The sequence below is a fragment of the Mercurialis annua genome, linkage group LG3 (genome assembly GCF_937616625.2).
Source record: "Mercurialis annua linkage group LG3, ddMerAnnu1.2, whole genome shotgun sequence".
NCBI lineage: Eukaryota > Viridiplantae > Streptophyta > Magnoliopsida > Malpighiales > Euphorbiaceae > Mercurialis > Mercurialis annua.
Genome location: NC_065572.1, coordinates 59075399 through 59219577, shown reverse-complemented (window position 1 = coordinate 59219577; position 144179 = coordinate 59075399). Strand labels below are relative to the sequence as shown.

General features: G+C 32.1%; 11 protein-coding genes and 2 long non-coding RNA genes across 15 annotated transcripts; 7 read left to right on the top strand and 6 right to left on the bottom strand.

The window, feature by feature from the left end:
- Positions 1-3559: 3559 nt before the first annotated feature.
- LOC126674899 (uncharacterized) lies at positions 3560-5642 on the bottom strand. 2 transcript variants are annotated; one of them, XM_050369439.2, is made up of 2 exons: positions 5497-5642; positions 3560-4594 (listed from the first exon to the last, which is right to left on the bottom strand). In XM_050369439.2, the coding sequence occupies exon 2, from the start codon at positions 4567-4569 to the stop codon at positions 3760-3762; it is 810 nt and encodes a 269-aa protein (XP_050225396.1). In that variant the 5' UTR covers positions 4570-4594; positions 5497-5642; the 3' UTR covers positions 3560-3759. The 2 variants fall into 2 exon arrangements, with proteins under 2 accessions (XP_050225396.1, XP_050225395.1); XM_050369438.2 differs by having other exon boundaries at positions 3560-4628; positions 5497-5640.
- Positions 5643-10303: 4661 nt separating this feature from the next.
- On the bottom strand, positions 10304-11625 carry LOC126674951 (F-box/kelch-repeat protein At3g23880-like). Its single transcript, XM_050369503.2, has one exon. It carries the CDS (start codon positions 11622-11624, stop codon positions 10344-10346), a length of 1281 nt encoding a protein of 426 aa, XP_050225460.1. The 5' UTR covers position 11625; the 3' UTR covers positions 10304-10343.
- A 10284-nt stretch (positions 11626-21909) lies between these two features.
- LOC126675275 (dehydrodolichyl diphosphate synthase 6-like) lies at positions 21910-24653 on the bottom strand. Its single transcript, XM_050369886.2, has 2 exons — positions 24422-24653; positions 21910-23110 (listed from the first exon to the last, which is right to left on the bottom strand). The coding sequence occupies exon 2, from the start codon at positions 23098-23100 to the stop codon at positions 22186-22188; it is 915 nt and encodes a 304-aa protein (XP_050225843.1). The 5' UTR covers positions 23101-23110; positions 24422-24653; the 3' UTR covers positions 21910-22185.
- A 17580-nt stretch (positions 24654-42233) lies between these two features.
- On the top strand, positions 42234-50270 carry LOC126675493 (vacuolar-sorting protein BRO1). Its single transcript, XM_050370137.2, has 8 exons — positions 42234-43038; positions 44581-45531; positions 45869-45958; positions 46773-46841; positions 47330-47470; positions 48260-48308; positions 49008-49111; positions 49477-50270. The coding sequence occupies exons 1-8, from the start codon at positions 42358-42360 to the stop codon at positions 50017-50019; spliced, it is 2628 nt and encodes an 875-aa protein (XP_050226094.1). The 5' UTR covers positions 42234-42357; the 3' UTR covers positions 50020-50270.
- Positions 50271-50358: 88 nt separating this feature from the next.
- LOC126675494 (uncharacterized) lies at positions 50359-56196 on the bottom strand. Of its 2 annotated transcripts, none has more exons than XM_050370138.2 (13): positions 55923-56195; positions 55417-55526; positions 55232-55342; positions 55044-55101; positions 54450-54539; positions 53597-53691; positions 53416-53469; positions 52852-52989; positions 52498-52555; positions 52264-52378; positions 51768-51837; positions 50965-51036; positions 50359-50672 (listed from the first exon to the last, which is right to left on the bottom strand). In XM_050370138.2, exons 1-13 carry the CDS (start codon positions 56098-56100, stop codon positions 50556-50558), a joined length of 1266 nt encoding a protein of 421 aa, XP_050226095.1. In that variant the 5' UTR covers positions 56101-56195; the 3' UTR covers positions 50359-50555. The 2 variants fall into 2 exon arrangements, with proteins under 2 accessions (XP_050226095.1, XP_050226096.1); XM_050370139.2 differs by having other exon boundaries at positions 50532-50672; positions 51768-51790; positions 55923-56196.
- A 9982-nt stretch (positions 56197-66178) lies between these two features.
- Positions 66179-69835, top strand: LOC126674550 (GDSL esterase/lipase 6). Its single transcript, XM_050369016.2, has 4 exons — positions 66179-66428; positions 67065-67210; positions 67518-67986; positions 69444-69835. Exons 1-4 carry the CDS (start codon positions 66197-66199, stop codon positions 69668-69670), a joined length of 1074 nt encoding a protein of 357 aa, XP_050224973.1. The 5' UTR covers positions 66179-66196; the 3' UTR covers positions 69671-69835.
- Positions 69836-75257: 5422 nt separating this feature from the next.
- LOC126674157 (uncharacterized) lies at positions 75258-76058 on the top strand. Its single transcript, XR_007639462.2, has 3 exons — positions 75258-75648; positions 75769-75833; positions 75932-76058. It is a non-coding gene; the product is annotated as an uncharacterized LOC126674157 (long non-coding RNA).
- A 15014-nt stretch (positions 76059-91072) lies between these two features.
- LOC126671259 (uncharacterized) lies at positions 91073-92674 on the top strand. Its single transcript, XR_007638955.2, has 2 exons — positions 91073-91333; positions 92413-92674. It is a non-coding gene; the product is annotated as an uncharacterized LOC126671259 (long non-coding RNA).
- A 7259-nt stretch (positions 92675-99933) lies between these two features.
- Positions 99934-100561, bottom strand: LOC126671308 (uncharacterized). The gene is made up of 2 exons (XM_050365072.1): positions 100448-100561; positions 99934-100247 (listed from the first exon to the last, which is right to left on the bottom strand). Exons 1-2 carry the CDS (start codon positions 100539-100541, stop codon positions 99958-99960), a joined length of 384 nt encoding a protein of 127 aa, XP_050221029.1. The 5' UTR covers positions 100542-100561; the 3' UTR covers positions 99934-99957.
- A 5074-nt stretch (positions 100562-105635) lies between these two features.
- Positions 105636-109571, top strand: LOC126672753 (uncharacterized). The gene has a single exon (XM_050366706.1). The coding sequence runs from the start codon at positions 105636-105638 to the stop codon at positions 109569-109571; it is 3936 nt and encodes a 1311-aa protein (XP_050222663.1).
- A 1200-nt stretch (positions 109572-110771) lies between these two features.
- On the bottom strand, positions 110772-114539 carry LOC126675083 (uncharacterized). Its single transcript, XM_050369660.2, has 11 exons — positions 114441-114539; positions 114314-114363; positions 114156-114226; positions 114004-114053; positions 112760-112833; positions 112613-112675; positions 112119-112206; positions 111644-111709; positions 111490-111569; positions 111317-111388; positions 110772-111216 (listed from the first exon to the last, which is right to left on the bottom strand). The coding sequence occupies exons 2-11, from the start codon at positions 114343-114345 to the stop codon at positions 111135-111137; spliced, it is 678 nt and encodes a 225-aa protein (XP_050225617.1). The 5' UTR covers positions 114346-114363; positions 114441-114539; the 3' UTR covers positions 110772-111134.
- Positions 114540-116095: 1556 nt separating this feature from the next.
- On the top strand, positions 116096-117225 carry LOC126672751 (L10-interacting MYB domain-containing protein-like). Its single transcript, XM_050366705.1, has 2 exons — positions 116096-116419; positions 116512-117225. Exons 1-2 carry the CDS (start codon positions 116096-116098, stop codon positions 117223-117225), a joined length of 1038 nt encoding a protein of 345 aa, XP_050222662.1.
- A 228-nt stretch (positions 117226-117453) lies between these two features.
- On the top strand, positions 117454-118868 carry LOC126672750 (uncharacterized). Its single transcript, XM_050366704.1, has 3 exons — positions 117454-117966; positions 118091-118247; positions 118399-118868. Exons 1-3 carry the CDS (start codon positions 117454-117456, stop codon positions 118866-118868), a joined length of 1140 nt encoding a protein of 379 aa, XP_050222661.1.
- The last annotated feature ends 25311 nt before the right edge of the window (positions 118869-144179 follow it).

Here is a 144179-nt window from a genome sequence, read left to right as displayed (position 1 = left end):
ATAAATCGTTATTTAATGGAACTTTTTACGACGAAATTGTTAATTGAGATGGGTTGAACATAGAATGTACGTAATATGTTTGAAGATATCCTCCACAAAAAATATTTGTCATTGTTAGAAAATGCTCTTTAGACTGCATATGAAATTTATATAGATTTCATCATGTATTTTTGAGAATTGGTAGTGGTGATGGTGAATTTGTTAGTGGAGGTTATAGATTTAGGTTAATTTTCTCCTTTTTGTTGGAATTATGTTGATAAAATAATTTTAAATATTTAAGATTTTTTATGTTAGTTATTTTATAATGTTGATATTTTAAATTTAAAAAATACATGTATATGTATATGTCATCAAGTGATTGGTTCTTGTATTAATTATAATTTCATACAACTTTTCGAGACTTGATATTTTTTAAATAAAATAATATGATTCATGCTATAATAGATATAGTATCAACGTTGGAACATGAAATAAATTTTCACTAAACGTCTGGCATTTAAAATTCATTTGACCAAATAAAAATAAAAATTTATTAAAAAATTTATGCTTTTAAGTGTTATGAGTTTTTAATTTATCAAAAAGTTATTATTTTATTAAATTATTACATCTAAAAATACTTAATTTAAATCTAAATTATGACTATTCATAATAAGCAATCAATTAAGTATAATTAAATTTATTAATTCTAAATTGGAGTTAATAAAAAAAGTAATTTTGCGCTACTGTGTATGTCATTTATCTCTTAATTAACTTTAATATTTATCTTTTATATAATTTTTATATTAAGTATTTAGTATATTTTTAAAAGTTCGAATAGATATTAAAGAGATAAATTTTACAATTAAATTATATAAAAAATTACATGATAAACACTATGTGGCAAGCAAGTACTTTTAGATTCAAAAATAACTAAACTATAGCATTTGCCTTTGCCATGTGGACTCATAATGGCTTAATACATAGTTTGACCTCTGAACTTGTACCCTTTTACCCATCTAACCCCTAAACTTAACGTCTCACCTATCGAACCTATGAACTTGTTAAATAATCCGATTTGACCCCTGAACTTGATAAATATGCAAATATTGAACCCTTCGTGTCCACCTGTCACTTGAAACGTTCTAGAAGAAATTGTGTACGGAGGGGTTCAATGTTTACGTATTTATCAAGTTCGGGGGCCAAATCGGGTATTTAACAAGTTCAGGGGTTCAATAGGTGAGACGTTAAGTTTGGAGGTTAGATGGGTAAAAGGGTACAAATTCAGGGGTCAAACTATGTATTAAGCCGACTCATAATCAGTGGATCTCAAATCCATAGTTTGTTAAAGATATCATGGCATAACTGTAATAAACCTAATAAGAAAAGAAAAAGTTGGAACCCAAAAACACTGTTCAATGTACAGTGTTTTTGGGTTCTACTTTATACTATACTAGTACGCAACCCTCGCTTTGCTTCGGGTTTGACAAATAATAAATTAATAAACATTTCTTTAAATATATTCAAATAAATAATTAAAATGGTTGATTAACTTGCTCTTATATAAGGGCATATCTCAATGTTTCATGGTTCATTAGTGTCTTGAGAGAATTACATATTCAACAATTTCGGTGGTTATGGATAATGATTATGAAAATTACATGCTGAGAAAAAGTACTCAATGATCCAAATTCAAAATATTATTACATTATAAAATTCATATAATTTAACAATGGTAAATATAATTATAACACATTTAATTTCCATTAAAAACTCATATAAAATAAAATAAAGAGGAAGTCTTGTGCAGAGAATGGAGGCCATGGCATAAGAGGCTTTTGTGATCATCTGCGTTTAGGTATAAGAAAACAAAAAACAAAAAAAATGAAAAAAAATATATTAAAACATCAACTCCGCATAAAGTTTCAATATGAATTTGAGTGATGACATGACTGATTATCCTAAGCAAGGTTCTTATCAATGAAAAATTATTGGTAACATAAATCATTGTCCATGAGCAGCAGTGACTTTCAAATAAAGAGAGCAACAATAACATTTCAAGCCTAATTTAATGAGGCAATCATAGTAACCTACAGATGTCCCTATTTCTTTTTTGATGAAAAAATTGCAAACAGAAGTGGCTACCATTTGATCTTGCAAGAAAAAAAAGCTAAGACAATCAACATGTTTCATGATCAATCTTCAAGCTGTAATTTAAACAAATATAAGTAGCTAGATGGTTTCTCAAAATAAAAACATTTTTTCATATAGCTGAGACTAATAACTTCATCAATAGCATAATCAATTTCACAATTTTTTTGATATACAAACTTTCTAAATATTCATATAAAAAACCTTCTTAAACTTCATCATGTTTTCTTCTGACGTTGAATTCTTGGATCTTTCACATGGCAAGCAGGCAAGGGACGATCTTTATATTGCTGCTAGTACAATTGCTTTTGTTTTATCTTGACCTCAACTTCGATCAAGATTGTTTAGTTATCCCTCTTTGGAATTATGTAGGGCATGTTTTTTCTGAAATGATCGCTTGTGTTCTTCAAAATTTAAGACACATATTTGACATGGAAATGAACACTTCATTTGTGAACCCTTTGTACGATCATACTTTCAAAACATTTTCCGACCAAATCGCTATATTTGAGGTTAGCACACGTAAGGATACCTGTCATATAAGAAACTGAGATAAGTATTTATAACAGAAACTAATCTTAAAACATGCCACAAGAACAAATTAAGAAGAAAGAAAAATGCCAAAAAAACACCAGCAGCAAGAAAAGCAAGCAAGTTGATGATTCTCGAAGCTGAAGCTGAATCTTTGTATCTGTCCATGTTTATGTCTTTTCATATACATCGACCGTGAGGTAGAAGACATTAATAAAGGAGACAGAGAAGAAAGATTGGTGGTGGTTAACAGAAGTTGAAGATCAAAATTAAAGATGAATAAGAAGTGAAGAAAGAAAATGCTTTACTAAAAAGAAAATTATGGCATACAGCTGTGATAAATGTGAGGTCCACTGAACCATGTGGCATTTTAATATGCAGTGTAATATGAGATGGCATGCTAGGGATAAGCGGTTTATTTCTCAACTTGCATACACTTTCTGTATGACACTTGGGGAAGTTTCAATTGAAAGTTTTGTTCTACACATGACACGATACCACTAATTTTGTACTGTAGCGAAGGTTTTAAAATCAAAGGGAAATATGGCAGATTCGTAATTAACAAAAAAAATAAAACATAAGTTGGAACCCAAAAACACTGTTCCTGCTACAGTGTTTTTGGGTCCAACTTTAATGTAATGTAATAGATATATATTGATTAGGCTATAATTATGTCCAATATCTTGCCATCTTCAATAATCACTTAATGTCGTTCAATCATTTTGCCCTTAATGCTTGTACAAAATATAGACGTATATCAACCGAGTGAAAGATGCTTTGTGCAAAAATATTAGCCATTCTTTCAAATAATATGCATTTATTCCTCTTCTAAAAGTTAAAGAGGCCTAAAGCTTATACTTGTATTTATTGGACTGTGTAAGTGAGAAAACAAGCCACTATATTTAAGTTTCAAGACCTTAAAAGCATTTATTTTAAGATAATAGGCAAGGGTCAAAGACCTCAAATTTTGGTACAACTTACATCCAGCATAAAATCGTTAAAGAAACCAATACCTACAAATAATTTGGCTCATGATAACTTTCAGCTTCATTTTTTTAGCAACCATTTTGTCAGTTTTATCCCTTGCATTCTTCAATATCTTTATTGATCAGAACCTTCCTCATTGGAATGATGGTTCCGGTGCTTGTGATGACTGCGGTGACTATGACCCGATCTCTTGTGCTTTGATCTTTGACCTGTTTCTTCATCACCATCACAATCAGATAATATTGAAGCTGCACTATGGAACCGCCTATGACGTTTATGTTGTCTTCCATGGCTTCTCCTGTTGTCATCACTAGAAAAATCTGAATCACTCGACCTTGACCCACAATGACGCTTGTGATGCTTTGAATGATCTCTTCTCCTGATTTCACCATTATACTCATCATTAGAGAAATCTGAAGTACTAGATTGTGAATGATGGCGATATTGGTGATGCCGTGTGTGGCTTATCCTGTTGATCCTTTCATCATCAGTATCACTTGAAATATCAGAAGCAGCGGAATCTGATCTATGCTTTCTGTGGTTTCTCCTCTTCCTCCTCTCTTCTTTTTCAGAATCACTTTCAAAACCGTCGGTGCTTTCATCGTTTGTCCTTGAAGACCGCCTTTTTGGCTTCCGTTTAGAATTGTTTTCCCTCCTTTTATCATTGTCACCTGAATCAGAATGTGTATGCTTTCTGTGTTTCTTGTGGGTTCTATTCCTAGACTTTCTCCCATCATCACTGTCACTATCGTTGTCAGTGTTAGATTTTGACGCAGATTTTTTATGTTTCGCAGCCTTCTGCTCCTGCTCTTTCGCCTTGGCAGATGCTTCCAACTTCTGCTCCCATTTCAGAGGGGCTTGTTTTTTCTCTAAAGCTCTCTTCTTTTTCTCCTCAACCAACTGGATGAACTTCTTGCAGTCCATTTATATATAAAAACAAACTCAATATCTGCATTTTGATATGATGATGACCGGAAGTGCATCTCACAGAAGAGAAAAAACAATGTTAGCTACATTATCAACAAACATAAGCTGCAAATACACATAGAAACTGTACTTTCATAATAAATAAACCAAACTTTAAATTCTGTGTATAAGCAACCTTATGGGACAAATAACAGCCTGCAATCTAGAGTAAAACTAGGAGAAACGCGATAACTCATAAATAACGGAGACAACATTACTATCTCCGCATCCCCATAAAATAAACCACATAAGTTCTGGATCATCTCGACCAAAAAGTCCAAAATCCGTGCACATTTATGGCACCATTTAAACCCAATGACTTCAAGACAATGCAAAAGAAAAGCCAAGGAGGCATCTAGAAGCTTCATAGTGTGATTAAAAACTACAATATAACACGGCCTCCACACCAATTGAAAAATTCAAATAAGGCCATCGAATTGGTCTACATAGATGCTTAAATCGGCCAATAAATTATAAAACAACACAATTAAGTTCCTAAAATATCAGCAATTGTTGTCAGTTACTCCCAAGATTATAGAGTTTACTTTAGTTGTTTCTGTAGATGTATACGTATCGTTTCCAATTTCTTCACTAAAAGAAGACATTTCAGACATTGAATTTGCAGAAAAATCAGGTTACCAAAAGAAAACCTAAAGAAAATCAAGAACAGTAAACTAAAAACTTAGAATTAATTTAAATACAAACGACAAGAAAAAGAATTGAATTATCCAATCTATGAATCATCAACACAAAATCTAGCTAATGACCTGAAAGTTCATTCTAACCTAAGCAACAACACAGCGCAATTGCATTGTAGATCAAAGAAACGAACAAAACAGATAATTGAATGAGTTGAAAGATTGAGAAATAATTATTGGTAAGTACCTTTACAAAGAAGAGACGGCGAACAGATCGGAGACGGAGACGGCGACGGCGATGAATAGCGAAAGCAAGGTGTTTGGTTTTTTGACCGATTAGGGCTTCAACTTTGCCTTTCTAGAATCGTCTGTTATCAGGTTTTATATACACACAAACAACATTCGTAACGTGTGAAACGCGTGTGATATACGTTACCCTTTACCTTCCTTCAGGTCGGTGAACTGTTTATCACGTGAAAATTCAAAAGGCTTAATATATAGTTTGACTCCTAAACTTCTACCCTCTTACCTATCTAACCTCTAAACTTAACGTCTCACCTATCGAACCTCTGAACTTGTTAAATAATCCGATTTGATCTCTGAATTTGGTAAATACGTAAATATTGAACCTTTCCGCGTCTACCTGTCACTTGAAACATTGTAGAAGAAATTGTGTACGGAGGGGTTCAATGTTTACGTATTTATCAAGTTCAGGGGTCAACTCGGGTTATTTAACAAGTTCAGAGGTTCGATAGGTAAGACGTTAAGTTTAGGGGTTAGATGGATAAAAGGACACAAGTTCAGGGATCAAACTATGTATTCAGCCAAATTCAAAATCAAATTATTCTGATATATCACAATTTATACTTGGCTAAACATATTTTAGGATCCTTAAATTACACGGTTTATCAGCTCTCTCAACTTCTATTTGACTTACTCAGATCGTTAAATTTTTATTTTTTAATTTATCAAATCCCTCAACTTTTATTTAGCTTTTTCAGATCTCTAAACTTTTATTTTTGGTTCATTGGGTGCCTAAAATTTCATTTTTTTTGTTTCCTTAAATTCTTAAAAGAATTTCCGTTTAAGGATATAATGAAATAAAAAAAATAAAAGTTTAGAGATTTGAGAAAGTCAAATAGAAGTTAAGGAACCTGATGAACCAAATAATAAAAATTTAGACATTTAAAAGTTCAAATAAAATATTAAGGGACCTGATAAATCAAAATAGTATAGTTTAAGAATCCAAAATGAATTTTGCTTTTATACTTTAATCCGTCTTATTTAAAAATTAAACGATGTGATCTTTTATTTTTATTTTTATAAACAGTTTAGTCCCTTTGTCTATTCTAGTGTTAGTTTACCGAGTCAAAGAATTTAAAGATATATTAATTTTCAAACATAAAAAATAAAATCGTTAATAAAAATAAAAATAAAAAACCATATAATTTGTATTTCTTTTGTAGACGGAAACAAAAGTGAAAGAATAAATTGTTTGATTTTTAAATAAAAAAGACAAAAATGTAAAATTATTACATATATAATCTCATAATAATTTATTCAAAATCATACTATTTTATTTCAATTTTTTTTCTTTTATAAATTTAACAAGTTTTTCAAAACTTTTATCTCGTCTCATAGGTATAGTTTAGTGGCAGCAAATATTGTAAGTCAACATGAAAATCTAATATTAAAATTTAATATAATAAAAATATATTTACTAAGGCCTCGCTTGTTTGGGGGTAAATAGGCTAGCGAAATTGTACTTTCTGAGAAGTAGCAAGTTTTGTTTGCTTGGTTCAATTTATACATTCCACTTGCCAAGAAGTTAGATGTTTGACTTCCCTTTAAGTAGGGAAGTAACTTCCCTAGCAAAACCCAAGGAAGTAGAACTTCCCTAACACTTTTGTTGTATTTTCCTAATTTAACCTTAATTTTTTTTTCTTTTTAAATTTATATAAAAAAATATTTTTATTTAAATTTCAAAGAATATACCTATACTATTTTATAATTATTATTTATAATAAAATTAAATATTTTTTTATTAATATTTTATATTATGTAAAATTCAAATAAAAAAATATAATTTTTAAATTTTAATATTTAAAAACTCTCTCAAATAGTACTTGAATCGTAAAATAAGAGTTAATAAGTAAAAATTAAATTATTTATTGTTCTATTTAAAAAAAATATTTATTTGTTTAACAATATAAAAATTATCACAGAATATTTTTGTCTTTTAATTAAAAATTAATTTCGTATTTTTCGGGAAGTAAAAATCAAAACAAGCAATATTTATCAACTTGTTGAAAAGTTAACTTTCCAGAAACTATATTTTCCGAGAAGTTAACTTCTCAGGAATTGCTACAAAACTAACCAAGCGAGGCCTAAGTTTATTATTATAAAATTCCAAATTTTAAATAATAAAATGATAATTATATAAGAAAATATTTACTTTACACTTTTCTCATCAAATACTAACTTAAAGGTATCAAACAAAACCCCAACCCCAACCACACACACTATAACACACCATAACCAATAAATAAATAGTCAGACGGTTTTTACAGTCTAATCAGTTCAATAATTTTTAAATTATTGTGATTTTTTTTGGTTTGAGGATATTAAAATGTATTTTTGTTTTTCAGATAAAAATAAAAGTGCACCATCTTTAAATTTTGAATACATTTGATTCAGTTTTTAGTTCAAATATGGAAATCTCCAAGATATATGCACATCTCGACGGAACGTACATCGCACGTTGGAATTTTATGGCACGACGATACGTGATATTACATACCCACACCAATATCTCAACGTTTCCTCCACCGGTTTCTCTAGAAATTGATATTTCAAAATATAAAGCATCTCCGCAAAACCATAGACATGCATACGGGACCAAACCACAACCGCTAATCTTAAACCAAAGCAATATTTAGCAAGTGTTACTAATTTTTCCGATGTACCCACATGCTTCTCTCAAACATCTAAGAATTTGGAATGGCATGCCGCCATGACCGAAGCGATTACTCCTTTTTTTTTCAAAATCACACATCGAACCTAACGCCACCTAGTGACAAAAGGCTTCTATATATGACCAAACATTGATTTTCATGGCACAAATAGTGCGATCATTCGTGAACAATTGTTCGCTTATTGCTATCTATAGTTATTTCCAACAATTGGTTTTTTAAACAACTCGATGTTTTCAATGCTTTTCTACATGGCAATCTTAAAACGAGGTATTTACGACTCAACCTTATGACTTCTCTTCTTATACCATCCGAAATATGTTTATAAACTTCAAAATTTGTTATATATTCTCAAACAAACACCTCAACAGTTGTACAAAAAAGCTATCTTTGACACTTGTTCTTTGTGGCTTCTGTTGTAACATTGATGACGATTGTTAAAATTTTGGTACCAATTGCCGTGACCGGTTCATGACCGGATTAGTATCCCCAACGGAATTGAAACCATTTGATAGGTATTTAATTATAGATTTGATCAACAAATAACAATATAGCAAAATAAATAAATAACACAAGAGATTTATGTGGTTCGACATTAAAACGTACATCCACAGGCGAAAGGCTCGAGCCATCTACTAATCATAAAAAAGAGTACAAAATTAGTGGAATCATCAAATAGAAAACATCTCTAGTAAATATACCTTCAGAAGAAAAACTCATAACGTGTTCAATTGTCTATAAGAAGCAAAACAAAAGGATTACGATTAACTTATATTTCGCACATTACACAAACTCCCTTACCCCTTATTCACATCAATGTCTACATTATGTGTTCGGTTCTTTTGGTTCTATTATCAAAGATGAACAAGGTAGGGTATTTACAATGAATATATAATTCATATGACATTAGCAGTATTAATCCTGATTGGATTATAATTCTTTATTAGCCAATGACATCAAATTATCCTCAACTCAAATATTCCACTAAAAAAAATCCTAATACAGATAAAATTTTAAGCATATTCCAATAATCTCCACTTTGAGTTGAATTCTCCAATAAAGTTTGTATGGTCCTCCTCAAAGACCCCTTTTGGAATAAGTTCAGTTTGTACTTAAAATGAAAAAAAGTGGAGCACAATGATAATCACAATTTATTGAAGAATTCAAGTCTTGAGACTGTTAGAATACGCCTAAAATTATATTTGTATTAGGACCATATTAATGGAGTATTTGAGTGAATGATAATTTTATCATTGGCTAATTAGGAACGAACTTATTTTAAAAAAGTCTTTGAGGAGGAATTAAAAGTAAAAATAAAATAAAAAAGTTCATATTACAGAGTCATTATACTAATATTAAAATTCTTACTCTTTATTTTTAAAATGCTCTTCATTTCATAAAAAATACTTTTTTAAATACATAGTACCATTGGAGATATTGTGATAGATCATTATATAAATAGTTATTTTACTTGTTAAAGATATAAATTACCACCTAGCAACATCATATCATGAAAGTAATCATATGTGCATACAAAATAACTTATAATAAGCAAAAAACGAACAAATATGAAAACGAAAGCGAAAACTGATCGGTTTGCTTTACGGCTAAAATAAAAATAAAAATTACTATCAGGCCGAAAGAAAACTAGACTAGGAAACCAAAGATAACCTTCATTGGAACATAGATCAGATCGGCTAAATAATTAAAAAAATTATATAAATACCTTCTTTTGGATGATAGATAAGAAGTAAATTTTCATAGAAATTCAAAGAAATTTTCAAATAGGAGAGATCAAATTGTAAGTTATGATAAATATTAGAAGTACCAAAGTAAATTGCTATATTACTAACTGTTTTTCTTGTTTTTGGTGAGAATGAGAAATGCAATAAGCCATTGGAAAAACAAGCCGTACAAAGACCAATACTTCGGGTTGCTACTTCTTTATTATTTTCGATCATTATTCAATAAATATATATGTAACATATATAGATTGCCATCTTGCAACAAACACATCATAAAATTAATCACATTTGTAAATGAAATTATGTAATTAAATAAGCGAACAAAAACAAAATCTGATTGTTTTGCTTCACAACTAAACAACATTGAGAATTTGCTATCAGATTGAAAGTGAAAGTAGACTAGGAAAATTAAGATAAACTTCACTGGGATACATATCGGGTCGGCCAGGAAAATGAAATTTTCTGCAAGTGTCTTGTTTTGGATGATAGATAAGAAGTAAATCTCCAAAGATGTTCACCAGACGATTGTTAAATAATGTAGCATGCATCACGAGGCCACCATTGTCGGTAAAGAGCGGCCTCAAACTATAAATATAATCCTCTCCCTTGTGAATGCTCGTAGGAACACTCATAAACTTGATCCAGATTTCTCCCTTGAGCATCCAAATATCAAAATAACTTTTACTCGGGTTGAGACTCGATGAAGAAATACAACCTTCTAAAATCCCCAACTTGGCAGCTTCATTGATAATGTTTGCATCTTGTACATGGAGGTTGGGAGGCATCGGCAATTCTCTGCATATCTCGGTTTCCAAATCGAATCTAATTAATACAACTTTATTAGCCATACGAGGAATTAGGGCAAACCAGTACAAGCTTCCACCCGTAGAGATTGCTTGTCCGCATTCATGCACTGCATACGGAAACTCAATATCTAGTTTTCTCCATAAATTTGACTTGAGAGTCATCACATAGACACTAGGGTTCCTGCACACTTGAGAGTCATCACAAGAAGGAACTCTTACAACCTTGTAATCATCGGTAGAAGAATCATATCCGAGCCCGAAAACATCCCAAATCTGGGCTGGAAAAGTAGCGTCGGGGTCAGGTAATGGTAATGTTTTGTGTTTACCCATGCAAGGGTTCCACAGAAGCAGACGATCACACTCACTAATGCATATGAGACCGTCACAGCAACATGTAATCTGAAAGGCATCGCAGTTTGATGGCAGCTGCCTATCAAACACGAATTTAAATGATGACGATGAACCTATCTTTATCGCTTGTCGGTTTTGTTGTTGTGGTAATGGTTTGAAGATTGAGCCGTAATGCATCATGGTTACTGCAGGAGGGGAAAGTAGCAATCGTGTTCCGTTTCGTTTGCTTTCGCGTTCGTGTAAATAATGTAAATAATTTTTGCAGAGAAGATAGCAGTTCATGGTGGGATTGCTTTGGTGAATACGGGAATGGTCTCTGATGAATCGGGTGCTGCTGATAAGAGAATTCCATGGTTTAGAGACGCACTTGAAACGACCGAGAGACGTTACATCGAGATTTAATAAGATAGTATGAAGCAGATCTTCACTAAAATAGACTTCGTTTTGTTTTCCCTTCTGTTTCTTATTGACTGTTATGCTTTGGTTCTGCTTTGCGGCCATGATTGACTAATTTTAGTTAAGGTATTTGAGTTGAGGTGATATTCGCATTATATATATAGAGAGACTTGACCCAATACTCTTCTTTTACTTCTCCTGTTTGGTTATGGATTCTCTCATTCTTATTTACTTCTCCCATTTTAATGTGGACTCTTTCATTTTCTTTTCTTGGTGCCAGAGCTTCGTCCTGAATAATCCGGATCCGACCCGTATCTCGAGCCTGTTATGGTAGGAAAGTCTGTTAGTGAGAATTTTCTGAATTCACAAAACTCGAACCCAAAACCTTATTTAGGTGATAACAAGCCGCTTACCACTTGTACCAACTCTTATTAATAAGGTCAACCGATGATTCTTTTCCTTTTAATCTTTAATGGGTCAACTTTACTGTAGTTCAAATTAACTAAAAGATACTTCTCAAAAAAAAAACTAAGAGATAACAAAAATATTTACCCAAGAAAACATTGTAGATATAGTTTTTAATTGGTTGCATGGCTATCGGTTCAATCTAAATTTACTTTACTCTAAACAACATCTTCGGGTCTTGTTTGTGACTCGTTATTTTATATTTTATAAAAATAAAAGTTAATTTAACAATAAATAATATACTCCTCCGTTCTAAAATAGTATTCTCGTTTGTCATTTTTATTTATCCTAAAATAATAGTCTCATCTGTATTTTTGTTCATTTTATTCCTATATTACCCTCATTTATGATATCATTAGTATTTAAGCATTCTTAAGTGAAATGCTTTGCAACTTGTTGTTATTAAGTGAATAACACAATTCATTTATTGACTTTCCATGTCCATAAAAGTACTTGTACGTTTTTTTATTCATTTATGCTATCAAACTAATGATAATTATGAATAATTAACTAGAAAAGTATAAAAGGACGTGGTTTAACATACAATTAGCATCCGTGGCGGAACCAGAAATTTTTTCCAACCCGGGCTAGATGTCCTCTTTTATATCTATAAAATTAAACGAAACACTCAAATTATTATTTTTATCAAAAAAATTGAAAATTATTGATATTCTAATAACAAATTTATACATTATCTAAATTGATTTATTTTGATTAGATTTCATCAAGTTATTTTTAAAAATATTTACAAAATATTCACATAACAAAATTCATCAACTATCGAGAAAATGTAATTAATTATCAACAAAAAATTAATAATAAATATAAAATATTTACATGTTGTAGTCTAATTAATTTTTGAATTTTTCAGGGCTAAATTAATTTAAATAACCTAAAACAAAAATAAATATAGCTGTTACACAATAAAACACATATATAAACTAAATTAATTTGTAAAAACAAAATTTTTCAAAGAAAATTACTCGAAATTGAAGGTGGATTGATTTTAAAGGAGATAAGACTGAAAAATTAGGTCAGTATTTTTAAATTGAAAGAATTGGAGATATTTAGGTTGAAGAATTTGAAAATTAGTTATGTTAGAAAATTTGTTAGGAAATAGAAAAATATAATAGATTTGGTGGAAATATTAAAAAGTTTATTAGATTTCATCAAATTATTTTTTAAAATATTCACAGAATATTCAAATAAAAAATTTCATCAACTATCGATAAAAAATTATTAGCTAAAAAAAATTGATAATAATTTTAATATACTTGTCATATTTTAATCAATTATTGTATTTGTGAAGACTAAATTGATTTAAATAACCTAAAATAAAAATAAATACTATTGTCTTTCTACAATAAAATAAATATATAAATTAAATTAATTTGTAATTTTCTTTTAAAAAAAGGTGGATTTATTTTGAAGGACAAATGATTAAAATATTAGATTACTGATTTTTAATTGAAAGAATTAAAAATATTTAAATTGAAAAGTTTCAAATTAAGTCAGAGAATTTAAAAATAATAGGTTAGAAATTTGAAAATATAATAAAAATTGGTCGATAACTAATAAAAAAATTTACTGGAAGATCAACAATTACATTTGAGAATCTTTTCTGCATATGTAAATGTTTATGCTTTAATGTTGTTAGTATAATGGAGCTGATTTTCTTACGTTACTTCCTTGCAACTGAAGTGGGATAATTCCACAAGGTTGTGTATGAATGACATGTGTTTAAATATTAGTTGAGCACTTACATTTAACACCAATTAGTTTTAAGATGGATTTAACATGGTATTAAAATCTTATCCATTCACACAGTTTGAATTTGGCCCGGCCCACGTGAGATGCACATGAGAGGGGATTTTGTTGCTTCCTGGACACCCTACGTGTGAGGGGCAGTGTTAAAGTGAGAGTATCTCACATTAATTGTGTGTGTGAATGACATGTGTTTAAATATTAGTTGGGCACCTCCATTTAACACTAATTGGTTTTAAGATGGAATCTAACCCATGATAGGAGTATTTTACTCCTATAATTAGGGTCGATTTTACTCGGTTTTCATCATGTGTAGTATTGTTTTTATACATTATTTGGCGTTTTTACGTTTAATAGTGTTTGTTAGTGTTTCAGTAGAAATTAGGTGAAAAACGACTATTTGGGGCAAATTTATGGTGAATTGCGTGTACGAGTAAAAGCGTAGCTTGCGGACGAAGAAATTGAAGATTCACGAACGAGATTGAGCAAAAATGGGTTGTTCCCGTTCGAAACAAAGGTTTCTCGAACGGGAACCATGCAGAATGAGCATGAGTCCCGAACGAGAAGGCCTTGTCTCGTTCGGGACTCAAGAAGGAATCAGCATCTCAAAACTCTCGGTTTAAGTTTTTTTCGAACGTGAATGAGGCTCCCGTTCGGGAACCATGTAAAAATTGGGCATGTCACGGACGGAACTATGGTTTCCCGAACGGGAAAGAAGAAAATTACGCGTGCAGCAGACTTTGAATTGGACTGAAATTCCTCCTCAAATTACAATTACAACTCCTATTACAAATTGATTTGTAATACAAATTAGAAGACTCCGGAACTTCTCCTACTATATAAAGACCTTGTACTAGACTCAATTTAATATGTAGAATAGATTAGACATTAGATTACATCAGTTATAGTTTAGTTTTTATTAAATAGCTTTTAGTTTAGTTCTATTTCTCAGCAGTTTATAAGTAGTTTATAATTAGTTTCTGCAAGACGATTGTTGAAGATTTCAAGCTTAATCAAGACGATTCTTTCCGAAATTGACAACTCCGGTATTTATTGTTTAATTATGCTTTCTTCTTCATCATCCTTCTTGTTTTGTTTCAGTTTTAATATGAGTAACTAAAACCCTTGTTCGAGGGTTGATATGAACTTATAAATTGGTAATTATTTGGATTGGATGGATTAGTATTAATTCGTGTCTTAATTATTAATCTTATTGCTTGAATTAAATTAGCTACTTAGTTCATGAGTTTGTGTTTAGTTAACTAATTGAGAGATTGTTAATTAAATAGACATAGATAATTAAGAACTTAGAGAAAAACGTCGTGAGAGCGGGTTGGAATTTAGGTAGTCGTTGAGTTTGCTTCATAATTATAATTTGATTATTTAATTCAGTTTTAATATCGTAAGAGCGAGTTAATAATTGGTTAGTTAATTAGGTTGTAATTTTATTCGGATCTTTGAGGCTTGAGAGGGCGGGTTTCGGTGCTTTAGAATAGCTCGATTCGCGATAAAATCACTAAGAAATCCTATTCCATAATTTTACTTATTTATTTGGGATTATCAATCCTTGAACTTTTTAATCTTATTGTTTTAAACCCTATTTTATTATTTGTTTTCAGTTTATATTAGTTTAATTAAATTACAAAACCCTATTGATTTTTCTAGCTAGCCGATTAAAGAATATTTGAAATTAGTGATTAAGTCCATTGTCTCTGTGGGATCGATACTTGGTCTTCCAAGTTATATTACTTGAGCGATATCGTACACTTGCGATTATTTGCCAACAACTCATAGATACAATAAAGCTCTTAAGAATCTATCGTTCATTATTTATTGATATGAAAGAGAGAGGGGTGCTATCTATTCGCCAATAGAGCCGGTCTTAGTGAAGACCCGCTCATGCATGAGGGGCGGCAAAAGACGGCTTTGCCCATGAGTTAGCGATCAAGCGGAAAAGGACCTGCTGGCAGCCTCGACCCGAGCGGAAGTGCGATGTTTCTGGAAACTCGGAATCGTTATTCTATTGGACTCGTGATTCTCTGCCTTTAACTACCAGCATGGACATAATGAATGAACTTTGTTATGCAGTTTGAATGCCTTTAGCTTGGTTCCGCAACGATTTGGTAGAGTTGTCAACTATTCATTATTTGTTATGTGCTTATGGGTTGATATAAATATTTCTTTTGTAGATTTGTGATTTTCTGCCTTTATTTTCCAGTATGTACACAATGAATCAAACTTATAAAGATAAATAAGTTGTCCCCGTTAGTTAAGACGTATGTATGTGTAGAACATTCTAAGTTTGTTTCCATCTGATGGGTACTTTGTAGATCTGACTTAGTTTCCTACTTACATTAGTGGGATGTTAATTGTGTTCCAAAACATGGCTAGTTAAACCTTGTCTATTTGTTGCATAAAAATTTAACTTTGTAAATGTCCAATATTTTCTATTCCTGCTCGAAGTTATATCAAAATGCAGATGATGAAAAGTGTGGTCTATTTAAGGGCTCAAATGAGGACTCATTTCCTAGAAAAGATCAGTTCCTCATTGATAAAGATAGAGATATTGTTAAGCACCTCAGAACTCACATTTGGCAAGAATAGAGCTTTTTTACTATCAAAAGTCTAGTATTCAGTTTTAAATGCTATGAAGAGTGAGAGATGCAAAACAGTATTTCAAGGGTCCTTTGTTATCCTTGGTGGAGATTCACGCCTGGACTATATTTGCGCCATATGCCTAATTTGAAAAGTTCAGAACATCCAAATAAGTTCTTGGCGACTCAGTCACCAGGGTTTAGCTACTTCCAGCACCCTCAGGATCTCTAGAGATTCACCCTGCAACAAAGTAATCCCAACCCAACAACAAAAATAAGGCACATTACAAACATATATTAACTGACTAATTGTAAATCAGTACTTACATGTTTAGTGGAGTGACATTGCTCTTTGTAACCAAGATTGCATCACAGAGGTCGGGCACACGGATGAGGACAGCTGGACATTCCTCTCTGTATAGATGCAGTTCAGATCTTGTGAAAAAATAGCAAAAACTCTGTCTAACACTGATTGGAGAGCCATGAATTGTCTCAGATATGTTGATTGGTAATTCCACCCAGTTATTAGTCCGACGACCAACAATAAATGAAAACATTCTCAACCTACCCATAATCAAAAAACTTACAAAGTCTAAAAATATTTATTATACATTTTTGATGTCGTTTAGTTCCATCGTCGTGTAAAATAAATCTGTCATTGAAGTAATTTCTTCCATAATCAAGAAATTTACAAATCCAAAAAAAGATTTGTTTTATTAATGTTTTTTTTTCACCTCAAATGAGTTAATAATATTGAAATCAGATGCAGAATTAGAGGTAGGGGACGGCCACCCGCCTTATCTCTTCTAGCCATGAATAAAAAAATAACTCACTGCTAATAGAGAGTTTGATGCGTTTTTTTGGGTAGACGAGACAATAATTGGAGGAGAAATAAAGGAAAAATAAATTGAGAGACTTAACCTTAGAGAGGTGTGATGTATGAACATTGAAAAAGGTATGGATCAATGGAAAATTTGTTTTTTTTTTCATTGACATAAACTTCTTATCAAATTATTTAATCAATTTTTAGTTATCACAAGTCATATGATAGATTTTTGTGACTTTTTATTTAATATTATGTAATACCCCAAAATAATTTAAGGTAATTAAGTCGTGCCACGTGTCGTGATTTCCGATAAATTAAATTAAGGAGAATTTAATTTAATTATATCGGAAATTTATAATAAAATTTAATGAGTCAATTAGCGGGATTTAAGGAGTTAATTGTGAAAATTTAGATGTGGAGGCATTTTGGGGCTAAATTGTAAATTTTTAAAAGTTTAGGGGCTAAAGTGCAAATTAGCCAATTAAACCCCGAAAATAGAAATTTGAGGATTTTCGATGGAAATATATATTTGGAGTTAGTATTATTTATTCGGATATAAATAATACGTATATGAATTAATAGAAAGATTAATTGAATATGTTTTGGACTAAATTGAAACTTTTGAAAAGTTTCAAGGATCAAAGTGCAAATTGACCATTATATATATATAAGAATTGAGAGGGAGAAGGATCCAGATGCTCTTCTCTTCTTCCTCAGTTTATTTCTTTCTCTCGTTCGCCGTTTCCGAACGGTTCGTCGTGCGGTTTTCGTTTCTCGTCCATTTCCGACGTTTTATAACTCCAAAAGATTGTATTCCGACGGGTAATCACGGTAAGCTTGACGTTTTCTCGTTTAAACGAATATATTTTGAGTTATATCGATTCAAAGTTTTAGGCCACAAAACAATTTTATCGTTTTATCGAGTATAGGATTGATATATAGCGTTTTGAGCTTAGAATACGCATTTTGGTTGAATTTGGAGCGTTTTTGCGTATATAGCAGGTCGGAAACCCCGGAAATCGATCCCGGGGGATCGTGCACGACGTGTACTTGTGGTACACGAACGTGTACCATCAATGGTACACGAACGTGCACCAATATATGGTGCACGACCGTGTACTAAGGTACAAGAACGTGTACCATCAAGGTGCACGATCGTGTACCCCCTTGTACGAACGTGCACCTCCCCGATCTTTGTACCCGATTGAATTAGTTGGACACCCGTTTGTCGTACGCGCATACCGAGAAATTGGAAATCAAATAGTAAATGATTGATTAACGTAAATAGTTAACCTAACGGGGTTAAATGCGAATTGAATTAGAAGTGGTTTACGATCCGTAAACGAGGTTGATACCGTTTATCGGAGTATACGTGAGAAGCACGACGATTAATGAAAGTAAAACGTGTCGAGTCTTGAGTCTAGAGTCAATCTTAAAATAGGATTCTAATTCAAGTCAAATGTTTTAAAAATTGTTTTAGATCCGGCGAGGCAAGAAGCAGCTGGACCAGTAGTTCGGGAAGCTTGACGTTTCTAAGCCCCGACGTATTTTTGGATAAGCGTTTTCTGTGAGTTTATACGATTTGCTTTTAAAGTATTTACTCAAGCAAATATTTTATATTGCTTTATGTTTGTTTTGCATAATTGCGATGCGAATTCTTTTTATGAATTGCATATGCTTGATTTGAAACCAGTATTGATCCGATGGAACGTGCTACCTATTGGGCGACAATAGGACTGTTTGATCACCAGTTTTGATGTAACTCAGTTGGGAGCTGATGATGATTATGATATTTACGATTATGTATATGATTTGATACGAGTGAGCACTCGGCTACGGTGTAGTCTGGAGTCCCCGTATCTAGTGGCTGGGCCACCCGCGAGTTGGACTCACAATTGATATTTACGATTGGGTTGCTCGATTGATTATTAGCATGTTTGAGAATTAAGGTTTCAATCGGATCCCGTACTTGGCTGCATATGATGGAATATCGTTTTATGTTTTTATTGTATACTTATTAGTAAATGTATGGACTCACTCAGTATATCCCAATATACTGACCCCTCACAGATTTCCTTTCAGGATAAAGACGCTTTGAAGCAACGGACTTCTATCCTACTTCCAGAAGTCTGTATTTTTGAGTATATAAAGGAACAATACTTTACTCTTAGAGCTGTAGTAGATGAGTATTTTGCAAGTTAGCTTGTATGTATAGTTTTCTGTAAATATAACCTTAACGTTATAAAGTTTTAAATGTTTTATGCTTGCTGCGTTGTTTATATAGTGAGTGCCAGAGGATATGAATGTCTGGCATGTATGATTCTGCATGACACGTGTTTATGTATGTCATGCATGACGTTTATATTCGCGAAAAATTATTTTACGTTTTTAGGCTTGCTACGGGTTTCGGAGCAACCACTCCCATTCCCTATCGCCGGTCTCTGCCTATGAGATTGGGTCATGATATATTATTATATAAAAGAAAATACCTATCAAATTACATTTTGCGTTAATTCTCGCCTACTCATAAAAATGGCTGATATGTGGAGCCTACATGTTGTATAGATCATGATCCATAAGTAACACCTGTGAATGGATAGAGGCTACAAATTGCTTTCAGTAAAGGAAGCCGCAAAAGAATTTCTTTCACAGTTCTTATCAACATAAAAGGTTGATTCTGACCCAACGAAACAAGAAACTAAACCCGCCAATAACATATACAAGTTTTAAGAAATTATAAATACCTAGTCTAACACAGCCCAAAGTTCATAAAAATAATTGAATCTTTTACTATACTGACCTGCCGCAGAAATGGGCTTCCCGTGAAACGGCGCCTCAAACCATTAAAATAACCTCTTCCCCTGTATCGATTTCGATTACGATTAGATTCAGATTATACATTATAGTTTAGTAAAGTGAGTGGAGCAGGGGTTATGGAGACAGGGGGAGATTCTGTGTATTGCAAAATTATGTTTAATATTAAAAGTTTCTTGCACTGAGTTTGGAAAAGGAGGTAATGAGGTGGAATTATCGTTATTCTTCAGTATTTTGGATTTGGCGCTCACCAAAAGGACTTTTTTAATAATAAAAAAAACAACTGTTTGAAAAGTAAACAAAATTATGTTTTTGGTAAAAGGAGTTAAAATATATATTTTAAGTTGCTGGAAATAAGTAAGATGGTGACTAGAATCTTCTGGTCTAAAACACTTTCGGCATCAGCACCGGCGACAGGCGGCTTGTGGGCCTCACGCGCCGCCGTAGTGGTGGCTGTTGATTCAGAAAAATATGTTTATAATTTATTTAAATACTATAAATTATATCGAATATTTTTCGTAAAAAGACTATATGCTAAATATGCACGGATAATGAGATTAATTTTATTAAATTGAATTTTGAGTACTTTTATGTATTAAAATATATTTACATGTTATACAATATTTTTATGGAATTTATAATTAAATTTAGATAAATAATTTATGAGGAGTGAAAAAATAATATTTTTGATACAAAGATATATATTTATGGAAAATTAAATATTTAATAAAAATGGAATATGATATTTAAAAAAAGAAGAAAATTTAAATAAATAAATAAAGCATGGTTTTAATTAATAAATAAATGATTTAAGAATTATAAAATAAATCTATAATTCTTTAGTATAAATATTTGATAAAGTGGGTAAAAGTATCATTAGATATTTAAACGATAGTTAAAGGATTAGAGTATTTGGGGATAAGAGTTAAGTATAATTAAGACGGTTTAGAGTTAACTATAGAGTTAGAATTTTATTAATTAGAGAATTAATATCTTGATCTTAATTAGATTCGACAAGTCGTCGAGTTACCGGGTCGGAGGATCGAGGAAATTAACGTAGTTTATCTTATGGAGCATTGACGAAATCGTACCGTGATTATACAGTTTCTGTGAGTACATGTTTTTATATTTTGGTATTCGTAAAGTCAAGTATTTTAATACGCTATTTGATTTACGTGATGCAATGTGATATGTCTATGTGGTTAATGCCTTATATGCATATATCATATGTATATATTATATGTGTATGTATATTTTAGTTATACAAATGTATACGTATAATTTTGAAAATTATTATGCATTCGCTTATGTTTGGATGTGTTTGTTGTTGATATAAATAAATTCATGATATTGGTGGATTCAAGTGTATTATGTGACAATTGTCAGAGCGAGTTGAACAACGCGAATAAGTTATATCGATTGGCTTTTTTATCGATGTTAGGCGATTAAGATACAGTGGTTAGATTTACTATCGATGTCCGACGATTAGGAAAGATCGGTTGGTTGTGATAAATTCACTTCTGCTCTTAATGTATGTTCGCTCCTGCTTGGCACATCGTCTTATTATATTACCTCGGATACTAAGAAATGTGATCCCCGCCGTTGATTGGCGGTTAGCCAGGCTTAAACTTAGGAAATTGAGGTAGTTGACGCTAAACAACATTTTCTTATTAGAGGTAGAATGTCGTTAGATTTGTAGACAAAGTCATACGTATCCCGGCGTGTCCCCCTAAATACAGCACTCCGAAGGAGTTTCGGTGCTTCATATTCACCTAAGAATTTAACAGAATACTAGAAATTATTTAATATTTTAAAATTTGGAATCACACAAGAAGTAAAAGAAATACTACTTTATCAAATTATTGATAGTACAAATATGACATATATAACACAATGTGATGATTTAAACCTCATGAATATGACACAATTACATAATTTGGTGTAGATAACTTTTAAGAAGACTCAAATACAAGAGCTTTACTGTAATATTAATTTATGATATTATGATTATCATTTATTAATTAATATGTCCCTCTCAGTAATGGAGTTCCCTGTACTTTACATATTTCTATTTTGCAGTTTGAATAGTATAATTCTAATGGCCCCTTGGGTTTAGAGATTAAACCATTAAAATAGAAAGCTACGAAATGGAACTGTTGAAGAGTTTTTGTCGGCTGTTGGATATCATTCGACATCTCCAACATTACAAGTGCTTCTTCTTCTTCTTCTCCAAATAAGAGTTATTCCGCTGGAAGTTCAGTACTGCCCACACTAAGTGCTTTAGACCAATCTCCGGCCAAAGTGCGTCTGGAGAATACAATTTGCAGTTACCAGCCTGCCAAAGTAGGAAATTACTTAGACGGGTTTCCCCTGATGTACGGATCAATATATCCGGGTCTGGAACAACCGACATGTAAATGTGTTTCTCAACGTCTGGTAGTTGTATCTTACAATTTGACTCTATCTCGTCACTTCTACACAATGCTTCAGCTTCATCCTCTTCGAATCTAACTCCATTCCCATTCTGCCCAACTACTTCTTTGATCAAACCATTGCCCGACTCAATTTTGTGCAGTTTATTTTTACAAGATTCTTCGACAGCATGCGTTATCTCATCATATGATGTATAGGCTACGCAGACTAAAAGCACACAGTTGGTGTAATTCGCTGTAGCCATCATAACCTTTTTGGCTGCAATCCTATTAGGCTCATCTAAAAGCTTCAAGTTACCGATAAAATATACTCTCATGCCATATTGATGGGCTACACTTTCTTCCCTGAGCAATCCTTCGCTCTTCTCGAGCATCATATCCATTATAATCTGAACCTCATCAGGTCGCCTCTTAAAATTATCAATACTAAAGGCGTACACAGTTACATACTTCACTCCCAGCTCATAGCAGTACTTAAGCATGAGCATTAGAGCTGTAAATCCAGCTTTATGTCCAGCACCTGTTTCCAGGTTTTCCTTCTTCGCAAACCTGCGGTTACCATCCATTATGAACGCAAGATGACTGGGGATGGGACCCATGGATAGAGAACGAAATATGCATCTTCTCGAAAAACTTGCCAAATATCCACACACCTCCCTCATTCTACTTCTGTCATGCATTCCCATTTTGCTTGTGCTGAAATTGCAGGGTCAAAATAACAACATGTTCATAGTCAGAAAAGATCTCAGTTGATTCAATTAGCATAGATATACATAATTTAACCAAATAAATAGCAGATTTGTAAGCTATGTAGCACGGAAATGGAAATAATATAACCAGAAACAGAAAAATGATACTTTTACAAGGATGTGTTATAAATATTAAGTTTTGCAGTTCCAAAAGTATTTCCGGAAACAAAAAATGAAACGCCAAAATGTAGGTCTCTAGAGGTTCCGTGCAATGTGGTTTGTAAGTCCATATGGAGAGAATTTAATGGATATGCAGAAGAAATCAAACCATCGAAACCTTGTTTGGAAATTTCCAACTATGCAGAGTTAAATTCAGCTGAAATCTATATAGTTAATTCCTGAGTTTGGAAAACTTTTAGCGCTAGAACTCAAGTATTTCAACTTGTACCAGAAAATAAGGAGTTTCAGAAGAAATGAAACCCAGCTAAAAGAAATGACATAATATTGCATGAATTGAATTGAAATCTTGCTCATCATTAGCTCCAAATAAGGTGCTAATTTAGGAAATTTCAGTGTGTGTGAAGTCTCATTAAGCTAGAGAAACAATAAAGTATCTTATGATCTACGAGAATCTATATTGCACGGAAACTTGTCAAACCGTATGTTCGGAATTCACTTCCATTTCCAAAAACACTCACGAAACTCCAAAAGTTTAACTTCATAACCTACATTTCACCATTTCTCATTTCAACGTTTCCGTGCAACATAGACAATAACTATAACTATTAAGCTAATGAATGTGCACAAAATGCATATGATAGTATGCGCATCTTCAATGAGAAATACATCATATCAGAGCTAATGTATAAACAAGAAAAAAAAATTAACCACTTGACAAAATTGTGAGATTTTTCCAAATCAAAGATATAAATATCGGCCAATAAGTAAAGAGTTAATGACATAAAAATTCACCAACTTTATACGTTTTTTCAATTTAATCACCCTTTTAAAAAATGTCATATTTCGACAGTAACTTTCATCCTTTCTCAAATTGATATATAAAGTCATAATTCGCTGAAATGGCACCAATTCTCCGTGTAATTTGCTGAAGTGGAAATCATTTTTAGCTGCCACTTCAGCAAATTACACCGGATTATGACCTGGTGTATAAATTGGATGAAAAAACATAGAATTTTTATGACATTAACTCATAAATAAATGAATCAAAAAATCTATTTACACAATAAAATGAAACAAATTCCAAAATATGCTAACAATAAAAAACAGAAAAAAGAAGCAGAAAAACGAGTATAAGTACCCGCTGAAAAAGGAAGCAGAGAACAATGAGATACAGATGTAAGGAAGGGTGTCTTATATAAATAGGAATAGGTCGGCATGGATTTTGCTGTTCTTATTCACGCTATTGGCACAGTGTGTTAGATGCCTTGCGCGCTTACAACTCTAACCGTCGCCGCTGCCGGTGATCGGCGGAGATTGAGGCTTGAAATAAGGAAACTGAAGCTACCTGCTAGTGCTGGTGCTAGGTATTTCACGCTTTGAAGAACACTGTTAAAGTAGAAAAACAAAAGGGATTATTATACTTTTGGTGTTTCAACTTTTTACGAAATGACAATATGGTGTTTGAACTTAATTTTGTCACAATACGGTGTTGCAACTTGTTGAATAATTACAATATGGTGTTTTTGCCAGTTTCGGACTTTAACCAGTTTTCAAACTTTTTTGTTATTTCAGTTTTAGTCCTTAAACTTTTATTTTTTCAAAACAGTCCAGAAATTTTTTAAAAATCTACTAGGCTCTGATACCATCAATTGTGAGCCTACTCCTACAATGGCGGAACTAAAGAGTTACTCAAAGATCTTTAATTTTTTGTCTATTATTTCTAGACTCCTTTAACTTCTCATACTCATGAAAGTATCGAGAGCTAGCAACAAAACCTAATGGTTCTCTGTTTTTAAGAAAATAATTCTCAAATTCACTCTGTTTAAGAGTCAACTCTTCTAAATGCTTAGAAAAACTTTCTACAGATTTGTTTAAAGTTTCTAAAGTCACACTTAGAGAATTAAGACGATCGATAATAGAATTTAACAATCCTATTACTGGTTCCTTACCTACTCCGTGATCTAAATGGAAACAATCAGGATAAGGGCAATTACCATTCATCAAGCTTTAAGTAAAAAACTTCAGATAAATAAAACAATTTATTCATCTAAAAATATATACCTTCAATGAACAGGGTCCACTAAGCTTCCGCAATTGCATCCACTTCCTCTACGCTCGTCACCAGCAGCTAGAAGGATCTTCTGTGTTATGAATGCCCGCTTCTCTTCAATTGATTATGGGACTTAAGAAACACTCCTTCACTAAAACAGACCGTTGTAAAATGAAACAAGGTATATAGTAGCAAAAATTCTCAGATAATTATATGAAAGCACTCTGATTTATTTCTGCTCCCTTTGTTCATAGAACTTAAGGGTATTTATAGGGAATACAACGACTAGCTGGTGCCTCTAGTACTGTTTTCCAGCTTCAAAAGACTCAATAATTGAAAGCAATAATTTTAGACAGCTGGTGTCTCTGGTCCCATTTTCCAGCTGTAGTACAATAACTCTCAATAATACAATATAAAAGATAAGGTTCCTACAACAGCACTAAAGACATGACACGCATATTAAGACACATGGGTCATATTATGGGTAGTGCTTTGTAGGATAGTGGCTGCCTCAATTATACATATTGAGGGTGACATCATGGATGACGTTTTTGTCATGCCACCTGTGAGTGAGTGACAGGCAAGTCCCAATTCATTTCGTCTAGTTCCTGCCTTGCTTTCTCAAAGAGCTGTTCTTTATACTCAGCTACTTTCTTCCAAATCTCAAAGGTTTCTGATTTGAAATTTAAGCTAGCATCCTTGTTAACTAACTTCAAGAGTAATGTTTTTGCCTCTTCTCGTCCAGAGATAAATCTTGCATTATCGATAACTTCAATATCTTTGGACCAGATGGTTATGAACATTCTTCCATCTCCGAGAATGATGTAGTTAGAATTATTAACTATATTCTCCAAAACAGACTTGAGGAACTCAATATGAAGAGCTTTGTTTGCGAGTTTTGATTCTTCATACATTTTCCATCTTAATTTTTGATTTTGACTATTAACTTTCTGGGGTTCCACAAGCTCTCTATTGGTGATAGGACGAAGATCCCAAATTTGATAAGGATATCGGACCTTACCATCCTCTTCATATTCCATCATTGTACTTATAATCTGAAATGTAACAAACCTAGATGTTTGTTTAACATAACTTAAAGCTGTCTGCACAATTCCTGGAAATACTGACCGGGGAGTTTCTAAATCCACTTCTAAAATTGAAGTTAGACCTGCTTCTGTGAATTTTAGACTTTCCACCGCCACGTCTGCTTCAATTTGCAAATCAGGCCATCCATGTGACTGCCAATGAATGTAAGGTTGTAACATAGAACATTCTTTGAGAGAACGATCTATCGAATCAACTATTTTCCTTTTGATAGTGTATCTTACATCTGGAGGTAAATATTGATTCATTCTTTCAAGAAGTTGTTTCCTCTCAGAGATATGTTCAAGGAAATCTTCTTCTCGTGCTGAACGGAAACCAAGTTGTTTTTCCAATTTTAAAATATATTGAACAACTTCATCTGCAAAGTGTGATATTTGCTGGAAATTTTTATTTTGGATTCCTCCTTTTAGACCTGCACACAGATTAGATCCGTCTTTTGAAAGACCAAGACTTTCGTCTTCATAATAATTCCAGGTTTGTTCAACCTCAGGATTTTCTAGTGATGCAAGAAATCCTCCAAGATCAATATCTTCAGATTCAATTTTTGAATCTGTTTCTTCCTGAGAATGTGATGGTTTTTCCATGGAATATTTGACTTTAAAATCATATTTTCCAGAGGGTTCGCCCAACGTATCCCACTCAGGACCATCATCGAGAAGATCATCATTATCTGAGTATTCTTCTCCAGAATTAATAACAAATTCTTCCTTATTATGAGTTTGATTTGGAACCTTTGTAGGTTCATTCGCACTTTTACTAGCCTCGTGACCTAAAATGTCACCTTGCAGTATTTCAGCGTTATCTTTTTGAGAAGAAAGCTGATTATCATAGTCTTCTTTACATTTTTTGTACCATTCTTCTCGCAGTTTTTCAGCTCTTTCTTTAGTCAAGCCAAATTTTGCAGCTCCTTCGGCTAGATGATCTCTCTTTGGCGTTTGAGACACTAATGGCTTCTTATTTTCGTTCATTTGAACCAAGGATTTTTCCTTTCGTTCCTTTTGGGGAACTTAAAGGTTTTTCTTTTACCTTTTCATAAACCTTTTTAGGGTTTATCAGTTCTTTTGAACTCGCAGCTTCATTTCCCTTTGGGCATTCTGAAGTAAAATGACCAGGTTGCTTGCACCGCCAACAAAGACTATCTTTTGAAGCCTTTGTTTTCTTGTTCGTCCCTTTTGGACCAGAGCCTACGCTCTCGTTCTCTTCATTTCCTCGCTTCATAGGGCACTTCTTTCTTGTATGCCCTTCCCTCTTGCAAATCCAACATATCTTGTTTTTGGCAGCAGGATCCATCTGCAATGTCAGAAAGTTCACGAGAAAGAGAATCAGCTATTACATTTTTATCAGATGCAATATATTCAATATCAAACCTGTAATAACTAAACCATTCTTGCAACCTCAAGAGTCTAGTTTGTCTAGCTTCTTTGAAGTTCAGATTCCTAAACCTTTTAACATAAGTAGAATCTGTTCTAAGAATAAACCTTTTTGGTGCTAAGAAGAGATAAAAAGCTTTCATACCGTTTTTTGCCGCTAATACTTCCTTTTCATGAATTGGATAATTTAATTCTGCACCTTTAAAGGTTCCAGACCAATACTTACAAATAGGTTCAGGTTTCCGTCCTTTAATTCTAAGGACTGCACCCCAACTCTTTTCTGAAGCATATGTCTCTAAGACTAACTCATCTGTATCAGAGGGTAAATTTAAACATGGCAAATTTTTCATTTTTTCTTTTACCTGTTGTACAGCTAGAGTGTCTTCTTCATCCCAATACCAGGGAGTTTTATCAGAAGATTTCTTAGATATCCTTCCTAAGTATTTGGACAAATCTTTCACGAATTGTCTAGCATAGTTAGCAAGTCCACAAAATCTTTGTACTTGCTTCCTATCTTCCAATTCATCAGGAAAATTGATAAGTTTTTCAGAGATATGACTTTGTAGCCATATTTTTCCTTTTGCTATTTCTATCCCTAGAAATTTTATCTTTTCCTTAAACCATTCTATCTTTCTTTCAGATAGAATCATACCTTCCTTTTGAAGGATATCAGTCACTTGTTCAAGGTGACTCATGTGTTCAGCTTCATTATTGCTAAAAACTAACACATCGTCTATATAGACCACACAAAACTTCTTTAATGCTTTAAAAGCATTATCCATTTTTCGTTGTAATATGCCAGGGGCATTTTTCAAACCGAATGGCATTACTAACCATTCATACATTCCTTGAGGAGCATTGAATGCTGTTAATGGTATAGAGTCTTCCTCCATTTTTACCTGCCAATAACCGCTTTTTAAATCAAATTTAGAAAAAATGGATGGTTGTTTAAGACTTAACCTGTCAATTACATCTCCGGCTGTAGGAATTTTATAGCCATCATCTTTGGTCATTTGATTTACCTGACGATAGTCTATAACCATTCGTGCTTTTCCACGCACCTGCTCTGCATGATTAATTACCATAAAAGCTGGACTAGAATGTGGACTTTCACTATTTCTAATCAAACCTTTTTCGAGCAATTTAGGAATTTGTTTATCAAATTCTTCTATCATTTCTTCAGAATATGTTATATTTTTTGATCTGATGATAGTATCGGGATCTTTCAGTTCTAGTTTGGCTTTGATACCATTTAGAACCCATAACTTTAATGGATCTTCACTAAAGTTATCAGCTAACTTGTTTATGAACTTATCCCATTTGTTTCCTGCAAGTTGTATGCTTCTTGTAATAGGTTTTTCTATTACATCTTGTGTTTGACACAAATTTTCATACCAATTGGTATCATTTGGAATTTCCGATCCAAACAAACAATCTATCCATGACTCACCACGCTGTGCTCGCACTCTGTAAGCTGGTTCACAAGGTATAGATCCACAAAGTTCAGAAACTTTTACGGGATAAAAACCGAATTTCAATTTTAATTGTGGACTCGTAAGAGTTGTGATTTTGACACCTGCAATTGAGATAAATACATCATCTTGCACAAAAGGACGATTTTCTTTTTGCCCTTTTAGGAAAGCATTTCCTAAAATAATATCTGCATCTAGTTCAGGAAAGGCTAAAATCTTATCAATAATGAATTGTTTTTCATTAATGATAACAGGAACTTTTTCAGCATAATGTGTTACTAGATTTACCTCACCTCCTGCCATACGTAAAACAATAGGTTCGGCCAATGGCTTCCACCATTCATCTGGTAATGCATTAGGTCTTGCACTACTGATTGTTGCTCCTGTGTCTATTAACGCATCTAAACAATAATCATAATAACCTGAAAATTTGAATGTTAGTGAAATGTAAGTGCTCAAATTGGTTTTTTCCAGGCTAAAGATCTTTTGTGATGCCATTGGAATAGGTGATATCATATTCCAAATATCTTCAAAAGGCATTGACCGTTGTTGCGAAATAGTTTGAATTTTTCGAACAACCTCAGGAAGTATTATTGCTTGTCTCATTAATCTTACACTTTTCTGACCTTCCTCTTCATCTGCATAAATAGGTAGACTTATTTCTTTGTAGCCTATAATTCTCCTATTGTCAGATGATTGTCCATCTTCTTCTCTTATTGATGTTCTAGGAATTTCAGTTGCACTAGACACTGATCTTCTAGGTAGTTGGTCTAATGTTGAAGCATTAAACATGTTCCTAGAGGATAATGACCTCCTGAGAATAGGATCAGAGATTCTAAAAGCTCTCATAGGCTCTTCTAGATTCAGAATGATATCTTTTCCCCTTTGGGTTATCTGAGAAGATCCTATTTGCCTTGAAGATTCAGCTGGTTCTGTAAGCACCCAACTCTTGGGCCAACTTAGTTCTACAGGATTTATCTCTTTCCTATTGAATTGCTTATAGTTATCTGAACCTTCTTCGAATAATTCTGTTACTTTAGAAATGTTCCTCACTCCTGGATTAGTTGTGTTAATAAGTCTAAAGACAATCCTAGTGTGATACGCCAAATACTTGGCCTGAGAACTCATTCTATTCATCTTAGAGGATTTAATCCTAAGAGTCAAAGAATTTCCCAAACATTTATCGCTTAAAGCCATCAAATAATTTGGATAGGCTTGAAACCAGACTGGACCATTTGCTAGGTTAGTCTAAACACCTGATATTAGCTGGTCTTTAAATTCTTTCCATCTTTTGTCTAAGACTGCTGCTATCACAGGACTGTCCGCTGGGAGATTAAACAAAGGGACTAATCCTACTTGCACTAAACCAACATGGATGTATTTATATTCACCTTTAGACTTGTTCATCATTTCTCTAATTTTGGCAAGTGTAATTAGAGATACATCCAACGTTTCTAATTCTGTGCTAGAAACCTGAGCTGTGGACTCAGACTGGGAGACATCGACTATTGATTTGAAGCTAAATCTAGACTTACTATAAATAGAGTTGATGTCTACCTTTGGCAGTTTCCATTCTAGACAGTTTCTAGATGGATCCTCGTACTGAAATGATTCTTCATGCACCAGAGTAGTATCCAATGGTACTAACTCATCATCCATATCAGCTCTTGAAGTGTTCATCATGAATATTTTAGCTGTCCATAAATCAGATTCATCATTATCAGTTTCATATTCAGAAACTACTTCATAAATTGAATCTACTTCAGAGTCTATATCAGAAAATTCTTCTTCATCTAATGGCTCATATGCTAGATTCTCATTTTCGAAGAATACTCTCCTAAGATTTTCCTTTCGCTTATTCTTTTGAGGACAAGTATCGGCTTTATGACTCTTAGAGCCACATACCCAGCAACAAGAACAGTTACTCAAAGGTTTTCCCTTAGGACATTTTGGTTCTCTACCATATTTTTTCTTAAACGCATCTATCCTATCTTTGTCTCTAAGGTTACTTCTTTTTCTAATAAACCTTCCTGGTCTATCGGACTTCCTCCTTTCCTCTCTATCTCTTCTTGATATTCTTCTCTTTCTATATCCTTTGAAACTTTTCTTTTTTGAAGAATATCCAGTCCTAGATTTTTCTTCTGTTCCAGAAGAACATCCATACCTTCCTGGAACATACTTAATTTGAGAACAACAACTCTTGTTTAAATAAGGAAGACGTTTTGCATCTTGCCTTACTTGGAGTTCAGTGCATGCTTTTCTCATAGCATACCTCACTGCTTGTATCCTTCCTCCTAAACCATCAACTACTTTGTCTTCATTTAGGAGAAGTTGAAATGCAGTCTTTGCTACTTCCGGCCAAGGATCCGGGAGTTTAGCAAAAAATAATTCTGACATGTAATTTTGGGCCGCCAAGTCTAAATTATAATAATATTTTTGAAATTCACAGGCAAAGTTATCAAAATAGCACATGTCACAGATTTGTAGTTTCATTAAAGCCATTAAAGATTGCTCTTTTTCTAATGACTCTGTTGACAACGAAAACCCACAAAATTCTCTTTTCAAGGCGTCTACCACTATAGCTAGTACTCCATCTGCAAACACTTCTTTATCAATTTCTTCTTTTATTGGAGTATGAGCTATTAATGATTCCCAGTATTTTTGAGCATTACCAACCATGGTGGCTTTGCACAATTCGTAGGCGCCTCCAGGAGTGTAACCACCTGATTTTACTGTAAATCTAATCATAGTAATCCACTCATCTATTTTTTCGGACGCATGTTTTTCACAATCTAAGTTGAGAAATGCCGCCGGGCTAATTACCGGTCTCAAAGGGTTATCCCTAGGTACAAATTCTTCTTTTGTCCTATGTGGATAATTAGGTTTGTACATTGTTCTCTTCGTAGAGACTAGCTCATTAAAGGTTCTGTCATCTATATGTAGAGGAGCTTCTTCTACCAAACCTAAGGATTTTCTAAGGTCTTGTGCCAGATTGTTATTATTCATGTTGGCTGCTTTAGTTGTTGGATCTGCAATAAAAGGAACAATTTTTTCTTTTCTTAATTGAAGAATTTCTTTTTCAGTTATTGGTCCTTTTGTCTTTTTTAAAGCCTTTTCCCTTTCAATTGCATCTAACCTTTCATTTACCAGTTTTCCTACTTCATTTGCTAAAGTAGATCTTTCTTCTGGTGAATCACCTAAAATTCCTTTTGCATGAAAATGTTCAAAGAGTTGGTGCACTTCACTTTGCACGTTGTGTAGCGAAGTCAATCCTGATGGATTACTAGAGTCTGAACTCTCGGCTGGATTACCCATTAAACTAGCTTAATTAAGTCTAATTTAATTAATTAATATTCAAATAGTGTTAATTACACTATTTCAGAAGTTTATTTTTCTTCTTAGTTGAAAATATGGACTAAATTGAAAATATTTTTTCTTTTTGTACTTATCAGTACTGCTGCTTGAAAACTATAGGAACCAAACCTGCCTTTTTTTTATAGTTAAAATTCTGATTGGTAACCTGTAACCTGATGGTGACCTGCTAAAAACACCAATTCTTAACTTTTAAACAAGTTCACACACTAACTTGTAATAAAATTTTGTTTAAACACTATTTTGTTATTTTTAAAAAAGTTCACACACCAAAGTTATATTAAACCCAAAACAAAACACTGATATGATGTGTTTTCTTAATTGAATTAATCAGTACATATTTTTAATAATTATTTATAAAACCACATGGAAGTATGAATTGTGTAATCTTTTATAGTACAAACTTTATTTTGAATTTCATCGATTCAAATCAATTAGTTTTATTAAATTAATACCTTTTATAGTAAAAAATTCAAAATCTGTCATAAATAATTTCTAAAAATTAAAATCCGTAATAACTTGAATTAAATACTTTTTAAAATTAATTTTTAGTAAAAATTAAAAAACAATAACTAATTTAATAAATTAGTGGTAATTTCCTGAAATACATGTTTCAGTAACTTATTTACATATTTACCTGTCAAGTTTTAACTTTTCTTTTTTGACTTTTTTTATTTACGAAAAATACTTTTTTTTTAGATTTCACAAATACCTTTTTCGGTTTCCAATTTTGTTTTTCGGTTTGGTCGACCGAACCGACCGATTGCACAACCATATTTTTCAGTTTTTAATAATTTATTCTTTTTTTCTATAGATTTTTTTTTGATTTTTTTACAGTGTAACAATAGTGTATATATGGTGTTTTATGGTGTTTTTACGAGTGTTTTAAAAACCGAACCGGTGGCCGAACCGGTAAGGCCGCCGATTTTTGGTTCAACCGGTTTGATAAATTTAAAAGAAATTGAAAAAAAAATCATGGTTCACCGGTTTTATCCGATCCAATCCGGTTCAACATCCGGTTTTTTACCGGTTCAGTCCGGTCCAATCTGGTTCAATCCGGTTCAACTAAAAGATCCGGTTTTTTGTCTTTTCATATCGGACCACTGACCGGTTCGCGGTTCAACCGGTCCGACCGGCCGGTCCGGTCCGGTTTTTAAAACACTGGTTTTTACAGTGTAAGATTAGTGTGTATATAGTGTATTTATAGTGTATTTATGGCACTTTGTAGTATTTTGTGGTCTATATCATAAAAACACTGCAAATACACCATAAACACTACAAAACACTGTAAATACACCATAGATATAGTAAAACATGGCAGAAATATACAAAAAAAACATAAATATCCCGAAAACACCAGAAATACACTATAAATACATCAAAAATACACAAAACGTAAATATATTACTCCCTCCGTTCCAAAATAATAGTCTCATTTGCCACTTTCATCCATCCCAAAATAATAGTCCTATTTAGGTTTTTGTTGTATTTGTTCCTATATTGTACTTATTTATAACATTATTTTTGTTTTAAATAGTGTTAAATGAAATACTTGGAAAATGCAGTAAATTAAATTAAATGAGATACTTGAAAAATTCATTTGTTGGCTTTTTTAACTATAAAAATGGTTATAAATTATTGATTTTGACAATCGGTAATTTAATTTTATATTTTTCAATAATCATTTAATATTTTGAATTTTTTTTTATAAAGTCACATTTAATAATAGTTGGGGATAAAATTGAAAATTTTCAACATTATAATTATAATAACCATATTTCTTAATATGTGTGTTTTTAAAAATAGAATTATTATTTTGGGACGGAGGGAGTATAAAATTACTACAAATGCACCATAAATCAATTTGTTCTTTACAAAATCAGTAGTAATAAATAAATCTATGAATAAGAAAAAAATAAATAATTATATGAATAGCAGAACAATTTTTTAAAAAGAATTATAGATCTACAATAATTTATTTACAAAATGTTTAAATTATTACAAAAACCCTAAAAATTATACAAATCTAAAAATGAGTCGAGAAATCCATAGTGCGAACGGAAGAGACGAACGGACTAGCACGAACGGAAAAGAAGAACGAAAAAACGATCGGAAACGATGAGAAATCCATCGGAAGTAGACAAATGGAAGCACGAACGGAAAAGCAAACGGAAAAGACGAAGAAACACTACTAGAAATTATGCTTTTAGCGACGAATTTTAGGGACGGATTCAAAATCCGTCGCTAATCTCATCAAATTATTAACTCCCGCCAACTTTAGCGACATATTTTTCGTCGTTAAAATTGGTGAAAATTTGCCCGCAAATTTAGTAACGGATTAAAAATTCATCTCTACATTTAACGACGAATTTTGAATCCTTCACTAAATCCGTTACTAAAATTGGCAAAATAATTCTCGCCAATTTTAGAGACAAGAAATTATTAAAAAAAATATTTGAAAACAATATTTTTTAAAAAAAAATTATTTATTATTTATTTACTAAAAATTTTAAAAAAACTATTTATTATTTATTTATTTAAAAAATAATTATTAATTATTTTTATATAAAAAATTATTAAAAAATTAATTAATTATTATGTTGCACTAATTTGTATATAAAAATAATTATTATGAAAAATAATCAATTTAGAATGCGGGGATAAAGTGTGGGAGTAAATATTTTTTTTAGTTATATTTAAATATAAAACACATAGATATATAACAATAATATGAGTTGGGTGAAATGGAGTTATGCGTGGGGGAGCTATATGGTTAAAGAGTTATGGGTGGAGTAATGGGAGGATGGGTGACCTACTGGGAAAGATGGGCTAAAATGTCGTACAAACACAGGTATTTGAAAAATAATCCTAATAAACTATGTTATTTTTTTTTATTTTCTAAATTTAATCAATTTAAATTCACAATGAATTTTATACTAAAAAGTTAAAAAATAAATAATAAGTATACAAACATTAAAACGAATAAAAATCAATTTTTAAGTTAATTGTAAAAAGTCAAACCTTTCAAAAAAAACTTACAAAAGTCCAAACTCCTAAATTTTATTCAATTTGTCCTGAAATGCATGATTTCATTTTATAATGTCCAACTATGTATTTGGCGCTGATGTGGCACATATCAGCGCCACATAAGTAAAATTGTGCAGTTGAACACAATTGAAACAAAATCATACATTTCAGGATAAATTGGATAAAATTGAAAGGTTTTCACTTTTATGAAATTTTCATAAAAAATTTGACTTTTTTTAGTCATTTGGCCATTATAAAAGCATATTTTATGATTAATAAATCTAAAATAAAACAAACAGATTATATGAACTGAAAACTTATGATAACTATTTATTTATCCTTTAAGTTATATAATCGATATATTTAAGAAAAATTGAATTTTAATTTTAATTAACTAAATTTCAAAATTGAATATTTTTAATAAGGCTTAAATGCACAAAAAATCACCAACTTTCGCGTGTTTTTGGTATTTAACACGAACTTTTAATTTTGGCGTAAAAATACATGAACTATCAAATTTTTGCATATAAGACCAAACTTTTATTTTTTTTCAAAAAACGATATCGTTTTAAGGCAAAAACGGTGCCGTTTTAGGAGAGAAACGTTGTCGTTTTATTCCCAAAATGATGTTCGTGTTATTATTGCAAAAATCAGATAGTTTGTGTATTTTTATGCCAAAATTAAAAGTTCGTGTTAAATACCAAAAACACGCGAAAGTTGGTGATTTTTTATACATTTAAGCCTTTTAATAATAATAACTTTTATGATATACATCAAACAACTTATACAAATTGAAAACTTGATAATATTTTATCAATCCTCATAATTATACAAATACTAGTTGTAGACGCCTATTTTTCGGACAGGTAAAAAGTGATAAGGGATTGAAGCGTTCAATGGTGATTTCTAGAGAAATCTATTAGAGTGACGAGTTATCGATGTGCTTGCTAGAATCCAAGCAGGCATAATCAGTGCATATCTGCGAATTTAGAGGATTAAAGCATAATTAGCCGCATATGCTCTATAAAAATTAAAAAAGATTGTAGTCTAAGTTTAGAAATTGGACTAATTGCAATATCTTAAAAATTAATGGGCCAATTTGCAAATATTACGGACTAAAATTGAACATATCTAAATCGATAGGGTCCCAAAAGTCATTTTTAATGCTTTCGGTCATCAAAACTGACTGTTAGACATGTTTTTTTTAGTCATCAAATCTTAATACGGGATTTGCTCCCTTTAGAGTAGTTTCCTCTAATCCAAACACTTTAATTTCTTATCTCAAATTCATTAACTAAAATTAGAGAATGACGTAAAAATAATTTAGCAAACCCTAACCCTAGCTAACCCTAAACCTAAATAATCCCATCAAGTCTTAATACGGGATTTGCTCAATTTTGAGTAGCTTTCACTAATCCAAACACTTTAATTTCTTATCTCAAATGCATTAATTAAAATTAGAGAATGACGTAAAAATAATTTGGAAAACCCTAATCTTAATTAACCTTTAACCTAATTAATCTCTATAAATAGTGCAATTAGCTCACCTAGCAAGAGGTTGGACCGAAGATACAAAAACTCTAGCTTAGAATTCGATCCCCTCTTAGAAAAATCATACCATGGCCGAACCCTCACACCACACATACACACAAAAATACTCAATTCCAGTCCTAAAAACACTTAAATACGTTTCAATTCTCGAAAAACACAACCCTGCACAAATTCGAAGTTGGATTTCGCATCCTCTTCGCCAGTAAACAAGCTAAGGACTCATAATGGTACTTTTGAGGACCCTCAGTTCATTCTTTATTGCTTTTTATGCATGCCATGATTTATTTGCAATTGCTGAATTTTGTCAAATAGGATGCATGTTAGCTTATTGCTATTGTTTTTGCAATAATTGTCAAATTATGTGTTATTGATGAATTTTTTAGGTAAATTCAAAAATTATATAATTATAAGCTGTTTTAATACACACTATATGGTAAAAATCCAGAATTATATCAATTATAGAGCTTATAATACATGTGAGGATGTTTTTAAGCTTGTTTAGCTCAAATTATCTTATCTAAATTCACCATGAAATCAACTATTTTTGTGTTTTAATTCAACGTTAGACACTTTAAATAAATCTCACTATGTGTTTTTTGCATTTCTTGTGCTTTTTGGTGCGTTTTTGAGTGTTTTTGCATGAAAAACCGAGTTAAAATGATGAAACGACGAACTGCTGTCCTCCCTGCTCCAGATCCCGCCGCCGCCAGCAGTACACGGTGCCGCCGCCGATACTGTGGGTGGCGGCACCGTCTGTTCTTCCCTGTTCCCCATAACTGCTTCCCAAATTTTCCAAATTTTTTTCTAGACTTGCAATTAGGTTTTCGGGCTCGTTTGGGCTCGGAATTAGGCCCAATTTGAACCCGAATTAAATGCATTTTAATTTTATGCACTATAACGGGCCAAACTTGATGTAATCTGGACCTCGAAGTCCAATTATATAACATAAAGTATAAACCGGGTCCATGAGTCCACAATTGACAAACCCAGCCAAATGCAGGCCGAGTTTAGGGACCACCCCGAACTCGTAATCGGCCTCGGTGATAGAACAATATTGACGAGACAGACAACTTCCGTGTTCTGTCGAAGAACCAATTCGAACCACAACGATGGTCAAACATGCGCGAGTGTCAGGCACTCAAAAGTCAGCGAGGTTCAAAAGTATTCCTCACCTTATATGCATACCAACTGCCAGTGAGCATGTTTGCAATGTTTACCTCTTTCCAAAAGCATTTTAACTCCAATATTAGTAGGGTAAAGGACTCACCATGTTAAAATTAGCTAAATCATATCAATTCCAGCCCATCACTTAGACATCTTAGGATTACCACGAAAAAGTAGTAAAAGGTTATATAGAGCATTCAATATCACTTAATAAAATCAAACAAACTTAGACTCCCGGTTTAGGCTTTGTGCATGTTATAAATCCAGACCAGACATACTTCTATTATTTGTTAGAAACCGCCAGGTTTATATATATGCTTAGGAGTATCTACTACTTTCTTTGCATAACTAGTCCAGATCGAATCATATGCGCGTTAGACGTGTTTATGCTTCTCCAAACTTGTTTATATTTTCAGCACTATATCATGTGGACTGCTATTATATGTTGAGATGAGAAGAAACGAATATGTCTGATAAATAAAACTAGTAATTGATAAGCCAAGTACACGAATTCCGGAGAGATCCCTTCCACGCATGCTAGTAATTCTACTTAACATTCCTACAGACCATAACTCCCATGAGAGGTCAGGTAATTGGATCCAAATAGAAATTTTTAATTCATTCACTTTGAACTTCATCTTTCTCCCACTCATTTAGAACCATATGTTTCTTATCAAAAAAAAAAATAAGAACATAAATGCTTTCATTTTCCCCTTCATCACTATCAAAATATAAAAGAAATATTTTAGGGTTAATTTGAATCACCTTTAAAAGACCAATGTTTTTTAATCTATTCAAAATCCCTGCAATCTGAAGAGTTTCGACTCCACTCAATCATAGAGCATACCAAAAAAAATACTTCCATCTGTCCTCTTCTTCATTGACCTCATTTGAATTGAGCTTCATCATCTTTTCCTATTTAATCAATTAGAGAAAATTCAGCATCAGAGCTCCTCTGATTATTTCCCTGAGTTAAGCCATTACTCTTCAAACTCTTCTCATTAACCACTGATTTAACGCTCTCCATATCATCACACCCCTAATCTATCTCTTGAACTTGTTTTTTGATTCAGCCCTAATCACACCATTAATATCAATGCTCGTAACATGAATCTTATTCTCTCTTCTTGTGCAACTTCCTTCTCCAGAACTTCATCAATAAGTTGAAGCTTCAAATCAATAACTTGCTTCTCCGTCGTATAGTTGATTTTTAGGTCTTTTTCCTATTGCGAGAAACAGCGTAGGTTACCAAGGACATTTACCGAGCGCCAAAAGAGAGAATTATTTTTTTGAGCTATTTTTTTAAATTAGGTAATTTTTTAAGAAAAATATTAAAATATTTTGGTCCAGTTTTTAATCCTTTTTTAATCTTTGGTGCCAATTTAAAGGGTTAATTGATCTTTGTTCAATTTTTTAATCAAACATATTTATCAAAAGGCTAAATGACTAAAAAGGCCAAATTTTGAAAAAAAATTCACAAAAGTTTAAAACTTTCAATTTTATCCAATTTATCCTAAAAGGCAGTATTTCGTTTTAATAATGTCCACCTACGCGATTTTGCTGATGTGATGCCTACATGGCGCGGATGTGACAATGCTACTCATTAGCGACACATAAATAAAATCGCGTAGTTGGACATAATTAAACAAAATCCGGCATTTAAGGATAAATTAAATATAATTTAAAGGTTTTAAATTTTGTGAAATTTTCATAAAAAGCTTAGCCTTTTTCAATCATGAGAGATTTATGTATTTACCTAAAAAAAGAAAATAATTTGAATTTGGACCTCAATAAGGAAAAGTTAACAAAAATACTCCATGATTTGGCCATTTTAATATTTTTACTCCCCGTGTCTAATTTATTAGAGTTTTACTCTGCCTATATAATAGGCTCTCTCTCTCTCTCTCTCTCTCTCTCTCCACATATCTGACGTATCCTTTTTTTCTTTTTTCAAGCTTTTATATTGTTTACTTGTTTCAATTTTTTTTAAAACATTTTTGAATTAGGTATTCTTTATTTCTTCATACTTTAAATTAATAAATATTCCTAGTAACCAATAAATAAAATAATTTTATTTATTTATTTCAGTATTATCAAATATTTTATAATTTAAAAATATATACTACTGTTTAAATATTTTATTATATTAATAGCATATTCAAAAATTATATGAACTAAATAAAAAGTCACAGTATCACATTATCATATAATTATCACTGTATCACTTTATCATATGATTATCACAGTATCACTTTATCATATAATTATCACAGCTTCATCTTAGCATGTAATTATCAGTGTATCATATTGCATTGTCATCTTATTACATGTCATTATCAGTATTGTATATAGCAGATTATTATGTGATAATGTGATGATACTGCTGGATAATATAAGACAAAATTACATTATCATCTTATCATAAGATCATCACTATATCACCTTATCATAAGATTATCACAGCTTCACCTTAGCATGTAATTATCAGTGTATGATATTGCATTAACATCTTATTATCATATCATTATCAGTATCGTATGTAGCAGATTATTATATGATAATGTGATGATACTGCTGGATAATATTAGACAAAATCATATTATCATATGATTATCACAGTATTACATAATCATATGATTATCACAGTTTCACTTTATCATATAATTATCAATGTATCATATTGCATTGTGATTTTATTATCATGCTATTATTAGTATCATATGTAGAAGAATATTGTCATCTCGTTATCATAATTTTTTTTTCATGCAAGTATCATATTATCATACTATTATCATTTTATTATCAATAAGAACCTTATCATACTATTATATTCACATTATCATCTCGTTATCATAATTTTTATGTATTGTTTTTCATATAGGTATCATATTATCATACTATTAGCATAACTTTATTATTTAATTATCCTCTGGTTATCACTGGTATCATGAATCTTTTTGTAATTATATTTTCAATTACATTATCATCCAATTATATAACCTTATCATACTTTATTATCATCTAGTTATCATACTGATAATGTTAAGATAATAACATGATAATCAAAGGCTGTTTTTTTTTTCATGCAGTGTTATGATAACGAAATGATAATATAGTGATAATAACATGATAACCACAGGCTGTTTTTAATAAAAAAATCAATTTTCTCTGCAGTGTTATGATACTTACATGATAATGCAATGATGATACTCATATGATAATCAGAAACTGTTTTTTTTTGCAGAAAATCAATTTTTGTATATAAAATCTTTTTTAATTCAAATTTTTAGATCTAAAAATGAGAAAATTCAAGAATAATTTATTTAGATATGGAAATTTAAACAAATCGTATTAATCATCACGAGTTGAGAAAAAATTGTCAAAATTAAATATAAAAAACGGCAGAGCGATGAAGAACGACGGCTGAAGAACGGTTGCAGAGCGATGAATAAACGGCGACGGAGCAATGAAGGAACGGCGGCGGAGCGAAAAAAAAAATAAGAAAAGAAGACATAAAAAAGAAGAAAAAAGAACCAGAGGAAAAGAAGAAGAGGAGGAGGAATGAGAGAGAAAAAGAGAGGAAAAATAAAAAAATGACAGCTGTAATTCACGATAAAAGTAAGAAAAATATTTTTAAAGTCAAAAATTAATAAATAGTAGGTATAATTATAATATAAATATTGTTTAGGGTAAAAAAAATAAAAATATTAATATGATGAGGGGTTTTTTTTTATCGAGATAGAAAATTAGATTATTTTTAAAAATGAGGTACTTATTCTAATTTTCTCAAAAATCATTTGGCTATCAAAATTAGCTAGGACTATATGTAACGTTTAACAAGAAGAAAAAATAATTTTAGTTTCCTTTGCTACGAAGAAAAATAATAAAAATAGAAACCAAAATCAATCTTAGCAAAACAGTCTCGTCAAGACTCTCTTCTAAAACTCGCACTGAATCTTCATCAATGGCCGGTCAATCCTCGTCGTCGGCGGCGACAACAAACATTATGCTCGCAATCTACGAGAAAAAAACATCCACAACCGACCTCTACCGTCCCCTCCGTAACTACATCTCAATGTACTACTCAGAACGCGAAGCTCAAAACCTCGACGACGATCTCCAAACCCTAAAACAATACCGCTCCGATCTCGAACGCCTCTCCGATCCATCGCCGACTTCTCGCCGCGATCTCTTGCAAAATTACTACAAAGCCCTCTGTTTAGTCGAGACGCGGTTTCCGATTTCGCCGGATAAAGATCACATCAATACGGTGATGTTTTTGTGGTACGATGCGTTTAAGCAGAAGCAGAAAGCTTCGCAGCAGAATATTCATTTGGAGAAGGCGGCTGTGTTGTTCAATTTAGGGGCGGTGCATAGTCAGATTGGATTGTCGTTTGATAGAGGGACGGTGGAAGGGAGACGGCAGGCGAGCCACGCATTTATTGCGGCGGCTGGCGCTTTTGCGTATTTGCGGGATAATGCTTCGGTTAAGGCGTGTATTGGAGGGAGTAGTACGGTGGATGTGTCGGTTGAGTGTGCCGGGATGTTGGAGAGGTTGATGTTGGCTCAGGCACAGGAGTGTGTTTTTGAGAATACTATTGCTAAAGGGAGTACTCCTGGTGTTTGTGCTAAAATTGCCAGGCAGGTCAGTTAGTTTTTTGGGCGTGTTTTGCTAAGTTTAAAGCTGTAGGAATTAGAATTAGAATTAGAATTGAATCGAATATTTAGTAGATTAACCGAGGATTGGATTGAATCTGTGAAGTTGTAATCTGCTTTTGAGGGCTTTAGTAATGTTTCTGTTAGGAGATTTTTGAAGTGAGTGAATTAAATTGAACTGAATTCATTTTATGGTGAATTGTCATGTGCAGAAATCTCATAAGAACAAGGAATATTAAAGGAAGTTGAAGTCATAGCTATATGACATGATTTTAGCATGAATTTTGTTGAATCGAATTCTTGTACATTGTCTTTTTTAAAAGAGGCCTTAGTGTTCTAAAGTTTTCAGCTGGTATGGTAACATCTATGTTATTCGACTGTGTTATGTGCATAGCAGTTATAAATGTTGTGCTTTACGTATCCTTAGAGAATTAGATTCTGAATGCTTTGCTAAAAGAAAGTTTGTTGTGTTCTGGTCTTTTCATCGTGTTGTTTTCTTTTTGAACTTGTTTCTAATTTTCTATGGTATGACTGAAAATGTCGATTTATTGTGTTCTTAGTGTGGCTGTTATGTTGAATTTGATTTAAATTTCTAAGGTATGACTGCAAAATGTATATTTGTTGTGTTCTTGGTTTTGCCAGCGTGGTTCTTTTGTTTGAATTTAATTTCAGTTTTTGAGAATACTATTGCTAAAGGGAGTACTCCTGGTGTTTGTGCTAAAATTGCCAGGCAGGTCAGTCAGTCTTTGTTTAGTTATTTAATTTTTTTGGTATATATTACTTAAGAGTGTTAGTTTTTTTGATAAGTTTAAAGCTGTAGGAATTAGAATTAGAATTGAATCAAATATTTAGTAGATTAACCGAGGATTGGATTGGATTGACCGAAGTTAATGAATTCTTTGCATATTGGTTATTTCAAATAAGGGCCAAAAGTTATTTCTATACAGAGTTTTGTGAACTTTTAATCTGCTTTTGAGGGCTTTAGTAATGTTTCTGTTAGGAAATTTTTGAAGTGAGTGAATTGAATTGAACTGATAGTGAAATTTTTATGTTCAGAAATCTCATCAAGAACAAGGAATAGTAAAGGAAGTTGAAATCATAGCTGTATGGACATGATTATAGCTTGAATTTAATTCTTGTATGCTGTCATTTTAAAGGAGGCCTTAGAGTTCTAAAGTTTTTAGCTGGTATGGTGCATCTATATTACTTAACTGTGTTATGTGCATAGAAGCTATAAATGTCATAATTTATGTGTCCTTAGAGAATTAATTCTGAATGCTCTGCTAAATGAAAATTTGTAGTGTTCTGGCTTTTTCATACTGTTGTTTTCTTATTGAACTTGTTTCTAATTTTCTATGGTATGACTGAAAATGAAGATTTGTTGTGTTAGTGTGGTTGTCATGTTTGAATTTGTTTTTAATTTCTGAGGTATGACTGCAAAATGAAGATCCGTTGTGTTCTGGGTTTTGTCAGAACAGAATGATTGTTTTGTTTGAATTTAATTTCAGTTTTCTACTGTATGTGATTGCAGGTTGGGCTTTACTATGAGGAAGCTTTAGCTGCGCTCACTGTTGCCCCTTTAAAGGATCATTTTGATAGGGCTTGGATTGCACATGTTCAGTTGAAATCAGCACTTTTTTGTGGTGAAGCTTGTTATCGATATAGCTTAGAGCTGCATGAAAAAGAAGAAATTGCTGAAGAAATTGCAAGGTTGAAGATTGGGATTAGTGCCTTAGCTGAGGCAAAGAAAAACTCAAAGGGTGCTGCACAACAGCTTCTGGATGGTATTAGCAAGCTGGAAGCCAATATTAATCGTAACTTGGAGAGGGCTGTGAAGGAAAATGATAGAGTCTATCTCATGAGAGTTCCTTCCCCGAGCTCATTACCTCCTCTTCCAGCATTTTCAATGGTGAAATCAATGCCTATGAATGAGGTACTAGATGCAAGCAAAGAAAAGATGTTTGCAAGTCTAGTTCCAGATAGCAGTGCAAAAGCTCTTTCAAGATACACAGAAATGGTTGATGAAATTATCAGGACACAAGCTGAGAAATTACAGCAAGGCAGCGAGTTAGCTCGAGTAAGGCTGAAGGAAATGGACCTGCCAGATTCAATTCTTGCTTTGGAAGGAAATTTTATGCTTCCGACAGATCTTAAAGAAGATGTTGAAGCAGTGCAAATTAGTGGTGGTCCAGCTGGTTTGGAAGTTGAATTACAGCAGCTGAGGGATTTGAGAAGAGTAAACCATGAATTGCTAGTTCAGACTGAGGAGCTTTTGCAGAAAGAGGCATCTGAAGATGCTCAGTTTAGAAGTCAATTCGGTACTCGGTGGACTAGGCCTCAGTCCAGCACTTTGACAAAGAACTTGCAGGATAGGTTAAATAGATTTGCAGCTAACTTAAAGCAAGCTGCAGAAAGTGATGCTAGAATTGAGCGTTCAGTTAGGGATCATTCTGCACTCATGTCAATCCTTGATCGCCGACCGGTACATTATTAAATCTTTAAACTGTTGTGATTTGAATAATCGATGTCCAATTATTTATTCTCATCATAACTTTTAAGGGATTTGTATGCTGCATGTTGTGCATTTAAGAGAGCCCTTTTTTTATGCGATCAATGTAACTATTGTCGATCAGTGAACCAATGACTACATTTTTGGGGATCTGAAATCCTAGCTAGAAGCTTTCATTGACAACGGATTCTGTTAAAATTTTGCTGCTACCAAGAAAGGCTCATGCTCTTAGAAGATATGAACTTTGAGTACTTTTTTGTTCGTGAATAATAATTAAATGGTGATTTTATCTTCTTTTTGTACTTACCAGATAGAATCTGCTCTTCCGACTTTGGCTAGACCAATGATGTCTTTGGATGCTAATGAAGATGCTATAGTGGGGTCCCTGAAGCAGAGTTTGGTATAATTCTTCAATTGCTAAACTTTGCTATCATTTGTAATTTTGTTTCTGTTCATGATTTTGTGTAGATAGATCTTTTAATTTCAATTTGTCCCCTAACCATGCTACTTAAAGAGGAAAAAGGATTGCACCGCTACTTATTCTCTGTCTGCATCATGCTGTTCAAGCTTTAATTTATTTATGCCAACCTTAGTTTTCTTTGAAAAACTTATGTTTTTGCTAGTTTTTTTTTTGTCGGGATGTTTTTGCTAGTTTACCTGGACCATTTGATGATACAGGCCTGAAGTGAAGAACTGATTAGCTATCCAATTATAACTCAGCACTTAGTACCCTTTATTTGTAATTTAAAACTTCTGTGAAAGAAAAATTTGTGGCGCCAGTGCAAATTTCTAAAATTTACTGCACGCACAAGGAAAGAGATTAAAACTGTCTTTTTTTTTTCTTCTTACACAAACTACAAATGCTGTTGATTGCAGATTCTGTTTTACTGTTCTTTGTTGAATTTAGAATCTAAGCATAACAAATAGATGTGTATTTTCTGATGACAGAACTGGTATAATTAGCAAATGGAACAATAAATTTACTGTAGTTTGTTGTGTGAACGAGATCTTGGTCCTGATTTTAAAAAAGAATAAATGTGATAATAGTCATAAAGAAGATTGTAGAAAAAAAATCTTGTTATGCATACACCATCAAAGTGTCTTGATTAAGAAAAATTCAGAGTATAAACCTATAAATAATGCTTGTCAAGTTATTGCTTATATGAAGATTCTTTTTTGCTCAAGTGATAGACTTTGCTTACTCAACTATGCAGAGGCAATTGGAGGTACTTGGTGCTCAGCGGGCGGGTCTTGAAGACATGCTTAAGGAAATGAAAAGGAAGGTGTGCATAAGCAATTTTTGATACTATTCTTGAGTAACTAGTTTGTTGCATGCCAATTGTTTTTCCTTATAGATCTTTCTGACTTTATAATGGATGTTATTGATTTTGGATCATGAAATGCCTTGAAACCCTTTATTTAGCAGCGTGTGAATGAGACTCGCATGTAATTTATTTACTAGCAACTTCTCAGGTGATGATTTCTTTTGGTCGGTATGCTATGGCAAAGTATTGTTATCACTATCACACTTAAAACATTTCGTTATCATGAATAAAATGCTGCTTTTGCCTCTAATTAATTTGACAATGATGGATAAACATAATAATTTTAGACACGACACGATTTAATGATACGACATGACACGGGTTTTCCTGAACTTCTCAGAAGGAAAACCAAACCGAATTTTTGAAAAGTCTGTACGATTTGGTTCTTGCATATACCTGCTCCTTTCTTTCCTTCTAATGTGCAACTCATGTCTATATCGTTTCAGGATGACATATTACCAAAGTTGATGACATCCTCCGGCTCCTATGAAGATCTTTTCAAGAAAGAGATTGCAAAATATGATCGAATATGTGAAGACATTGCTCAAAATATTGAAGCACAAGAACAATTGTTATTGCAAATTCAGGTGCATTTCTTTCTTCTTCTAGGTCATTTGAAACATCTGCGTTACTTTTTTGCGATATTTCTATTGTAAAGAGACGCTTCTTCTAAAAGCTTGATGGTAGCTATAAAATATGTTCTATTGAAACACACTTGTATTGCTGCTGTTTCTGTATTCTTAATTTGTTTTATCAGCATTTTTTTGTTTTTATCAAGATGGTCATTGATTTGACCCATATCAACATGTATAAATTGTTTTACAATTTTACCCATGCAAGATCTATTATGAACAAACTTTTTCATGAGCCACTTCATTTACATCTTAGTATCTGAATACAACTCAACTCGAGTCAACTAAGTTGTAATTCCCAACTGATTGGTATCGGCTGTATGGATTCTTTTCTCCCACTTTTGCTCGGTTTTGTGCCATATTTGTGGAAAGATATAAGGCCATTAAATCATCTTGAATCACTCTCCTCTAAGTTTACTTAGGCCTCTTCCTTTCTTTCTTTCTTTCCTACATCTCCTCTAATATAGTTAACTTTCTAGCCGGAGCATCACTAGGTCTATGGCTCAGCATTTGAACTATCTTACTATACCTTCTCTCAGCTTATTAATTGGAGCTACTCCAACCCTCTCCCTAATATTCTCATTACGGATTCTATTCAATCTCATATATCCATCTTAATATTTTTAAAACGACCCTGTAAATTATGTGTTTTCTTTTATGACATCCTCTTTCATTTTATTAGTGTCAGTTGAAATTTTTCACATAATATTTGCTCCTAAAATTCTGTATTGTCCTTACTGGCAGGCTCAAAATGAGGATTTCTCTGCCATCTTTAATCTTGAAGATTACAAAGGTACATCTCCGACATGAAGATTGTTCTTGTGTATGAATGCCTAGTAAGCATGCATCTGTATATCATTCTCTTACGATTAGTGCATGTTGAGGTCTGTAACTAAGAATGTGCTTGTTCCGAGTTTACTATAAATTTTGGAGTTTAACCAATGTAGGAACTTTTAAAATTTCATAATTTCATACATGAATTTGTGACCTAGAATGTTTGGTTATGCTAATATTCGTCATCAATGTCAGTTCAAAAGAAGAAAAAAAAGTCTGCTTCGAGAGAAGTCTGATGAAAACAGGTTTTTATCGATTTCCACTTTCGTCGATCATGTCAGGACATACAATGCAAAGAAAATTTACCTTCTGTTTTCTTTGCTGGTGGACCTTTGATCATATATTAGTCGATCCTTGAACTGTGACTGAAACCGTATTAGCAAGCTCTTTTTCCTTTAAAAACCTGCAGTTCAACACTTGCACTAATGGTTGAACCTTAAATTTGTAGTTGCACTGTTGAATACTTGGTTTTGTCTCTGGTAATAGCCTACCAAATTGCTTGTTTGACAGTCCCTTGCTGGATTCTTTGGTGGCACGTTTTTGTCCTTGGTGTTTCTCAATTTGGCTTTATATGCATCAAATATGGTCGCTCGTCTCTTATCATAAAATAGATGCACATCTTTTGATATGAATGTTTGCTCTCTGAATATTGTTTCAGCATCTCGCGAGAAGTGTTATAAGCAAATACAGGCTGCTATAGCCAAGTATCGAGAAATAAAGGATAACATCAACGAGGGTTTGAAGTTCTATGTTACTCTCCAGGTATTATATACATTTATTGTTTGTGGGTGTAAAATTTAGGTTTTATTTGTGGGTAGAATATTTTGCAATTTTTTAGCTGTGTTCAACTAGGGGTGTGCATCCTGTTCGTACCAAACCATTTTTTTTTAAAAATCAAATCAAACCAAGTATATAGAGATTTAGAATGGAACCTAACCAAACTAGTGGATTGTGACTTTTTTCCAGCTCAGTTTGTACCAATTTTTAACTAATTTTTTTACTTTTAAAATCGAACCTAACCGAAAAACCATATATTTTTTACTATGTCAAATCGGATGGCTTTTGCAGTATGGTACCTCACTTGATGAAATTAAGAATGGGTTCGTTATGGTATCTGTTTGCAACAGGATGCAATCACCAATGTGAAGCAGCAGTGCAGTGATTTTGTGATGACAAGAAGTATGCAGTGCCGAGAAATGATGGAAGATGTACAGAGGCAAATGGGCGGACTGAGCTTTCAGGATCGCAAGAACTCCAGTTCTTACAACTACCCTATGGTAAATCAGGCCCATCAAACTCCAAGATCAAATCCTCCACCACCAACATCAGATCCGCAAAATGTTCCCCATCCTCGACCCCAAACACCTCCTTACTATCAGCCTCCCGAGCAGCCAGCTATGACAGGATACACTCACCCACCTCCCCCTTATACTGCTTCCCAGCAGCCTCCGCCTTATCATATGCAACCTGCTCCTGGTTCTCCTTATCCGCCTCCTCAGGCTCAACAGCAGCCGCCACCAAGTCAGGAATATGGTCAACCTGCCTACCCAGGTTGGCGTGGCCCATACTACAATTCCCATGCACCGCAGCCTGGATCCCATCCTCGACCTCCTTACACTGTTCCTAGTCCATACCCCCCTCCCCACCAAAGTGGTTACTATAAGCAATGATTGTGTTCATTTATTTTTCCCGGAAATATGTTTTGATAATTTCCGGTGGAGTGTTGGTGGGATAAGCTTGTATTGAGCTAGATTTTATGTTTGGACACGACATTTAGTTATCTTGTAATAGCTGGCTGTATGTTCTTTTGCATATTTTTTTTTATGTATAATGTGTATTAATAATAAGAATACTTGTTAATATTGGAAATATACAAAGTATCATGGAAGAATACTCTTTTATTGTACAGTACTTTTATCTATTGACATGCACATCATATTGAATAAAGTGAAGTTTATTTCATTTTTCTGCCGGCTTGAAAAGACATCGTATTGAATTTTGCCTAGTAATTAAGCAAGAAATTTTCAATAAATCAAACAAGAAGGTTCTAATACAATATTCAATTCTTTTACTAGCAGCATTTCTTCTTTTTTTCCTGCTATATTTACAATATATCAAATGAATGAATGATATAAACAAAACCTCAATATGAGCACAAAAAATTCACAACTATATCACTTCAAAGCGACTATATCACTTCAAAAGTTCATGGTTTATGTTGAGCAAATATGGATGAACGGACTGCATGGTGCGGTGAGAGAGCTTTCCCATTGACAACAACTTGCTCTATGAAATCCACACGAATTGATTTAAACTGGTAACGCTGTTTCAAATGACATGAGAACTAAAATCAGTCGTCATATCATAATTCATAATTCTGTTCAAAGTACAATAGATAAGCATTCTCATTCCCAGTGGACGATTGGGTTTCGAATACAAGGGAAGCATTGGAATCCTCCACTACCTTCACCTATGTTGCACGTAACATAAATGCTGAAATGGAAACTACCAAAATGGAAAATGGAAAAACGACACATTTTCCAAAATAGGTTATATTTTTCAACCTTTACCATAACCAAATGAAGCAAACAGAAAATAATCAATGGTACGGATACCTTTTCCTTCCAAGAAAAGTCGGTACAATGATGAAAAGGCTCCAAAAGTGTTAGCTGATCTCCCTCCTTTATCTGTTAGCAGGAACATTCATTATTTGCATACATCAGCTAAACCAATTACATACAACGATGGACCGTGCTTGCAAAATCTAAAGCAATATTCTGCAAAATCTAAGATTATGCAACGAATTAGCGAGTACATTCCACAGCTAATGAAAAGTGATGATTAGATAAGCATCAATTACCCTGCCTAGCTAACTCAACAAAAAAGTAAATTTAAAACTTGCTTCGGATTAATGAATCCCAAAAAACGGAAATATAGAACAACTTATTTGAGTGTAAGAATGAAAGTATATCACAGTATGCTGATATTGTCAAACTTTTACTAAGATTAGCAACGCCTAAACCTATTTACTGGATGATAAAACTACGCGAAAAAATAATCTTCATAACAGGTGAATTTAATTACATAAATCCTATTATTGAATAGAAACTATAAGTTAGCCAAAAGAAAAATTTCTCTGTTTTAAATCCTTGAATAGAAAAATTTAAATAAAAGAGCAATCCTCTGTTTCTTCTATCAGTGGTTGCCTAGGCACAATCCTGATCTATAAAATGCAAAACACATGCTGCGATTTATGTTGCTATGATCAAGGTTTACAATGCAATTTGATAGCTCTTACATTTTCACACTGCACACAAGAGGATGGACTGGACAGATATAGAGAGAAAGAATAAAAGACCCGCCAGAAAAGAAATTTTTTAAAGGAAATCAATAGAGAAGTTCAGCAAGTAGCTCTTACCGCAGCATTGTTTATGCCGTACACTGATAGAACAAAACATGTTTGATTAGAATCACACACCAAATAGTATCTGGGAAAAATACAAGAGAATAAAGGAAGAAAATAAAAAGGGACAATCAGTTGATTTCAACAAATATACTTTATCAAAAGTAACAAAGCATATACTAACTTTGTATAATAATATTAGAATGATAAGTATGCCTTAATTGGGACTAGAGCAATGCAACAGGACCAGAATCAGTCCATCATAGGAAATAATTCACCTCGTAATAAAGCTTCTAATGCGAAATGATATGAACACACAGACGTGTGCTAATTGCTAACATGAATTTGAATATATGCATGCACAGAGCTCAAGTTAGCAGCCAGATAAGAGCCAACCTAAAGATGTTTCATACAAAAGAAATGCATGCTAATGTACAAGTCGTCCACTTATATTACTTCATTTGAATGTCGAAAAGTTAAGTAGCCGAGTGATCTTCAGAGGAGGACTTACAGAGGAGTGACGTTCTCATGCTTAACAAATAAAAGCACTTTTCCGACAATTGCTACAGCTTTGTTGAGGCCATCAGACAACACATCAACAGTGGCTCTTTTGAATGATGAATTCACTTTTAGACAGATCATGCAAAATAATCAGGGCACTCCTTTTAAGATAGGAAAATGCACTCATAATCATACCTGAAAGTTTCACTATTAACTTGAAAAATATATAAGCAAGGGGGCTTACAGTTAACAGCTGCCAAAGATGATGCAAGAGATGCAAGTCTTTTAGCTTTAGCTTGTCCCTGTAAATTCAAATTGTCGAAAAATAAGCTAATAAATGAAATTTGTGAAATATGAGACGCTAACGTCCTATGCTTTCCCTGTTAACTAAGTCAGATGACATTATAATTTATTGCAATATTTACATCCAGCATAGGATTTTATCAATACATTGATGAGGGGAAGACTTCCTCAATAAAGGAGGAAAGGGGAAAAATCCATTAAACCAAAAGCCAAACAAAGAACCGGGGCCAAGACAGTCGACGGTCAAGCATGTCAGAGAACTGCCTACGTTATTAACATTACAAAAATATCTTACCTTGAGAGAGTTCTCTAACTTATCTAGAAGATTAACCATCTTTTGAACCTCTTCAGACGCATTGAGACTAGGATCCTTTGAGGCAGCGGCTTCAAACCCACTAAGGGCTCTCTCATAGTTTTCTAAATATTTGTTGACCTGAATATAGAAACACCATAATATAATAATAAGATACAGAGGTTTAGCTGAACAAAACTTAGCTCCTGAATCAATAGGAAGAGCTCAACCAAAAATTGACATTTTAATACTCCAACTGACTACATATTTAAATCAAAATTATCATCATCATGTATGTGATTTTACACTACAACTAAATTTACAACACAAAACTCTGTTTTGAAAGTTAATATTCACCCATTTCACCAAACAACTGAAAGCAGATACCTATAGACATTCAACTTCGGTTTACTACCAACCAATGATAAACAAAAGCAACAGATAACGACGCATTTGGGTGAAAGATGGCATGCTCACCTATTACACTCATTTAGACCTTCTAACTAACTAATCATTGTCCAAAGAAGCTGTTTCATGTAAACAAACAGAATAAAGTTTATAACTTACCGTGGCAGAATTGAAGTATAGGTCTGGATTGGACAGCATTCTTTCATCTTTCTCCTGGTCAAATGAAAAAAAAAGAAAAAAAACATTAAAGAACTTAGTACGTAAAAAGGAAAAATAATTCCACATGATGACAACACAGAATCAAATAAGACCAAATCATCAAGTCAGTTAGCGGACTCACAGCATTCTGGTATGCTTTTAAAGAGTGCAGAAGCTTGTTGTGATCCCATGCTCCAGTCATGAAAAAACTTGTAAGAAATGCATTTCCTAAGTTGTCTGTCAAAAAGGTCAAATCCTCAAGTAAAGGTAAATCAATTTGTGGCATGCTTGCAACTTCAATCGCATGTTAGAAGGATGATGGCTTGAATTGTTCAAAGTGACACGCATCTCCAAATATTTGGTTTTCATGTCAAGTTGATACCTTATTGTATAAAATGACCTATTTCTTTCTTCCTAGATACATAATAAGTGAAAGTAAATTCAGGTATACACCAAGGCTAGCGTTCATGTATACAAAATGATAATTCCGATTGTTGATGCAACATGTTCATCCTTTAGAAATTTAAAGATAATTTTAGACTAGTAAATATCCATCCATAGTATTCCACCCACATGACCTGAGGATAAGTGTTTGGGAGAAGGGTGTGATGAAGGGGACAGGTTTAGAACTTTTGTAGTTTTGGGTGCGATTAGCACAGCCAAAAAGTAGCCAGCAAGAGAGAGAGGCACCCCCATCAAAAATAAACTCCTATTAAAAATCTACAGTCAATTAAAAACCAGAATGGTGTAGATACACTGTGGTTTTGCATATATAGTTTTTTTTTACAACGAGAAAACGGAATTTAGGCTGAAGTTATCATAGTTAAGAAAGATGGCCCATATACATCACATAAAAATTATTTCAGGCCATTGAAAACTTCACCATTTTGAGGAAAGAAATGTGAGATACATACAAATATAAATGTTTTTGGCAACATGCATGTTCCATGAGGCATATATTCAAAACATGGGGCAAATTTAATTTGGATTCTTACACCAAGAGTACCCATCTTTTACATCTAAAGAAATAGCATCCTTTGCGTGTTGAATGCTTTCCTCTACAAGCTCAGCCTGATTTTCGGCACCTATAACAGGAAAAATTTATGATAAGCATGACAGTAATGTTAAGATCCAAATGACAGCATCTAACTTGCATTTTATAAGAGTTCATTGCCATTGTAGAAAGTAGACCCAGCTTTAGTTTATCATTTGGAATTTCTGCTAAACTACCTGAAGCAATGTTGCCTCATTGTCCACCATATCCTAGCACCAAAAATTTGAAACCTCCACTTAAGAGTAGCCTAAAAATTCAGAAAAATTCATACTGGCTCAAGATCAGATTACACATGCAAGGGTGTTGATGTGATATATTTTTAACATATTCTCCGGTTTAAATTTACATAGATACGTATGGTGAGGACTACAATTATGCATAGGCAGTTGAAATCATAGCATGGACTTTTAGTCTTTTGCTAAAGCTTATATTACATTAGCTCCTCAAATAATATCAAGAATTCAAAAAATATAATATATCAACAACAACACACATTGATGAGAAGATTAAAGACAAAAGTAAGAAAAAATCTTGCCTTGAGACATTCTTCTTTCAAGCATTGAAAGAAGACAAAGAATCTTCTTGTTTGGACCCTGTATATATAACACAAAATAAAAGTACCATGAAGCAATAAAACATTACACACAGTGACAAAAGTAAGAGGAAAATAAGACATGATTACATTAAACTATAGAAAACAAGTAGCTTGATGTTATAAATAACCTTGTTTAGCGCAAGATGGAAACAATTCTTGGCTGAAGATAACTCTCCCTTCTTCCAAATGCAGTTACCCAAACAAAGCCACGCATCCGCAAGAGATGGATTTAACTTGACCTGGTGCACAAAAAGTCATGCCCTAATCACCATTATACCAACCCATTAATACAAGCTTATTTCATATCGCTTACCGATTTTGATAGATGGTCCTCCGCTTCTTTTCTATAGTCAGGCAACACATCCAATATCTTCCCTTTCAAATACTCATATTCAGCACGTTGCCCTGTCGTTTTCCTTTCTTCTGCAAAGCAACAATTGTTTCCATACCAAAGTTTACAAAAAAAAAAAACATTTCCCGAACCTCTACAAAATCCCAATCAAACGGGAGACTCTCGATTACGAGAAATAATAAACTAAACTATCCACCTTATGTATCATAACTTTAAGAGCACAATTAATCAACATAGCAATGGTTGACAAGTGATACCATACACAACTAAGTTAGCCACACAACAACGTATAAACCAAAATCTACAACCTTAATCATAACTAAACCCTTAAACTAAAACACAAAAAAGATTGAATCTTTAAAACAAACAATTTCCAAAACACCCACAAAAAATTAATAATCACCCACAAAGTAAAGTGCATAAAGATTCAAACTTTACAACAAAAAAACAAGATTACATTAGCGTACCAAGAGGAATGGAATCGAGTAGACTGAGACAAAGCTGAGATTGAGACTGTAATTTGGCGATCTTGTCAAGTGGGTTTACAGGGAAATAAGTGTCGCGAGTTGTGTAGAGATCGTCGGCTGATTTTTGAACTCGTGCCCATAAATCTTGTTCGGCTTCTACTGGTTTGGCGCTGCTCATTCTTCTTTCTTACTCAAAATTAGCTACTGTTGAATGTACGGAGGTGCTTATTGTACCGGAGAATGATGGTTTTTTGAAACGTTTCGTTTTTTGCCTGGGTTGTTCACCTAAGAGCAAATTACTATAAAACCCCTCACATTTGACATAATTCACATTTTAATCCTTCCTATTTGAAAACTAAATTATAGGCCAAACCCATCTTAAAGTCCCTGTACTCTTCGTTTTTTGTTTATTAGGTCCTTTGTAAACCACTTTGTCTTCCTCACTCCCTGTACTATCCAATTTCGGTTTTAATTGGTCCCTCAGTCAACAGAACACATCGCGTGGGTTCCACTTGCCGTTAACGAGCGTGTATGAATAAGTTAGGGGTGAGGTGGATAAAACGTGGAGTAATTAGTAAAAATTGTGTGGTTGCTGACTGGACACCAAATGGTGAGTCGGACAAATTGAAACGTCGTCGTTAGAATTTCTAAACCTGGCAAAACCCTAAATTTTTCAAAACGACCTCTTCTCTTCCAGCTCTTTTCTCCAATCGCTTCTCTTGACTATTCAAAAACAATCTTCTCTTTTCATTCATAACTTATTGATTTCTTATTATTGTCGCTTAATTAAACTCTCATTTAATTCTTGTTTGTTGCCGTCAAAGGTAAGTAGCAGCTTGTGGATCACATTTTGTCTATTGCTGAGGGAGACAGGAGAATCATAGGTAAGTACCTTTTTTTATTGTTGTTGTGCCCATGTGCCCATTATTGATAATGGTCCCCAATTTGCCGATTGTATTAAATTAAGGTTTGTTTTGTGGGTTTGTGAAATTGATTGGTTGTGTAGTTTCTTTATGTGAATAAATATAATGGGTGTTTGACATTATCTATTGATTAAAGTATTGATTAAAGTGGTCCCCAATTTCTCAATTTGATTAAATTAGGGTTTTTTGTGGTTTTTTGAAATTGATTGGTCTGTTTATGTGAATATTATCGTGCTTTATTGTCATTTGTGTCCTTTTCAATTGATATAAGTGGTCCATAAATTTTGGTGAATCTATTTTTCCTAATTTTAGTTAGTTTGCATTTATTTTTGCTGCAAGTGGTATTTGCCCTAAAATATTTCATTTGTTATATTTTCAGAATGTCTCTCCCTCTTACTCCCCCTAGTGTTATCATTGTTATTCATCATGGTGGGTCATTTGTACATCAAAATTATAGACGTGGTAGACATACAATGGCTGATGAATTATGTGAAATTGACCATTTGTCCTATGCTGCTGTTAGGCATCTGGTAACTAAATTTGGGTATCCAGAAATAAGTGGGTTGTATTATAAAGACCAGTTCATGTCTGAATTTAGGTATATTTATGATGACAAGAGCTTCTTTCAAATGATACCTAATATTAAGAACGGTGATAAGCTGGACTTTTATGTTGAACATAATAAATTTGAGGATAGTGGTTTTGAGCAAAATGAGATAGAGGTTGATGGTGAGCAAATAGAGGTTGGGGGTGAGCATATAGAGCGTAATGTTGGTGAGCAGGTAGAGGTAGAGGGTAATGTGGGTGACCAGATAGAGGTTGAAGGTGGTGAGCAGATAGAGGCAGAGGATGAAATGTTTAACCAAACATTTGATAATGTTTGTGTTAATGTTAGTATTCTAACTGATGATGAGGAGGATGAGGAGTTGCATGATGCTAGGAGGAACGTTAGAAAGTCCAAAATCACTATTGTTAGAAAGCAACAGAAGGAAGTGGGGGTTGAAGAGCAGGAAGTAACAGGCAATGAAGATATTATTGAAAGCGATGGAAGTTCTGAAGGCCACGATGTGGATGAAGAGGATAAGTTACATGAAGAAGGGGAAGATGTTGGGCATAGTACTGGAAGTCTATATTATGACAGTGATGAAATGGGAAGTTACTACAGCGAGGTTGATGAAGAATGTCACGATGAAGCCTTAAGGAGACCTAGTTCTAAGATTATGTATGACACAGAAACAGTTGTGCCTGTATTCTATGTGGGCATGATTTTTAGGAATGTGGAAGAATGCAGACATGCGATAGCAAAGTATGCAGTTTTGAAAAAGTTAAGAATTCGTTTTATAAAGAATGATAAAAGAAGGATTAGAGCTGGATGTTATGAAGGCTGCCCGTGGCTATTTTTGGCTAGTGTGGATGGTTGGGAAGGAAATCTAATGGTGAAGACATATGTTCCAAATCACAGATGTTATATCACAAACGAAAACCAAATGGCAACAAGTAGGTTCTTGGCTGTACACCTTAGGCAAAAGCTTATTGCCCAACCTTTCATCAAAATTAGAGAGTTGAAGGACCTATGTAGAACTGAATTAAAGCTCAAGGTCAGCTTGACACTATGCAAGAATTTAAAGAAGAAAATGTATGATGACATTGAGACAATGACTACGGAGGAGTACAACAGATTGTTTGATTATGCAGAGGAAATAAAGGCAAGTAACCCAGGGACAACTTGCCTTGTACAGTCAGCTAATGTAGATGGTTGTGAGGTAAATCATTTTAAGAGGTTTTATGTTTGTTTTGCTGCTTGCAAACAAGGCTGGCTGGCTGGCTGCAGAAAAATTCTCGGAATGGATGGATGCTTTCTTAAGGGGCTTTGTAAAGGCCAACTATTATGCGCAATAGGACGCGATGGAAACAATCAGATGTTTCCATTAGCTTGGGCAGTTGTCGAAGTGGAAAACAAAGAAAACTGGAGTTGGTTCATCAGGTGTCTGAAATATGATTTGCCTCTACTAGAAGGAGATGGGTATGTTATTATAAGTGACATGCAAAAGGTACATTATGGTTGTTAATGTGTAATTATGTTATATGCTGTAATTTGCAGCCTGGAACTAAGCATGCTGCACCATTGTATGGGAGGTATGATACTCCTCACCCCCAGGCTACACCTTCAACAGAAACTCCTCGCCCATTTACAGGGAGCTATGTTGGTCAGCCAAGTGGTGAGAAGAAATGGAAAGGGAAGCCAGCTATAACCATGAGCCAGTTACAAGCAGCCGTGAGAAAACCATGGAAAATGCCTGGACGTAACACTTGACCTAGGATTGAGAAGAAATGAAAATGCTAGTGTGGTTGTTTTGTTAACTTGGTTATAGGTGTGAACATTCTTACAGTCTAAATGTTTTGTTAACCAAGTTTGAATTGTGGATAACTTTTGTCTGAACAATTCACTTTATATTATGCTGAAATATAGCATATTTTGGCCACTGGTTAGGTTTTGTTAACCAGATTAGGATCTTTTGGCAGGTATGGTTTATGTTAGGACATGTTATATATGCTATATGAAGCATGTTTTTTGCCACTGGTTAGGTTTTGTTAACCAGATTAGGGTCTTTGGCAGGTAGGAATTACTTATGTTATTACACATTATACATGCTGTTGTGGAGCATATTTTTTGCCACTGGTTAGGCTTTGTTAACCAGATTACAATTTATTCAAGCTACTATTATGTAAGAATTTTCTTAAAATTGAAATTTTTAGGCAAAATTCAATTGTCATTTCTAACATAAGTTTAGTTAACAATGTCTTTGAAGGCGAAGAAAAATTGTCATTTGTAAAATAAGCTAATAGATAATGTCTCGAGCTAATAAACAATTTTAATATGAACCAAGAGATAAGAAGTACCAAATTTACAGCTTACTAGTACCAAATTGATTCCAAATACAGTAACACTACAACACTACAGATTACTACAACTTCATACATTAAAAGTACCAAATTCAAACTACAACATTACAGATTACTACAACTCCATACATTAAAAGTACCAAATTCAAACTACAACATCTACGATTTCATAATAGAAGCCATGCTAACAAACATTGCATGCAACACAATAGCAAGATAATAAATGAAGTCGTCCTTCTTCCTTTTCAGTGAGTTCATCTCTTTGACATACTCTATCATCTCTTCAACCTTATTTTTCAGCTCATTTTCATATTGGTGGCCTTAAATTCCTTGAGTTGCTTCTCCATTTGAACAGAATCAAGAGTGCTTGCATGTTCCATTATGTATTTCAGGCGAAACACTTCTCCCCGTAGGTATTCTACCTCCTTACTCAAGGCAGTCTGACCACACTTCAAGTTCCTCAACATCACTTTCAGATGGGGAGCATACTCTTCGTCGTACCAATAAAAATAAGAACATCTCCCCCCCCTAAAGAAATACACACAACCAATCTTATCATTGGAAATTCATAAACAATAATAAAAAATCTAACAGTTCATTTCAGTTAATAAACCCTAACCCAAAATTAACCATAACCTGAAGTTCATTGGCGAACCTAAAGCATAACCCTCAACCTGAAAATTATTGCATTGAACAGAAAACCTTATCTCACAACGAAAGAATCTCCTCCCGGGGTTCTTGTCCGACCAAGACACAAACAATCTTGCCTTGGTACCGCACTTACAGTTAGGTATATCTCCGGCAGGAATCACACCTTCGTACTTCGTTTCGTCAGACATTTTTTTTCTAGACTTAGAGAGAAAGCGCGATGAGGGAAACTAAAATTCCTAACCCTAATTTTAAGAGGGAATATAAAAATGAGTAAAGATGCCATGTCGTTCGTAATTTCCACTGTGGACCTATTTAAAATTGCCATTGCTTACGTGTAAAATAACAACTGTCAGTTAACGGCAAGTGGAACCCACGCGATGTGTTCTGTTGACTGAGGGACCAATTAAAACCGAAATTGGATAGTACAGGGAGTGAGGAAGACAAAGTGGTTTACAAGGGACCTAATAAACAAAAACCGAAGAGTACAGGGACCTGAAGATGGGTTTGGCCTAAATTATATGGCTCTTCACTTTTGCTTCCGTCAATATTTTAGTCTCTCTATCCATTTTTAGTGTTAATCAACGAAGTCAAAGGACTTATGGGTAAATTAATTATCAAAACTGAGGGACGAAATCGTTGACAAAAACAAAAGTGAGGGGTGAAATTGTTGAGAAAAATAAAAGTGGGGGACCATATAGTTTCGTTAACTTCGTTGATTAACATCTAAAATGGACAGAAGGACTAAATCATTGACAAAAACAAAAGTGAGGTGCTATATAGTTCAATTTTTAAATAAGAAGGACTAAAATATAAATTATATCAAATATGAGGGGTGTCATAATAATTTGCTCTTATCGTAATTGCTAAGTAGGAAGTTAATGATGTTTCGTTTTATGTCAATAAATCCTGGAGGTTTACAGAATGTTTGTTGTTACCCTTTCTTTTGTTGAATTGGTTCCCGTGGTTAAACCGGTTAAATAAAAAATAAATTGTATGATTTTATACCTTTAATATATATATTTAAAATTTATATATGTATTATGTAAGAATTTTAGAATAATAATAATAATAATTTAAATATAATTAGAATTATATTAGGGATTTAGCAGCTAAAAAATGAACTGTAATTAAATTAATAAAAAATGACCAATTATTCAGTTTGAAAAAAAAAAGTAATAAACCATATTGATTTCTAATTTACCGTTAAACCGATTGAACCAGTCAATTCGGCTCGATTGTTACTGTTTATAATCTTTGATTGGTGAGGTTTATTTGTAATGGAAAAATTATTAAAAAGTGCATGATGTGCTATCAAATTTTTTAAATTTAATGATTTTATATTGATATACTTAATGATTGATGCTTAAATTCTGAAATTGATGATTCAATAGCCTAAGAATGATAATAGAACATTTGTTATTGATCCTCTTTTTCATGATTACAAGAACTACTTCTTCAACATAATCACATGTACTATGTATTTTGATTGATTAACATTTGACGATAGATGATCTTATATAATAAAGGAACTAAAAATTCTAGGCCAAAACACTAAACAAGGTCAAATTTTTGTAATCTGTTTTACAAAATTCATTTTTTTTTTAATTTTATCAGTATCATTTTGAAAGATAGGTTTTTATTTCAATAATGTCTAACTACACTTTTTTACTGATTTGACGCCTACGTGAAACTGATGTGGTATTGTCACACATCAGCACTATATAGGCAAAATCTTGTAGTTTGACATAATTGAAACAAAATTCTGGATTTCAGGATAAATTGAATAAAATTAAAAAGTATGGACTTTTATGAAACTTTCATAATAGGTTTATCCTTTTTAATTCATCTAGTCAAAATTCTATTGGAAAATAATTAATAATAACTTTTTGAAAAAAAAAACAAAAGAAATTTCCATTAAATAAAAACTGATCGATCAATCATATATAAAATTTGTAATCGAAAGGACTCATCGCAAAATTGTTATAACTAGCAACTTTAACTTTATTATTGCAGTTTCTAATCACCTCTTTTATGATATATTTGTTCTTTTCAACACTTAAGTTATCGTCGACAATAATGCAAAATACATCAATATTTGATAGAATACATCGAAAGATGATGACTTTAATTGTTATAGAGATTCAACTCGCTTTAATCGCAAAATCTAACATCTCCATCTCTTAAAATGAAGAAATGATTATTTTTAATATCTCCTCTCTCCTTTTCAAACAGCCGACGTACCCTTCATTGAGGTGATTTTTGGTCTTATTAGGCTACAATTCACCTCCCCACTCCTATAAATCGGTAATTTTTAGCTTATGTTTGGTTTTCTTCTCTTATTGTCTTACCTTATTTCAAGATTTACAGTCTCTTTTTTGGTTCTAAAATTTATATACTAATTTTGTGTGGTTGGGTTAGGTCTACTCTCCAGCGAATTTTTCGGCATCTTCAGTTTCTACTTCGGCATTTCCGGGACATTTTGGCGCCTTGGAAACTTATTTTATAGATTAAAATGCTTGTAATTTCTTATTTGATTTATATTGTAATAGGTCTATATATTTATATTGTAATCTTTTAAATATATAATTTTTATTTATTAGTAATGTATTGGGTGACCCGTAATGGTTATGGTAGCCCTATTTGATGATTGTATTTTTACAGTTCTCATCATGTTCTCTAGAATAGTTTACTCAATGTGTTGAGAAACCGTTCATGTAATTTTCATTAATGTAAATTTTAGTCTTTAAAAAAATCAGATCTAATTTAATTAAGAAATTACACTGGAAATAACTTCTAGATTCAGACTAAAAAAGGTCAAGAGCGAAATTTTATTTAAACTAAAAACAAAAAATTATAAATAAAATTAAAAAAACTTTGAATTTGAAAATTTTGGAAGGTGATTTTTGGTCAAATATAATCAAAAACCACCTCCCTAATAAACAAAGACGAGAATAATTCTTTTTTGTGAGTTTGAGATAGGGTTAGCAATTCGTGTCATCGTGTCATAAACGTGTCGTGTATCCATTCAAAAATAAATAAACTTTCTCAACCTGAATCCGACCCGTTTAACTAATCGTGTCAAAATGTCAAACTCGAATCCGACCCATTAATTAAAAAGGTTAACACATGTTGAATTGTTTAACCCATTTTTCAAAACAGGTCATAACAAATCATATGTTTAACTTGTTTAACACATTTGTTAATAATCCATTTAACCCATTTAACATATTTTTTTATTAAAATGAGTGTAATTAAATAACAAAACTCTATAATAACCATAAATCTCAATACAACAAGCAACAAATAATAAATAATATGCATTATATGAGTATATTTAGTTACATTTAATAATTTAATTAATTATTATAATTAATAAACATGTCTTAGATGAGTTAGGCGGGTTTAATCTATTTAGCCCGCTATTTAACTGTGTCATAAACAGATTGGCCATTTTATGACCCAAACTCATATAAACTCAACCTGTACCCGCTTATCTTCGTGTCGTGTTGTGTTAACGGATCGTGTAGGAAATTGCCAGCCCTAATTTGAGAGAGATTTTTAAAAGAGGCGGCTAGGGTTTTTGATGCAACAACTTTTTTTATAATAAATAATGATTTAATCATTCAAAAATATTCAAATATTTTAATATTTTTTATTTATATCATAAACTTTAAAAATTTCCAAATTTACCATATTTATCATGTCACGACCCAATTTTATAGATCGTGACCGACATTAGAGTATGCGAGTGGTAGCTTCGAAAACTGCAGCTAACCTCGCGAATAAACCAACAAACATATAATATAACCATTACCCTGCATAAAACAAATGTTCAGGGACAACCGAGACACCAACCTTAATCTAACAATTTATATCAACAATAAATATGACAATGCTCGACTCAACTCCGAAACTCTGAAAGTACAGCTTGCAGCTGTGGTTTGAAATCACATAAATCGGCTTAATTGGATTCCTTGTGTCAGTGGTTTAAATAATACTATATATTTGTTCATAAAAATCAATATTTTCCTAACTTACATCATGTTTTCATAGGAAAAAATATGGCGACATATGCTCTTTCAATTTTGGCAAATAAGCTGAAAATTGTGTATGGCTGGAAATGAAAAATAGTAAAAAAAAATTATCAATACGTATCCAACCCACCTTGCTGGAAATGAAAATGATGTTATACTATTTTACTTTTTAATTTTTTTATTTTGTAACAATTCAATAGTAAGTATTTATTATATTTTATGTCAACATAGTCTACTTTAATCCTGAATATGTAATATTAAAAAATATCAAATTGCAAAAATTAAAAAGAATTTAGGAAAATATCCAACAACAACATGAGCATTAATAATATCCGAATGTATAATTTATTACTTAATTTCAATGTGTAGTTTTTTTAATAAATGTATTTTAATGTCTTTTAGTTTTTTAATTAATACTGAATTTATATGAACAAATATATAATATTATTTATCATAATTTTTTTCTATTTTAGTACATATAGATATAGTATTGAATAAATCATGAGTATAAACATAAAACATTTTAAATAATATAATATTAGTTTAAGATAGGAATATGCGGAAAATAATTTTTTGGTGATAAAAATAGTGTAAACGGTTTGAGGGAAAAACATCATAACAGAAGAATTTTATGTAAAATTTACATTGGAGATGAACTAAACATTTATTATTAAGGCCAAATGTCGTAAAAAGGTCAAACCTTTTACAAAAGTTTCACAAAAGTCATGACCTTTCAATTTTGTCGATTTTGGCCAAAAACTGATTATTTGGTTTCACAAAAGTTCTAACCTTTCAATTTTGTCGATTTCGGCCAAAAATGAATTATTTGGTTTCACAAAAATCCTGATCTTTCAATATATGTGCATGCCACGTAGGTGACACATAGGAAAAAAGGTAATCAAATTGAGAGTTACACAATTGAAACCAAATAATATGTTTTTGGCCAAAATCGCCAAAATTGAAAAGTCGGGACTTTTGTGAAACTTTTGTGAAAGGTTTGACCTTTTTATAATATTTGGCCTATTATTAAATGTATTTTAATGTCATTTTTTGTACTATTATTTTCCTAAAAGAAATAAAAAGAAGTTGAAAAGCCAAAGATTCGGAATAAAAAGAAAGTGGTTTTAAAGCAATTTGAGATGGAGAATGTTGTGAAATGTGAACCTTAACAACCTTTTAATTAGTTTCACATAAAAGGTGACCATGACGAAATTCCCCTATGCAACTTCTTCCTGCTTTCTGTTTCTCCTTTCCTCTGCTCTCTTCACTCTATTTTGTTCTCATAATTTCTTATTTTCCATTACTCTAACTAATCACTCTTTACTTCCAACTCGGACACGGCGAAACAGTGTTATTTTAAGATTTTTTATGTAAAAAATAAAATTTCGTGTTTAAAACGTCAAGTGTCCGAAATGGGACACGTTAATTGAATGAAGTGCTCGTGCTACCTAGCAAACTAAATATCTTCATATAAAGTATCAACACGATTATAATTATAGTAATATTATTTAGTTTGATGTGATGCAAGAAAGGTGACATGTAATAGAAAACAATTGATTAATAGAACCTCAGTTTACGAATCTGCCGCTATTTTTTAAAATATTTTTACTTTAACTGTTAGATCGACTCCTAAAATAAACTACAGTTAAATCAAACACCAACTAAAATTATTTATTTAGCCAATAATTTAAATTTTTTGAGGCATATTTAATAGTTCCATTTGTCTTGCCCTTGACACCCCAAATCAAGATTGGAAAGAGACATGGAGAAACTATATCTCATACTTGTGCTCTTCCTCTCTTCTTGCTCATTGCTAGTTTCCTCATACAATGTGCCTGCTATTTTTACCTTTGGAGACTCAATTCTTGATGCCGGAAACAACCATTTCAACAAGAATTGCACCGCTCAGGCTGATTTTCCACCTTACGGTTCCGCATTCTTCCACCATCCAACCGGACGGTTCACTAACGGTCGAACTGTTGTCGATTTTATTTGTAAGTACCATTTACTCTTTAATTTGTTCAATTCTATTTTAAAATTCATTTAGTTTAGGAAGGATTGTACCAACAATGTCTTAATTTTTTTAAATTTTATATTTTCGTGTCTGGACTTTTATTTTGTTTATATTAGTGTTTCAACTTTTTAAAGCGTATCAAATGAATGTTTTTAGGCATTTTCAGGTCATTGGACTATTAATAAAGTTAAAAATAATTTTAGAATTTGCAGATATTGTTTACCATTTTAATTAAACATATACGATATTACAAATGTATTATTGCACACATTTTTTTACTAATATGACTTAATATTTAAGTAAAAACGGAGTTAATAGCACACCGGTAACCGAAAAACGGCTAAAAACACTCATTTGATATGTTTTTAAGAAGTTGAAACATCAAAATAAAAGAAATTAATGTTTAGATACAGAGATAGAAGATTGAGAAAAGTTCAGACATCATTGGTGCAATTTTTGCTTTTATTTATAAACAAATTAATTTAAGAATTCTATGATCAAGTTTTTAAATTTAATAACTAAACGTAACGATATTTCTTTTTATATGAAATTTATAAATTCAGTTAACCAAATACATGATTATAAATAAAATAAAATTGATTTTTGGTTGATGCAGCACAATTTCTAGGAATTGACTTGCAGAAACCATATCTTGAAGTAGAACTTGCAGTTAAGAATGGAAGTAGAAAGGATTATCCATCTAACGGTCTCAACTTTGCTAGCGCTGGCAGTGGTGTTCTGCTTGCAACTAATAAGGATTGGGTAAGCCCATAATTAAAAACTGATGATAAGATATATAAATTTGTTTTTCTCTTTTCTTTTTGTAAATATAACGATTTTTTTTAAATTTTCGTGATTAACTATATTTTTAGTTCAATTTTACTAGTCGTCCAATTTAATCTGTATCTGCACTATTTTCATTGATAGATTTGATTAAGAAAATTTACGTATGCATCTTTTCAAAGTTTCACTTTATTATGGTAGGTTTGCACATTTAATTATTAAAAATTAATTTTTAATTAATCATGTGACTACGATATTGCTAATTGACCAACTTTTTACTGGACAGGGAGTCATACCAATCCAAGATCAACTACAACAATTTCAAGCACTAGTACACCAAAACAAAATTCACAAAACCCTAATTGAAAAATCAATTTTCTTTTTCGAATCAGGGTCTAATGACATGTTCAACTATTTTCTCCCCTTCCTAAATCCAACAGTACTTGACCCTAATGCATATGTTCAATCCATGTTGACTGAGGTAGCAAATTTTATAGACCAAATTTACAAACTCGGTGCTCGACGCGTTGCTCTGTTTGCCCTAGGCCCCGTCGGCTGCGTTCCGGCTAGAGCCCTCTTGCCGGGTGCACCGGTTGATCGATGTTTCGGAAAGATGAATGTGATGGTTAAGAAATATAACAAGGGATTGGAAAGTATAGCCAAGTCTATGGGTGTTAAGTACCCGGGTGCTATTGGTGTTTATGGTGGAGTTTATGATGTTGTTCAACGATTCCGAGCCAGTCCAATCCATTATGGTATTTTCTTAACTTATATTTTATTAATTCACTACTAAGCATATGAATAGATCACATTTAACATGCTGATGCATATATGTACACCCAATTAGGGTTCGGTGTGATATTTTGACTAATTTAATTTATTTGATTAATTTGGGTATAACATATTTCTTTAGTTTCTAGTTATTTGGATTTAAATTGGACCAACAAAATGCTTGCATAAGTAACACATGACATCTCCAGTTAAGATTATCAAATTAATATGTAATCACTCTCCATCTCCAATAAAAATTGTTAATATTAATTTGATGATTTTAAATTTTCTTTTTACACCCTTTCTCATCAAATTAGGTGACTTTTTTTGAGTCACCTTGAAATATTTTATTATTTAATTAAAATACAATTTAATATTTATGTCTATTTTTTATTTAATCAAAGATTTTAATCACGGTTCAAGTATAAATAAATATTATAAAATAATTTTTCATATAAATATTAAAATACTCTAATTATATATTTTTTTATAAAATATTAAAATTAATATAAAAACATTATATAAATAATTTTTTATTAGAAAAAAATGTTTTATAATATTTTATTTTTTTAAAATATAATTAATTATTTTTTTTTATATATATATATATATATATATATATATATATATATATATATATATATATATATATATATATATATTGGATGAATATGAAACTAAAATAAATTTGTGGGTGTAATTGGTAAAAAGTTTATAAAAAATTAGAGTGAAAAAATAATATAAGATATTTAAAATTAAAAACATATTTTGGTGTTAGATTTGATGACTATTGTTGGAGTAAATTCAATAATTATTTATCAAATTAATATTTGATGATTTAATTTTAACAACTCGTATTGAAGATGGCTTAATAGAAGGAATTATCATCCTTAAACTATATAAGTTACTATTTTATTCCTTTTAATTTTTTTTGTTAATATTATAATTTAATTTAACTAAAACCCCTTACACGCATGATTTCAACTGTCTCATATCTGAATATTATGCAACAATCATTTTTAAAAATGCATAATTTTAACCTAATCCCATAAAGTGATATTAATTATATAATCATATGACTGCATACATTTGTGCATATGAATGTATGTAATATTACAACATTTCAATTCAAATTTTCATGAGTTGAGATGCACTTATTTGAAAAGTATTAGCTGAAATTTTATGCTATACGTGACTAGGAACGCAACTATGAGCCAGGATGTGTGGTCGTTCTTTTGACCTTTAATTAGTTTATTTTAGTGATTTATTTAGTATCATATTTTTCTTTAATAGTTTTATCTCACTTCTTTTGATTATCAATTTCAGTTTTTTGTTTTTTTTATTTTTTGATTCCGCCACTATATATCAAACTGAGCAAAATTTTGGAATCAATCTATTAGGTAATCTTGAATTTACATATTGAATTGTAATGATAATACAGGTTTTGAAGATGTAGTGAATGCATGTTGTGGAGATGGACCTCTAGGAGGCTTATTGCAATGTGGGAGAGAAGGATACAAAATTTGTAAAGATCCAAACAAGTATTTGTTTTGGGATTACTTCCATCCATCAGAACATACTTACAACCTCATCTCCAAGGCTTTATGGGGTGGCAACAACTCCACCATTAGGCCATTCAATCTCCACACTTTAGCTTCCATGACTTGATTTGATTGGTTCCATGTTATGAAATTTTTGGACAATGTTTTGAGATATTTCTCAATATCTCTATTTGTTTGATGTTTTTCCTTATAAAGCTTTGATGCATAATGTCAAATCCCTTATGTGGGAATGCTCTTAATTATAAATTTGAATAATTTTTGATCTAGAAAATTTATATGTTATGTTATTAAAATAGTTAACTTATCACTCTTCAAATCCAATCCCATATTCTTCTTCATAGAGAAAACATGAAATATTTATTTTTAATTTGAAATTACGATCAAGTTAACAGAAATATTTTTAAAAGACAATTTTGACAGTCTGATATGATAATATTATACGTCCTGATAATTATATCCAATTTATTAATAAAAAAAATAAAAGTGTTGGCGTAATAGAAAGCGAAGGCCAGAAAGTACATTTTTATATAAAATTAAAATTATACAATCCACAGGTTAATCAAGTCAATACTAACAAATAGGATCACGTATCATCAAGAGTTAATAGCATGCTTTTAGAAAGTAATAAAAAATACCTATGTCGGTTATCCGAAGTCTCTTGAAGTCTTGAAAGTACGGTGACTTTAATTTGTCCATACGAGTATCCTTCCGATTGAATCCTTAACCCAAAGTGATTGACTCAAGTTCTTCTTGACAAGAGACCTGATTCTAAACTCTTGCTTGGTCACCTCCTTTTTAGGATATTTAAATACTTCTACCGAGTTCTTTTCTTGTGTGTTTGATGAACATGCAAGATTGTGCAAATCCTTAACTTGAATTTCTTCAAGTAAACTTTCAGGTTTTTTCCAAAATTACCACTTCCTTCAAGTATGCTTAAGGCTTTCACTTCTTAGTGGTAGCGATAGTGTAACAGTAATCCGATATCGATGTTGTCAGTTTGGAGTCTAGACTAGCTGTAGAGTATTGTGTATATTGGTTACCGTTTGATCGTACATGTATATTGGTTACCGTTTGATCGTACATACACTTGACATATGTAGAACATATATATTGTTTGACTGTATGTACGTATGGTATGTTTTTGGTATCATATGATCGAATATCGTTGTAGCATGCTTATGATTGTAGATATGGTATCAGGGTAAAATGAAATGAATTGGCATGCTGAAATGTTTTGTCATGATAATATGCATGCATTGAAATAATGACACGGTGAATAATAGAAAGGTAAAACCGGACTAAGATGCATGCGTAACAAGAAAACGTTATAAAAAAATTAGGGTAAAATTGTATCCCATGTTATGCATATATGTATGAAATCGATAGATCGTTAGGCTTGTTACGGATTCCGGAGAACCACTCCCGTTTCCTAGCGCCGGTCTCGACTCATGTATTTGGGTTGTGACACAAATGATCTGGTTATGTCTATCATTAGTAATGTTCAAAACAAGCTGATTAACATATGTATCTTTCCCGTTATCATTGAGAATGCCCATTAAATTCCTCAACTACCATATTTTATTAGCTTCTAAATTGTATCTTCTTGGTCTATCAACAACTGCTGAAGATGAGGTAAGTTTGTCAGATGTTCATTAGAGTTATGGCTGTTCGAATCCTTTGACTATGTGTTATATTTAGCAAACTAGCATAATCAAAGGAAATTCTTGTTGCTGGATCAACTAAAGTAACCACCAAAAAAGGCGATTTACAAACTATGTATGCAACATCCTGTGTAGATGGAGGGTGAGAAAAATATTCAGATTTAGATGTTGAATTTAAATCAACCATTCTATTTGCTAGGATTGGAAATCCATTTTCTATGTGTGAATAATGAACTCCTTACCATTGATGACAATTGGGATCAATATTTAAAAAACCGAACCGACTAGTCAAATCGGTTGAACCGAGATCTGGCTAGTGCTCCGATTCAAAAACATAAAAGAAACAAAAAATCATGTTGAACCGAGATCCGACCAGTGGTTTGATTCAAATACATAAAAAAAACAAAAATCTTGTTCAACCGGTTTGAACAGAACAAACCGATCATTGAACCAGTTAGACCATTGTTAAACCAGATGAAGAGAATTGGCGACGAAAACATTTGTTGCTAAAAATTTAAAATACGTCGCTAATTTTAATTTTTTTAATTTTTCAAAAAAATTATTGAATTGGTTTAATCGGCGGTTGAACTTGAAACCGGTGGCTTCACCCGTTCAGCCACAGGTTTAGTTTTTAAAACATTGACTGGGATATCAAGCTAATCAATGCAGGTTGAGGTTGTGGAGATTAAAATTGAACCACTATCCATGCGATCTCAAGCTGTCACTGATGGGTGGACTGAAAGAGCGTTTCCAAGACTATCACCAAGTAACAAAAATAGCTCCTCATTCCAAGCTGAAATAGGAATACCAAAAATAAAATCCAAACAAATGTTCAGTTGGAATAAGATTAATATCCCATGGAATAATTGATTTGAAATAAGCCACCATGCTAGAAAAGTTAGAAGTAAAATTGTTATTGTAAATTTCATCATGACGTTATAACCTCCTAAAAATGAGATTGACACATAAACCACTTCAATGTCCTTAAAGAGGCTGTGATCATAAAGGAGTTTTTTGACGTCAACTACTGAAACATGACAAAATTACGGTAAGAGTCAGGTGCCACCTTATGGGAGTTGTAGATTAACAGTTTTATAGTAACCACTTGTGTATATGATCGTAAATCTCAGATCAATTCCTTGAAATCACAAAGAACAAGAGGATTTTTGTTACTTGTGTATATGCCGATAATAGGATTTTCTCCACCGCCACCACCAATTGCAGTTATTTTTCGATGTTCAAATAGTTGGTAGAAAAACCTTGTGAATAAATTTTAAAAATTTATCATCCGATATAATTCATCTTTTATGAGTGTATAGTTTTTATTCCATAAATACTGTTAATGAATCCAGCACTTTTGTTAATGAATCCAGCAAACTAAAAGTATATTTGAGAGTACAGCTATCGATAGTACTATTTCCTGCCCTTCAACTTTAGACAACATTAATGTTCAATGTTTTGTAGTTTTAATTTAATGTCCAATAGGGTCAAAAAAACATGGCATGTGTTTTGCTTATATTTCATGTCAAGCAAGAATTTTATCATGTTTCTAATTGGTTGGCCTATAACCAAATGATCAAAAAACAATTAATTTTTTTATTCTTATTTTAATGGGGAGGAGGAAGTTTCAATATCATCACACCATAAAATTAAATTACAATATAAAAATAAAAAACAACGTAATTGATACGAAATAATACTTGCTCCGTTTTTTGTTATTGTCCATTTAGCAAAAAAAAATTGTCTCTAAATATTTGTCCATTTAAAAATTTAAGATGGTATTAACTATTTATCTTTTAAATTTATCCTTCTCATAAAGACTATGATAATATAATTTATAAAGTATTAATGACTAACTGATGATTAATTATTAGGATTAAATCAATCTTTATCTGCATAAAGAGAAATGTAATAGATGTGTTTATTTTCTTGAGGAATCTTAATCGTCTCTGTCTTTTGAGAAACCTCTCAAAACCTAGTAAGTTTTTTTTATTCACTTGAGAGGTGGTTTTTGGCCATTTTTGACAAAAAAAATCACCTCCCCAATCTCTCAAATTCAGTTTTTTTAATTTTTTCATAGTTTTTACGGTTAATTACATAAAAAATCACAACCTTTACATGAAGTTTTATTTTAATCACGACCTTTATAAATTGGTATTTAACGACATGACCTTTCATTTTGTTTCAAATCTATCACCAAAGTAAAATTTATTGTATTTTTTCTAACTAAAAACTGCTAATCCTACGTACTCTAATTGAAAGATAATAAAATTTTGTATCAGTTTATAATTTGAATTTTTCATTAATGGTTTATTAAAGAATATAGTCAACAAAAAAACACTGAAATAATAGATTTGAAAAAAAAAGGTTATGATTTTACATGGCAAATTTTAAGGATCGTGATTAAAATAAAATTTATGTGAAGATCGTGATTTTTTTATGGAATTAACCCTAGTTTTTATCTATAGTTTTGAATCTTTCTTAACTAATTTTGTTCTAGATCTACAAATTATTTTCTATCATAATATCTTAATTATCTTAATTGGGATTAGATCTGGTCTAATCAAAATTAAGAGTAGTTTTTTTTTCATCTTTGAAGATAGAAATTGTTTATTGCGGTGCAAACGACTTGGATCTCTAAAACAATTAGAGCCACCATCTTACGACGGATTTCACCAAGTATAGGTATATGTTTTGCGCCAATATCAATGATGTCTTTAATGTTCAAGAGAAGAGATTTATCATAAAAGATGTGATCAGATACTTTAACAATGAAGTTATAGCTGCTAGATGTAGTAGTAGTGCGATTAAAGTTAATATTATCATGACAAGCGAAACTAATCTAATTCCCTTTATTTCAAAGGTTGTAATGGATGTCTTCACCAACAATTTTTTGCTTTGTAATATTATCAGTTTGATAGCACATGACTACTTTATCTTAATTGAGATGCATAAATGTTGTTTTAATTATCATAAAAAATCTCATGTAATAGCATAATTTGTTGGGGTTTGTCCCTCCGATTATTAAATTCTATGTTTTGACTGATTAATCAGTTTCTAATTAATAGAATTTTTTATTTAAAAAAAGATCAATCTTTATCTTTATATATAAAGAACACTTTTTAATTTGTGTGCTTTAGGCTAAATGACAATCTTAAAAAGATTATGAAAGAGTTTTCATCGCTTTAACGAGTTCTATCTGACTCCTTTCAAATTAATCGGAACAACAAAAAAATTTGGACATTGAATAGTCATTATATCCATAAACAATAATAATAATTAACAATTGATGATTGAAAGAAAAACCCGAGTGATAATTAATTAGTGACCTGCAGTTGTACACCTATGATTTCATCTATTCCCACTAGGGTGTACAACGTGGATTATGTGGATTATAAATTTTAAAGAGCTCATTTTTTTAGCGAGCTAAAATTTTAAAAAACTTTTGAACGATCAATTTTACAATTATTTAAACACCTTTAATTCCTACCATCAAATTAGTACTGCAAAACAAAAAATTAAAATAAACTAATTATATAGCTGTTAAATGTAGACTAACTTAATTAATTCATCAAGAGATAAACGTTATTTTGTTGTACTTTTACTTTTTAATTAGTTTATAAGATGGTGATTTATAAATAAATTATTATAAGAGCATAATTTAATTTCATCAATTGGCATAACCCTATGTCCTTAGATCCACGTACGTTTGGTACAATTTGTATAAGTACTTAGTAACTTGGCACATGCCTTGCCCTAAAAATGTGTGTGGCAAATTGGCAATGTATCCATTTCACCAACAAAATTTAGATTTTCAACCAAATTTTACTTTTAATTCTAAAATTACACCGATCAAGTATTAAGTTTAAGGAAAAATAAACAAAGGGTCAATTCACCCCTCAACTTAGCACAAAATATCAAATAAGTCATTTTCGACGGTTTTGGATCAAACAGACCCACAACTAGGGGTGAGCAAAAACCGAACCAAATCGAAAAACCGAACCAAACCGAACCGAAATTGAGAGTGGAGTGGTTAAAGTGGTTAAAACGGTTTGATTTGGTTTAAGATTTTCAAAATTTGCGGTTTTCGGTTTTGGTTTGGTTATAGGTCTCGGTTAACCGAACCGAACCGAAAAACCGAAATATCAATACTACGCCGTTTTTATCATTTATGCACACTACTATAAATACTCCTTTTAACACTGAAACCCTATTCATTACCCTGCCGCATCATCCCTTTCCCTTACCCAAACCCTAATTCCTCTCTTTCCCTTTTATTTTCTTTTTTATTTGCCTCTTTTATATTCTGTTGCTCTTATTTTTGCTCCTCCTTCCATCTATCTTCCTTATCAAGCGTGCTAATTCTTATCTTTTTCTCTACTTTTCGTTTCTCATCGAGCGTGCTAATGTTTTACATTTTACGGTGAGTTTTGACTATTTTAAGATCGCATCAGTTTATGTACTGTTGTTTATGTCTTTTTTTTTTATCAATATTGGGTTTTTACCATGGATCTAACTTTTATGCTATGTTTTTTGATACGAGATTTGATATTTCAGCAAAAACACTGGATTATATGGAAGTTTTAGTTAAATTCTTAACATTTCAAGGTATAGATTTGAAATTTTATTGATTTTTATTTTGATTTTCGGTTATTTCTCGTTTCAATTACTTATCTTAATTAATTTCTTGTTTCAAATTTTTGCAGGATCTTCATTTGGCCACTCTCATATTGTTTTAGTTTTTGATATTTTGAATAGAATGTAAAATAATATGAGAAATTAGTAATGTATTTAAATCATATGTTAATATTAATTTTTATCTCTTTTTATGTAGATCTGTATTTAGATTTTTATGTTTTTTTTCAATGGTGAACCGAACGATCGAACCATGAAAACCATCCCTATTTTATGTGTTTCTATTTAATTTTTTTTATATGAGAACCGACCGAACCAAACCGTTTAAAACCGAAATTTCGGTTAACCGAACCGAAATAACCGCGAACCGTTTCAGTGGAGTTTGGTTTTTATTTTAATAGGGGTGGTTTGGTTCGGTTCTAGCAGTTCGCACACCGAACCGAACCGAACCGAACCGTGCTCACTCCTACCCACAACTATACACTTTAGCATCAAAACTTCTCCACTCTCACCCACCTGCATGTATTACATTCTCCATTATAAAATGAAAAAAAAATTAAAAAGGCCCTTGTTTTATTGTTTATTTCTTTAGTTGATACTTAATCATTTTCAAAATTCAACTATATCCTGTAATTTTTAAACTTTAAATAATAATATCAATTATTTTAAAAATATAAAAATTTATTTGCACTTTTCCAATTTAACCTAAATTTCATCACACCGTCCCCCATCTTCTTTTTTCTTTTCCTTCAAACTTTCTTCTTCTCCGTTCTTCTTCTCGCCACCGCCTAGAATCCACCGCCGCTGCTTGCTGTTTTATGTTTTCTCTTTTTTTGTTCTTTTCCTTCATCTTTCTTCTTCCGTGCTTCTTATTTGCAGTTGGGTTTCGTTTGTTGTCACCGAATTTCTTTATCGCCCAATCATGCTGCTTCGAATGGAGATGGACAAACCTAACGGCCGGAAATGGTTTGAACTGAAGCTGGTTCACCGTTGGTTCATTGTTGCTTCATTATTGCTTCACCATTGATTTGTTTTCTGTTCTTACTGTAAAGTGATGGATATAAATGATTTGTTATATGATTTTTGATGTACATTTTCTTGTTTGCTTTTTGCTGTATGATTTTTGTTGCCGGTGGAGGCCGAGGAGAGCAGTGACAGTGGAAGGAACTGTGGCGGCGGCAACTTGAGTTTAGGTTTAATTAGTTTTTTTAGTTAATTAGGTGTTCAATTAGAATAATTAAATTTAATTAGTGTTAATTGTAATTTTAATTGTGTTTAATTAAAATTAAATTATAATTAATTATAATTAATTTTTGGGTCTAGCAATTTCACTCTCTTTTTGGGGTGTTTTTGTGTCAGAAGGCTGATTTGACTTATTTTATATGTGTCAAAAACGTTCAAAATGACTTATTTTATATTTCGTGGCAAGTTGAGGGGGTGAATTGATCCTTTGTTGAAGGAAAAATTACATCAGTGATGTCCGGACTTTTTAAAATCTTCATTACTTATGTATGAACTTATTTTTATTCATCTAAATATTTGAATTTGTTTGTTTATAGACTTAAATTAATATTTGTCCCCTCAACTTGCAAGTATTAATCAATAAATACAAATTTTAACTTTCTGGTCAATTTAGTACATTATTTTTTAAAAATCAATTTGTCTCATTTTTATATCTGATCAAGTGCGTGCATTCACCCCCCCCCCCCCCCCCCCCTCTTCCAAAATGGCACGTACGTTCCTTAAATTTTAATTTGCTCCTTAAATTTATACGATGTGGTCAATTGACATCAAATTCAAATGTCTTTTAATCAATTTAACCCTTAAAGTTTTCGGTTTTTTTCAATTAAAATCATATTATTATTTATAAGAGCTCTATTAACAAAAATAAAATTCAATATAGTTGTTAAATCTATTTTTAGTATTAATTAGTTTAAAATTAATTAACATCAAATTTAAATGTCTTTTTAATCAATTCATCCCTTAAACTTGTTAGTTTTTGTCAATTAGATCGTATTATTATCATAAGAGGCTTTACTAATAAAAATAAAGTTCAATTTAGCCGTTAAATCTATTTTTAGTATTAATTAGTCTAAAATTAAGCAAAATAAAATATTACGAAAATTAATTATAATAATTCTTTAGAATTTAATAAAAGCAAGGTTTAATTACCCAAAAATACTCCACCATTTTAATTTTTTTTGCTAATGGCATCACCTTTTAAAATCTTCAATTTTATCTCATTTTTTAATTTTTACTTTCAATTTAATTATATGTATAAATATTTATTAAATTATTGAATAATTTAGTGTTGATTTAATTTATTTAAATAGAAATAAGATCGTTAAACTCATGAGCTTTTAATGAATTCAACAAATGTTCGATATATGTTAGCACGGAATTTGGCTCGAATATAAGTAAGTCAATCCATTTTTTCTCAATACTTGTAATAAGAATTTTATTTATTCGAATTTGGATTTTTTTAAGAACCCTTCTTAATTGTATCTTATTTTCGGAACCTTGATTCTTTTAGCTATTTTTCTAAATCGTAACTTCTAGAATGTCACTTCTTGAGTGAAAGTTTAGAATTTGATTTTTTTCTACTTATTGTGACTCTTACTATATATATATATATTTATATATATATTATTCATCAGAAGAAAAATAAATGACTAGCATATAACATATCATGGAAGAGAAAAGTATTTATAAAAACAGAACATCAAACGGGACACAATGTGCTTTTACTCTTCTTACTACCCTAGGAAGTGGTTATCTTACCTTTCGACTACACTAATATAATTTAAGGCAATGTGTTATAATGTGATGGAGAATTTTCATTCTCATAATATAGTTTAAGGTAATGTATTATATAATCTGATGAAGAATGTTTTTTTAATCAAAGGTGGAAATCGACTCTTTAAAATTTCATGTTAGTTGTTAGTTACCGAGGCGTGGTTCGAACCCACAACTTCTCGATGCATTTAGAGACGTTTTAACCATTCAGGTTAAGCCCACATTGGCGATGAAGAATGTTTTTTTTTTTTTGTCAAAGATGGGAATCGACTCTTTCGAGTCTCATTTGTTAGTTGTTAGTTACCAAGGCGTGGTTCGAACCCACAACCTCTTGATGCATTTAGAGGTGCCTTAGCCATTCAAGCTAGGCCCACATTGGCGCGATGAAGAATGTCATTCTCATAATATAAACATAAGATTGTTCTGTCTACACTAAAGTTAAGGAAGGGGCCCCAAGACAAAGACAGTCAAATACCCATAATAGAATTTGCCCTTTGTTTTTTTTTTTGAGGAAAACCGTGGTTTCATTGATAATTAGCTTTATCAGCCATGATATAAGGAAGAACCTCTTGAGGGACATCTCCCCTCCAAGAGTAATTATCATGAGTACTATACAAACTCCTTCTTGCTAGTAAATGGGCTACAACATTAGCTTTCCTGTTCACATGGAAAACTCCTGCACACACCTCTGGGTTTATCATCTCTAAACAATCAGAAGCTATTAAACTCATGTCATTACATTGCCAATTTTTGTTGAGGAAGGCTTCTACTGCCACCTTAGAATCAGAACTGATCCTGAAGGGAGTTAGATTGACTTCCATGGCTAATGTAATACCGTCTCGAATCGCTATGGCTTCTCCAACAGCGACTTCTGCCATCCATTCATGCTTCCTTCCACCCGCTGCTTTGACTTCCCCTTTCCAATCTCGAATAATTACTCCCGTGCTGAACTTTCCTCCTGCCTTATCAAAACCTGCATCCACCTGAATACAGTAAGTGCCCTGCCTCGGTGGAATCCATCTGTTATCCTCCGCTAATTCTCTGGCCCTGTTTGCTTGATTACGAGGCTGAGTTAGGAGCTTAGTTTGGAGATTCTGATAATCATCAATGTAACAGATTGCCCATTGCAGGGTCTGGTCTGTTGGCTTAATTTTCCTCCCAAAAAGCAGGTTGTTTCTATTACCCCAAACTGTCCATAAAAGCATGCCAAAGATCTCCCATTGTTGTTTGTTAAGACTGTCGAAAGATTTAATGAGCAAATCTTTCGCCTTCCAGTCTCTACCTGGCTTCAACTTTTCCGTTCCTTCCCATGATTTCCAAACCTCTCTGGCTTGTTTGCAGAACCAGATGGTATGCATAGTATTCTCAGGTTCAGTACCACAACACGGGCAATGCCAGTCAATATCCATCCCTCTCTGAATGAGATTGCATTTAACTGGCAACCAATCATGATATAACCTCCAAACAAAAATTTTAACTTTAGCAGGTAGATTTACCTTCCAAAAATTCTTCCACCACCTCCAATTATTTTCACCTTCTGACCCCTCTGCATTGTTCAGTAGCTTAACTGCTAAATGGTAGCCACTTCGAACTGAATAGATTCCTTTTTTGTCATAGTGCCATTTCAGGAGGTCCCTCTGATTGGTAATTGCCAGAGGAATGTTCAATATGCACTCAGCATCTTCCTTGCAAAAAACGTTTTCGATCATTTCTTTATTCCATCTTCCTGCTCCTATCATCAACTCATTTACTGTGACCTCCTGATTGGGTCTGGGGAAACTTATAACTCTGAAAGTGGTTTCTCTGGGCAGCCACTTATCCTCAAACACCTTGATTCGAGTTCCATCTCCAACCCTCCATCTTAAACCTTCTTGGAGAAGCTCTCTGGCCCAAATGATACTTTTCCACGTATATGAGGCTGTCCTGGTGCAACCTGCTTCCATAAAGCTGCTCTGCCTGAAATACCTCCACTTATAAATTCTCGCCAGAAGATTATCAGGTTTATTTATAATGTTCCACCCTTGCTTTGCTAACATACTCTTGTTGAAACATTCTAAGTTCTTAAACCCTAATCCTCCTTCACATTTTGGCCTACATAGCGCTTGCCACTTAGACCAGTGGATTTTCCTTGAACCATCTGCGTTTCCCCACCAGAAACGATTGCAAAGCCTTTCAATTTCCCCTATCAACCCTTTCGGCATCCTGAAGCAATTCATATAATAGACTGGGATCGATTGAATGATGGCTTTAATCAATACTTCTTTGCCTCCTGTTGAAAAGAAATTGCCCTTCCAGGATTGGAGTTTTTGCCCAATACGGTGAAGAATATCTTTGAAGCTGTTCTTTTTGCTTTTACCAACTGAGGACGGCAGCCCCAAATATCTCTCATGACACTTGACCACAGGAACATTTAGGATTCCTTGCAGCTCTTCTTGAAGTTCTCCTGTGATACCCTGTCCAAAACACAAGGCAGATTTGTCTAGGTTGATGACTTGCCCCGATGCTTTCGCATACACACTGAGTAAATCTCTAATAACGAGGCAATCCTTAATGCTAGCCCTAGCAAACAACAGGCTGTCATCTGCAAAAAATAAATGGGAAACCTGACACCCTTCCCCAAACTCAATCCCTTGCAAGTCTCCTCTTTCCACAGCCTTATTGATCATACTAGACAACCCTTGGGCGCAAACTAGAAACAGATAGGGGGAGAGAGGGTCCCCCTGTCTTAGCCCTCTCTTAGGAACGACACAACCCTGTACAGCACCATTCACCAAAAAAGAGAATTCCACAGAGCTAATACAGTTAATCAATTTGTTCACCCAATCATTACAGTAACCCATTTTTATAAGCATAGCTTCCACAAAAACCCATTCGACCCTATCATACGCCTTAGACATGTCTAATTTTAACGCAAGTGGGACATTAGTTTTTCGTTTAGAATGCTTGATAATATGGACACACTCGAACCCAATTAAAGCACTCTCAACAATTTGCCTTCCCGGCACAAAAGCGCTTTGAGCCACATCTATAACACTATCAAGAGTTTTTTTAAACCTATTGGCAAGAGTTTTGGACACCAGCTTATATACCACAGAGCAAAGGCTTATAGGTCTAAACTCTTTCATATTCACAGCTTTATCAACTTTTGGAATAAGGGCTACTATTGTTTTATTCACACTTCTCATATCACAGTTACCATTTAAAGCAGTGAGACATACCTTTGATATATCAGCTCCTACTACGTTCCAATATCTTTGGAAGAAGAGAGCGGGAAACCCATCTTCTCCAGGGGCCTTTGAAGGGGCCATCTCTTTGAGTGCTTGGTATATCTCCTCTTCTCTGAAAGTAGCACACAGCATTCGGTTCATCTCTTTAGTAACCGACTTTTGAACTTGTTTTGTAACTTCCTCCACCTCATTTTGCCCAGGCTTTACTGACTCGAAGAGATTTCCAAAATAGCTCTTGATTATGGAATTCACTTCTCCTGGAGCTTCTTTCCAATTGCCATTTCCATCAAATAATCCTTCTATCCTGTTCCTTGCTCTACGTTTTGAGGCCCTCCTATGGAAATACTTAGTGTTCTTATCCCCATAGGCCAACCAATCAGCCCTTGATTTTTGTCTCCAGCTGATTTCCTCCATTAGCAGCAGATCATCCAGCTCACTTTCTACTGCCCTCATATGTTGTAACGAGATGTCAGGGTCATTGGAGTCAATCATGAAACTTAGCTTTTCCTTCTTCTTTTGAATATTCTTCCTTAGATTCCCTATGTTTTCTCTTCCCCATTGTTTAAACTCCTTCTCGCAGTACTTCAACTTTTTTATCAAATCCCCCAAGTTGTCCACCCTTTCTGCACTTTGCCACGCCATTTGAACTACCTCTCGGAATTCTCCTTTAGTTGTCCACGCTTCTTCAAAGTGAAAACGAGATTGTCTCTTCCTCTCCCCCTTCTTTCCCTTAGGAACATCTTGACTGCACATAAGAATTGGCTTATGATCTGACCCCCATAGCTCATTCACAATAACTGAGGCTTTAGGATAGAGCATTTGCCAATTCTGGTTGATGAAAAACCTATCCAGCTTTTCCTTAATCACCCCATTAGTTCTAAAACCCCTCCACGTGTAATCTCCTCTACACCCATCTGGCTCAAACACCCCACTTTCCTCCACTGCCTCCCTGAAGTTTTGCATCAGGTAGAAGGGTTTTTCAGCTCCCCCCACCTTCTCTGATTGATCTAGGATTTCATTGAAATCCCCTCCCACCATCCATGGAGCTTCGAAGATTTTACTTAGCCGTTTTAGTAATTCCCACGAACTCACTCTTTGTGACTGCACTGGATTGCCATAGAATCCAGTAAACCGCCATTTCTTGTGAGCTTCATCAGTAATTAGACAATCGATATACCATTTAGAAGAGCTAACCACATTAACAGTTACTTTCTCATTCCAAAACAGGCCTAGGCCTCCTCCTTTCCCTTCGCTGTTTACACCAAAATAACCTGCCATCCCCAGCCTGTTTTTAACTATCTCCAATTGATTAATACTCATCCGAGTCTCCATCAGAAAAATTATACCTGGCTTCCATTTGTGAATTAATTCACAAAGGTATTTGAATGTCCTAGGGGACCCCAGCCCCTGGACATTCCAACTTAGCGTATTCATTGATCCCGGCGGACCTGCACCGCAGGTTCCACCGATAACATTGATAAGTTTCCTCCAGTCTCACAGTCTCCATGACGAGATAGCTCCTCTGGTTTTGTTTCTTTTCCTTCATTCCTTCCATCTTCTTTAAACCTAAAGCTCTCCCCTTCCAGATTAGTGATATCCAGTAGAGGGCCGAATTTTGCGAAGCCTTTCTTCCCCCTGTGGGCCTTCTTAAAAGAATTATTCTTTTTTCCCAATTTTCCTGCATTTATGGGCTTTTCCCCATAATGAAGCCCATTTTTTTCTTTGAATTTCCCCTTAATGCGCGCCAATATATCCTCCCCCTTATTTTCATAGAGATTGGTTATGCTAACATCCACTAACTCCATAGAGTTGGCTGATGTGCCCTCCTTTTGCAGCTCATGATTCAAATTTCCTATTGACGGTATGGTTTTGTGCTTTCCAACACCTGCCAAATCAGAAAACTCCTTATCTCTGGCCCCCAAATCAGCTATACTTTTCTCCTTTATTCCTTGAAACCCTCCTAGGGAAACTCCACTACTCTCCTTCTTCTCCTCCAAGCTCAGCTCTTTCAACAATGGTGGTTTTGTTAAAGGTTCAAAATTTTCCTCATTACCGCCTCCTTGCCTGAACCGCTTGTTCCCTCCTGTGACCTTTTGGATTGGCCCAGCTCGAATCCAATCCGAGTATTTATAATTTGAACTTTCCCCTCCCAATTTACACTCAGAACCAGGATGCCCTAGCACACCACATTTGAGACACAACTCTGGCAATTTTTCGTACCTTAGAGCCGCTGTGACCACCGTCCCTATCTCATCCATTTTGACCCTTAACCCTCTCTTCAAAGGTTTCAAAATGTTCACTCTAATTCGAACTCGTATGTACTTTCCTAAACAATCTCCAGATGCTCCTGGATCAACCTCCTCCACCAAACCTATCTGAGATCCCAAAGATCTTCCGGCTTCTTTGTTCAAGCACATCAATGGTAAATTGTGTATTTGTATCCAAAAGGACACTTGATCAAACTTTGCATTTCTGAAGTCCCCCACCCCTGTTGGTTCTTCCAGAACTATTAGTTTTTCCTGAAAATTCCATGGCCCTCCTTTCCAGACCCTTCTCCTATCTTCTAGAGAACTGAAATGAAACACGAAGGTGTTAATATCTACCATCTCAACCACCAAAGTCCCTTTTGTCCTCCAAATGTAATTCAGAGAGCCAATCAGTCCTTCCCTATTAATTTTCTTCGTTGATAACACCTTTCCGAACAATGAGCTCGCAACTTTCTGGGCTCCAGCTTTTCTCGCCTCCACCCCCAGATCACATTCAACTATATCTTCATCATCAGACAAAGACAATTGATACAAGGATAGAGAATCCATGATTTTTGACTATTCTAACTAGAGAAATCTAGAGAGAAAGAGCTGCTCTTTTTTAGAAAGAGAAAAGAAATATAGTTTGCTGAATTTGCCCTTTGTTTAAATAAGGACCTCCAGCAATTCACTCCAACCTACATACCAAGAAAACACCATCAAAATGATATAGCCTCTATACTCTCACAAATATATTCTATTTTACTATCAAAGTGTTATCTACAAATTGGAGAATGGACATCGGATCGACAATAACCGTTAACATGAATTCCATCCAAAAGATTATGATAAATAGCCTTAACAATTAAATTTTTGAGACCTTCCATCACCAAAACAAAAAGTATAGGAGAGAGCGAATTTTCTTGTCTAACACCTTTACCTATCGAAAAGTTTTTGGTAGGATTACCATTAATGAGAACCGAAAGATGAGAAGACTTAAAAATGAAAGATATCCAATTAATCCAAGCCGAATTAAAATTCACTCTAGCCAATATATTCATTATAAAATCCCACAATTTCAAAAACTTTCCTAAAATCAAGCTTATTAGAAAAACTTGATCCTTCTGCTTCAAAATTAAGTGCATAACTTCCGAAGTTATTAGTTGGTTTAGCCAGTTGCTATTGATTGATGAAAAATGATGAAAATATATTCATTTTCAATCATTTGAAGTATCAAAAAGATTCTTAGTAAAAAACAGTTAAACTAGTCATTTGGTGTTATTTGCTCAAAAAATTAAATAGATATTCATTTCTTTACTACACCCTAATTAATTAAGTAATATGATTAACTCACTTATTTAGAATAGCAGTACTAAATAGCAAACTTTAAATAAAGCTATAAAATATTTAATTCTAAAAAATTGTAAGTACTTGAAAAAAGAAAAGAAATGAACAATTAAACGGGAAAGTATGATAGAATTTGATGCGAGGGTTCAATTGAGAAATTACCTGTATACCACTACGTATAACAGCTTGCAAATTCGCATCTATTTTGATGGTCCCACACGTAGTTTAACAGCTACCCGAATAAGAAAAAAGATCCGCAACTTCTCATACTTTTCTTTACCTTTAATCTAACGCGTTTTTTTCATACATTTACAAGCAATCTTCCATTAAATAAAGCAAAAAAAGTATACATAAAACATGCACAACTTCCACAATTTTTTATTCCAATCAAACTTTTTAAAAACTGCCATTGACCATTTTTTCATTCTCTATATATACATTTTGATTCCCCATCACATTCTTTCTCAACTAATAAACACTCTCCTAATAACAAAATGGGCAACTACGTTTCTTGCACTTTAGCAACTCCTTTGATCAAATCCTCGAAAGCCGCCCGAGTCGTCCTCCCGGGCGGCCAAGTCCGCCAGTTTCGCCACCCCGTTAAAGCAGCCGAGCTCATGCTAGAGTGTCCGAATTTCTTCTTGGTCAACTCGCAGTCACTTCATATTGGCCGGAGATTCTCCGCTCTTGGAGCCGATGAAGAAGTCGAATTCGGGAACGTTTACATCATGTTTCCAATGAAAAGATTGAAGTCTATAATCACTGCTGCCGACATGGCTACGCTTTTCATGGCTGCCAATTCTGCTGCTAAACGAATTTCAGGTAAGGTCCAGCCTGCAGAGTCTAGTGCTAGCGTTGAAGAAAGTTTGGAGAGTAATAATGGCGGATCGAGGTTGATTTTAAGCTCGGCCGATGAAGAAAATCTAGGGTTTCCGATGGCGGAATATGAGTATAGATTATCTGTTTGTAGGTCAAGGAAACCTATGTTGGAAACTATTAAAGAAGAACCGGTTTATTCAAGATAATTAAGTTAGATATAAGAATTGTGTTTGGATGAATCATGTAGAGATAGTCTTGTTTCTTGATAATTTTCTCTTTTATTTTTGTTTTTATTTTTATTTTCTCTCAAATTCTTTTTAGCTAATTGAGAGATTTTATGGATAATTGAGAGGAAAGTGTGTGATTCATAATACATATTTTTGTTTGTATAGATTCTAATTAAATAGATATGATATGAAAACTAATTTATGTAGAGAAAGAACTAAAATTAAAGTATATGTGGCAATTAATTAGTTGTATAATTACCAATGAGCTTGAAATGGTGAATTCAGCTAAGATTAGAAATTCAATTTCTCCCATCATCATTCTCTCTTTTCAATTATTAAAAAAAAATAACCAAAATAAAAAAAATCGTGTTAAAAAATCAATATAATCCTTTTGAAAGTTGTAATTCTATAAAAAAAATTTCACCAATTCATTAGAAATCTATCTACTTTTTAAATTTATTTCAGTTGTCTGTAAGCGACAATTGAATGTGTAATCTTTTTTAATAGCAAAATTTTCATATATATCCACAATTTTATTATGTTTCTCAAATATACCATCTTTGTAAGATGGAAAAAGGTACAAAAACTCTCGTAATTTTCTCAAAAGTACACATAAACTTTTAAACTTTTTTCGAGCACAAATAAACCCTCGTTGTTTCAAAATTGAATTTAAACCCTCTAAATTTTAGGATCAGACAAATAAACTCTTCCGTTTAAGATGTCAATTAACGGAGTCAGATTTATTAAAAAAAAGGTTCAAAATGACCTTAATTTGCAATATAATTCATATTACTCCTTTAAAAGTCTTTTATTGATAAATAATTTAAATTTAGTAGCCCAATTGACACTTTTTCCTTTTTAATTAAAAAAACAACCTTCGGACAGAGGTCGTCGAAGGAAAAGACGAAGGTCTGTTCTCTCATAGAACAAACTGTTCGTTTGTTCTAAGACCTTCGTTGTCTGTTTTCATGGCGGGGAAGGTCGGCAAAGAACGGCGACGGTGGCTAGATATCTTAAATTAATATTTAATTAGGTTTTAGTTAAAATTTATTGTTTTAATTAGGTTTAATTGGTTTTTAATTTGTTTAATTAGATTTAATCGAGTTTGATAGGTTGAATTAGGTTTTTATTGGTTACGTTTAATTGGTTGATTGGTTTAGTTAGATTTAATTAGATTTTAATTAATTTCTTTAAAAAATTAATTAGTTAGAACTAATTAGGAAGAAGAGGGTAAACATATGCTAAACAATTCATAGATATAAAATTGATAAATATTACATTAAAATTATTTATTAACCTTTTTCGTATAAATTTATGAGTGACCCCTAATAATTAACATTAGTTTGTAACATTGATGGACTTAAAGGCAGTGTTTTAAAAACCGAACAGGTGGCCGAACCGGTGAGGCCACCGGTTTCCGATTCAACCGGTTTAACCGGTTCAATGACCGGTTCAATCGGTTTAATAAATTTAAAAAAAATTCTGGTTTACCGGTTTTTTACCGGTTCTATCCGGTCCAATCCGGTTCAACACCCGGTTTTTTACCAGTTCTATCCGGTCCAACCAAAAGATCCGGTTTTTTACCTTTTCAGACCGGACCACTGACCGATTCGCGGTTCAACCGGTCCGACCGGCCGGTCCGGTCCGATTTTTAAAACACTGCTTAAAGGTTTAATTAACTGATGAGTTTTGAAACAACGATGGTTTATTTGTGCCCGAAAAAAATTTAAAGGTGTATGTGTACTTTTGAGGATACCACCGACCCGCCGCTACCGACCACTACCGCCGAAAAAAATTTATGGCAGGCACCACCGTGACCTAAATCTTCATGAGAAGAGAGACCCATTCGTGAAGAGCAGCACATCCAAATGGGTCTGCTCTTCACGGTGGTGGCTGTCGAATTTATTTTTTTTTCGGCGGACGTGGTCGGTAACGACGAGACGGTGGTATCTAGTGGAAAAAAAAAATTTGATGGCGGTGTATGGTGGGTGCGGCGGTCGGAATGGAGCAGTTTCCGGTGATTTTTTTTACGGCTTTGATTTTTTAATAAAACTAATTATATTTTAGTAAATTTATTTAGGTTTGATTGGATTATTTCTTTAATTCACTTTAATAATTAAGTTGAAACAATTTAAAATTTGAGGGTGTAAATACTTTTAGAGAAGAATTTATTTGCATTTTTAATCCAGTATTTACCATGGTGGCATATGCGTGGCACACCATGTAGGCGTGGCATTTTTAACCCTTTCTTTATGGTTTTTCCCTTTTCTTTGGTGACAAATTAATGTCCAAAGCAGCCCTATGCCAATTATGAAGGACTCCAGGAAGGCCTATTTATAGCACTTATTTTGGGGGTTGTACAGTATTTGTCAATTGTGGGTATTTATTATTTAAGTACTTCCGATTTTTTCAGTTTTATATTTAAACAATAATCACTACTGGGAAACAGGTGATTAGCGACGAAAAATCCTATCGCTAATTACCTTAATTCATTGGCGACGGACAAAGTTGGTCGCTATCTTGTTTGCGACCAGGGCGTCGCAAATTGGCGACGGACAGGCCGCCGCCATAACTAATACTCCGTCGCCAAAACATCTCCCCAGAAAACGACATGGGCGACGGATTGGTACGCCAAATATAATTAGCGACGGATAATTGCAACAGTTCCGTCGCCAATTAGTGCCAGAATCCGGCAGAATTTTTCCGATTTCCGCCCTTTTTCTATTTTTTCTTGTCGATTGAAACATGTTAAATCTAGTATTTACAATTCACATTCAAACACGATTTCCAAAAAAAACGTTGTGGTATATTAACATGTAATAGTTTACATATGCGTACAAAATGTATAAAGGGATAAACTACAAAATGTATAAAGCGATAAACTACAAAATGTCACAAATACAAACATGATACTACAAAGTCTGAGTGTCTTCATTTGTCTGAAGGCCTTGGGGATGGGCGATACTGCGAAGGAAGGGTCTGTGTCATCTTCGCCAGCTCAGCCTGAACAAGTTGGGCCATCCTCTCATCGGCGCTCTCCTGCTGGGCACGGAGAATCTCCACCTCAGCGGTAATCTGGCGCAGTCCATCCTGGATTCCCGGCCTGCACACGCCGCTCGACCTCCTCGTCAACCCATGATCAGTAAGTTATTGCATTTTGGTGTATACTTTCACTACTGCTATTGTATGCCGACATGGTATCTCATACACTTAGAACTTGTTGCATGTACATGTCCTTTCTTTTAAGTTTACCATGAAAGTATGCCGACATGGTATCTCATACACTTGGAACTTGTTGCATGTACATGTCCTTCTGTTAAGTTTACTATGAATGTATGCTTACAATTCAACATACTAAATAGATGTGAATTTGTTGGCACTACCTGTATTGGATCGTATTAAGATATTTTCACATTAAAAATATACATAAAGTATATAGACAGTATACATAAAGTATACAAACATATTGTAAATAAAAACTAAAAAAGTATATTAAGGATATACATAAAGTTTACATAAAATATATTATATGCTGCAAAAATATACACAAAGTATTTTAAATACTGATAGTAACTAGTGTTGCCATTTTTGAAGCATTAAGGAAAAAACACAGTAAGTATACTAATAATATACATACAGTGTACAAAATTCGATTAGAATTACAAATTTATAGTATACATAAAACAAATCAGTACGTATAACAAATGTATAATATACATAAAACATTCAAAGTTATACCAAATCATTGTAATCATTAAAAATAAAATAATTAGAATATATAACAAACTGAGAAACATACATATAATATTCTCGATATAATATTAAAATTAATTAATTTGGATACATTTTGTTATTTTAATCTTTAAATTACGTAAATATATATAAAAAAGTGTATACTAAACTTATATGAGGGTATACTAAAAATATACAAAGAATATGATAAGAAAACAACAATAGTAGTAGGAGCAGAAAACTACAGCAACAGCAGGGGAAAACAACAACAGCAATAGAATAAAAAAAACAACAGTAACATTATAATAAAATCAAAAAAAGAGAAATCCACTGCATTTAAAATATAAAATGAGATTAGAAGAAGAGACTCGAGCTTGGTTATATCCGAAATTTTAAATTTCACTTTGAATTTTAAATTTGTAATTGATTTTCACTTCAAATTAAAACCGAAACTTTAATTGAATAATTAAATCTGTTCAAGAGAAAGAATAAAATACTTATATATGATTTGAACTTCAAATTTGTTTTCTTCTTATTTGAATCTTGCTGATTGAAAATTGGAAGATTGGAGAAGAATGGGCTGGACTGATCGTTGATTGAGAGAAATTGTTGTTTTGAGTTAGAACATAATTTACGTGTTGGGTGCAAAGTTTCTTCCTAAATCAGGTATGATACCATTTTTTCATGTTTCAAAAGAGTTGCCTCCAAATAAACAACATTGCCCATATTTTTAATAATATTTTAGGCAAATTGGATATTTTTCAATAAAGTCCTATAATTAAGAGGAAATTAGGCCCAGCACCACCAAAGGCCTAATTAATCTCACGGGTACGGATCTAATTCTTTCATTGCAAAATCACCATATGAAATAGAGGAAATTAGGCCAACACTGCAATAGGGCAAAATAATCTCACTTGTACGACTCCACATCTTTCATTGCAAACAGCTTTTATATTTCATCTCGCGTTGCTTTCTCCCGATCGTCATGTTTCGCCGATGCTATTGCCCACCACCAGTTCCGTCACCCCAGCAGCTGCTCCCGGTTCTGAATCTGTCGCCGGAAATAGTTAAAAGTTAAGGTTGGTTCAATAGTCCGAAATCCGATTTAAGATGCAAATTTAATTCTATGTATAGTGATTGTGAAAGTCTTAAACAATTCATCAGTTTAATTATTTTTTTATTCAGTTTTGTATTCTTACTTGTGAATTTGAGTCTTAATTTCAAACTGATTTATGTTTCTATGTTTGTTTGGTCTAAAACTCTTCATCTGTGTAGAAATTTTTTTTCAATAATGCTTCTTAAGTGTTTGATAAAATAGCTTAATGAAAATTGTGGTTCTAAATTTTAGTGATATTTATGCAGCATAAACAAATAGAATCAGAGTTGAGGAATAAGGTGAATTTGTTTAAAATGTCAAATCTAGAAAAAGCATACATGTCAAAATATTTAAAAAGAAGCAAAGAAGCAAATTGGTTGAATCATTAATGACAATTTTGAAGGGAGAGATGACAGCATAATCACTAGCAATGCCACGCAAATTTTTCCTTTCTTTTTGTTTGCCCTACTGCTTTTGTACTCTATACTTACCAATTAGCATCCATTTGTACAAAAGTCTATGCATACTCACTATGTATATTGTATATGATTATAGTCTTTAGTTTTTGACTTTTGAGTGAATTATAGTATGAGTTTTTATTTTACAGCTAGTATTCCTTTTTTTTTGCTAAAAAAATTACATATCAACAGTTTATTAATTTGAAACTTTTAATTAGTTTTTACCTAATGTTTGCTAATGATTGTCTATTATTTTGTTTGTACTTTATATTTTTTGTATTAAATTAATGGTTTGCTATACATTTTCTAATGGTGTTTTTTCTGTGTACTAGATTTAATGGTTTACTATACGTTTTCTAATGGTGTTTTTATGTTTACAAGATTTTATATTTTTTTTTCTAATATGTCTGTCATTTTAATTGTACTTTATGCTCGTCTTTCTTCAAAATCTTACTTATAGGTGCAACTTGATTTTTTGAATCATTTCAATTACAGTCATGGAAAATCATCTATTTATTTTAATTATATCTATTATTTTTTATTAAATAGTTTCTAACAGTTCACTAAAAGGTTACTAATTTTATATATTTTTGCTGATCAACAGCGTGAGCGTATTGCATTTCTTTTGTATCAATATAGGAACATGAAGATGGCTGAAAATATTGAGAGGGACGAAGAGGTTGAGTCAAGAAGACAAATGTGGAAGCAAGAAAGGCAAAAATGAAAAAAAAGTTTTAATACTTATGATTGTCTAGTATATGGATTTCCAGTTTTAGTTGTTTGTTTGGAGTATTTTGTTGTATAGGATTGTTTTCTAAACCTATGAATATTGGTTGTTATTTTTATTTAATTTTATAAATTTAGTATCTATTTACTACATTATTAGTTAATTAATGGTAAACTATATTTTAATATATATTTTGATAGAATTCATATTTTCTGTTCATATGTTTTTTTTTTGACTAATTTTCTTAATATGTAACTAGTATAGATATTGAAGATAACCGATAGTAAACTGTTAGTTAACTAATTTAATTTTAGTAATACCGTTAGTAAACCATGAGTTAACCATTGGTAAATTTATAATGGTTTTGTTGGTGGTTAACCAATAATTTATTAATGGTACACCAATAATTTTTATAAATTAAGTAATAATTCATTTTAATATTTTATAATTAAAAATAAATTAATTTGATTTTTAAATAAACCAACAATAGACCATTAGTAAAATATATCATGATGTTTTAAACTCACTCTTTGATGTAAGTAAAAAGAACATGGAGTCACAGCTCAATAAATCTCTTCGTCCCAATGATGCTATAAAAGAGAGATTCGAATCGGAAGAAAATGGAGTCTACACCTGAAAGAGAAAAATTGAACCCGTTATGTTTTGTGATTTTATTTTGTAGTTTATTATTGTAATGATTTTGTTGTTAGTTTACCAATAGTTTACTAATAGTTTACTAATAAGTTTAATTTTAATAATACTGTTAGTAAACCTTGAGTTAGCCGTTGGTAAATTTAAAATTATTTTTTGATGATGCTCTTAATTTTTTATGTATTTTTTTTCACTTGTGTATTTATTATAGTTTTGTTGTTGGTTATCCAATTCTTTACTAAGGTAACACCAATAATTTTAGTAAATTAAGTAATAATTCACTTTAATTTTACTAAAATAAAAAATAGTAATTTGATTTTTAAGTAAACCGTTAATAGACTGTTAGTAAATTGTTATTGAACTTATAATGATAAATATTTAGTAAACCGCTAACGAACTAATTAGATTATAAAATTAATTAAAATTCATAAAGCAAGTTGTTGAGTAGTGTTTTTTGTAGTGGAGGAAGGGAAGCATGGAGGATGATGATTGCGGATGCAGCAATTAGTTGTAATGACCATTTTTAAGTAAAAATTTATGTATTGTATTTATTTATAGAGAATTGTGTTTTTTTTAGTTTTTTAAAATAATTTTATTTTTTTATAAACTAGACTCTAACAGTTGACTATTAGTAAACTCTTAATAAACTCTTAAATTTATGTTATAAGTTAATCGACAGTAAACTTTTTTTTTAATTAAGTAATTTATATTTTAATAAATTAATAATAAACTATTAAATACACTAACTTATCCTTTACTAAATTAATAGTACTTTTCCCTCCTAACTTTACTTTACTTTTCCCTCTCAACTCTACATTCCAAACCCAACCATCACTCTTTACTTTATTTTTTTCTTTTTCCTTTTCACGTACATATACATACTCTATTGTTATAGCCTATAGCTTATAGCCTTCTCTCTCTCCAAAATTTATACAAAAGCTTTTCCAAAGCTCTTTACTTTTATTTTTTGATCTGCCATTATTATTATATTTATATGGACTCTCTTTACTTCCCCATTTTTACTTTCTTTTAAAGTTTCCTCCTTTCTTCCCCATTTTCTTCACTCTCTTTACAAATGGGTTGCTAAAAAGTCTCCTGCCTTTGCATAATTTGTAATTTTCTTTCTGGGTTTTCAATGATCAGTGCAACATACCTCTACTATGTTCTCACAGCAGCGGTTCCACTCTATGTGGCAATGATCTTGGCTTATGGCTCAATAAAATGGTGGAAAATCTTCACCCCTGATCAGTAAAATTTAACCAACTTTCTCCTTGACCCGTCTCTGTTCACATAACATTACTACTCAAACTCTCACTCAACTCTCAAAAATTCTCAATCCCAACTCTCTTAAACCATTGCAGCTTCATCATCTCCATTTCTAACCAAACTCCCAACCTTAAACAAACCAATCTCCTTCTCCTCCTCCTCCTCCTCTCTCCTCTCTCCTCTCTCCCTCTCTTTTCTGTCCACATTTCCGTCAAGAAACGCCGCCAAACCAAGATCCGCAAGATTTTCATGCCGGCGCTCAGTTCTACAATGACCGAGGGCAAAATTGTCTCCTGAATTAAATCAGAAGGCGAAGTGTTTTTCAAAAGGGAAAGCGTCGTCGTTGTAGAGTCTGATAAAGCTGCCATTAGCAGCAGAATCAATTTAGGATGGAAACATGAGGAATCGTATTTTGGCAATAAATTTTTAGTCAAACTGTATATTTCAATAACTTTTAGTCAACTGGTGTTGTTGATATTATTTTATCATTTTGAGGGTATTTGTCTAAAAATCTCTATAATTAAATTGGTTCATCTATTGTAATTGTTTTGCTTTTTGGTTTGGATCGTGACCTAGCTAGTTGGGCCTGTTGTAAATGCAAGGCCTTTAGTTGTTTTCTTTATTTTTATTAGTGATAGAGCTTTTTACTTGTGTTTTTTTAACAAAATGAATTAATTAATTCTTTTTAAACTAATAATATCTTAATTTGAAATATAATATTTTTTAGAGTTAATTATACAAAAAATCATGACCTTCACACCTTTTTCACGAAAATTACATGACCTTTCAAACGTGACAAATAAAGTCACAACCTTTTATTTATGTTCAAATTCAACATTGGCACATTTTTCGGTGAAATTTTGCTGACTGGGACACTTGATGGGTGTGCCGCGTGTCCTGCCATGTCAGCAAAAACACCCCTAGTATTAAATTTGCAGTAAAATGAAAAATGACGCTTTTATTTGTCACGTTTGAAAAGTCATGTTATTTTCGTAAAAAAATGTAAAGGTTGTGATTTTTTAGTGTAATTAACCCTATTTTTTTTTAACGTGAGTGTAACTTGATCTTTTGATAAAATTTAGGAATTATTTGCAAAATACATGTTTATCCCAAAGTATTTACACCATTTTTAGCCATCTTTCTCTTATTTTCTATACTACCTATTTTTGTAACTTATTTACAAAAGTACCCACTATATATAGTAGTTTTATCTCATTTTAGGTTAAATTTTTACATAACCACTCTTTTTTTTTTCCTCTCTTATCTGTCTTCTCTCTCAAAGTTCTCTCTTCTTTTCTTCTTTTTTTATTCTTCTTTTTCTTTTGATTTTCAGTTTGTCTCTTCCGGTTGCTTTTCCGTTCGTCTTTTCCGTTTACTTTTCCATTCGCGCTTCCGTTTGTCTACTTCCGATGGATTTTTCATCGTTTCTGGTCGTTTTTCTGTTCGTCTCTTCCATTCGCGCTAGTTCGTTCGCCTCTTCCGTTCACGCTATGGATTTCTCGACATCGTTTTTAGATTTGTGTATATTTTTATGTGTTTTGGTGATGATTTAAACATTTTGTAAATAAATTATTGTAGATATATAACTTTTTTTTATAAAATTGTTCGATTATTCATAAAATTATTTTGTCTTTCTCTTATTCATAGATTTGTTTATTGCTACTGATTTTGTAAAAACAAATTGATTTATGGTGTATTTGTAGTGATTTTATAATATATTTATGTTATAGTGTATTTCTGGTGTATTTGTAGTGTATTTCTGGTGTTTTTCGGAAAATCTATGTTTTTTGGTATATTTCTGCCGTTTTTTTAGTATATCTATGATGCATTTGCAGTGTTTTAATGGTATAGACCACAAAAACACTACAAAAATGCCATAAATACACACACACACACACACACACACACACACACACACACACACACACACACACACACACACACACACACACACACACACACACACACACACACACACACACACACACACACACACACACACACACACACACACACACACACACACACACACACACTCACACACACACTCACACTCACACACACACTCACACTCACACACACTCACACTCACACACTCACACTCACACACACACTCACACTCACACACACACACACTCACACACTCACACACACACACTCACACACTCACACACACACACTATATATATATATATATATAAACACTATTCTTACACTATAAGAATACCATAAAAATATTATATATACACTATTGTTGTAAAAACACGATAAAAAAAATTCAGGAAAAAAATCTATAAAAAAAGAGAATAAATTATTGAAAACTGAAAGGCTGTATGTACAATCGGTCGGTTCAGTCGATCGAACCGAAAAACCGAAATTGGATAAAAAAAAACCCAAAACCGAAAAACGGTATTTATGAAATTAAAAAAAAATGTATTTTTCCTAACTAAAAAAATATAAAAAATAAAAAACTGACAAGTAAAAATGTAAATAAGCCATCGAAATATATAGTGTAGGAAATTACCACTAAAATCTATATGCACGTATGTGCTAGGAAAGAGCTAAAAAGGAAAGAAAATTATAGCTATTTTAGAAGAAAGATCAACTAAACTCAATACTTTTATGTAAAAAATTAAAATTATGGATAAACAATCTAGAGATATATCAATCAAACTTAATTAAAGGTAAAATTAATAGAATATTTTGATCTTATATCTCTATAGAACAAATAAATTTATATATAAAATTAAATAAAAAATTATTAAATACATTTTAAATAAAAATAACAGTTTGATATAAATTATATACAAAAACCAAAAAAAACCAAATACAAAAAAGCTCTAATCCGTAAAAAGAAAATTTATTTTAACTACTTAATTAATCATTTTGATATATTAGTCAATAGTAAAAATTTGCCCATATAAATTTGTCAGAATTTGTTTGCTGATACTAAAATATTTTATTGTTATAAAAATTTATGATCTTTTAATTATAAACTAATTTATTATATAATAATGGCCTAATCACTCAAAAACCCCTCACCTTTAAATTTTTTTCAATTCCACCCCGACGTTGAAAAGTTGTTAATCTTACCCATTTTTAAATTTTCCGTTTTCAACTGTACCCCAATTTTTTAATTTTTGTTAATTTTTTTACTTTAATGATGAAATCATTCAATTAACTAAGTCTAAAGATGAAATTAATTTTTTTATTCAAAAAAGTACAAATAAGTCTTTTATTTTTAAAAACTAACTAAAAACCATAATCAAATTAACACTAATTTAAATTTTAAATTAATTTAACTAAATTTAAATAAATTTTAAAAACATACAATTAATATATGCTAAACATGGATAATGTTTTTAAATTTTTTCCAAATGAAAATGACGTCAATTTAATATTTCAGGGTACAATTGAAATACAAAAATGCAAAATAGGGTAAAATTGACAAGTTTTCAACGTTAGGGTAGGATTGAAAAGGGGTTAAAAGGTCGGGGATTTTTAAAGCATTTGGCCTATAATAATATATAAGTTTACAACTTTTATTTTAGGGATAATGTCATAAAAATTCAACAACTTTACACGTTTTCTCAATTTAATCACGTTTTTTAAAACTTCTCATAAACATATACCAACTTTCATTTTTTTTAAATTCATACACGGCGCTGACGTGTCATTTATTCATTAGTGCAATTTGCTGAGGTATAAGTCATTTTTAACCAATGAATGAGTGACACGTCTGCACCGTGTATGAATTTGGAAAAAAAATGAAAATTTGTGTATGTTTATGAGAAGTTGTAAAGAACACGATTAAATTGAGAAAATGTGTAAAGTTTGTGGATTTTTATTACATTAACCCTTTATTTTATATTTTTTTAATAAAACCTTCATATTTTTATTTAATTCTTATACATAGTTAATTAATAATATGTCAAAATTTATGAATATATAAATTCATTTTATAGTCTCTAAAATGTATATGTGTTGTGTTGGCAGTACTTTTATTGTAAGTGGATATCGATGAGATTGGATAAAAAAACAATTAATATTTGCTTCTCACCAAACATATGTTATATGTGTTCAGAATTATTAAGCATTTTTTAGTGACTCAAACCCTAACTTATTTAGATTTGAGAAGCAAAACATTCAACTATGGCGGCAAATATCTCCTCCGTTATGACCCCATACATATGATATTTGTGCAGCCACCCCTACTTCACCGTGAAAGCTTGACAATTTCTATCTTATTTTAAGTTAAAAAAGGACAATGTATTTTTGGTTTATACCATTGATAAAAATAATAAACATTCTTAAAAATAACTTTTGGCAATTAAATCCGTCAATTTTGCAATTTGTGACAAGTATAACAACTTTAAATTTATTTTATAGTTGATGATTTTCTTTTACATAATTGATCTAATTTTATTTCTAGTTGGAAAGATTATGAAATCATCATAAATTTAAATTAAAAATTATGTGTCAATAAATTTGAATTTATTTAGCTATAATTGCCATAATCATAAAATTAAGGGATTCTATCATCACAAAAAAATTAAAAACATTTTTATTGTTCAGATAAAAAAAATATATGAATTAGATAAAATTTTATCAAAATATATATTTTTTTGTATTTTTTTTTACTTTCACTTGATTTTTTTTCTAGTGCGTGCCTGATTTTAAAATTTTATTCTTACACTTTTTTTTTCTTAGTCCATGTCTTTAATCTTTTTTGACAAAGTCTGTCAAAATCTCAGGTGTTAATAGTTATTAAAGCCGCTATATTATTGGCGGAGTCCTACATATGTCTCTTAAAAATATTAATATCTTAAGACGTGTGTATGAAGATTTGAATTCAAAACCTCGATCTCATAGAAGAGAATCCCCACCACTAGATCACACCACCTAGTTTAGTCCATGTCTCACTCCTACATATTTTACTCTAAAATAGTTCTCAATGGTTTCTAAACAACATAGTTTTCAACGGATTTTAAAAAATTTAATTTCTAACTATCTTTCAATAGTTGTTAAAAAATAATTTTCAATAGTTTCTAAACATAAAAGGTTTCTAAAATAATTTCTAGTAATTTCTAAATAGTTTTTAAAATATTTCTAAAATAGTTCAAATTACTAAAATGGTTTTAAAAGGTTTCAGACTATATTAAAAATTAATTTTAATATGTTACATAAGAATTTGAGACAAACTCTAAACAGACAGAAAATATTTGTTTTCTTCCTTTTTTCCCCTCTTTATTCTGACCTGCCTCTCCATGAGGCAGCTAACAGAGAACATTGATCAATTACAGGACACTTTCATTCGGTGCATAACTGTCAATTTATAATCACTTCATTCTAATCTATAACCGTAACCCTAAAACGGAAAACTCTAAAATTTTATAAACATTTCTTCTTTTTTCTCAAAAATTTTATAAACATTTCAATACAAATAAAATAAAACATCAGACTTAATAAATTTCTGTACAACACAGTATAACTATACATAATTAATTATATATACTGCATATTAATTAGATGAATTAAAATAGAAACAAGAAAAATGAAAAAAGAACCACTAAGAAATACAAAAACAAGTGCACTACCAGCTGAACTAATAATCTTGAGAGATTCACATACCATAGAAACTCTTTTGTATTGATCATAATTATAACCATAAATCTGATAATCCCAACCATTTTGAAAATTTCTGCAACAATTTTCTAATCTTTCTTTCATTCTCATTTCTGCCATTCTTTCTCTTAAAACTCCTATATTTGCATCCACCATCTTTGCAGATCTTCCTGTCCATAAAAAACATATTACATATGATTAAAAACAATTCAAATAAATTAAAAAAAAATTATAAAGCATGCATGCATGGGAAAAATAAAACTGATTTGATCAAGTATGTATTAGATACTCAACATGGAAATTACTGAAAATTAAAATTTATATTTTTAGTTGTCTATAAGTTGATGGACTCATATGTTTATATATTTACCATCATGATTGAAGGTTTGGGATCTAATATGGAGAGGATACTTGAACTTGCTATAACAGGGAAGGCACAAAGTGTAGGAAGATGATAGAGCCATGGATTTGGAAAATTAATTTTAGGGAATATTATAGGGTTTTGGTTTTGGTTTTGGTTTTACATATTTATATTTGCATTTTGTTAATGTTTATCACTTTTGTTTTGTAAATAAAGAATAGGTCCAATGCCATCTGTGCTTGAAGAGGTCCAATGCTATGATGAACATCTGTAATTCATTCAGCTACAGGTACTAAATATATATATTTATGTTTTTTAAAAGATTTATTTGTATTTTAGTCCCTCCTCACATGCCACCATTTGGCCTAAGTTGTCAGAAGACAAATTTCTCATCTCTCTTGTCTCAAATTTCAAGCATAATTGTATGTTTATGAAAAATTAAGCTTTCAGTTAGGGATAGATCCTAAAGGTATAATTTTTCAATGTAAACAATATTTTTTTATCATTATGGAGATAATACAATATATTTATGATAAATTACTCTTATTTAGAAAATAAATTATAAAGTTTTTATAAAATAATAAATATTTTTACAATATATAAATTTTTATGAAAATAGATAAAACAAATTAGTTTGTTCCCCAATCAAAAACTAATTATAAAAAAATAAATTAAGAGAGTTTAATTTATTTTATTTTTATCAATTAGATCCTTCGTATTTTGAATTTTTTATTTGGATATTAACTCATATTATCAAATCATTAGACAAAAATATCTTAATTTTTTATTCAGAATATTAAAAAAGATTGCATTAATTTTGGATATATAAATTGATTTCCTTTCATAACGTATTCAATTTTTTTATTTTAACTTACTTTCATAATTATATTTGTTCAAATACCACTCTCTATCAAAATGTGTTTTAATAAATGATTCATTTTAATTTTAGTTTTTCAGAAACTGTGCATTTCCTTACATAAATATTAATAAAACAATTTAAAAATAATATTTAAAAGGAGAAAAGTGGCTTCTTAAATGCTAGTAATAGTTTTTAAGGTACGTAAGAGTTTAATTAGAGGACTTAGAATGAGTACAGTGTGAATTTGTTTTGTGATGCTTACAATTATTTCATTTTTTATAAAATGAATATTCTTTGTTCAATTATTATTATAAAAATAAATTAAAATCAATTTCATTCCGATAGTAAATTTCCTAAAGTTAATGTAGGAAAGCTTCATATCTATTATAGCTAAAGTGCCATAATAAAGAGTCTTTTGGGATGCTTTGAGAATAGAAGTTTTAGATGGATGCATACTACTTCTCCCTTAATTAATTATTATTCCCTCTATTTTTCATTAGTTGTTCATTTAAACAAAAATATTTGTATATAACAAATAATTAGAATTTTAAATAATTTTTATAATTAAATTGTAAATTTATCTTTTTTTATTGAGTCATCTAGTGAAATATTTAATAAATTTAAATTCGTCAATAATAAATTTAATAAGTAGAATTATATTAGTCATAATATTTAATTGTATTTTAAGATAAAAAAATAATTTTTTAATATTAATAATTTATCTTAAATCGACAACTAAAAACAGGAGTATTATATATATATAATCATTCCACATAATTGCATATCCTATTTGAATGTACAAAATAAAAATTTAAATTTTACTACTTGAGATATTGTCTTTGGATGTGTACATATATATAAAATAATAAAAACATATGAGTAACAAGTTTTATTTTTGATAAATGATAGGTATATTAACACAAGCACAAGACGTGGCAGCTGGCATAAAAAAAGAAAGTACAAGAAACAAAAAGCAACCAATAGTCTGAAACTAATTTCTTAACTTTTTAATTAAAAATATTATTATCATTATATAAAAACAAAGAATTTTAATATTTATAGTGGATCACGTCCTCAGAAATGCAAAAATAAAAAAAAATAAATCTATATAATCCGTGCTTGTCTCCGTGAAAATTTTTCTATTCTTTGCTTTTCCAAAGCTCCTGTGAGTAACATAATTCATGCATTATGTGTAGAATTTGTTCATGATGTGTTTGGACATCTCAACTCAAGTCTATATATATATAGATAGCACAGAAAATATGTTAGGTGACCCTTCATTTTGAGCACCATAAATCAAAGAGAACACAAGGAGGATGAACTTAGCTTGTCATCATGATCTTCATGTTTAAATTTGACATTAATGTTTACTTATAAAAAATAGCTAATTAATAACACAAAATCAATACCTTAATTGAAGGATTCACTCATCAGATAATTTTCATTTTCATTTTCATTTTCATTTTCAAGGACCATTAAATTAAAATGCTTTATGCATTACTGCATTAAAATGGAGTTAGTAAGCGCAAAAAATAGACAAAATTAAAAATATAAATTAAGAAGATATGGATGCAATTATTAGGAAATGGTATGAATATAAAAGAAGTGGTTAGGTAGGGATAAGATGAAGATCTGAGAGTATAAAATTATGATGAATTTAAAAAGGTGGCAAGTGTTAAAAGATCTGTTAGAGCCAGTTTATATAGAACAAGTGTCTCGATTGTATGTAAATTGAAATTAATAAATGTAACAGTTACCACGTAGCATTTTGAATAAAACCCCTGTCTTATGGGACAAACGTTTTGCCTTTCACGTATTACTTTAAGAAAATAGCCACCACGATGAGATATTAAAAAAGAAACGAACAACATCAATAATTTATGCAAAGTCGAATTATCAATTCCATAGAGATAGGAACATTTAATAAACAATTTAATTTATTTTTGAATCGTTTACCGATTATAAAGAGATTTTTATGAATTAAAATTAAAAGTAGTGCAATGTAGTTAAACAACTAATTACTTAAATATTTAAATTTGTGAATTGATATTCATCAAAAACAAATTGTGAATTGAAGATTTAAAGGTTAACATTATATATATTGTATGATTTCTTGATTTTACGGATTCGATTTTTCATTAAAAACTCATACAAAAATATTAATCCCTCAATTAAAATTTTAGTTATCCATAAAAATAAAAACGATAATAAAAGTAATAAAAGAAGAAAACATATTCAAAACACAAATATTCAAATCTCTCAGTAACGGTGTTGTCGTTCATCTACAACTAATTTTGAAAAAGTATGGTTGCCGGCTCTAGGATGAACAACTAAAAGCTGAAAATTAACAAAAGAAATTCTAACTGCATTATAAAGTAGTATAGTTTTATTAAAATAGAAATAAAATCGCCTAATTCTTGTCTAATTTGACGCGCGATGGCTCTCCCCCCCAAACCCCCACAAAACCCTAACCCTAGCTTTTTTCCTACGGATTTCCATGGTTCTCAGACTGCCATCAACCTTTTCCAGGACGTTAGGAAGCTTCCCCTCAACCAGAAGCATCATCTTGACTGCAATACGGTTTTCTACTTCGAGAATTTCCCAAGATCGTGGAGACAGTATGATTTGGAAAAAGTTTTTGCACGGTATGGGGTTATTGGCAACGTATCATTAGCATCCAAACTTACGAAAAGGAATTGGTGTTTTGGTTTTCTGAGACTTGCAGTTGCAAAGGAGGTGTCGTGGGTCCTTTCTCAGCTGAATATGATTGCAATTGGTAGATTTAATTTGCGTGCTTACATCTCGAAATACCCTCGTATACAGCTTGTTCAGAAAAGGATAGCGGAACCTGTTATGAAGCAGCAGCCGAAATTGATTACCAATCCATCCTTCAGGGATAACAGGTCGTTGCTAAGGTTGTCTCAAATAACAACAGTATGAAGTCTGTAGCAGCAGATTCAATTGTTCATGGTGAAGTAGCAGGGCTATCTGATGACGGGATCAAGATTGCAAGTGGTTCGTTAGCTCAAGTGGTTCCTGCAGATATAAATCTTACAGTGTGTAAGGATTCGGTTGTTGCAGCAAATGAGGAATGGATTGATCGTTCAATTGTGGCAAGGGTGAATGATATTCGGTTAATTTTGAAGGCAAAAAATTTCTTATGTGACAAAAACATAGAGTACAGTAAGATCTCTTTAATGGGGAGCAATCTCATCTTGATTACTTTCTTCTCAAAGGACGATGCTAAACAATTTATGGAGGATCTATCCTTAACCTTGCTTGATTTTTTTCAATCTTTTTCATGGGCGAAAGATTTCAAACAATCCTTTTGCCGTTTGGTTTGGGTTACAGTTTCAGGTTTACCATTGCCGCTTTGGTCACCTGAAATTTTCATGGATGTTGGTAATTCCTTAGGCGAGGCGATTAAGGTTCACCCCCTTGTTCATCTCAGAGATCGTTTTGATTCGGGTTTGATGCTTTTTTCGTGTACCTGCAAATTCATCAACCATTCGGTGGAGGTGTTGTTTAGAGGCGAAAAACATTCAGTTTTTGTAGTTGAGTCAGAAAGACCGGCGGTCTTCGAAGAACTGGGCATGGATGATAGTATGTCTTCGGACAGTGAATATGAGTTTAGTAGCAGTAAAGAGGAGAACAGTCATTCAGCCCCATCTAAAACCGTTAATAGCCAACATTCCTCAAAGAGTATCAACAAATATCTGCAAAATCGAATCCCGTCCAAGACTCATTCACTACCAGCAGATTTAGATGACACGGTGGTGCCAAGCTCTCTTCCAGAGCTGCACTCTTTTCATGCAGAACCGACTTCAGGGGCTTCTCTTTCTGTGTTTGATCTAGATAGACTGCGTTTTCTTGGAGAGGATGTTATCAGTGCAACTTCAATTTCGGGCACAATCTGTAACAATTCCACGGAGTTGGAGAGCAGTATTAAGAGGAAGAATCAGCCATTGAAGAATTTAGACAGATTGGGGGAGCTGCACTCTTTCTCTAACAGTCAGCACGAAACCGAGAAGGAGCTGTCGGATGTTGATATCGTTAATATGAACCGGATTGCTGGGGAAAATTTACAGAATATAATTTCAGAACTAGCAAATGAAGCTATGGAATCTTGGAGACTTGGTTTTCAGATTGGTATATTCAATAAGGAGCACAGTTAAACAAATTTCAACGAACTTGGCGGCAGATGCTTTAATTCAGCAGAGATAAGTCTTTTTTCCTTTCGAGGTTTTTTTATGATTTATGTCGGAGCCAATTATTTTCGTTTCATGGAACTGTAGAGGTGGACTTTTGAATTTACGGAAACAAAAATTCATTAAGTCGATGGTCACTTTTAATAAGCTGTTGTTCATTGGTTTGGTTGAGTCTAAGAAAGATAAAGTTGATGACTTTTTAATTAGAAACCTATGGCCTAACCTTGATTTTGATTATGCTTGGGTGCCCTCTGTGGGTGCATCGGGTGGCTTGATATTGATTTGGAATTCTGCTATTCTTAATTCAGTGTCTATTTCAAAAGGTTCTAGGTGGATTTGTATGGACTTTTTCTATCAAAACTCTTCTTATCGCCATATTCTTATTTATGCTAGCAATGTTGCTTCAGAGAGAGTGCTTTTTTGGCAGGAACTTCGGCTATTATTGGATGTTCCCATGATCATTTTTCTTAGCGGAGACTTCAATGAGATTCTGCGCCCGGAGGAAAGATTGAATTGTGTGGGATACTCGCCTTCGATGTTAGCTCTCAATGATTTCATTAATTCAGCAGAAATGATTGACCTTCCAATTCACGGGAGGCGATTCACATGGAAAAACTCAGCTTCGCGATCAAGAATTGATAGATGTTTAGTCTCGGCACAGGCTGGCTTATGTTGGCCGAATCTCTCCCTATCTGCCTTACCTCAGGGGCAATCTGATCATGTGCCAATTTGTTTTTGGTCGGCCAGTAGCTTTGATTGGGGGCCACGTCCTTTTCGCTCGGTTGATGCTTGGTGGGAGCATGAGAATTTCAGTACTTTCGTCTCGGATTCTTGGAGCTCTATATGTTCCACTCCTGATAATCTAACCCAGAGATTGAAGAAGTTGCGGTTACTTATTAAGGAATGGAACAACAATGTTTTTGGCGATCAAAACAAAATCATCAAGGATCTTAACTGTACAATTTTAGCAAAGGAGTTGGAGGCTGAAAATAGACAGTTAAATGAGGGAGAGGTTAATGATTTAATAGCTAATAAAAATGCGCTATGGGTGGCAGAAAAAAGAATGGAGTCTTTATGGATTCAAAAGTCTCGCCTCAATTGGAGTTTATCTGGTGACAAAAATTCTAAGTTTTTCCATAGCATTGCCTCTCAACATCACAGGAACAATTATATTTCTGCTATTCTAGTAGAAGATGTCATTTACTCAGAGCCAACTGCGATGAGATTTCACATTAGGGATTTTTTTAATTCCCTATACAGTTGTAAAGAGAGGGTGCCGTATGATATTTCAGATTTGGGTTTTAGAAAGTTAACCACGGTGCAGGCCGATTGTTTGATTCAGAAGTTTGATGAAAATGAGGTCTTCTTTGCTATTTCCTCTTTGAATGAGAGAAAAGCGCCGGGTCCAGATGGTTTTAACTTCTTTTTCTATCGTCGTGCTTGGTCTATCATGAAAGCAGAAATTCTTGATATGTTTTCGACTTTTCATAGCTCGAGCTCTTTGCCGAAAGGAATTAATACTTCTTTCATGGTTTTAATTCCCAAAGTAATTGGCTCATCTAATATCAAGGACTTCCGCCCTATTAGCCTGGTAAACGGTTTATACAAGCTTTTATCAAAGACTTTGTCCTTACGGTTAGCTCCCCTCCTATCTTCGCTTGTTTCGGAAAGTCAGCACGCTTTCCTTAAGGGTAGGAGCATTCTCGAATGTTCTATGATTGCTAATGAATTAATTCATTTAGCAAATAGACGGAAGGAGAAACTGCTTGTTCTAAAGCTTGATTTCCAGAAGGCTTTCGACACAATTGACTGGATGTATCTTTTAACGGTTATGCGTTGTATGGGTTTCCCGCAGCTATGGATTGATTGGATGTTTTACTGCCTTTCTTCGTCCACCACGTCAATTTTGGTTAATGGTAGTCCTGTGGAGCCTATCACTCTTCAGCGGGGGGTGCGTCAAGGTGATCCTATCTCTCCTTATCTTTTTGTCTTGGCTGTCCAAGGGCTGAAATGTCTTCTCGACAAGGCTAGTAATTTGGGGTTTACCTGTGGTTACTCTTATTCGGATAATTTTGATCCAGTGTCTCTTTTGCAATTTGCGGATGATACTCTCATTTTTATTCCGTATGATGTAGTTCATTTGCAAAATTTGACCTGGATTCTTCGTTGTTTTGAGGTTGTGTCTGGTCTAAAGATTAATTTTCATAAAAGCTCTATTATGGGAATTAATACCAGTGTTGATGAGTTAGCTACAGCAGCAAGTGTGGTGGGTTGTAAAATTGAGTCTCTGCCGATTAAGTATCTCGGTTTGCCTCTTGTGAGACGTCAATTAGCCTCTGGTTTTTGGGATCATGTTGTGGATAGATTTAAATCGAAATTGGCTTTATGGAAGGGGTCTCTGCTCTCTCCTGCAGGAAGGCTAGTTCTTATTAAATCTGTCCTTTTCAGTGTGCCTGTTTATTTTATGTCAGTTTTCAGTATGCCAAGTGGGGTTCAGAGGAAATTGGAGTCTTATATGAAGCGCTTTCTCTGGAAAGGTGATGTCGCATCTAGAACCCTTTGCAAAGTTTCTTGGAAGAGTATTTGCCAAGATTATGAGATGGGCGGTTTGGGCATTTCTAGCCTTAGAGTTAGAAATCAGAGTTTGTTATTCAAGTGGGTATGGAAGTTGCGTTTTTGTTGCAAGAATTCTCTTTGGTTTACTGTAGTAGCTAGTGGTTCTAATATCTCGGATTGGGATTCTTTACTTCTTGGGGATAATAAGAAAATGTCTAGTATCTGGAAAGGTATTAAGAAGAAGTGCTGTGGTGATGAATTTGTGTGGAAAGTTTTTGTTGGTAATATTCGATATAAGATTGGTGATGGTGCTCTAGTGAGCGTTTGGCATGATAATTGGTTGGAAGATGGGAGGTTGATTGAGTTATTTCCTGAACTCTTCAATCTATCTAATCAAAAACACGCTTATTTATCAGATATTAGGAGCTTCGGTTGGAAGTGGAGAAGGAGACTAAGAGGATCAGAATTGTTGCTTTTAAGGAGGTTTCAGATTTTATTTAATGGGTTGCACTTTGTTGATAATAGGGTTGATGTCATTAAATGGAATGCCTCTTCGTCGGGTTTTTCAGCAGCTTCGTTTTGCAAATTTGTGGCTACGGCAGCTGCTAACCATGTTCGCAATAGTGGAGTTGATAATAATGTGCACGTCGCAGCTGCTGGGGGTTTGTCTCAATCCAACCGAACTGCTGAGCTGATTCATGCTTTGAACCGTTACGATGCTGCAGAGGATAGGCTGTTTGCTACTGAGGTTATGCAAAATCCGGCTGCTGTTGTTGATTTTCAGGTTACCGCTGCTGCTGCTTCTCAGAATCACGTTGTTGCTGCTGTTCTTCCGAATCCCACTGCTGCTGCTGTTCTCCAGGTTACCACTTCTGCTGCTGATTTTCACAGAAGTGTTGCTGCTGCTGTTTCTCAGAATCCCGCTGCTGCTGCTGTTGTTTCGAATCCCACTGCTGCTGCTGTTCTCCAGGATCCTGCTGCTATTAATGATCATGGAAGTCGGGCATCTACTGCTGATAATCAAGGGAAGAACAATAGTGCAGTCCAGGTGAATTCTTCCTCTTTTACGCAGATTTGGAATTCGCAAGCTCCCCCTCGTGTTAAATTTTTCATTTGGGTGGCTTTGCATAATCGAGTACCTACTTTGGACTTTTTAGCACGTCGTCTTATAATTCCTACGGACAACACGATGTGCTCTCTTTGCAATGTGTTGGAGTCTCAGGATCATTTATTTATTCATTGTGTTTTTGCAAGGAATGTGTGGTGTGGAGTGCTTCAGAAGTTGGATATTGCTTGGGTTTTACCGTTTTCTTTTGAGGAATTCATGTTTCAGTGGCAGGCCATTGTTCCGAGGGGTCCGTACTGGAAGCTATGGGAAGTTTTATGGTGTTTGGTTGTTTGGGAGTTATGGAAATGTAGAAATAGCAGAGTTTTCAGTAATGAGCTTTCGGATAAAGAGACTGTCATCTTTAGTTGCTTTACGAGGTCTGCTTTTATTTATAAGTGTTGAAATAGGAGTTTCAATTATTCTGGTTTGGATTTCTTTAGAAGTCCATTCTGTATTCTGTATCTGAACGGTTGATTTTGACTCGTTTCTTTTAGCCTAAGCCTTTAGTGTGTCGCCTTGTGCGTACCACTTCTTGTGCGAAAGATTTTAGTTTCGAGTTGCCACTTCTTGTGGCTTTTATAAAATTTTATATTCATCAAAAAAAAATTCTTGTCTAATTTGAAGTTACAAATCTAATCAAACTCATTTGTGTGAATGGAGAACAAAACACGAACCAAACCAAATACTTCCTTCTAAATAAGTGTCTCGAACAAAACTCTAACTTATGAAGGCATTGTGGGTTTAATTTTTCTCACAAAACTCTACTTTCTAATGGTAAAAAAAATGAGCCCAAATTAAAAGAAAAAAAATACTTTTATTAAATTAAAAAATATTGTTATGTTTTTATTGATTATTGTTATGGGAATAATGTCATCTTAAAATTATTTGCTATTGTTAATTGTTTTTTTCTTTTGTTTTCATTATTAAAAAAACAAAAAAAAACACATGCAGCTTATACACTTTTGCTTTACTGCAAAATAGAAAAAGAGGAAAGTGATGAAAGTACACATGTTTGTTGTGGGTCGATAATAGAAGTCTTTGCTTGAGAAATCACAATATAATATTGTTCAAATTCCCTTTTCCACTAATTTAATTAATAATTATAATACCCAAATGAACAAAGTGTATTAATGGACTCTTTTTCAGTTACATTGTAATGCGGTTAGGCAGATAAAGTCGTTGGATAAAGAGACAGCACTCTTTAAAAAAATAAAAAGTGTCTTCAAAATCACCTTAATCATCTAACATCACTAACTTAATCAGTTAAAATTGCACTGAATTAAATTAAAACTTAAAACTACTTGTCAAACCAAACCAAATTTACAAAAACTAAATTTTGTTTTAGTCAAGCAAAACCGAACCAATCAGATCAATTAAGTTTTTTCAGCTCGGTTTGAACTAAAATTGAACTGTTGTATTGTATATACAAAATCAAACCAAACTAAAAAAACCAAATGTTTTTATATTGTCAAACCAAATAAAACTAAATTTATCAATTCAATTATATAATTTATTTCGGTTTTTGCATGCTCTATCTGTTTATAATAAGATACATAATCAATCACATTACTAAAACATACATTTAGAGAAAAAAGGAAAAAATCCAATATAACCAGCGCCAATTTCTCCAATCAATTATCAAGTTCAAGTCTTCCAATATATGAAGAGAAGTAATCACAATCCGCTTACAACGGTTATAGTTCCGTAACAAAAATAAGGCACAGCAAGTTTCAGTATTTCAACGACATAATCTGGCACCGTCGTTTCTAATCACAAACCAAGCATTTGATTAAAGACGATTCATGGACATGGCTTTAGTTAATTACAACACAATACTACCTCATGTACAACAGTACAAAAGCTAATCCTACTACTGTAAGCGCCATGAGTATGGCACTGCAGGAGCATAACTACAAGTAGACACAGAGGATGCAACATTGTGCTAATAATCTGCTGCTATAGCACTCATATGTCCATGTTATCGAAAATTTCCCCATCTTCGTCGGAACTTAAGTTGTCGAGAAGAAATCCATCAGCCACCATATTACTGCCGGAGGAAGTAACAGTTAAACCAAACGTCTTTAAAACTCAATTGATTTTGATGCAGTCAAAAAACAAGAGGAAATAAACTTTTAAGTATAGCCCACCTTAGACAACAACACCGGAAACTTACGACACGCTTTAGTTTTCTGTTGTAGAAAAAGAAATTAAAAGACCAGCTGTGAAAAAAAACACATCAAAGTTAGACCTCTTTCCTTTATCTATTTATTTATTAATTTAATAAAGTTTTTCTACGACCCCAACCTATATGAATACTTACATTGCTCCTTTCTCTAAAAAAGGGTCAGCATCAGAATCTGGAACATAGCTATATATTTCACATTCAGCTAGCTTCACAACCTGCATTAAAGAGAATCATAACACTGCCTCATGTACAACTACAAGCAGCTTTCATGTTTTTGAAATTTGCTCACCTCATCCAGAGCCTTATATATTGTTTCGAGTAAGGAACTACTACTCTCATTTTCATTGATCCATTCCTATGAATAATTAGAGAAAAAGCAAGCCAAAAGATAACAATGTTAGATGCGGAAAAGCCATTCTTTTATCCTAACAAAAAATCTCACCAAATGACACTGCAGCATCCCCTCACAAACAGATAAAACAATAGCAAAGCAAAATCTACCTACAAGTTACAATTTAAACCTTGTCAAACTAGGTTTCACCCTCCAATCACTAATTCCCCATAAATAGCCGTGATAGCTACATGTCCAAGTTTGGACTAGCCCAATCCAGGAAATGTGAATGCAATTAACCAATTATATATTCCAATTTGCATGTTGCAGAAAAAAACATCAATTTAAATTTTTTGTGGAGGAGAGCAGAGTGTCAGTTCTGATAGACATGCATTGCTTTATTGACGAGGACCAAAAGACAAATAACTAATACCTTTGATGCTTCAAACATATAGGTGTCAAAAATCTGCTTAAACGTGTCCCAACTTTCCTCTGTGAAGAACTGGTGGGCATTCATGGCACTGAAAACCGCAAAGATGCATGGCAATATCATAATATACAGGTAACAACAACAGAAAGAGCTTTACATCAGGTCCCCACATAATAGTGAAATAAATAGGATCCAAACCAACCAGACACAACGTTCTCAAAGAGTTAGCACAAATACAAGCCAGCCATATGGAATACTGAGATTAAATTTGGGAAATGGAGAGACTTGAACTCTCAGCTCCTCCTAGAGCAACAGTTCTGTGAACCGTCTGTCAAACCTTTTGACAACACTCCCATTATATTGCAGTTAAAGGAGAATTATATAGTGGGATGCCATGTCGCCAAAGAAGCTGCCAATGACATTACCCATAATCCTCCTTTTACAATAAAGAAACAAAAATATGCACTTCAGTTACAGCAAAGAGCATAAAGTTATACCTGAAATCATAGTCTGGATACATGTGGTACAGAGTTAGAACAAGATAAATCAATGTTTTTCGGCTGGAAAAAGAATAACGGAAAACAGTCAAAGACGTATCACAAACAGCTCCCATTTCATTGATCCACCCCAGTAACCATCATTACCTGGATCTGCTCATCAAGTATTCAGCTGGTGAGGATGAGTCTGCGTCAGAAGACTTCCCAAGATAATCAAGAATCTGAAAAGAGAATGACTGTCAAAGAATGTGGGTACAAAAGACCACAAAGTATCCACCTGCATTCTCCAAACACACACCCCAACAGAAAACACACCGGGGTGGGGAATTCCAATTGAAAAAGGCTCCTCAATCTAAGAGTATTGGGAAGGATTAAAATCAATCACAACACTCACCAACCAAACACATTTAGTGCGTATTTAATTAGCCATAAGAACTAAATCGCAAAGGAAAATGGGTGGTAAACATCATCTTTCTGGTTTTAAATAAAGGTTGTTACGTTACATAAAGGTCGTTATTTAAAAGATTTTATACCTTCCTTACCATTTCTACATTAATCTTAACGTTATTATATTTTGCACAGATAACAGTCATTACAGCCGTTATTGAAGCCGTTACCTTTAAATAACGGTGATACAAAGGAAAAAAAAAATTGTTACTAATACTTTAATTTTTCATATTTCGTATTCTAAATGAACTATATTCTAGTTATATTTTATTGTCTTCTATTTTTTTTATGAGCATATTTCATTTTAATATGATACGATAATACTTATTTTATTAGACTATCAAAAAAAGAATTTAGCATATAAATATACATATAATATTCCTTTTTCTTATATATTTCTATAATTAAATCATATTAGTCCTTAAAAAATCGTTAATTCCACATCATAATTATTAAAGGTGAAACGGCCTTCGAGGCAACCTGGCCAGCGCCCGGGGGGCCCCTCGTAACGCTGGTTAATATACTTTACAAACTTTTAGAAAGAAAATTGTGGCCGTTATGCCAATTAAATTCATGATCACATCCTAACAATTTTATTGCATTTTTACATAGACTAAGGTTGTTCAAATATAAAGAAATTTCAGATGCCTTCTATTTCTAAACCGGATACAAAATGGAATCATATTCTTAAGTTTTCACTCCGCAAAAAGCCCCCACGAGACCACTACCCTTAAATCAACAAACCAAAAGAAATCCGTACATAGACATTTTTACAACCCTCCAACCTCGAATCCACCATCCATTAACATGATTGGGCATAGCACCATTCTACAGACTATGCACACGTGGTAACGAAAACATAATCACTCCCTAATATAAAGATAAAAATCAACAAAACAAGCAAAAATCACATGAAATCACATTTAAATTAATTAATTAATTACCTCATGTTCCAAACTAAACGAAAGCTTTTTGTCCGTTCCGGTGTGTTTACCTTCACAAAAATCACACCACAGTTTAGAAAACACAAAATTTCTTCAAAACAATCATAATAACATTAATATTCTCAAAATCATAAATTAAAACTTGGACTTACAAGAGTAAGCTTCGAGACATCCCTTAATAGTGCGTTCTCCCAAATTCAAATAACTTAAGAAATCATCAATTCTAAAATCAAACAACAACAAAATTAGTAAATACAACAAAATAAATACGGTTAAACACAAACAATATATAAATTCAAAATATAATTACCGTTCCAGCGGTGTATATTCTAAGAACTTCATAATTCCTATGAGTAAAGCCTGAAAGGAGAAGATACGTAAATTCGTAAAATTACGAAATTGAAGCAATTTACAACAAAATTGGCAAAACAGCGAACCTATGAGACGATTTGGGTTTCGAATATTTATAAAAAATGAAAACTTTTAGAGATTTAGAGGATTTTTTTTTTTCAAGCAAAAGGGATCTACGATGAATTCTGAATTCGAATATTCGAGTTTGGTGAGAGTATTGGTATGAAATAAATTGAATTTGAAATTATCTTCTTTTCTTTTTTTTGTCTATTTTGTGGATAGGATTTGGGCTATAGCAGGCTAAAACGAAGTCGTTTTCTTTAGACGGGCTGTATTTTATGGACTGAAAAGATTTGAGTATTTGTTAAATTTGCTAAGAATATTGAGCAAATTCTGTTTTTTCTTCAACATTTACTTTTATACCATCCCTTTTAAATCTTTATATTTCGTACCAGTTTTATTTTTTTTATATTACTTTTAAAAAAAAAATTAACTTTTATATTAAATTCCATTTTCCTATATTTTTTTATCATTTTTAATTTTTTTTCAAAAGCTAAAACTTCCATTGATAAAATGAAAATTACATAAAAGAATAGTTTCTCAACAAATTGAAAGAATTAATCTAAAATAATGATGAGAGCTATTTAATACGGTCATCGAATAGGGCTTTTTCAACCATCAAAGGTTACTCAAATACATAAATATTGAAACTACGTGGGCGTTTGGTTCAGCTGTTTTGAAGAGCTTTTCGCTTTTGCTTTTCAAAAAGCTCTATTTTAGGTGTTTGGTGAGATATTTGAATCAGCTGTTGGCAGCTGTTTCCATCTCAAACAGCTCCGTTTCCAACAGCTCCAATTTGAAGCTTTTTCTCAAAAGTTCTTTTTTTATTTGTTTATTGACAAAACTAACCCTAACTTTATTTCTTATATAAGAGAAGACCTAATTCTATTTGAGGTCTATTCAGTTTTCTCTAACGTCTATTTTCTAAAATATACGTCAATCAAAATTACTCATAACTGTTGAGAAAATCAAGATATACAAGAATTACTGATTTTGTGCTACTCCACAAGGTATGTTTATCGTTCTTTTATTTGTTTAAATTTTTGTTTGGAAGTACTTTTATATCTGGGTTATCATGTTGGGTAAAATTCAATTGATAAAATATACTTATTTGTTTTCGTTGTTATTATGCAGCTACTGGTTTAAATTTTTAACACAAACCAAATTTTCATAATTGGTACAAGATGATGCATGTATGCTATTGATTATGTAGTTTTAAATTTATCTGTTGCGATTTGTTGTTATTATGTAGTTACTGCTTAATTTTTTGCGTTGTTAATTATGATTTTCCTAAGTGCTGTGATTTGGGTTAAGGTGGGTCATTGTTAAAAAAGATAATCATGTACTGCACTAGCTGAATAATGCACAACGTTTTACCCAAATTTCAAATTATAACTATATATTATGATCTATATTAGTAATATATGTACCCAATAATTTTGTTTGTTTATATGTTATCTTGTCAATTTGCATGGCCCGACATCTAAATTATGCATGTATTTATAGTCATTTTTATTTCTCCTTTGCATCAGATTGTTATTTTTTTATTGGAACAATTCAATTCCTAAGGTATAAATAAATAATTTATCGCAAGTATATTTGCTTTGTGTGATTCTTTGTTCCATTATATTTGTTATATTATTAATAAGAAGTATATTTAATTTTGATTATAGATATAAATATGTCTCGCAAGTGTAAGACTAGCGGAAGAGTCAATTGGACAAATGAGCAATTTACTTCATTTGTTGACATATGTGTTAAAGGTACTAATATTGGTCAGAGAAGTGGAGGTGGGTGGGGTGATAGAGGGTGGATTTGGGTAGAAAATGAGATGAAACTTGTTGGCTTAGTATTTATTAGAGAACAACTAAAACATAAATGGGATTGGATGAAAGAACAATGGAAAATTTGGAAAGAATTGAAAGGAAAATCAACTGGATTAGGATGGAATCCTTTTACCGGCACAGTCATGGCATCTAATGAATGGTGGGATGAAAAAATTCAAGTAAGTGTTCTTTTTATAAATATAAGTAACTTTTGTTTTAACAATAAAAATAGATTAAGTAATTGATCAATAATTTATTTTTCATGTTTTAGGAAAATCCAAGTTTTGCAAAATTTCGTGAAAAGAGAATCGGTAAAGAGCTTTATGAGAAATACGAAATTATATTTTTGAGTACCGTGGCTACCGGAGATTATGCATATGCTCCATCTTCTGAAATTTTACCTAGTGATATTGAAGAACTGTCACATGATGATGTGCTTTCTACTCAACAGAGTGGTTATCTAGAAAATAATTTTAATGAACATCTAAATGAGATGAGTGGTGGAGGATTAGGCAAGGAACAATCGTTTACTGAGCTCCTTTTTGGAACAACAAACTTAGAAAATTTTGGAAGTAATACTAGTCAAGGAAGTGGTAAAAAGCAAAAGAGAACAGATTCTCCAGCTGATGGGCGAATGAATAAGAAAGGGGGTAAAGAAAAAAAATTATCGGGTACTGAGCAAGTGACCAATATTGTTAGAGAATTGAATGAAGGTATGCAGGAAAGTATGAAAAATAAGACTACTGCATTATGTAGAGTTTTAGGGGATCGCCCAGGTTGTTCCATTGAAGAGGTTATGAAAGATGTTCTTTCTTTACCACAAATGCAAGAGGCAAGTGATATTCATTTTTTTAGTACTTTATTGTTGGATCAAAAATCAAAAAGAGAGATGTACTGTACTTTGAAAGATACTGGGACAAAGTGGAAATGGCTTGAATATCATCACACATTGTGGGTGAAGGGCATGTGGAAACCGAACAACTAGAAGTTTCTCTTTTAATCTTTTTAATATTTAGAATAATTTAAAATTTTGGTCGTCTAACCCTTAGCATTATTTTGGATGTTTGTTAAAAAGTTTAAGGATTTGGATATTCTATTTTATTTAAATGAAAACTTTGTTATATGTGATATGCATTATTATATTACAAATATATCTATTATTAGCAACTACAGTTGTCTCTGATTAATATTACTTACTATTTTTTTTATAGATATGAATGACGTTCAAAAAATTATTTTTGAAGATGACAATGATGATGATCAAATTTGGGAAAGAACAATCTATGCTGTTGGAATTGTATCAGAATCATATTTCAGGTACAATTATAAAGAACCATGCATGGATTCATTTCAAACAGGGATGATGTGGTTACTAGAGATTATGAGGGGAAATGATAAAAGATGTCTTAACATGTTTAGGATGGATAAAGATATATTTATTAACCTTTGTCAAGATCTTGAAAAATATTATGGTTTAGCTGCTTCACCAAGAATGTCAACTTTAGAGAAAGTTGGTATATTTTTGTTTATTCTTTCCCTGGGAGCTTCAAATCGACAAGCTCAAGAACGTTTTCAACGATCAGATGAGACAATTAGCAGAGTCTTTCGTGAAGTATTAAAGTCAATGATGCGATTTTCTATTGACGTGATCAAGCCAAAGGATCTTACGTTTTCTACGATTCCTTTAGAAATACAAGATGATGAAAGATACATGCCTCACTTTAAGGTATTTATTTATAAAAGTTAAGTTTGATATATATATATATATATATATATATATATATATATATATATATATAAGTCTATTTATTTATAGAATTACTAATACATATATTAACTTTGTAAAATAGGATTGCATTGGAGCAATTGATGGAACTCATGTATCAGCATGTGTGGAAGAACATGAAATTATTCGATATATTGGTAGAAAAGGAGTTCCTACACAAAATATTATGGCTGCTTGTAGTTTTGACATGCAATTTACTTTTGTGTTGGCTGGATGGGAAGGTACTGCGCATGATGGACGAATTTTTCAATGTGCTATCCATAAAAAAACGTTAAATTTTCCTAAACCACCTCCGGGTATATTTTATAATTTTCTTAACAGCTATTATTATGATGCTAAAATTAATTTTAATATATTTTATGGTATTTATAGGAAAATACTATTTAGTTGATGCTGGATATTCACAAATAGAAGGATTTCTCGCACCTTATAAAGGAACTAGATATCATCTACCTGAATTTCAACGTAGCGGTCGACCAAAAGGATTAAAAGAAACTTTCAATAGGTGGCACTCGTCTCTTAGGAGTTGCATTGAAAGAACTTTTGGAGTTTGGAAAGCAAGATGGAAAATTTTACGATTGATGTCTTCTTATCCATTTCATGTACAAAGAGACATTGTTATTACATCAATGGCGTTACATAATTATATTCGAAGAAAAGCTCTAGATGATCCGGCATTTTCACATCTGGATAAAAATCCCAATTTCATGCCTCCTGATATATTTAATAATTTGAATGACGACCGATCAAGTGAAAATTGTGAAGAAGGCGAAGCTGCACAGATGAAAATAATAAAAGATCAAATTGCTCATAGTTTAATGAGAGCAAGAAGAGATTTGTAGGATGTTCATTTTTTTTAATATTTAGAAAAACGAATATTTATTGAAATATTTTATTTATTTATTTATTGATTTTTTTTAATTATATTATATGTTAGTTAATTATTTTTTTTGAAGTTTGCATGAATTCTAATTAATATGCTTATATATAAATGATGTCTATATTAGTCATTTTACTAAGAAACAGCAGCAGCTCAATAAAATTTACCAAACACCAATATGAATCAGCTACCAGCTAACAGCTAACAGCTACCAGCTAACAGCTGCATCAAACAGCTGAACCGCTTGAATTTTCAAACTTCAAACTTTTCAAATCACATCTTCAATAGGTAGATCTGTTGAAGATTCATGTTTTCCGATCTTCATCTTCAAAAAAATTCTAATAAAATAAATTTTTATCTCACAACACCTTCCATTATCAAGAACATTCAATAAAAACTATAATAACTCTTAATAAAATTCTAGATCTATAAAGATTTATAGATCTAAAAACACATAAGTATAAAGAAAAAGTCGTAGAGATAGTAATAATTTGGGCGGAGAGAAGCTGATTTTCCGATTAAGATTGGAAATCACCTTCTCTCACCCTCAACAAGAACAAAATGAGAGAGTTTTTTTAGAAAGAAGGGAGAACTTTTTTTAGAGAGAGAGATGTGTATATAGATGTTGAGTCATGCACTTTTTTTTCACCATTATATTCCTACACTTAATATTTATCACATTTTTTTATTTAATTTTTTTTATTTTGACTTTTTTTTAATGTTAATGTTTTTTGTCAGTTTTAATATCAACATGAAATTAACACGAAATCAACATATGTAATAAATTAACTAATTTACAATTTTTCAATCTTTTTTTGCACTAATTTTTATTTTTTAACATTTTTTCAATTTGATTTCAATTTTTTAATTTTATTAATATAATGTGTTCTTTTTCGTTAATGTTAAAATCAAGTAAATATCACCATAATATCAACATAAGATCAACATTGTAACATTACAATAATTTAACATCATTACTGTCTTCTTCACCGATGATAAAATCAATAAAATATCAACCGAAAATCAACACAATATAAATACTGTAACATTACAATAATTCAACATCATTATGTCTTCTCCTTGATATCATTATCTAATCTCAATTTAATTTAATTTAATTTTTTTAGTTGATTTCACAGATAATATTATCTTATTTTTCAATATTAAAATATAAAAAAATCAGTTGATATCTGTCACGACCCATTTTCATGAATCGTGACCGGCGCTAGGGTATGGGTATGATTGTACCAAAACCCGTAGCTAGCCTTGCGGATAACCAACTTATATCATTTAAAACAATGTACCTGCAGAAAACCACATGCTCGGGGGTAACCGAGACTTCAGCCTAGTTTAGCAGTACATAAAGCAACATATATTCAAAGTATGCTTATCTCGAATTATAACTCCAACAGTATGGCAATATAAATATAAATACCATAAACACTGTAATCATGCTAAAAGCGATAAAGTAATAGTTGGACCATTCCAACAATCAATAGTCTAAAACATAAATGTAAGACTAAGACATAAATAATCTAACACTACTACTGCGGTCTAAAAGTTTAAAATAGTTCGACTCTTTTATTTTAAAATAAAATAAAGAACCTCCGAGAATGAAGAAACGGAGATCGACCAATGCTCAAATCATAAACCTGGAAAATTTGGGAAAACAACAGGGTCAGATTTACTAAGTAGAGTTTATATAACCATTTACATTTATTAAGTTGAAAAACCTTTAAAACGTTTAATAAAACATTTGTTCATTATGGATTATCAATGAAACCCTAAACCATAATTTTAAATCCATTGTCGTGTCGGTGAGACGTATCTCAATAACCGATCCCCGACTACCACTTAATAAATAGTGAGCCCAGGAGACGTATCTTCCACCGATGCCCTCACTAAGGTGAGACGTATCTCAAACCTACCTCAATACCATAATAATCATAACCGGTGCGCACGCAGTCCCGATGATGCCCATCGAGTAGCATGTTCCAAATTTAACCCACAATGTCGAAAACAGTTCAAAAGCTGCTTATACATATATATTTATAAAATATAACATTAACTTAATAAAGAGGTAAATAGAGATATAAACTCACTACTTGTTGTTCCACGTGATCATGGCAAGCAACCTAACTATGGTTCGCCCCTGAAGTACGAATAATCGACGGGTCTAGACAAGATATAAAATAATACTCCCTCCGTCCCGTTTAAGAAGTCCCATATTCTATTTTGGGATGTCCCATTTATAAAGTCCCATTACTATTTTTAGAGTACTTTTCCATTGAATACCCTATTTTACCCTTATTTTAGTCATCTTAAAAGAGTTCTATGGAAAATTCCACTATCATTAATAGGGGCAAAACATGAAAAAACATGAAAAGACAAGAATAATTAATGTTTTCTTAATCTGTGCGTAAAGTCAAATGGGACTTCTAAAGTGGGACGGAGGGAGTAATTAAAACAGACTCTAACTCTAGAGAGTACTAGACATCACGTAGGACTAGCACAAACAACAAGTCAGGTAAAAGTAAAGCTAATCAGAGTAAATACAAAACTCAAACAATTATAAAATCAACAACGAGTCAAGCCTATTGAGTTCCCGCTTTAAAATATAATCCGGAAGGGTAAAATCAAATAAAAATAAATAGAAATACTATATCCAATTTAATAATTCCAACGTAGTGAGTCAACTGAGTCAACACGTAGCTCAGTTTCTTCTCACATGTTGAGCGACCAATGTCTAACCCGACACAACCATTTTATCAAAAATATAATCCATAGATTATAATATCAAAAATAATAATTTTGATAAAATAATAATTCATAATTAAAACGGAACTCAATAGCTTTAACCTCAAGTAACCAATATATAAAATAAATTACTTAACCCAAATAATTTAAAAAATAATTTAAAAGCTTAATTTATAATTTTAACCCAAGTAATTATACGTATATAGGTTAGAATATAATTATCGTTTTTTGATTAAAATAATTTATATTATAATCGAAACTAACATTATTTATATTTATAAAATAATAGTAACAATTACTAATTAAAAATCAAAATGATAATCGAAAGTCCGGATTCAAAATTGATAATTAATCATAACTCTTGTTTAAGAAAAACAAACCAAAAGAAATTAAATTTAAATGGCCCATCATTAAGCCCATAAATCAACTAACCATAGAATTTATGCACAAGACCAAACACATATTTTAAAAAAAAAAGTAATCATTGCCGCATATATATATATATATATGTTATGTAATTTTCTGCTTCATCACTTAAGTCATCGTTTAAACTTAAGAAATAATAACAAACTATAGTGCATTCTTGAATCTCTTTAACTGTGTATGCTTAATATTATATTTTTTTATCAAGATTTTTAATCTCATCTCCATTTAATAATCTTTGAATATAATGAACTAAAATGCAATTGTCTTGCCCTGATGAAATTTTAGAGCACCATTGCTCTACTGTGTATCTAATCTGGATATTTCCAGAGTGCAACAACAATTAGTCTACGTTCAATCATAACCTCATACGACACTAAAAATTCACTTATACACATTTCAAACTCATAATGAAGGCCACAAGCATGCATCGGCAGCAACATCAAACCAAAGCAAAACAGAAAACATAAACCCAAAAAAAAACAATTAAACTACGGCGCTTAGTACGGAGAGAATAACATACCAAAAAAACGAATTTCAAGCGTTGAATCGAAGAGGATTGAGTTAACTACGGCGGCAAACAAACAGAACTCGATTCGGTGCTAGAACGAATGAGAACGGATCAAAATACGGAACGTTGCGCTAAAAAACTAAAACAAAAATTAGACGAACTAACTTACCGATTTGCAGCAGAAAAAGAGAGGATTTGGACGTAAGATTTCAGTATTTTGCTAGAGTTTAGAGACGGCTAGGGTTTGCTAATTATGACGGTAAAATTTAGGATTTTAAAATAGTATTAAATATTTAAGGAAAAGAAATCTATGCAGCACGCAGTAACTTATGCGTGCTGCTGTTTCTATTTAATCAAGAACATGTCTCTAATTACATTTGTATGGGTTTCCCAAGCCCATGCAAGAAAGAAGGAAATAAAATAGTAAAACTCTTTTATTAAAAATATAGTCTAGACATGTAACATTTTATTCTTAGGTTTTATTGATTTGCGGAATACCTTTTAGTGTTTTTAAAAAAAAAAGTGACAATTGGTAATAATTTACTTATTGAATTCTTAACGTTATTGACAAATATATATATATATATATATATATATATACCATAATTTAAGTTTTATTTGTGTCATTTTAGTCCAGAATATCATTATTTTCAAAATAGATATATGTGTAAGTCTAAATATATTATTTATCTAATTACATTGCATGGGCTTCCGAAAGACCCAATGCAAGAAAGAAGAAAATATATATATATATATATATATAATAAAAATAAATTACCTAAATTTCAACGGAATGCAAAAATGAAAATAAAATTTAAGAATAAAAAAAATACGGGATATTACATTCTCCCCACCTTAAATAAAATTCGTTCTCGAATTTGACACAACACAACTCACGTAAAGCATATTATAAAACTATTTGTTGTCCGAATAAAAATGAACATAGCCAACGTAAAAATACATAAACATGACACCCAAAGTAACCAGGGAAAGCAATTTAACAATTCCGCATAACGGACTCCGACTCCTAAGTATACTCCTCAACCGAGTGACCAACCCAAACTGAAACCATAGGGATGTTCCTCGAATGATAACTCAAACCACCATTCATGTAAATCAACAATCTCAAATGGTCACAAAAAGTAACGATACTAACTTCCACCTAACATAAAACGATAATATCCTTTTTAGGTGAAATCAAACTAAAGGAAACAAAATCTCCTATATAAAACCCGATTGAAATTCTTATGATAAATCAAGAACGAAACCTCAAATCTCTCTCAAAAGATACCTCCAAACAGAAACTTAACTCGGAGATAAATCAACACAAACGTGAACAATAAATATATTACAACTGAGAATCACAATTACTCTTTACAAGGATGACTTCCAAAACTAGATAAAGTCTTAACGATTACCAACTCCATGTTATCAAATACCAAGATCAAGCCCGAAGCTCAAATTGTAGTTCTTACAATATCAACTTTATTGTTTCAACTATGAACATAGAAAAATACAAACTGATATAATCTTGCGTTCCAAAACATTTACTCCCTTGTCCACTTATAACAATCTCGACACCAAAATAATCGGAAAAAAACTAAATAATATTTCGGCCAAAAACAAAACTACAAGAATTCTGGTCCAACATTTAACACCAAAATTCGATAATATCATTAACTCTGCGGATCGTAAAACACAAAAACTCACATCATCATTCAAAAGAACACGTGAACCTATCTCATGATAACAGAATCTCCAGATTAGTAACAAACCATCTCAAGCATAATTATTCCTCCAATCATTCAAAAATAAACAGTCTGTAATAACCTAAGGTAACTAACTATCAACTTAATTCTAACTAAGTTTCACAGACTTAACTTTATTTTACACACAAAAGGTTCAATATCCGAACAAAACGATATCCAAACTTTCAACAATTAAACCCTCAATCAACAGTATCGACCAACCAACTTTGTTATCGAAATTCACCAAACACGATCATCGATTTTCGGACCAGCTAGCTCATATATCCTAAACCATAATTATTCAATCAAATGACTATAACCTCGTATACAACGAGAGATCACTACGATCAATTCACCTCGACCGGATTGTTAGTTATACTCAAACATTTTATATTCAAAAAATTTGACTTCTCTTTAAAAGACTATACGTCTTACACCTCCTTTTTATATTCAATAATCAAAATGCTTTACCGTCAAAAAACCATCAGTTTTGTAAACCCTTGAAAATTTTCAAAATTTTCGCTTTTTGAATTCACATATTTTTCTTACTCTAAAATAAGTTTGCAATTTTTTTTTGAAACAGTTCAACTGACAAAATTTATGTTATCTTTAAACCAAACTTTCTAAATCATTTATCCTTTTCTCGTAAATAACCAACCATGGAAAATCCTCCGTATTCAAAGTACACACTGATGTCCAGTTAAGCCGCTTTTAAATTTTACTCCCAAACAAAAACACGATTTGAAGAACTCGTTCAACCGTGAAATTAATTATTCCTTTTGAATCAAATTTGATAAAAATCCTTTCTTCCCATCAGGACATAAAATTTAGCAATGCAAATTTCTTTATTTACAAAAATACCTTTATATCAATAAATCAAAATGTTTGAACAAAAATCAAATTAATATAACAAATTTTATTTTAAAATCACAGTGTAATTACATATGTTGAGCATAACCAAATCTTTTAATCCATAAAATTTAAATTCAATATCGGAAACTTCCACGAAAGCTTTCTAATCTACATATAACTATATATACCGCACTTAGCACAACTAAAATCTCGAACGCAAACTCAAAATATTCCTCCAACTCCATACTTACAATCTACCAAATCATATGATACCACCATAACAATTTAAAACGATATCTCCACTAAAACTCATAAGTATAAAGTAATATTAAATAAAACTCCAAATAAACTGAAACTTAAAGAAGACAACACATCACATACATTTCTACAAAATTTACCACCAGTTCTCGAATCACACCGAATAAACTTAATGAAAACACCGGCGCATTAAATACACTGATCTATCATTTCGGGTCAGGATTTCTAATATTCTTTTTAGGGTAATCCGAAATCACCAACAGTTCCAAGGAAAAATACTTCCCTCAACATTTTTGGTATCGAAACCCAAAGATTTCGACCCATAAACAAAACACCAAATCCATCGAAACAAAAAAATAAAAACAAGGGAAACCAAGGTCTAAACAAAGATCTTACTCATAAATTAAGACCATACAACAAGGTAAGCCATCCATGACCACGTGAAATAATTCATCTCACGTGTTACTCCACACGAAAAGACAAAACAAAAACAATCAAAATAGTTCAACCAAACATGTGAGTTATACAACGCAAATTATTACCAAAGACTACGAATTCTACAAATCATGACCCATCCAAACATGACATTTAGCAAAATCAACTCAACCTATTGAAAATACCAAAATCAAGACATGCTACAACAAGTTTTGAATTTTCGTATCAAAATCAACTTGTAATTATATCATCTTTTAAGAGTACGCTTCAAAATTTATTTGAAATATAACTAACAAATAAATTTCGAGTTCGTGTCGAGTCCCGCAGTTTAAAAATTATTTTCCGGAAACCTCTTTATAAAAATAATGTCTAAATTTCATAAACGCCTCAAATTATAAACCACTGAGTTAGCCGAGTAATTACTACTTCCAAGCTCAACTTCTAATTTGGGTGACCCAAGTCAAGCCCGTAATAACCATTTGTAAAACGTATACAACATATTTTTAAATCCAAAAAAAACGCAATTTAAAACAAAACCTCGATCTTTTCAACTAGAGAACTCGACAATACCAAAGTAACAACATCAAGTCATCACCCAAGTGAGACATCTGGAAAAAAATTTAATTGACCTATTCAAAACACATACTTCGAAATAAAAATAGCAACCAAGCAATTAAGACCAACAACACCAAAGTGTCGACAAACCACCAAACAATAAAATTTCAAAAGTATTTTAAATCTTTAAAATGGTATCACCTTATAAAATAATTTTATTTAAAAAAAAAACTCTTTTGGAATCACCAGTCAAAGTAAATTTGAAGTACGAGAAGAATTATTTTAGTGGCAACGTAATGAAAATCACCTTTTAGGTTATCATGCTCAGACTACTCATCTGACTCTTATGTCCAAAACACCAGTTAGACTAAAATAATTTTTATTAAAAAATTTCTAAACCAATATGAGGTCAGCAACGTAAAGTCACAAAACGTGATAAATGATTTTACTATCAAAATCATTTATACCAAAAACAAAGCCAAAACATAACGAAATGTTTTTTTTTGTGTTCTCGGCCAAAGCCAAAACTATTCACCAAATAACCCAACGTTATAAAACCATTAAAGGCATAAAATCAAAGTTTATTACCCAATGAAATGCCATATCAACATGATAAGACAAATAACGTCATAGCCAAGTATGATTTTGGGCAAATTACCAATCATAAGATTTTCAGAGAAATCAAAAGCAATTAAAAGGATCATTTAAGTGAAATAACAGTTATCACAAAAAATCTTAGCATAAGATCAAATATGACACGATTGACTCGACACCATCCTATAGGTGTAGGCAGAAAGTTTGAAAATAAAAGATGACGTTTCAAAAGACAAGACACAAATCCTAATTCCGCAGTAGTTCCTAAGACACAACGACCACTTATCATGCCAAAACAATAAATACATAACATGCAAAAGGCCTTGGTTTGAAACCAAAGCTCTGATACCAAGTTTGTCACGACCCATTTTCATGAATCGTGACCGGCGCTAGGGTATGGGTATGGTTGTACCAAAACCCGTAGCTAGCCTTGCGGATAACCAACTTATATCATTTAAAACAATGTACCTGCAGAAAACCACATGCTCGGGGGCAACCGAGACTTCAGCCTAGTTTAGCAGTACATAAAGCAACATATATTCAAAGTATGCTTATCTCGAATTATAACTCCAACAGTATGGCAATATAAATATAAATACCATAAACACTGTAATCATGCTAAAAGCGATAAAGTAATAGTTGGACCATTCCAACAATCAATAGTCTAAAACATAAATGTAAGACTAAGACATAAATAATCTAACACTACTACTGCGGTCTAAAAGTTTAAAATAGTTCGACTCTTTTATTTTAAAATAAAATAAAGAACCTCCGAAAATGAAGAAACGGAGATAAACCAATGCTCAAATCATAAACCTGGAAAATTTGGGAAAACAACGGGGTCAGATTTACTAAGTAGAGTTTATATAACCATTTACATTTATTAAGTTGAAAAACCTTTAAAACGTTTAATAAAACATTTGTTCATTATGGATTATCAATGAAACCCTAAACCATAATTTTAAATCCATTGTCGTGTCGGTGAGACGTATCTCAATAACCGATCCCCGACTACCACTTAATAAATAGTGAGCCCAGGAGACGTATCTTCCACCGGTGCCCTCACTAAGGTGAGACGTATCTCAAACCTACCTCAATACCATAATAATCATAACCGGTGCGCACGCAGTCCCGATGATGCCCATCGAGTAGCATGTTCCAAATTTAACCCACAATGTCGAAAACAGTTCAAAAACTGCTTATACATATATATTTATAAAATATAACATTAACTTAATAAAGAGGTAAATAGAGATATAAACTCACTACTTGTTGTTCCACGTGATCCTGGCAAGCAACCTAACTATGGTTCGCCCCTGAAGTACGAATAATCGACGGGTCTAGACAAGATATAAAATAATAATTAAAACAGACTCTAACTCTAGAGAGTACTAAACATCACGTAGGACTAGCACAAACAACAAGTCAGGTAAAAGTAAAGCTAATCAGAGTAAATACAAAACTCAAACAATTATAAAGTCAACAACGAGTCAAGCCTATTGAGTTCCCGCTTTAAAATATAATCCGGAAGGGTAAAATCAAATAAAAATAAATAGAAATACTATATCCAATTTAATAATTCCAACGTAGTGAGTCAACTGAGTCAACACGTAGCTCAGTTTCTTCTCACATGTTGAGCGACCAATGTCTAACCCGACACAACCATTTTATCAAAAATATAATCCATAGATTATAATATCAAAAATAATAATTTTGATAAAATAATAATTCATAATTAAAACGGAACTCAATAGTTTTAACCTCAAGTAACCAATATATAAAATAAATTACTTAACCCAAATAATTTAAAAAATATATTAAAAGCTTAATTTATAATTTTAACCCAAGTAATTATACGGATATAGGTTAGAATATAATTATCGTTTTTTGATTAAAATAATTTATATTATAATCGAAACTAACATTATTTATATTTATAAAATAATAGTAACAATTACTAATTAGAAATCAAAATGATAATCGAAAGTCCGGATTCAAAATTGATAATTAATCATAACTCTTGTTTAAGAAAAACAAACCAAAAGAAATTAAATTTAAATGGCCCATCATTAAGCCCATAAATCAACTAACCATAGAATTTATGCACAAGACCAAACACATATTTAAAAAAAAAAGTAATCATTGCCGCCTATATATATATGTTATGTAATTTTCTGCTTCATCACTTAAGTCATCGTTTAAACTTAAGAAATAATAACAAACTATAGTGCATTCTTGAATCTCTTTAACTGTGTATGCTTAATATTATATTTTTTATCAATATTTTTAATCTCATCTCCATTTAATAATCTTTGAATATAATGAACTAAAATGCAATTGTCTTGCCCTGATGAAATTTTAGAGCACCATTGCTCTACTGTGTATCTAAACTGGATATTTCCAGAGTGCAACAACAATTAGTCTACGTTCAATCATAACCTCATACGACACTAAAAATTCACTTATACACATTTCAAACTCATAATGAAGGCCACAAGCATGCATCGGCAGCAACATCAAACCAAAGCAAAACAGAAAACATAAACCCAAAAAAAACAGTTAAACGACGGCGCTTAGTACGGAGAGAATAACATACCAAAAAAACGAATTTCAAGCGTTGAATCGAAGAGGATTGAGTTAACTACGGCGGCAAACAAACAGAACTCGATTCGGTGCTAGAACGAATGAGAACGGATCAAAATACGGAACGTTGCGCTAAAAAACTAAAACAAAAATTAGACGAACTAACTTACCGATTTGCAGCAGAAAAAGAGAGGATTTGGACGTAAGATTTCAGTATTTTGCTAGAGCTTAGAGACGGCTAGGGTTTGCTAATTATGACGGTAAAATTTAGGATTTTAAAATAGTATTAAATATTTAAGGAAAAGAAATCTATGCAGCACGCAGTAACTTATGCGTGCTGCTGTTTCTATTTAATCAAGAGCAGGTCTCTAATTACATTTGTATGGGTTTCCCAAGCCCATGCAAGAAAGAAGGAAATAAAATAGTAAAACTCTTTTATTAAAAATAGAGGAAAAAATAAAAATATTCCAAAATAGACCAAATATTACTCAAATAGCCCAAATCCAAAATCTTTACATTCATAACCAAATAAGCTAAAAGTTTACATTTACTAGCCAACCACTAAATAATAGACACATGTCACACTTAAAGTCAAAAAAAAAAGTCAAAAAAAACGTGTTAACAGCTGTAAAAACGCGTGACAACATGACAGTAACGCGTCTGACACACGTGTCAGAAAAGCGTGCTAGTCACGCATCAACGCGTGTCAGCGTGTTAGAATTATTTAAACAGGTATCATTTATGTATCTTTTATGTATCACTAATGTATCAAAATATATTTGCAACTCAATTTCAGTTTTTATGATTTTATTTGGTTAATTAATCAACCAATTTCACTAATTAAGCAATTGTACTAAATTTTTATTATTGGACGAATCTGTTTCAAGTTTTCAAGAACCCAGAAACTTGGATTAGTTAAGGATGTAATTTTGTCATAATGAGTTTTTTAAATAGGGATATTCGAATTACTTTTGTTCATTAAAAATAATGTATCGACGATGTATCTATAATGTATCAGTCTCTCCAAAATTTATTCGTTGAAATTAATTATAACGAGTTGTAGACTGTCTAGAAGTTATAATAGATGATATATCTATAATGTATTAGCGATATATTAATGTTGTATATATAATATATCGTTGATGTATCTAATATATATACATAATAATATATACTTAAAAACTGAATCTACTTAAATTTTTGTTAGTGATAGCTAAAAATTTATGGCAGATCAAGCAATATGTTGTTAATAAGAGCATATGATTTTAAATTTTATAATCTATGGTGTATCTATAAAATTTATTTCGTTAAAATAATGCAAAAAATAAAAATGTGGATCTACGGTGTATCAGTTGTGTATCTATAATGTATCGGCAATTTATCTACAATGTATCGTTTATGTATCTTTTATGTATCACTAATGTATCAAAATATATTTGCAACTCAATTTCAGTTTTTATGATTTTATTTGGTTAATTAATCAACCAATTTCACTAATTAAGCAATTTTACTAAATTATTTATTATTGGACGAATCTGTTTCAAGTTTTCAAGAACCCAGAAACTTGAATTAGTTAAGGATGTGGTTTTGTCATAATGGATTCTTTAAATAGGGATATTCGAATTACTTTTGTTTGTAGAAAATAATGCATCGGCGATGTATTTACAATGTATCATTTTTTCCAAAATTTATTCGTTGAAAAAAATTATTATGAATTGGAGACTTATTTTAGAAGATATAATAAATGATGTATCTATGATATATCAACGATATACCAATGTTGTATGTATAATGTATCGTTTCTGTATCTAATATGTATACATAATAACATGTACATAAAAACTGAACCAACTTAAGTTTTAGTTAGAGACAAATCAAACAATATGTTGTTAATAAGAGCATATGATTGCAAAAAGGCTTAAATGCACAAAAAATCACCAACTTTCGCATGTTTTTAGTATTTAACATAATAACATATGATGCATTGGCGGTTTATCTAAAATGTATCAGTGGTGTATATATGATGTATCCAATATGTATATATATATAATAAACTGAACAAATAACTATATAATGTCTTCATTAAATTTGTCATTAGTTGAAGTTAATCTTAGACATATCTAAAAAAATATTTTAGATATATTGTTAATGTATCTAATATGCATACATAATAACATATACATAAAAATTGAATCAAGTTAAATTGTAGTTAGAGATAACTAAAAGTTTACGACATATCAAGCAATATGTTGTTAATAAGAGAAAATGATTTTAACTTTATAATTTATGATGTATTGACAAAATGTATTTCGTTAAAATAATCAAAAAAATAAAAATATGTATCTACAATGTATCAGTTGTGTATCAGCGATTTGTATCGATTTATTTACAATGTATCAGTGGTGTGTATATGATGTATTATTAATGTAACAAAAATGAAACTGAATCACAAATTTTGAGATACACCACAACCAAAGAAGAAAAATAAAAAAAGGAAAAGCATTTACAAGTAGAGAATATATAATAAGAAAGATTTAAATCTATACTAATGATGAATTGCCTGAAGTGGCATATATTCATACATCAAACAACAACAAACAATAGACAAAAACTCAATGAATGGTACACTCAAAGTTACAATACCAAGAATGAATAAATTGGTCCATTGCTCGTGAAACATTTTCTTTTGGAGAAGTTCATAGAGTTCCTAATATCTATAGCCAGTTGACAAGAAACAGATCCATGTCAAATTCCGTCTTCACCCAATTCTCTACAAGAAATTGCAGTAATTCCGACCATAACCACCGCTATACCGGTTATGGCTACAACAAAGATAGCAAGCAGAGGGGCATCATCATCTGAACTGAAGCCAATGATGCAAGTGACACATCTGAAACAAGGGAAAACCAAAAAACCATAGCAAAATTATCAATTTTGATTGATTATATCAAATGGGTCTCAATCACTGCTAATTAATTTCATTAATTTTGTGAAATCTAGCATTGCGAGCTATTTATAGAATAAATTGTAGGTTAAAAGAACAGTTTTCAGAGAACAAGATAATAGTTAGATTTGAGAAGAAAATGGGAGTAATTATTCGGTCGTGCGATTGATTTGTGAAGAAGACGAGAGTAACGACGAAGAAATTTCATAAGTAAATGGAAGAATAAGGCATCAAAATCGGAGAAGAGAAGTAGCAGGAGTTTAGAACATGCAATCTTTTATATGTTTGAATTAAACAAGTTGTACACGTGTACAGTGATTAGGTTGGCTAGGAAAAGTAATAATTTCAAATGTTGAGTCACCAAGAGTAAATAGGCAGTGGTTAGGAAATGTAATAAAAAATAGAGATGGCTAATTGAGAAAAAAACCAGCGTGAAGCTAATATTTTTGTAATTTTCTCTTAAAAATATAGCCTAGACATGCAACATTTTATTCTTAGGTTTTATTGATTTGCGGAATATCTTTTAGTGTTTTTAAAGAAAAAGTGACAATTGGTAATAATTTACTTATTGAATTCTTAACGTTATTGACTAATATATATATCATAATTTAAGTTTTATTTGTGTCATTTTAGTCCAGAATATCATTATTTTCAAAATAGATATATGTGTAAGTCTAAATATATTATTTATCTAATTACATTGCATGGGCTTCCGAAAGACCCAATGCAAGAAAGAAGAAAAAAAATATATATATAATAAAAATAAATTACCTAAATTTCAACGGAATGCAAAAATGAAAATAAAATTTAAGAATAAAAAAAAATACGGGATATTACAATATCAACATAAAGTCAACATAAAATCAACAACACTGTGACATTACAATAATTCAGCAATCAATCATCGTCAAGAAATCGTTTTACAGAATAAAAAAACGCAGAAACACAAAAAAATGCAGATCTAACAGAATTTTTATTCCATAAAACCACAAAATTATTCTACATGACATGAAATGAGTATTAGATTCTTTAAATATACTCTTTATACATGTTTAATGGTGAAAAAACTATAATAAATAAACAAGTTACAGATATGAAAATAAAAAAAAGAACAAAAAATTTCAGATCATAAATCAAAACGATAAAAGAAAGATGACGGCAAGACGAAGGCGGAACGGCAGAAATGGATCGGCGGAAATGGAAATGCCGGAGGCAGATTGATGTGAAGAACAAAATATGAGTTGAGAGAGAAATGAGAGATAAATCGAAGGAGAGAGAAAATAATCTTATGTGCTACTCCCTCCGTCCCAATAGAGTTGTCCACTTTGGCAAAAAGAATTGTCTCAAAACTCTTGTCCACTTCCAAAACAATTTTAAAAATTAATCTTTATATTCTATCCCTATTTAAATTCCACTAATAAAATAAATTGAAAATGGACCCTACATTAAACAAGGGTATAACAAGAAAAGTAGAGAAAAATTTATAAGTTCTATAACAATAATTATATTTTCCTAAATTGTGTGATAAAGGCAAAGTGGACAACTCAATTGGGACAGAGGGAGTATTAGAGTTCTATTTATATGAGTGGTACAAAAGTAATAAATTCTTTTTTGTACGGTAGTTTTAAAATGTCAAATATGGGTCAGTATAAAAATAAATCAAACTTAAATGTTGGTTATTTGAGTAAAAAGTCCAAGAATATTCCAAATTTGAAAATTTATTTTTTTATTTTTTTTTTCGATAATTAATCTTTTTAGCTCTAAAAATTTATAAAAACATTCAGTATTTTTTTGAAACTGTTTTATAAATGGCTTAAAAAATGTGAATTTATGAACCTTTTGAAACTATATTAAAAACGACTTTTATAAAATGGTTTCAAATTATCTTTTTAGAACGTGTTAAACCCTATTAGAAATTGTCTTTAAAACGTTTTATAATACAATTTTAAATTATGTTTGTTTAGAAATCATATAAAATTGTTTGAAACTGCGGAATAAAAAAAAATAAAGATTTAAAGATTTTAAATACGAGTAAAACATCCAAGGTTAAATTTTGTAAATATTTTTATTTTTAGGTAATTTTGCAAATGTCCTTAAAAATTTTAATTTAAAAAAATAGTTGTGTTGCCAACTCAATATCATAAATTTTCATATAATTATCTTCTTCAGAGGCATCAAACTGAACACAAAATTTACATCTAATCCATTACTCACCTGAAGAAATGAACTTCAAATGATCTTGCAAGCTTCTAAAATGAAATGACAGCACTGTACATTAGTCTCGTGTAGCAAGGAAATGGAAAAAACTCTAACACCAAAACAGAAAAATGGTAAGATTATATTTTGTACAAAAGTAAGTTATTTTTTCAGAGTTTCACAAGTAATTAAGAAAATGAAAACAAATCGAAAATATGTACAAGTCGAAAAATTACCGTGCAGCACAACATTATTTTCGAGGAGCCGTATTGCCCATTGAGCATCAACATTTTCAACTAAGTTTAAGCAAATTGTGAATCCCTTGCACGCCTACATTACAACATCTGAAAGTTTAGATCTCTTGGACTGTGGTAGTTCATGTTGCTCATCGTCAGAGGCAAGACATTTTTCGGGTTCGAGTATGTTCCCGTCTTCATCGCCGTAAAGACCTTCATACTTCTTCACCATGAACTTGCTGATGTTTAGAAGCCCATAATAGGTTTCAAAGTAGAATTCGAAACATGCCTCCTCACCTGAATATTTCTTTAACCATTCTTCTTCATCTTCAGTTGATTCAATATAGGGATGATAAGAAGACATCAATACATGATCCGACTTTGGTAAATGAATATCAGCATCAAACCATCGCCTATCCCGGATGATATCTCTAAATGTGTCATATTTATAGCTTAGTGTTCATAATGACGAAATGTGTCATATTTATTTACAAATTATTGCGTTAGCCATTTGGCTCAATCCCTTTGCAACATTGAAATTTGTTCAATCATAATTACCTTCTTCCAACAACATTTTATGGAGTTCATAAACTCTTAAATTTACCGACGAAGAATCTCGTTTGAAAGTAATATTTTCATTAATGTATTTTTTAATGTTAGTAATCAAAACTTCAATATTAGTAATCAAAACTTACATCACAAAATATGACAAAATGTACATTGTAATGTTTGTAGCAATCTTATTTGTAGAAAAGTGAGGAAGATGATGTTGTTTATAGAAAAACATTTTCTTTTAAATGCTCTCATATGTTTTTAAAGATTCCTCCAAAACAGATTTCGTGCTTAAATTGACACATACACATTTTCTAGAAGCAATTGGAGAAAGACAAAAATGATTGTTGTAAAAACTGTTACCAACAAATCAGGAGGAATGTTTTTCTTATTGTGTATGCATGTAAATGAATAGGACAGTTTGCTGATGTTACACGAATAAAACGGATTTGATGACAGATTTGTGAGTGAGAGAAATCATTTTGAGCTTCAGAATTTAAATACTTTAGGTAGCCCATTTACCTTTATAGATGATCCTAACCATATTCTTGAAGCCCATGATTCTTGACAACCCAGTCTTGCTTATTTTTTAATTTATCTTTCTTTATCTTTGATTGTCTTCTACTTCCAGGATTAGCTTATGAAAAATTATGCAAATCTTATAAACCACTGAATAGCTAATGTTAAATCTTACTTGATTAAAGTTTAATTTATATCAAAATTAGGGGTAACCTTTAGCCAACACTACACATAAAAACTGTTATTATTTTACTAACTGGATCAAAGTATATATAATGTCGTGATTAATAGCTATCATTTCAGATCGTGCGCCCCCGAAGCGAAACAAGAGTTATATACTTGTTATATATAAAATGGATAGGGAGATGACATACCTATTTATATTAATACTCTCGGAAATTCAATTATCAAGACAATTTATTTAAAATACTAATTAAATTAAACTATTTAAAAAATTGGATTAAGACAATTTATTTAGAATATTAATTGGGTTAATGTCATAAAAATTTACCAACTTTACACGTTTTTTCATTATAATCACGTCGTCTAAAATTGTCATTTTCTTACACCATCAATTTCTCTCAAATTCGTACACCGTTCAAAAATCCAGTGAAAATTGCTAAGTTGGCAACCAGATAGCGACGTGTCAACAATTTTCGCTGGATTTTTGAACGGTGTATGAATTTGAGAAAAACTGGTAGTTGGTGTATGAAAATGACGATTTTTAAATGGCGTGATTAAATTGAAAAAATATATAAATTTGGTGAATTTTTATGACATTACCCCTATTAATTAAGACAAACTTTTTTAATAAATAATTATTTTTATTACTATTTGATCATTTAAAATATCAAATAAAGTGAACTATTTTTATTAATAAACTATATTTTAAATGGTGCGTGCACTATATAACTATGTCAAGTTGTGGAATCAATTCTTTCTACAGACGCCGCAAATTTTCCTTCCGATGATACAAAAAATAAATTGTTTCTAGTTAGCTACTATTTTGATTATTATCTAATAATTTGCATTTTATAATATTACATATAATTACTGAAATTCAATTATTAAAATAATCAATTAACATATAAAAAAGATAATTATTTGAAAATAATAATTTGTGATGCAACTACATTTTGCAATGACGATTATATACACAATTTTATCTAATTATATTTCATAAATAATACTATTAGTTAGCCAAATATTCAATTTTTAAATTAACTACTCCCTCCATTCCATTTTATTTGTCCACAATACTATATTTAGATGTCTCAAAATGATTGTCACAATTGTATTATATACACATATTTTCCTCTTTTATCCTTAATATTAATGGATATTATTCTTACATTTGTGTTGTTATTTAATGTTATTATTATTGTATTAACTATTTTATTTTTCAATATAGTAATTCTCAAGAAACAAAAAAGGGTACAAAAGAAAGAATCGTTAGTATTTAATGTTTTCTTAATATGTGTGCAAATAGAAAGTGGACAAACAAAATGGGACGGAAGGAGTATATTTTTTACAAGGAACTGGTAAATTAATGCAGAAATTATTCTTATGATAGAAAATAAAAAAGTATTTATAATAAAATGATTTTTTATAATAATTAATAAAAGAAAAATTGACGAGTCATATTGTGTCATGTGTGAACCACGTGAAACAATTCTAGTATGTATGTATGTATATATGTATTTATATAGGTATTTGTTTCAGAGATATGATTAGTGGAGATTAGCGGAAGTTAAAGAATTAGTTGTTAGTATTATCGTTAAATTTATGTTATTCTTTAAAGCAGCTGAAACGACTGGCTGAAGTTTGGGTTGAACCCGTGACCTCAAAATGCAATGGAAATAGCATGACTATTAGCCCATGTCTTCACATACGTATTTACAGGTATCAACACTGTTAATTAATTTTTTAGAGCTTTAGTTATAAATATATCTTTTTTGATAGATATAATAATATTTAATTATATTAGTTAAGGGTGATGATATTTTCAAAGTTATAGGGTCAAAATAGTTTTTTATTTTTGAAATTTATTATCTCTTTAATGATTAAACATCTATTTTCTTGTTTTTTTATTATTATTTCTAAATTAGCTTTATTTAATAGAAAACAAAACACTTAAGTCTTGACATAACTTTTCCATATTGATTTTTTATTTTTAACCGAATCAAATCCTTTGATAAATTTGGAAAACTAATTTTATAATAGTACATTTTTGGACTCTTATTTTTCATGGCTCTGATAAAAAAATAATGATTGACATGCATATATGACGCTAAAACTGGATGCTAAGAACCTCAAGTCGCTGTTGCAAAGCCTAAAGGCATCGATAAGTTGTAAACATAAACAACAGCCTGGTCATAGTAAGAGTTCTGCAAAACTATCAAGGAGAGAGTTTGAAATGAAATGTTTTTTACTTCAGCATTAAAGAAAGCTGTGAAATTTTTCAAATTAGATTTTAAAGAATAACATTAGCATATCTGGCCACTATAATAAATTCATGTTCCGTTAGAAAAAATTGATTTTGCAGGTTTATCAAAGGAATTTGGTTCTATTACATGGAAACATTATTTTATTCGGCTAAAAATAGAAATCAATATGAAAAAATTATTTCAAGATTTAAGTGTTTTGTTTTCTATTAAATAAGGCTAATTTAAGAATAAAAAAGATAACCAAAATAAGAAAATAGAAACTTAATCATTAAAGGGGTAGTAAGGTCTAAAATTAAAAAACTACTCTGCCCCTATAAAAAGTTGATCTGGAAATATCGCCACCTTTATTAAATAATGATTAGTAGTTAGGTTTTTAAATTTTAAATGACTTAAGTGACAATTTTTCCCTTTATTTATAAGCAATAAATAATGAACACATAAATCAGTTTTGTGGAATAATCCATTACAAACTTGTTAATTATGGACAATTAACTCCATTTTGACAATTTGCCCCCTCAATTTATAAAATAATTATCCCCTAAAATGGCAATTTTGTAAAAAACTATTAGAGAAAATGATTGATGTATTTCTTATTATCTTTTCTCTAAGAGGAGAACTCAATATATAGTTACATCAGATGATACATAAAAAGTATGTACAACTGTTTACATCAATTAGTGGCTAAACTCATGTAATTGATGATTGACTAAATCCTTTAATTTTGGCTTTATTAAAGGTTCCATATCTTTGATTTTGATCTTCTCTGATTCCTCTATGATCACCTTTGATTGTGGTGTTAACACTTCCCCTCAAGTTAGAGAGGGGTGAAGAAACCACTCCAAGCTTGGAACAAAGAACATGATGAGACTTGCGAAAAATTAGGAATAAATCTTGTATTTAGAGAGCCAAGAGCAACCTTTTCACAGACAAAATGATAATCAAGCTCGATGTATTTAGTTCGAGCATGGAGCACCGGATTAATAGACATGTGAAGCGCACTCAGATTGTCACAAAAGAGTTGAGGGGGCGTATATAAACAGATACCAATGTCACGAAGTAAGTAGGTGATCCAAGTTATTTCAGCGGTTATTGATGCCATAGCGCGGTACTCGGCTTTGGCAGTAGAGCGAGCAATTATAGGCTGCTTCTTAGAAGACCAAGAAATGCAATTAGCCTAAGAATATGCATAAACATGTGGTACTGCGTCTCGTAATGTTGCGGCCAGCCCAATCAACATCACAAAATCCAGTAAGGGAGAAAGGGCTACAAGATAGAAAACGAATCCCATAATCAAGAGTTACTTTGACATATCTTAACACCTGTTTTACTTGACAAAGATTAGCCATTGTAGGAGCTTGCATAAACTGACAAACACGATTGACAGCATGACAAATATCGATTCTTGTAACCGTAAGATATTGTAATGCTCCAACTATGCTTCTATGGCAGCAGCATCCACAACGGTATTATCATGTGGTATAGAGTTATCTTTCACAGCAAGAGGCGTTGAGATGGATGATGCTTCTAACATAGAGGCACGAGTGAGGATATCACGAGCATACTTTGTTTGGGATAAATGAATACCCCCCTCAAATGGAGTAACTTGTATTCCAAGAAAATAATGGAGTGGACCTAAGTCCTTAATTGCAAATACCTTACTGAGTTTGTTAACAATGTCTTGCAAAAGAAACTCATCACTTGCTGTTAGAACAATGTCATCAACATAAAGCAATAAGAGAGCGGTTCTGTGAGAAGCTTGATGAACAAATAGAGTTGAATCAGCTCTACTACAAACGAATCTCATTTGGAGAAGATGGAGAGTGAATTTATCAAACCATGCATGCGGAGCTTGTCGAAAGCCATAAATGGATCGATTAAGTCTACAAACATCATTAGGATGTTATGTATCAACAAATCCTGGTGGTTGAGCCATGTAGATAGTTTCTTTAAGTTGGCCATGGAGGAAAGCATTTTTCACATCAAGTTGCCGTGTTGGCCACGCTAGAGTTGTAGAAATAGCAAGCACAAGTCGAAGTGTTGCTGGCTTAAGAACTGGGCTAAACGTTTCATCAAAATCCAAGCCATGTACTTGAGAGAAGCCTTTTGCAACTAGTCGAGCCTTGAACCGCTCAACCGAACCATCTGAGTTTAGCTTTGTCTTGAAGATCCATTTTGATCCTATACAATATTAGCTTTTGGTGGACATGGTACTAATTTCCATGTATTGTTATCCATTAAGGCATCTAACTCTTCGTGAATCGCAGCAAGCCAATGAGGAGTTTTAATAGCTTTCTTGATAGATTTTGGTTCAGAAATGTCTATACCTATAAAAGATTGAGAAGAGACATCATTTACTAATGCTTGAGAGAGATAAAAATTAGTTTTCACATGACCAGTATGCTTCCCTGTACGAGTTCGTGTCTGCATAGAATGAATGGAACTGGAAGTATCATTATGAGATGGTTTTCTTTTTCCTCAGTTTGAATTGGCTCAACCTGCTCAATTACTGTTGGAGATAAAGTCAAGTCATTAGTTCCACTAGGTAATAGTTCCTCCGTTTCAACCAGAGAAGTTGAGTTTGAATCTGAATGTCCCTCGTCAATATGATTTGGATTAACAACTTCGGTAGACGAGGTCGAGGTAACATGTATAGGACCCATGGTAGATGTTGGTGGAATAATCTCAATAATGCGATCCTGCAACATGATTTTCTTGTCATTTTGTGTTGATCGTTGTGTAGAATTCATATATTGGACATCATCAACACTTTTTGATGGTTGTAATTGTCTTGGATCTTGAATCCATTCATCAGAATCTGGATACATGCAAATCTCTACCTGTGTTTCAGCACTTTTAGACAATTTTGTTAAATCAGTATATGGCAAAAAATATTCATCAAACACAACATGGCGGGATATATAAACTCTTTGGGTTGGTGGATGCAAACAACGATACCCTTTATGAAGAGGACTATAACCAATAAACACACAAGGTAAAGATCTAGGCTGTAATTTGTTTGATGCATAATTTCTCAAATAAGGAAAACATCGGCATCCAAAAACCTTCAAGAATGGATAATCTGATTTCTTATGAAATAACTTTTAAAAAGGTGTTTCCATGTTAATGCTAGAGTTGGGCAGCCTATTTATCAGATAGGTGGCTGTTGAGAAGCTTTCTACCTAATATCTCAATGGCATATTAGCATGAATAAGCATAGTGAGACCTGTCTCGACAAGGTGACGATGTTTGCGTTCAAGGACACCATTTTGCTCTGGAGTACCTGGACAAGAAATTTGTTGTTTGATACCACATTGTGCTAAATGTTCAATAAATGAAGAATTGGAAAACTCACCTCCTCCATCACATTGAAATATTTTTATGGATTTGCAATCAGTTTTTGAAACTTTTGGAAAGAAAGAAAAAATTTAGATTTTCTTTTGAGAGGAAAAAACCAAGTAAATCTACTATAATCATCCACAAAAATAGCATAATATTCAAAATGTTGTATTGAATGAACGGGTGAAGGACCCCATAAATCACAATGAATCTTATGTAAAGCATTTCAGTTCTTTCAACCTTTTTATTAAAAGAAAGTTTATAACTTTTTCCCATTTGACAACTAGTGCATAAACGATAAGGTTTAGCCCAAGAAGAAACTTTAATAACTTCCTTAGATGCTAAGGTTTGCAATATGCGAGAATGAGGATGTCATAAACGTTGATGCCAAATCGAATCTTCTGCTTTTTTTGCAGTGAATGCTGCTAATGCATGTTTTTCATCTTCCTCCAAAGCATAAAGACGACCCGATATTATGCCTTTAGCTAGAGTTCTTTGTGTCACTAGGTCCTTAATCACAAAACTAGAATGTGAGAATTCAAAAGTACATGGATTATCTTCAGTAAATTTACTTACAGAAAGTAAATTTTTTCTTAATTCAGGCACTACTAATACTTCATTTAATTTTAAAGGACCTATTGATTTTGATCCAATATGTGTAATGGGTAGAGGAGTTTTATCACCTGTATAAACTTTTGTATTACCACCATATGTAGAGATAGAATTAAGCTACCTGCATCTGACATCATTTGATCAGTTGCTCTGGTATCGGCATAAATGTTTGGATCTCTATCATCAGGTAATGAAATTGCTGCAAATTCTTGAGGAAGATCCTCACATTGATATGCATGATCAAACCTGTACCAACATTTCAAAGCTGTATGACCACCAACATTACAATTTTGACAAGAGGTTTCACCTGGAGTTGTCGAATAATTTTTCTTTGTAAAATGTCCATGTTGTGGTCTTGGATTGTTGTTGTGAATGAAGGTTCTAGTGCTTCCACCTGCTCCTTGGTTACGATAATTGCCAACTTGTACAAAGCCTATTCCTCTTGAATTAAAATATCGTCCTCCACTGCCACGATTTCCTCTTCCTCTTTGTGTAATGAAAGCCTGAGCATAATTAGGTACTTTGAACTTTTCTTCATGTTCCTCCAGCTGTAATTGTTGTTCAAAACCTTCTAGTCCCATGATATAATGATTGAAAGCAGGATAGGGTGGCTTTGATAAAACAACCAGATTATACGGTTGATATCGTGAACCCACTACCCTGGACAATTGGAATACTTTATTAAGACCATCAATTGGTTGTTGTATAGCACCAAGATTATCACATGTGTTCTTGATTTTTCTAAGAAATTCCTGTAATGGGATATTTCCCTTCTTGATCATCAACTAATTTTTTAGTTGCACTTCCTTTTCTTTTGTTGATGTTATAAAATGCTCTTCCAAACATTTCCAGATTTGTCTTGTTGTAGAACATCCAACAACTAGGCTGAGGACTTATTCTGTCATGGTTCCTAAAAGCGAGCTTGTAAGGAGTCCATCATTGCTCAACAATATTTGATATTCTGAATTTTCTTCTTCTTTATCATCTTTTTGAATACATTTTGAAGGCTCATCCGCTTCAATATGGTGAACCAGTTGTGCACTGCGTATAAGAGGGAATATTTGTGATTTTCATAATAGAAAATTGGAATTTGAGAGTTTGACAGAGACTAAGCTTGCCATTTGATGGAAGCTTTGAATTGTTAGAGCTGATGTGTTTTTCATATTGTCGAAGAAGAAGAAGAAAAAAAGTGTTGTTTGTATTGTTGGCTGATTTGAATGTCTCAGATGCAGAATGTGACCTGCTCTGATACCATGTAAAAAACTATAAGAGAAAATGATTGATTTATTTCTTATTATCTTTCTCTAAGAGGAGAACTAAATATATAGTTACAGCAAATGATACATAAAAAAGTATGTACAGTTGTTTATATAGTAATTGATGATTGACTAAATCCTTTGATTTTGGCTTTATTCAAGGTTGAATATCTTTGATTTTGATCTTCTCTGATTTCTCTATGATCACCTTTGATTGCGGTGTTAACAAATTTGCCTCCTTTATTTATGAGCTAATTTTTCAAAATGGATTAATTGCCCATAATCACTAAATTCGTAACTAATTTATTCATAAAGTTAATTTATATGTTAGTTGCCCATTACAAGTTGAGAGGTTCTTATCAAAAAAAAAAGTTGAGAGGTAAATCATTAATTAAATTAATTTTAAATTGGCATAAAATTATTGATTTTACTGAAATTCGAAATCGAAACCTTCATTAT

Excerpts from the sequence above, each read along its gene's own strand:
- LOC126671308 (XM_050365072.1), bottom strand. The coding sequence starts at position 100,541 with ATGGCTCTATCATCTTCCTACACTTTGTGCCTTCCCTGTTATAGCAAG. Across the intron at positions 100,248-100,447 it reads CCAAACCTTCAATCATGATG|GAAGATCTGCAAAGATGGTG; the intron begins GTAAATATATAA and ends TTTTATGGACAG.
- LOC126674899 (XM_050369439.2), bottom strand. The coding sequence starts at position 4,569 with ATGGACTGCAAGAAGTTCATCCAGTTGGTTGAGGAGAAAAAGAAGAGA.
- LOC126675083 (XM_050369660.2), bottom strand. The coding sequence starts at position 114,345 with ATGAAGTTCTTAGAATATACACCGCTGGAACG. Across the intron at positions 112,676-112,759 it reads TACTTGATGAGCAGATCCAG|CCGAAAAACATTGATTTATC; the intron begins GTAATGATGGTT and ends TTCTTTTTCCAG. Across the intron at positions 111,217-111,316 it reads TTCCGGTGTTGTTGTCTAAG|TAATATGGTGGCTGATGGAT; the intron begins GTGGGCTATACT and ends TTCCTCCGGCAG.
- LOC126674550 (XM_050369016.2), top strand. The coding sequence starts at position 66,197 with ATGGAGAAACTATATCTCATACTTGTGCTCTTCCTCTCTTCTTGCTCA. Across the intron at positions 67,211-67,517 it reads TTGCAACTAATAAGGATTGG|GGAGTCATACCAATCCAAGA; the intron begins GTAAGCCCATAA and ends TTTACTGGACAG. Across the intron at positions 67,987-69,443 it reads AGCCAGTCCAATCCATTATG|GTTTTGAAGATGTAGTGAAT; the intron begins GTATTTTCTTAA and ends ATGATAATACAG.
- LOC126674951 (XM_050369503.2), bottom strand. The coding sequence starts at position 11,624 with ATGGCCGCAAAGCAGAACCAAAGCATAACAGTCAATAAGAAACAGAAG.
- LOC126675493 (XM_050370137.2), top strand. The coding sequence starts at position 42,358 with ATGGCCGGTCAATCCTCGTCGTCGGCGGCGACAACAAACATTATGCTC. Across the intron at positions 43,039-44,580 it reads GTGCTAAAATTGCCAGGCAG|GTTGGGCTTTACTATGAGGA; the intron begins GTCAGTTAGTTT and ends ATGTGATTGCAG. Across the intron at positions 45,532-45,868 it reads CAATCCTTGATCGCCGACCG|ATAGAATCTGCTCTTCCGAC; the intron begins GTACATTATTAA and ends TGTACTTACCAG.
- LOC126672753 (XM_050366706.1), top strand. The coding sequence starts at position 105,636 with ATGGTCACTTTTAATAAGCTGTTGTTCATTGGTTTGGTTGAGTCTAAG.
- LOC126675275 (XM_050369886.2), bottom strand. The coding sequence starts at position 23,100 with ATGGGAATGCATGACAGAAGTAGAATGAGGGAGGTGTGTGGATATTTG.
- LOC126675494 (XM_050370138.2), bottom strand. The coding sequence starts at position 56,100 with ATGAGCAGCGCCAAACCAGTAGAAGCCGAACAAGATTTATGGGCACGA. Across the intron at positions 52,379-52,497 it reads ATCTTTGGCAGCTGTTAACT|TGAATTCATCATTCAAAAGA; the intron begins GTAAGCCCCCTT and ends TCTGTCTAAAAG. Across the intron at positions 51,838-52,263 it reads CATGAGAACGTCACTCCTCT|ATACTATTTGGTGTGTGATT; the intron begins GTAAGTCCTCCT and ends TATTTTTCCCAG.
- LOC126672750 (XM_050366704.1), top strand. The coding sequence starts at position 117,454 with ATGAATGACGTTCAAAAAATTATTTTTGAAGATGACAATGATGATGAT. Across the intron at positions 117,967-118,090 it reads GATACATGCCTCACTTTAAG|GATTGCATTGGAGCAATTGA; the intron begins GTATTTATTTAT and ends TTTGTAAAATAG. Across the intron at positions 118,248-118,398 it reads TGTGTTGGCTGGATGGGAAG|GAAAATACTATTTAGTTGAT; the intron begins GTACTGCGCATG and ends TGGTATTTATAG.
- LOC126672751 (XM_050366705.1), top strand. The coding sequence starts at position 116,096 with ATGTCTCGCAAGTGTAAGACTAGCGGAAGAGTCAATTGGACAAATGAG. Across the intron at positions 116,420-116,511 it reads GGTGGGATGAAAAAATTCAA|GAAAATCCAAGTTTTGCAAA; the intron begins GTAAGTGTTCTT and ends TTCATGTTTTAG.